Source organism: Carassius auratus, chromosome 24 (assembly GCF_003368295.1).
Source record: "Carassius auratus strain Wakin chromosome 24, ASM336829v1, whole genome shotgun sequence".
Taxonomy (NCBI): domain Eukaryota; kingdom Metazoa; phylum Chordata; class Actinopteri; order Cypriniformes; family Cyprinidae; genus Carassius; species Carassius auratus.
The window spans coordinates 3,032,480-3,141,028 of record NC_039266.1 but is presented as its reverse complement, the minus strand read 5'-3'; the positions used below and the strand labels follow the sequence as shown (position 1 = coordinate 3,141,028).

The 108,549-nt window shown below is 36.8% G+C and overlaps 4 protein-coding genes across 12 annotated transcripts; 1 reads left to right on the top strand and 3 right to left on the bottom strand.

Moving 5' to 3' along the window:
* The first annotated feature begins 7,617 nt into the window (after window positions 1–7,617).
* On the top strand, window positions 7,618–98,243 carry LOC113042101 (potassium voltage-gated channel subfamily C member 1-like). 8 transcript variants are annotated; one of them, XM_026200686.1, is made up of 7 exons: window positions 10,406–10,779; window positions 18,064–18,115; window positions 21,787–22,455; window positions 70,413–71,394; window positions 72,833–73,021; window positions 75,880–75,900; window positions 89,135–89,820. In XM_026200686.1, exons 3-7 carry the CDS (start codon window positions 21,838–21,840, stop codon window positions 89,287–89,289), a joined length of 1,965 nt encoding a protein of 654 aa, XP_026056471.1. In that variant the 5' UTR covers window positions 10,406–10,779; window positions 18,064–18,115; window positions 21,787–21,837; the 3' UTR covers window positions 89,290–89,820. The 8 variants fall into 8 exon arrangements, with proteins under 8 accessions (XP_026056470.1, XP_026056471.1, XP_026056469.1 ...); XM_026200685.1 differs by lacking the exons at window positions 10,406–10,779; window positions 18,064–18,115 and adding an exon at window positions 7,618–7,758; XM_026200684.1 differs by lacking the exon at window positions 18,064–18,115.
* Window positions 37,379–39,504, bottom strand: LOC113042103 (uncharacterized). The gene is made up of 3 exons (XM_026200688.1): window positions 38,417–39,504; window positions 38,155–38,292; window positions 37,379–37,967 (listed from the first exon to the last, which is right to left on the bottom strand). The coding sequence occupies exons 1-3, from the start codon at window positions 39,453–39,455 to the stop codon at window positions 37,747–37,749; spliced, it is 1,398 nt and encodes a 465-aa protein (XP_026056473.1). The 5' UTR covers window positions 39,456–39,504; the 3' UTR covers window positions 37,379–37,746.
* On the bottom strand, window positions 44,410–54,475 carry LOC113042104 (histone-lysine N-methyltransferase set-1-like). The gene is made up of 6 exons (XM_026200689.1): window positions 54,337–54,475; window positions 53,331–53,462; window positions 47,017–47,179; window positions 46,003–46,195; window positions 45,831–45,899; window positions 44,410–45,647 (listed from the first exon to the last, which is right to left on the bottom strand). Exons 1-6 carry the CDS (start codon window positions 54,395–54,397, stop codon window positions 45,468–45,470), a joined length of 798 nt encoding a protein of 265 aa, XP_026056474.1. The 5' UTR covers window positions 54,398–54,475; the 3' UTR covers window positions 44,410–45,467.
* Window positions 98,244–99,503: 1,260 nt separating the features above from the next.
* On the bottom strand, window positions 99,504–107,523 carry LOC113042100 (conserved oligomeric Golgi complex subunit 7-like). 2 transcript variants are annotated; one of them, XM_026200678.1, is made up of 18 exons: window positions 107,300–107,523; window positions 106,989–107,210; window positions 106,342–106,490; window positions 105,644–105,760; window positions 105,402–105,570; window positions 104,774–104,856; window positions 104,207–104,329; window positions 103,919–104,117; window positions 103,270–103,397; window positions 102,857–103,011; window positions 102,632–102,748; window positions 102,438–102,503; window positions 101,556–101,736; window positions 101,336–101,476; window positions 101,175–101,258; window positions 100,686–100,800; window positions 100,462–100,605; window positions 99,504–100,202 (listed from the first exon to the last, which is right to left on the bottom strand). In XM_026200678.1, the coding sequence occupies exons 2-18, from the start codon at window positions 107,152–107,154 to the stop codon at window positions 100,036–100,038; spliced, it is 2,304 nt and encodes a 767-aa protein (XP_026056463.1). In that variant the 5' UTR covers window positions 107,155–107,210; window positions 107,300–107,523; the 3' UTR covers window positions 99,504–100,035. The 2 variants fall into 2 exon arrangements, with proteins under 2 accessions (XP_026056463.1, XP_026056464.1); XM_026200679.1 differs by having other exon boundaries at window positions 107,351–107,523.
* Between the last annotated feature and the right edge of the window lie 1,026 nt (window positions 107,524–108,549).

Genomic DNA, 108,549 nt, shown 5'->3' with positions numbered 1-108,549 from the left:
GTTTTGCAGTCTTTACAGCTGATTCTGCCATCCCATTGCTTTGTGGGTAGGCCGGGGAAGATGTCTTGTGTTTAAACTCCCACTGTCTACTAAACCTTTTAAAATCTTCTGACACGTATTGTGGGCCGTTATCCGAGATAACCATGTCTGGGATACCGTGTCTTGCGAAGTGGGATTTCAGCTTACGGATAATAGTGGTGGATCTTGTGTCAGGTAAGTAGTCCAGTTCCCAAAAGTTAGAGAGGTAATCAACAGTGATCAGGTAGTTTCTATTGTCTAAAGTGAATATATCTGTTCCTACCTTAGACCATGGGTTACTTGGTAGTTCGTGAGACCACAGAGTCTCCTTCTGCTGTTTTACATCCATAGATCTGCAGATGTCACATTTTTCTATGAATGTCTTTATCTGATCATTCATCCCGAGCCAATAAACACATTCCCTTGCCCTTCTTAGGCATCCCTCAATGCCCAGATGTGAGGAGTGAATGCGCTTGACAATATCACTTCTGAGTGCATCGGGGATTACTACTCTCTCCCCTCTAAAGACAATTCCACTCTGTGAACTGAGTTCCTCTTGAAAAGAGTAGTAATGTGCAATGTCACTGGGCAAGTCATTTTTGTTCAATGGCCAACCTTCTTGGATGTATCTGATCAGAGTCTGTAGCTTTCTGTCCTTACTTGTTTCCTCTCTGACGGCCTGGAGTCTTTCTTCTGCTATGTGGACATGCTGGACCATGTTTATACTTTCAATCTCCACTTCTACTGAACTCTCTGATGCATGTTCAGGTAAGTATGAGCGGCTCAGTGTGTCAGCTAGCAACATGTCCTTCCCTGGGATGTACTTAACTTCAATGTCATAACGCTGTAGTCGCAGTAACATCCTTTGCAGGCGTTTTGGGGTGTTCAACAAGGGTTTTCTTACTATGTTTTCCAGTGGCTTATGGTCTGAGTGTACAGTTACTTTGCGCCCATACGTATACTGATGGAATTTTTCCATACCAAAAACGATGGCCAGACATTCTTTTTCTATCTGGGCATACCCTCTCTCTGTCTGAGTCAATGTCCGGCTTCCATAAGCAACTGGTGCCCCCTCTTGAAGTAGAGCAGCCCCTAACCCAGTCTCTGACGCATCGCACTGAAGTGTCAGTGGCTCATCTGGGTTGTAATATTTGAGAATTGGAGCTTTGGTGATAACATCTTTGAGCCGTGCAAATGCTTCCTCATGAGCATCTGACCATTCCCAAATACTGTCCTTATGTGTTAGCTGCCTCAGTATCTCACAGCCATCTGACAGGTGATCACAGAATTTTGAGAGATAGTTTACCATGCCCAGGAGCCTCTGGACACCCTTGACATCTACTGGACGTGGCATGTCTCTGACCGCTCGTGCCTTTTCAGGATCCACTCTGAGCCCGTCTGCAGTAAGCAAATGTCCAATGTATGGAACCTCACTCTTTCGCAGTTGAAACTTCTCTGCATTCAGTTTAATATTCTTTTCTCTGCATCTGTTCAACAGTCGTCTCAGTTTGTTGTCATGGTCTTGGTTTGCTTGTTCTAAAGTCTCACCCTCTCCTGTGATGAGAATGTCATCAGCTATGACATAAATACCTCGCAATCCTTCCAGAGCTTGGTTGAGTTTTCTTTGAAACACCTCTGGTGCTGGGCTGATTCCCATTGGCATCCTCAGCCATCTGTATCTGCCGTAAGGTGTTGCAAATGTTGTCATGTAGCTTGATTCATCATTCAGGGTCACATGCCAAAATCCATTTTTGACATCACATACTGTGAAGACTTTTGCCCTTGACAAATCTGGCAGTATTTCGTCTATTGTCGGCAGTGGAAAGTGGCATCTTTTCAGAGCTCTGTTAAGTGGTCTTGGATCTATGCATATTCTAAGTTTTCCAGATGGCTTTTTAACAATAACAAGACTGCTGATCCACTCTGTGCTACAGTCAACTGGTGTGATGATACCTCTTTGTTGAAGATCACTCAGCTCTGCTTTAAGTGGCGCCATCATTGCCACAGGGACCCTCCTCTTTGGTAGTTTCACAGGTGTTACTGTAGGATCTGCTTCTATCTTATACACACCCTCCAGACATCCATCTCCCTGGAACACATCAGCATATTCTTTTCTGATATCATGCATGTTCCACATTTCCTGTTTCCCAGTCTCTTTAGTGACAATGCTATCCACAGCCATGATGTTTTCATATTGCACTTTTACCAGATTCATGGCTTGTACTGCTCTGCTGCCCAGTAGTGGCACTGCAGACCCCTCATCTACAACCATAAATTCTAATCGGTACAATTTCTTGTTTCTGGGATTTCTCAGTTTAACTTTGCATTTCCCTATTGGTTGTAATGTGCTTTTATTGTACATCACCAGCACTTGCTCAGTTTTTTCTATTGGTGTGGCTGGATTTAACAGGTTGACAGGTATAATGTTACAGCTAGCTCCACAATCTAACTGAAACTTTATCTGTTCTTGTCCCAGGAGCATGGCAGCAAAGAGTTTTGAGGGCGGTCTCTGTTTCTCCTTCGTCACAGTGTTTACTGTCTCTGCTGTTACGCACAAGATGTCTTCATAACTGTCCTCATCTGACTCAGTAATTGTATGCACTGTTTTTTCTTTCTGCATTTTTGTTCTGCACATTGTGGCAAAATGATTATCTTTTTCACACTTTTTGCACTTTTTTCCATATGCAGGACATTTCAGTTTGTTTCTTTCATGCGTTTTCCCGCAAAATTTGCAGTTCACGGTGCTCGTGTGTTTCTCTTTTCTCACAGCATGTTTTACAGCATGTACTTCCTCTGTCACTCGTCCTTCAATCATTCTGTTGTTTTCCCGCGACAGCTGGGTTGCCCTGCAGATTTGCACACATTTTTCCAAAGTCAAATCTTGCTCCCTTAACAGTCTCTCTCTCAAAACAGAGCTGGAAATGCCGCACACAATCCTATCGCGGATCAGAGAGTCTTTGATCTGACCGAAATTGCACGTGCTAGCGAGCATTCTTAAGTCTGTTACATATTTGTCGATATTCTCATCAGAGCCCTGATTTCTGACAAAAAAACGGTACCTTTCAACTGTCTCGTTCACTTTTGGATTGCAGTGGTCATCTAGTGCATTTATTAATCTGCTTACTGTGCGATCTGGTGACGAGGTGGGTATCAGGGTCTCACACAACTCTCTTCCAGTGTCCCCGATGAGATAACCAGAGATGTATAGTAACGAAGTAGAACTACTTCACTACTGTACTTAAGTACTAAAAGGCGGTATCTGTACTTTACTAGAGTATTATTTTTTTCTCCTACTTCCACTTTTACTTCGGTACATATTTTCGCTGAGTTTAATACTTTTACTCCGATATTTTTTTATGTGCTGCATCGTTACTCGTTACAATTATAATAATGTTACGAATCATTCCATTACAAACCACTGCCAGAACTGTAGATGGCAGGTTTGATGAAGCTGGCACATCATTGAGCGAAACAAGCGATTAAGAAGACTGCGTGTGCTGACTGAACTGCTGTGAAGAGAGAAATGAACACCGAGCCGAGCCAGATAATGACTCGTTCACGAGTCAAGAACCGGTTGCATGGGTTCTCGGATGACCAGTAACGTTAGTTCTTTCTGACAGTTCGATTCAATAAACCAGTTGAAGAAAACAGTTCACCGATTCTTTTGTGCTCGATGCAATGGCGTCATTGGCGTTGACTGCACATGGGCTCATAACATTAACACAGAATCAGTTCAGAATCTATCACCAAAAGAATTAGTTCGGTTCCAGACGCTCTGTGTGTCGGTTTGCTTCACGCTAAATCACACATGCGCAGTATCATCAGCTCCTCGGTTCACGAATCGGACGCGTCTGACAGAAACGGTTCTTGACTCGTGAACGAGTCATTATCTGGCTCGGCTCGGTGTTCATCTTCAGTTCTCTCTTCACATCAGTTCAGTGTACTGTTTGAGTCAATGAATTACTCCGGGATTATGGTTTGTTTAACTCAGAGGGAGTGTCAGACACATTAAACAAGTTAACAGCTTAATTCATCTATGGATTAATGCGTATTGGAGACGCGAACTGTTTAAAACGATTCAGTTCGATTTGGTGAACTGTTTCCAAAAGATCCGGTTAAATCGAATGATTCGTTCGCGAACCAGATATCACAAACTGCTTTGTTTTTAACTGTCTTACAACAGACACGGAAGAGAAGACAATGCCGAATAAAGTCGTAGTTTTTGTTTTTTTTTGTACCAAAATGTATTTTCGATGCTTCAAAAAATTCTAAGTGACCCTCCGATGTCTTATGGGTTTGAAACAACATGAGGGTAAGTTATTAATGACATCATTTTGCAAATTGGGCTAACTAGCCCTAGTAAACCTTTTTTTGTTTACAAGAAGTTACAGTCAAAGGAATTGTGATTGTCCTTTAGGTTAATCATTTGAAATAGTAAAAACAATATGTTCAAACTTTTGACTACTTTCTTTAATAGCTACATAACACAATACTTCTACTTTTACTTTCAGTACTTGAGTAGTAAATTTTAAAATAGACTACTTGCAATACTTAAGTACAAAAAATGTTGAATACTTTAGTACTTCTACTTAAGTGTGGTGCTTAAAGAGCACTTCTACTTCTACTCAAGTCACTTTTTTGATAGAGCACTTGTACTTTTACTCAAGTATGGTTCTCTAGTACTTTATACATCTCTGGAGATAACTGAAAACTTTCAGTTTCACGGCTTCGTCAGCGTCCGCGAGAGTAAGATCCATATACAGCGTGAACTCTTCTTTCCACAATCTCCATGATTTTGCTAGATTAGATGAGTCCAGGCAAAGTGCCTGTGGCGGTCTAAGTCCCAACGCGTTCTCCATCCGCGCTGCTCGTGAACTCCCCGCTCGTTCTTCCATACTCAGCCTGTGACTTTCGTTGTGTCTAATCTCTGTGCTTTTACTTTTCTCACAGCACCGCTGCCACCATGTTTCATTCTATTCTATTATATAAATAGAATGGACGGTTAACGCCAATATAGTTGCGTACACTTAACTTTATTAAACACAACAAACCGGTCAGCACTATCAGCTGCAAGACAACATAACATGACTGGTGTCACTCACTCTACAGTCCGTGCTGCTACAATAAACATCCCAACATTTTCTACCTTCATGTTCTTGCTTGAACGATGTCTGAAACTTTGTATTCCTAGCACTTCACATATAGTATTTATTCTTTGGACAAAAGTATCTGCTAAATTAATAAATGTAAATGTTATGTTGCCACTGATTGCAACTGTAACAGGTCAAACAATGACATATATTTTTGCAACCTTTTATCTTTTATTTTCTATTGTTTGTGAGTTTATTTCACCAAAATACTATATTGTTCAGTTATGTCATTGTAGCTTTATAGGTATTGGGAGAGTTATTTTTTTGTGTATGTGCGCCCTCTATTGGATGTGAGGTCATATACTGGATTTTAGCGTTCTTTTCTCAGTCTGCATTCTACGTGATTGAGAGAGGTATGTGTTCACGTTAGTGCAATGTAAAGATTGAGATATACCTGTTAAAACTTTAGTTTCAGAACACATGGTAACTTGTATGTGTAATTTATGATGAGTGCACTCACATTTAATTGAGATGTGTCGAGAATTTTGCTGTTTTGAGAGTTTGAGAAACTGCTAACATAGCTAACCTCGTGTTTTGTTTAGCTGTATATTAGCGATCGTCATTCTATCCTCTTGTGTCACAGCCCACGTTTCAGTTGTCCTTTTTCATATGTTAGGCTGATTCTAATTCGACGATTGAGTCCTGAATTATTGCTCTCTTTGAAATTTAACAGGTATGTACTCCCAATACCAGGTTATGAATATAATGCGTTCATTTAAAACGTTTTCTTTTATTGATTAATGTTCAATGGCACTACAAAGCCCAGATGTAAAGCATGTACGTGTTGCTTTGTGCATATTACTGTATATGTATTAATTATTGAAAAGATAGTTTATGTTGCATAATGTTAATGTAAGAGCTAAAAGCCCAGATTGGTGAACCGAGATAACCTGCAATATGACACATACACATTATATATATCTATGCCTAATGTGATATGTTTAATTATTCTTTTGTATTTTATTTTCTGATTTTTGTATGTGATTAAATGTTGAGTCTGCATTCTACGTGATTGAGAGAGGCTGATTCTAATTCGAGGATTGAATCCTGAATTATTGCTCTTTGAAATTTAACAGTGAGCTGAATAAAGTGCCTTGAGGAAAGTCAGTGTCCTGTCATCAGTGCACCAGAACACAACGCAGTAGTCGGCGAAGTGCAGATCACGCCGGCTGCACAACATCTATTTTGTAACTGTTGAATTAAAAAGTTAATTTCTTTTTTAGAGTAGTAATAATAATTAAAATAAATAAATAAACCTTTAGGAAAATCAAATTGCATTACAGTTTATTATTTTATTTAATATCTTTTAAATTAAATTGTATCACAGTATATTGTATATTTTTAATCTCATTTGCATTATAGTTTAATGTCTTTTAAATTACACATATTATATATTATAATGTTTATATTTTATTGTGTAAACCAGCATAAACTTTTCCCTTTGTTTGTTCTCTGTCTCTTTTCTTCCCCAGATAGCTTTTGGTTAGCAAGCCTATATCTTAGTTTATTTGTTAACTAAGGTGTATCCTGTACTTTACCAACAGATCATGTACATTTATGTATCCTACTACACAAAATGCATTAGTGTAATAGAAAATAAAAAACAATAAACCTAAAAAACATACACTTTCAGAGTCTAGTTTGGTGATTACATTAAATGCAGTAGTGCAATAGTGTAATTTAGCCTAGGTGTGACATTAATGAAGTAATATAGCCCATACACAGTATATAGTACTTGTGTCACACTTTATAGTGCCAACTAGAAAACCTCTTTTGATGATGCTGTTTATTTTATCATTACAAATATCTATTGAAGGGGACAACACCAATTTGGCAAACTTTTTTTTTTAATAAACAGTTCTATTATTTAATAGACTACAAATATTGATGTATAAATATCTATGACACTGCAATGTTGATTTTTTTTACTGAAATTGTGATGTGAAATAAATAAAGGATTTTATTTCCAGATCAAGACTCGTGATCTTAGTGTTTTGTACAAATGACAATAAGTAAGCTACGTAACAACGTGGAGTTTCGATAATGTGTGGCCGTCGGTGTCTCTTTCTTTATTTACACCTTTTTATATGAAGCGCCTCCACAGACCGCCACCCGCGATCCGTTTGCCCGCGCTACGTCACAATCAACTACCGAACTCACGTGACATCTGGAAAAAAATGAAATAAATGAGAAAGGTGCAGTTCCGCCAGTAGCCGTAACCGTGAGTGTATGTTCGTGCGTGAATAATGTGTGTAGCGTCTGTCTGAAACATGAACCCCTTGTGTTAGACATCAGGAGGGCGATTTAAAACGGGAGAAATATCACATCAACACCACCATCCTCATCAACCTTATGTTGTCCGCGGAAAACCTGCCAAATTCAATTAGGGTGGTGAAATTATTTGTGCGAGCTGCCTATGAAGGGGAGGAAAGTGTGACACACACTACAGAGTGTGTGTTGCATTAATGCTCTTATTTACTACTCTCTTAATTACGAGCGATGGAAAACTGGAGCATACATGTCGTGATCTGAGAGAAGCATCGTGTTATTCTTATGGATTAATATATTATCTGAACTCAACCCAAGTCAAGTGAGTAACCTGCTTAGTATAGCGTGTATAGTGCTCTAAATGTCTGTATATTGTGATTATGTCTGGTGCATGCTATTTTCTGTTATTTAAATAAACTCCCTATGTATCATGTTTCCAGTGTTTAATGGTTGAGTTCTGGCAAACTGAAAAAAAATAGGGCGTGCATTTCTTTCACAACATTCAACAAGTATTGTTTTGTGCTGCTTTAATGCTGGTGCGTTCATTGCATTGATTCTTACACCAGCGGTCATGTGGAATAGCACAAGCAGTATTCATGCACAATGTCAGGTGTGTGAAATGACATGCAGAACACACTACATACATGTCCACATGTTTTGCACGGTCTATTTGAGCGTCTGTCCACACACAGACAGATTTGTGCAGATTCGAAGGGGGAATATGATTGCTCAGGATAATTTTCACCTATTGGCCCTATAGTGTAAGGCAGTCATAACTAGTGTCATCTCTCTCCTGCAGGGATGAGTAATCAGGGAGAGACGGAGACAGAGAAACAGACAACAGAGCAGTGCTTGTGTGAACTCGTGAAATAAAAGCATGGAAGAAGGCTGAAATGGGAGACTTCAGGTTTTATTTATATACGGCTTAAATAATTAAAGAGCCGTTCATGGATGTTGAACTCTGATGGTGAGCAGTGACCTGGTGTGATTGCTGTGGACATCGAAAAGCTGTTTGATAATTGAAAGATCTGACACATGCCTTGTTGATTTAAATTCATAGTTATCCAAAATCCATTCTTATTCCTCAAAGTTAGTCAAAATCAGCACTTGCTCTTGAATAAAATCCCACATTGAGCTAATAGGAACACGTGTTAGATATATTAGAATGTCTGTTCGTTTGAGTAATACAATTTTACTTTAGGTCGATGTGCTTGTTTTATGATAGACTACAGTTTCAGATGTTAGAATTACATTTGACTGAATTAAAATGGGTTAATCTTGACTGATGTTACTTAAGTATTTCAATATTATTCTCTATTGTCTCCCACTTTTATCCGTTCTTTTGTAAATAAACAGCCCAAAAGACACAAAATACTTCGGCTTTTAAGTTTTAGTCTGTTTTGACTAAACCTTAAGTGAGACTGAATTATGAAAATAAGTGTTTTTTTTTTAAACACTAAGGATGCATTTTTTTTTATCAAACATACAGTAAAATTGTGAAATATTGTTACAATTTAAAATGCCTGTTTTCTTTTACAGTAGATTAAACTGATTACAGTATTTTTTTATGAAAACAGTTGTTTCATATTTATTTTTTGGAAAATTTAATAAATTTTCTTTCAAGTTTCTTTGAATAATAGAATGTTCAATAGAACATTTATTTGAAAAATAAATACTTTGTAATATTATAAATGACTTTACTGTGATTTTTGATCAATTCAGATGCATCCTTGCTAATTATTATTATTTTTTGTATTTATTTTACTGACCCCCATTTTTTAAAGAACAATTCAGTGCTTCTCTCTTTTTTTCTTCTGGTTTCATATCCGTTCATTAGCACAAAAACTTCCTGTTTCATGTCCCCTCTATCTTTTTGCTGAAGTTACATTTTTTATGTTTTTTTTTTTTTTTTTTTTTTTTTGAAGCAACATATCAGAACTTAAACTTATTAGCTCAATATTTCTAATTGATATTTCAAGGCTGACTGTCTTGTAGATAGTGGTACATTTATCTACATGGCAGTCATATACATGTGGTAATACTTTTATCAAATATACAGTATTATTGTGAAATATTATAACGGTTTAAATTCCTGATTTCTATTGTAATATATTGTAAATTGTAATTTATTTCTGTGATGCGCGGCTGAATTTTCAGCGTAATTCCTCCAGTCTTCAGTATCACATGATCCTTCACAAATCATTCCAATATGCTGATCTGCTTAAGAAACATTTATTTATTATGAAAACAGTTGTGCTCATATTTTTTGGAAAACTACATTACAAAAATACATTTTTCTAGATTCTTTGAATTATAAAATGTCCAATAGAAGATTTATTTGAAAAAGAAATACTTTGTAACATTATAAATGATAAATCAGTTCAAATGCATCCTTGCTAATTCTTTTGTTAGTTTGTTATTTATATCTTACTGACCTTTTTTTCTTTAGAACAATTCAGTGCTTCTCTTTTTTTCTTCTGGTTTCATAACTTTTTATTAGCACAAAACTCTTTTCCTGTTTCATTTCCCCTCTATCTTTTTGCTGAAGTTACATTTTTATGTTTTTCCTTTTTTTCTTTTCCTTTTTTTCTGAAGCAACATATCAGAACTATATACTTATTAGCTCAATATTTCTAATTTAATTCAAGGCTGATTGACTTGTAGACAGTGTGAAGTTTATCTACATGGCAGTCAAATACATGTGGTAATGCTGAAATGAAGTGGTAAGTTGCATATTTTTTTCTTCTGGTTATTATTATGTTGTCGTTATTTTGCTTCTGAATTCTATGACCTTATGTTATTACTAAAAGAAACCTTTAAAAATTACCTGTTGGACTCAGAATAAAACCCAACAGTTATCAGGGTGCTTTTTAGCTAAGTCTTTTCTTTTTTTTTAAGAAACATTTAATCCACATCGAAACTTTGTTGGATGTTCCTTAACTCCTATCGTTTCTATTGTAGCATGCTTCCAGTAGACTAGTTAAAGACCTTGTCCCGTGCTCAGTTAAACAGCTGTAGATTCAATATTTCAGTCAGGACAGTTCATGTGAAGTAGAGAAGGGTCTGTTGACTATCACATGATAATGTCACTGTCTTATTAACACTAATAGTTTCTCTGTCTCTCTCTTTGCTGTAATTGCTGTTAAACTTGAGAAAGAGCTGAGCTGTCAGACACAGAGGTGAGGAGGGGTTAAGCTCGCTGTAAGATGATACACTTCCCTCATTTAGCAACTTTGACCTCTCACTAAATTCATATTTCCTTTAATGCCTTACATCTCTCAGTCTCACATAGGCTTAGATTCTTGTTTGGTACACACCGTCTGTTTTCCACTGATCGACAGAGGTATGAAACTTTAAATACTATGTTTGGGGTTGGGATAACACTGGAATTGATTTAACATCAGTTTAAATTTAAATTAGTAGCAATAATTTGTACACTTAATTATATATATATATATATATATATATATATATATATATATATATATATATATATATATATATATATATATATATATATATATATATATATATATATATATATATTACATACTATTATTTAATCTCCCAGCACACAAAATATTTAAATTAACTTTTTCTTTCTGTATTTTTTATTATTTTTCTCTCAAACACAAAATATTTAAATTAACTTTTTCTTTCTTTCTTTCTCTCTTTCTTTCTTTCTTTATTTATTTTTGTGTGTGTGTTTTTATTGTTCTGCTGCTTTGTTTATTTAGGATTATTATTCCTCTTTTAAACATTAAATATTTAAATTCATTTTTTATGATTACCATGCAGAGCATATTTAGATTTATTTTCTTTTTTTTTCTTATTTTAGGTTTACATTTTTGCTATTTTTTTCATGACAATTTATTCATGATAATTATTTCTCAATTAACCACAAAATATTTACATTCACTAATTATTTGCTACTTTGTGTTCATTTGGGATTATTATTTATTTTTGAACCACACAAAATATTTAAATGAACTTTCTATGATTACCAAAGAATATTAGATATTCTTTGCCTTTCACAAATGATTTTACATTAAATTGTTTGCTATTTTTTGCATTGTCTGTGTGTATGTGTTTTTTTTTTGTTTTTTTTTGGATTACTTTTCTTCTCTCAACCACATAAAATGTTTACATTTTTTTATGTTTACAGTTTTTTTCAGTCGCTAACAAGCATTTGTCCAAGCAGTTGTCACATTTTCAAAACTCTAAACACAATTAGCACAACATCTATCTATTGTGGCCATACCATTCACACATTTCATGTCGTTTTCACACAATATGGAGTCATTGAACACATTTCCACAATGCTTACATATTCTGAACAGACAAGCTATACCTCCCAACAAAATTATGGATCGTTTTTGTAGTATTTACAAATGTTAACACACAACATCCCACAATAGCAAAAACAATGTTCAAAACCTTAGATACAGTATAAAAACCTCTGCTTCTGCAATGATATCAGTTCAAAAACAATATATCTTAGCTGATTTATGTTGTGTAAATTGGGCCAACCACAGCTGATTCCAATCTGGCTCAGAGTCAATGGCAGGGGTTATTTTTTAGACAATAAACTTATAAAATAAAAGGAGGACTTTGAAGAGTGATGTTTTTGGAAACAGAAACAGAAAAAGAGAAACACTGTAATGTATGGACGATGAAGAGTAAGAGCAAGGGGCCCTGGGAGAAGAGCAGGAGCAGTGAGAGGAGCAGGAGCAGTGAGAGATGCAGTGAGAGATGCAGTGAGAGGAGCAGGAGCAGTGAGAGGTGCAAGAGCAGTGAGAGGAGCAGGAGCAGTGAGAGATGCAGTGAGAGGAGCAGAAGCAGTGAGAGAAGCAGGAGCAGTGAGAGGAGCAGGAGCAGCGAGAGGAGCAGTGAGAGGAGCAGTGAGAGGAGCATGAGCAGTGAGAGGAGCAGTGAGAGGAGCAGGAGCAGTGAGAGATGCAGTGAGAAGAGCAGGAGAAGTGAGAGGAGCAGGATCAGTGAGAGATGCAGTGAGAAGAGCAGGAACAGTGAGAGGAGCAGAAGCAGTGAGAGATGCAGTGAGAAGAGCAGGAACAGTGAGAGGAGCAGAAGCAGTGAGAGATGCAGTGAGAAGAGCAGGAACAGTGAGAGGAGCAGGATCAGTGAGAGGAGCAGAAGCAGTGAGAGATGCAGTGAGAAGAGCAGGAACAGTGAGAGGAGCAGAAGCAGTGAGAGATGCAGTGAGAAGAGCAGGAACAGTGAGAGGAGCAGAAGCAGTGAGAGATGCAGTGAGAAGAGCAGGAACAGTGAGAGGAGCAGGATCAGTGAGAGATGCAGTGAGAAGAGCAGGAACAGTGAGAGGAGCAGAAGCAGTGAGAGGAACAGTGAGAGGAGCAGAAGCAGTGAGAGGAGCAGTGAGAGGAGCAGGAGCAGTGAGAGGAGCGGGAGCAGTGAGAGATGCAGTGAGAGGAGCAGGAGCAGGAGCAGTGAGAGGAGCAGTGAGAGATTGTTTTTATTTTACCCCCCCCCCCCTTTTATCTGGGCTTTTTGCTGTTGTTGTTTTATGTTCAGAATGCTCTTATGTGTTTCATTGATATTTTGTTCACTGTAAGCAATACAGTCGAACCTGTTCTGTTCTATCATACCGTGTTTCTACTGTACTGCCTCCTGCAGTAAACAGTAAAGGGAAAAATAGCTTTTTACTGGAATGCTTTTGAATGTGAACATTACTGTACATTTGGACATACAGTTCCAAACCAAGAAATTTAGTGTAAAACAGTGAATTGCATGTTTTGCATGCAAATACCTGTAAAACTGAGACTGAAAAGTCTATGCAGTTTTTGTAATGTCAACAATAGCCAGTATTTTGAAACCTGGTGTACTTTGATTGACTGCATGTACCTTGTGAGGTGAAAACAAGTGTTATTCTTTGACAGAATAATTTAATTTTGAGTCAGATTTCCAGTGTTTTGGTAAAGTTGGTGTGTGCAGAGAAAGATGTGTTCTATTTTGAAATGAGGATTTAGTATATATTTAACAAAATGTGTTTTTGAGAAGAAAATTATCCATTTGGCCAATTGTGTTTTGTAGGTGTGAGTCTGTGTTAAGAGTTTAGAAAAAGTATCTGAAGTATGGTTAAGCGCTTGTTAGCGATTGAAAAAAACTGTAATATAATTAGATTTTTTTTCTTTTTTTATTATTTAAAATTTGATAATTCAAACTTTATATCTTACTAATAATTATTTTTGTCTTTGTTTCCTATTAATTAAATACATAATTCCATTGCTTCTTGTAGGCTATTTTTTTTTATTATTAAATTTTTTGTTATTTTCTTGCATTCTTTAGTTATTTTCCATTCGACCCTTCCCTGATCAGAGGCTTTTTATGTTCTTAATTCTGTATTTTATAAGCATTGTTTCTAGTCCAGTATCTGCGATATCTCACACACAGGTTAATGTGCAGCACACGTTTCCTAAAAGAGGAAGGCTCTGTGCGGGCAGCCAATGGCGCAGTAGCGCGCTCTTTTGTTTGGAGTATAATGGGCTGCTATTTGTGCTCACAGGTAGCTCAGAATGATAGTTTGCCCTTAAGGAAGGAAACACTTTTCTACACAGCTGCTGAAGCAGACAATATGGAGTCCGCTTTCCACTGCAGTCTGTAGCGCTGAATGAAAATGTGAGACACACACACACACACACACACAATCACAGTCTGAGATGTGTTCACAGCTGCAGAAATAGACACAGCATCAGTGCATCACGTGACGCTTCTGTCTATCCGAGAGGATTTTTATGATGTGATCGCGTCTTTTCAGGTTTTATTGCTAAATTATTTTGGTATCAATAAATAACCAGTGCATGCAAGAGATAGGACCTCTAGCTTAAGAGAAAAAGATGATTTTATTGCTCTCCCTCGCTCTCTGTCTGCCCATTCATGCTATATTTCTTTCTGCATCAGTGGATCTGATGTTTTGACCTTTGAAGGAGGGAGAGAGCGAGAGGAAGATGTGGGACGGCGTGTGTTTTTGATGAATGTCTCGATAGAATGGTTGAAATTGTTGGCGCACATATCAGATGTGTTTAGAGAGGGACTGTGTGTCTGTGTGTGTGTGTGTGTGTGTGTGTGTGTCACTGCAGCACTCTGCATCGCTGGACTTCCGCTCATGGCCTGATGGGGCTCCACTGCACCAGACAGAGACATGAGAGCACTGCTAGGCTTTTAGAGATGGGGAAGAGTGTGGTGGTGGGATACATATGCAAACTTGCATTCTCTTTATCTCTTTTTCTATGCCTTCTTTTTAATGACCTCTGCTTTTTTTATCCTTCATGTATTATGACAAAGGAAAACCAACCTATACTGGTTTGTTGGTCTCCCAGCCTGGTCTGGCTCATCTTTTGGATGGTTTTAACAAGGTTTTGGACACATTTAGTTGGTAAGGTTTGGGAAACCAACTGAAACCAGCTAAGACCAGCTGCTTTAAAGTTATAGTCCACTCAAAAATAATTTTCCAAACTTGTGTGACTGTCTAATTTTTCTGTGGAATTTTAAAGATATGTTGGTAATCAAACAGTCAGTGACCAACACTCTTAAAAATATCTTCTTTTATGAAATTCATACAGGTCTATAACAACATGTATTTTCATTTTAGGGTGTACTATCCATTTAAGCTTTTTATTTCTCGGCATTTTACCATTTTTCCTGAATTCTGCCTTTCCTGTGATATGTTTAGAGGCTTCTTTTCTTTTTCTTTTTCTTTTTCTTTTTTTCATTTTTATGTTTTAAATTAACTAATTCTAACTTTTGACGCTATATTTTGATTGGATGACTTGTGCGCTAATTAACTGTATGTTTGTACAGTATTGTTCAAAATAATAGCAGTACAATGTGACTAACCAGAATAATCAAGGTTTTTAGTATATTTTTTATTGCTACGTGGCAAACAAGTTACCAGTAGGTTCAGTAGATTGTCAGAAAACAAACAAGACCCAGCATTCATGATATGCACGCTCTTAAGGCTGTGCAATTGGGCAATTAGTTGAAAGGGGGGTGTTCAAAAAAATAGCAGTGTCTACCTTTGACTGTACAAACTCAAAACTATTTTGTACAAACATTTTTTTTTTCTGGGATTTAGCAATCCTGTGAATCACTAAACTAATATTTAGTTGTATGACCACAGTTTTTTAAAACTGCTTGACATCTGTGTGGCATGGAGTCAACCAACTTGTGGCACCTCTCAGCTGTTATTCCACTCCATGATTCTTTAACAACATTCCACAATTCATTCACATTTCTTGGTTTTGCTTCAGAAACAGCATTTTTGATATCACCCCACAAGTTCTCAATTGGATTAAGGTCTGGAGATTGGGCTGGCCACTCCATAACATTAATTTTGTTGGTTTGGAACCAAGACTTTGCCCGTTAACTAGTGTGTTTTGGGTCATTGTCTTGTTGAAACAACCATTTCAAGGGCATGTCCTCTTCAGCATAGGGCAACATGACCTCTTCAAGTATTTTAACATATGCAAACTGATCCATGATCCCTGGTATGCGATAAATAGGCCCAACACCATAGTAGGAGAAACATGCCCATATCATGATGCTTGCACCTCCATGCTTCACTGTCTTCACTGTGTACTGTGGCTTGAATTCAGAGTTTGGGGGTCGTCTCACAAACTGCCTGTGGCCCTTGGACCCAAAAAGAACAATTTTACTCTCATCAGTCCACAAAATGTTCCTCCATTTCTCTTTAGGCCAGTTGATGTGTTCTTTGGCAAATTGTAACCTCTTCTGCACATGCCTTTTTTTTAACAGAGGGACTTTGCGGGGGATTCTTGAAAATAGATTAGCTTCACACAGACGTCTTCTAACTGTCACAGTACTTACAGGTAACTCCAGACTGTCTTTGATCATCCTGGAGGTGACCATTGGCTGAGCCTTTGCCATTCTGGTTATTCTTCTATCCATTTTGATGGTTGTCTTCCATTTTCTTCCACGTCTCTCTGGTTTTGCTCTCCATTTTAAGGCATTGGAGATCATTTTAGCTGAACAGCCTATCATTTTTTGCACCTCTTTATAGGTTTTCCCCTCTCTAATCAACTTTTTAATCAAAGTACGCTGTTCTTCTGAACAATGTCTTGAACGACCCATTTTCCTCAGCTTTCAAATGCATGTTCAACAAGTGTTGGCTTCATCCTTAAATAGGGGCCACCTGATTCACACCTGTTTCTTCACAAAATTGATGACCTCAGTGATTGAATGCCACACTGCTATTTTTTTGAACACACCCCTTTCAACTAATTCAACTAATTGCCCAATTGCACAGCCTTAAGAGCGTGCATATCATGAATGCTGGGTCTCATTTGTTTTCTGAGAATCTACTGAACCTACTGGTAACTTGTTTGCCACGTAGCAATAAAAAAATATACGAAAAACCTTGATTATTCTGGTTAGTCACATTGTACTGCTATTATTTTGAACAATACTGTATATATATATATATATATATATATATATATATATATATATATATATATAAGCAACTTGCCAAAGCATGACTGAACATGACTGAACAAAAAAAATGACTGAAAAAAAAAACATTAAAAAAAATAAAATCTAATTCAAAAACAGTATGTCATATAGTTCAACTAAATCCATTACGGCTGTAGCGAATAAAATGAAAATGAAATAAAAAGTTTTGACCACAGAATTGGATTTAAATCTGCTCAGTGTTGCACTGTGATTTTAGTGCATTTGTAGTGCATTATAACCAATCACACATGAGTCTGTTACACTTATGAATGCAATGGCCAATCACTGCACTGCACGCACTTGCTGACTGAATTAAGCTCCACACGAATTCTCTCATCATAAACAACAAATTGCAGATGCACATATGATGTAAGAGATTAATTAATAAAACCGTGTATATCAGCTTTACTGATTATAAGGGGAGTTTTTTGAGCGTTCTTAAACTCATGCTAGACTCAGGTCTATCATAATGTTCTTTGACAATGTTTTTGACAAAGTTTTTTGCTCGCATTCTCTGTATAATTTATCCGCTGCTTGAAAAACTAAAAGGTACAGGTATTAAATTAAAAAAAAAAATGTATTCATTACCTCATCCTTGAACATCTTCCTCAATAGCATCATCAAGCTTCACCTTTGTTATTGTTTTGAAAATGCGACCTCTAGTGGCAAAAACTTTCATATTGTAAGTGATGTTATTTCACGTGCTATTTTTTTATAGTACAGTTTACTGCACAGTTTTCAACTTTAATCTGCATCTGACACTTCCCCTCTATCATTGGTCAGAAACTGATAGCTCCACCCAAACTCACTCCATTGGCTGCCGCTGAGTCATTTTTGTGTATGGGGCTGGTTGTCATGCTCAAATAAACAGAGCAAAAGCAGTGCAAATTCACAATGGTTTTTTTTTTCAACTTGTAAATGTTTCCCTAATAGTTGTCTTTGCATATTAGGCTTCAGGTAAAGATGTTTTTACATGAAAATCACCTGCGAGGCTTCAGGTTTGAAGCTTAGACCAATTATTTCTCATGATAAAATCACTGTAACGCATGACGTCTGGCTTGATTTCATCTTCACATCTCCTGCTTTATCCATTTATTTTGCTTGTGTTCCTCTTTTCCAGCCCCCTTCCCATCTCTCGCTCTCTTTCCATTTTTTTGGCCAAGTACAGAAACGTAAGTCACTCTCCAGTCTTTTAAATTCTCTCTCTCTCTCTCTCTCTCTCTCTCTCGTCCCCTCCCCCTCTCTCTTCTGCTGGTCTCTTCTGATCTCTTCTGTTCTCCCTCCCCCTCTTGCTGCAGTGTTACTGCTAATGTATATTATCGTCACTGCAGTCCTCCACTGCTCACCCCTCTCGTTCTCTCCTTCTTTTACCCTCTCTTTCTCTCTCCCTCTCCTTCAGCTTCCATTTCCTGTTCAGTGCTAACAGCATTTTTACTTCTCAGTGTGTTGTCTTGTTATGCGCAGGTTTTATGTGACATGCGGTCAAACACACACACACACAGGGTAATTATACCTTGTCTCCCTCACCCTGTGTGTCAGGATTTCTCACGCTGCTCAGATGCTCTCTAAACCCTTGCCTATCTGCTCTTTTTCTGGTCGTTTTTCTCCCTATTCTTTGTGACCCCCTCCCTTTGCAAAAAATAGAAATAAATAAATAAATGCTGTAAAACATCACTGCTGCTGAGCTCAGTTCTAGTGCCTGCTTTACAAACACACACACACACACACAGCACAGTAAAATATTAACCATCTCAGTTCTTCTGCACTTCTTTTTTTTATTTTCACTTTTCCATTTTTTATTTAGTCATGCACATTTATATTCCTCAACATTTAATCTATATTTCCTTAATTATTTAGAAAAAGTTCCTAATATTATTAATATTATTCACTAAAACTAAAACGCAAATCACAATGGGAAAACAAGGGTATAGAAACTTTCACTTTAAATCACACAAAGAATTGCAAAGAATTGTCAAGTTACACAATGAATTAAATTTTACATTTTTACATTACAAGAAGGAATAGTTTAAAATAGTGTTTACTTCAAAATCTTTGTTATTTTTACAACTTAAAATCGTTTCTATAATGACAGATTCAGATGAAAATCTGATTTTTTTATTCATATTTTGGAAATACTTTACTGCACCTGATCAATATGTTTTCTCTACCCTTAAATCATTCAACATCATCTTTTCTTTTTGTTTGTTAAGTTTCAGTAACCCTTTCTCCTCTAAGTGCTGCAGTGCTGCTACTGATATCAGCTCAGTTCAAACAAAAACACTTTTTTTACTACCTTCTCAAATGTCCGAATTTTATATCAGCTTTTTACCCTTTTCCTCCATCTGCACATTCACTTATATCACTTTTTTAATTGTTTCCATTCATAATCCCTCTTCTGAGATCATTTAAGTACCACATTATTTCACTTACATGTTCTCTAAGTCACATAATATATGCACCTGAACAGTCTTAAACTCACTATTGTTATAGTGCATTAACCTGAAATCTCTGTGACTGTGCAACAACACCAGATATATTCTGTTTTATGCTTATTACAAGTACAATATTTTGATTTCAGACTATTTTGGATACCATGCAGTTATAAGTGTGTAAACTTTATAACTAGTTAGATAAGAAGTGATTTGTCAAAGATTTCTTTTTCATGTATGTGTGATTTGCCATTTGTTTGTAATTGTGAAATTTACCAGCAATTTCTGAGTAAATATTGTTTCTACACATTTTTTTTTCAGCATAGTGTGCATGACTTCTAATTCTAATAAACTTACCAAAATATCATATTCTAAACTAATATAACCAGCACAACTAGACTAAAAATAGTTTTCCTTTGCAGTCTTTGCATACAGTTTCTTTAAGAAGTGAATAAAGTCTTACCTTCAATATTTCCTCCTTCTTTCTTTACTTTATTTCTATCCTCCGCTGTCTAAATGTAGTTCTGAAAGAGTTGACTAACTTCAAGCTCCCTAAAAAAGAATTAGAATGGACATAAAGGAAAGTGACAGAAAATGGAGGACATTAGTTTCTACCTGGTAAAAACAGGCAAAATGGATAAAAAGAGTGAGGGAAGAGGAATAAAGTTCTTGTGAAATGAAATGAAGAGGGGATCAGCTGAAAGGAGGTGATGCACAGTAGTAGAAAAAGAGAAAAGTAACTGATCCAGAGTCGTTCTCAGTGAATTGTGCTTCCTTAATGCGGAATTGGAGAGCAAGGGATGGTTGGGGAGGGGGGCAGACTGGTCGAGAAGAGGAGGAGAAAGGGTAAGGTGGGGGGGGGGGCCAACAGAGATGGGATAGGATCAGAAAAACAGCAAAATGGAACAAAGTGGACTAATACTTTAAAAGCAACTAAATCAGAAGCATTTCAACCAGGTCTCTTCACTATAATCACACACAGAGAAGAAATGAGCGGATGCACAGTCAGATTTTTACTGCAGCAAAACTGCACTGTTCTCTTCAAACCTCTCTCGCCCTCTCTTTCTCTCTCGCTCTCTCTCTCTTTCCCTCCTCCCCCTCCTGCTCGGTGACGCTGGGCTATAGTGCTGTACTGCTGTGTGTGCATAACAACCTTTCTATCTCTCTCTGTCTCTCTTTCTCTCGCTCCTGTTCCTCTCATGCAATGAAACTGCAGTGAAGCTCTTGACTTATTAGCTGCTTCATTTAAAGAGATAGAGAGATGGAGGGAAAGAGAGACAGATGGAATTTTAATCAGTTGCAATAGTCTCTCGTCCTCAGTTGCTTCAGCCCAAAGGAGATTTGAAACCAATTTGCCTGATTGAGAGATTGACAGATAGTATCTGTATTCGATATGCATGGGCTATTGATGCTGTTACATTTAATTTTATATTAAATGTATGTTAATTTTCATGCATTAACGTTAAAATTACCAGTTAAAATGCTGTTTTGTGATCTTTGATGTGTTTATTCTTTGGTGGCAGTTATATAATGCTCACTTGTATTATGGACTAGTGGCTCTACTTATTGTTTTTCTCTTCTATTAATTGCTTCTGCTTGCATTATTGTCATTACATAAAAGCATCGTCTAGACAAATAAATGTAGATCTCATTGTTTATAACTTGTTTTAAGGGACTATTGACCGTGTGATCCTTTTGTTTATTGTATATCATCTGTGTTCAAAATGATTTCAAAGCCCTTCTTAACACACAAACGCTTCCATAACAGTGATTTGTGATATGCTTTGATCATTTTAGAGATGAGTTGACATGAAATACTCTTGGGAAGTCCTGCAGTGTGAGATGCCACCTATAAAACTATTTTAAACACCCTTGTTTTTGAGTATTGTGCAGTTTGTGTATCCTCATATTAAGTCAGGGACTGCATGAAATGAAATATTTGAAGGGAAAAGGTGATTAAATAGAGGATAGTTACCGTACATGACCTTCACTTTTAAAAATGAAGCTTCTTTACTGTTTATTTTACATCATCCAAGATTCTTTATAGTGAAAGAAGGGCTATTTAGACGGTTAAAATGTTATTCACATTAACTGTTGAAGGTTCTTTAGGGCGACCTTAAATGGTCATTGCTGCAAAAACCTCTACTATGAAGATTTATCTTTAAGATTGTATGACATATGTCCATTTAAATTCTTTATGCTGATGTCATAAAGGTCCGCGCACACGTCATGCGTCAATCACCAGAACACATGCCAAAAACACACAAGGTCACATGGCAAGCTTTTTAATGTCACTGCAGTATTTTTGGCATATCAATAGCGGGACCCCCGTATGATGTGCAAGATCCCTCCATTTTTACCTTTACTAAACATCTCCCCTCTTTTTCTCCCCCCTCCCTCCTGTCCCCCCGCAGACCGCTCCTCTCTCCTCCCCTCTACGTTTTTTCTCCTCCTCTCCCTCCCCAATGCTCAGTTCGGTGTGTGTCTCCTCATACAAAGGGCGCAAGGGTGGGAACAAGTCGTCCAACAAAGCATGTTACAGCGCCGACATGACTTGCCCGTCGGAAAGCGAGAAAATCGTCATCAACTGCGGCGGCGTGAGGCACGAGACGTACCGGAGCACCCTGAAGACGCTGCCCGGGACGCGTCTGTCGTGGCTCACTGAGCCGGACGCCTTCAGGAACTTCGACTATGACCCAAAGTCTGACGAGTTCTTCTTCGACCGGCACCCGTCTGTCTTCTCGTTTATCCTCAACTACTACCGGACGGGCAAGTTGCACTGCCCCAACGACGTGTGCGGTCCGCTGTTCGAGGAGGAGCTCGCCTTCTGGGGCATCGACGAGACCGACGTGGAGGCGTGCTGCTGGATGAACTACCGGCAGCACCGGGACGCGGAGGAGGCGCTGGACAGCTTCGAGACGCCCGAGCCGGAGGTGCCGGAGGACGACCCGGCGCTCGCGGGGGACGGAGACCTGAAGAGGCTCTGCCTGCAGGAGGACGCCAGGAAATTGGGCTGGTGGCGCGTGTGGCGACCGCGGATCTGGGCGCTCTTCGAGGATCCCTATTCGTCCAAATACGCGCGGGTGAGTGTTCAGCACCTCTTTACGCGTGGACAGCTCCTCGGTGTAGCGCTCTGGTAACTTACTTTAAATGTTGTTGAAACCTGATTTGAGACCCCTATCCTTCAAAGCAGTGTATTGCATGGACTAGTTTGGCTGATAACAGAAAGGTTTTATGTTCAAACCCCAGATTCCCTTGAGTTTGAGCGTCCGGATTTAGAAAATATAGGCACTTTTTCGAACGGACAAATCCAGAGTATTAGTATACTTATGATAACGCACTGAATTATCAGGCAAACAGGGAACCTTCTCTTCCAAGTTTGCTCAAGTTATGAACGTACGTTTACTGGTCTTGATTTACATTCCCAAAACGTTGGCCAAAAAAATAAAAATAAAAAAAAAATAAGAAGAAGAATAATATATATATATATATATATATATATATATATATATATATATATATACAAATATATTATTTATAAATATATATGTATATATATATATACAAATATATATATTAAATATATATATTATTTATAAAATAAATAATAATATATTATTTATAAAATATATATATATATATATATATATATATATATATATATATATTCAATGAATAGTATTTGGATGTTCATCTAATGTTTTTTGTTTTTTTTTACATTACTACTTACTCCAAACGTTCGAAAAATATTCAAAAGTAACATTCCTGTATTGTTTGCAATATGCTAAAATGGAATGTTAATGTTTGCATAAAAAAGGGGGAAAACATTAAATTATCACAATTTAAACATTCAGAAACATGTTTTCATAATGTGAACATTATCAAAACAGAACATAATTTTGTTATCTAAGTTAACATAAGGTGAAGAAGCCTCTCAGTAAAATATTGAGTTGGAATCTTAAAGGTTTTGGGTTTAAATCCCAGACTGTCCCTTGTTTTTTGCCCCACTAATTTAAAAAACATAGACACTTTTCCCAAATTGATAAATCTGTATATACCTGTGTTAACCCACTGAACTCACATAGTTTCCCAGCTACCATGTAATGTTCTTATGGTCTGGTAAGGTTCTTTCAAAGTTATTAACAAACTTTATTTCAGGAACGTTAACAGAACGTTCTTTAAAAGTTATATGGTTTTTAATGACATTCCCAAAACATTAGCACAAAAATGTTTGCATCATTCAAGAAATTTTTTTTTCTGAAACATTTTATTTAGATGTTCATCAATTATTTTATTTTTTTACATATTCAGAAGTAACATTGCCATAATGTTAGCATAATAATCAAACGTAACATTCTCTTAATGCAAAAAAAAATAACTTAAAAAAGTTTTATATTTCATAACAATTTTATACATAAATAATGTCTTGTTTGGAAAGGTTGAAACTGAAAGATTATAGGCGCAAACGCCGCAAGCATTTACATTTTGTCTTTGAATAAGACATCCTCAGGTAATTAGTGTACTGTAAGTAGCTTTAGATGAAGGTATCAACTAATGAGCAAATCTGAGCGCTCTTATTCCTTCACAAATTGTGCTGAAAACTGAGTTATTCAGTTAACTCAATTTGCTGCTAGTTTGTGGGATGCACGATAAAAGTTAGTTTGTTAAATAAGTAAGATTGTTTTTATGCACTGTTCCTCAGAATATGCATTGGTGAGTGTGAGTAACTTCATAGTTTAATCTACTGTGTACAGCCTAGTGATTAATATCCGGGTTGGTAATTGAAAGTTTGTAGGCTCAGATACCACGAGCGTTCGACCATCATTGTGCCCTTGAGCAAAGATGTGTCATTTAATAGCTGTACAGTAAGTGGCTTTGGATAAAAGCATCAGATGAATGACTAATGAGTAAGTAACTGTGTTTGGGTGTAGATGAAGATCTGTGTAATAATTGAAAAGTTGTGAGAATGTGAGCTGTCCTTGATCAAGATGTTTAACCTGAGGTTGCTGGTCACTTTAGATGAGTAATTAGTGCAGTAATGTGTGTTTTCCGTTCATCCTTCATCCTCAGACTGTTGCAGCAAGTGGATAAAGTTGCATGATTTCAGTAGTTGACCCAGTTCAAGCTGGTTAAATGAGCTTTGAAGGATGCAGTTATCAGCCTGTCAAAATGAAATAAGCACTGCCAGTGGATATTCCCCCGGAATCACACACTGCACCACCATCAAACAAACATCAGCCTCATATTTATGCGCGTAATTGCATGTTATCATGCGCCATTACGCACGAGCCCCCTCTTAGATCCATTTGCACGCTCTTTGTTTCAGCTGTTTTAAAGTGTTGCACCTTACAGTAGCAACCACAAAACCATTACTGCATTTATAGCCCATAAACCCGCTGCTCTTATGAATCTTTAATGCTCCCGATGCCCAACGCAGCAAACCCAGACGCTTGTTTCTTAATCGCATCCTTGGTAATTTTCATTTAAATGCAGACTTGTGGGTTTTTTTTAGTTAATAATGGATGCTTTCGTTCAGTCTTATGCGATTATAAGCGCTGATACGGGAGCTGCTGCAGAGACAGGGTGCATTTGATTGATATTACACAAATATGATAGACTATAACTCATATTTTTGCCCTGAGACATGGTCAAATATTAGAAAACAAATGCCTTGGTGTGTTCATACACTGTGTGGATTTATCAGATCCTGCTGAGGAAGTGACTTGAGTTTGTGTTACAGGATTTTTTTTTTTTTTTTTTGTATATATATAGAATATCTATGTCCATTTATTTACGTTAAGTTGGTTTATCAGCATATTTGCTGATTATTGCCTGCTGTAGATTGTCTTTCATGTATTTTAGATGAAATTGAGATGCATTGCTGTCTAATTTAACATCTTATGTCATAGAGGAGCTATATGAAACCAGATATAATGACCTTACTGTGGGAAATTTCTAGGAAAGAGCTTTAAAGCAATGTCTGCGTTTACATAGATGAGACACATGCACAATGGCTGTCTGCTGTGTGTTTGTGCACCTGCAGATGGATCTAGACATGGCTTATACCTGGGGAATGCATCTCTATTGTCCAAATGTCATTAGCAGGTCAATATTTGCCACAGTTCATTCACTGTGTTGTCAGCCAGGGTTTACTATATAGTTGTTGCTGTGTGCATGCAAGCATTAACATGCATGTACACATATAGTAAATGCAATCATTTAGTGGTCAAACAGTGAGGGTTTTTTATGTCCAGTGCGGAGAGAGCAGGGTGACTAATATATACTGTATGACATGCACCTGAATTATAAGATGATCAATTTAAATTACTCATATTGGGCTATATTCATGAGAGTAAGGACAGTCAATTTCGGAGTAATTTTTCTTTTTTCAATAAATTAATACTTTTGTTCATCAAGGATGCATTAAATTGATAAAACATTTCTGATGTTACAAAATCTTCTTTTTCAAATATAGCTGCTGTTCTTTTTAATGTTCTATTAATCAAAGAACCCTGAAAATCATGTATTACAGTTTAAAAAATATAAAGCTGTTTTCAACATTGATAATTATAAGAAATATTTCTTAAGCAGTAAATCAGCATATCAGAATGATTTCTGAAGGAGACACTGAAGACTGGAGTAATGATGCTGTAAATGCAGCTTTGATCACAAGAAAAAATTACATTTTACAATGTAATCAAATAGAAAACATTTATTTTAAATTGCACTAATATTACACAATATTACTATTTTTTGTGTATTTTTGATCAAATAAATGCAGCCTTGGTAAGCAGAAAATACTTTTTTCAGCAACTAATAATTTTTTTCAAAAACGACTTTTATACAATATACAGTGTAAATTTTCTGAATTTCAGTGCAACAATTTATGTTACAGTTTTATGACTATTGTACGATATATATATATTTTTAATTCATATATTCAAATTTTTGACATTTAGAGATTTCTTTTATTGACACAAACAATTTTACTCTTAACTCATGTTTTCAAAAACAATGATAATTAATTCAGAATATTGTTTATGAACAGAGTTCCATTGAATTGAATTCACTCAATATTTACTCAAAAATCTGAAAACAATCTAACCGCTAAAATATTTGCCAACTTATTTTCCGTTTAGTGACAGTAAATAAGATACTGAGTTTAAATAAACACTATTTTACTCTTTTTCAACCTTATTCAAAAAAAAAAAACATTTCTTAGTTAACAAAAATCACTGATAAATAAATTCCTGCTCATGTTATGCTGTCTTAATTTAATTAAATGCACCAATTTACATAACGATTTTGCCTGTGATTTATTCTGCTTGTGTTTCACGAGTAATGCTTATTTATTTGACTGTATCTATGCGAAATTCTCTAAAAAAAAAGATATGTGACCATAAACATAATGCTCCACCAAGTCCAAACCCAGTATCTCAGAAAGCATTCAGCAGTGTTACTGTGCTGCATTTCTCTCCGGTCATGCATTAGCACACGACAGCGCTCCGTAACCTACAGTAACACTTCACTGATCCCAAATCTAGCAGGACTAGACAAGACAAAGAGGCACGCTTGTAAAAATAAAAAAAAATGTTTAAAAAAACGACGCGCAGAGGTGAATGGAAGGAAATTACTGGTGTGATTTAAAGTCGCTCCCTATAGATTCGTGGCTTGGGTGAAGTGTGAAACATTTATGAGCCGAGCGAAAATCTGCATGTTATTCACAACTACAGCAGTCCAACACACGTGAAGCTTGAACACACACTCGCGCGCAACACTGCTGAAATACTGCTCTCCAGCAGCCCGAGCTGTGCACTAGAGCTGGAGATGAGCGAGAGAGGGTCAGATGTGAGGAATAGGAGGCAAAACAAGTGAGCTGGAGGAAGCAGAGCTGGGAGAGATTGAAGGTGATGCACGTTTGAGAGGGGGAGAGGAATGCCTTATGGATTCATTTTAACATCTTCAATTATAACTAAAGGCACCGGATGCCCTTCTCCCCCACTTCTGTGGATTATTGTTTGATCGTTTATCGATCACTTAAGTCTTTGTCTCTCTGAAGGCATCTGATCAGCGCACACACACACACACACACATTCAGCTGACTGCACTGTAATACTGTTCAGTAACATGACTCTTCTGAAGGTTATTGAGAAAGAATCCTCTAATGTATGCATCATTAAATAACCACATAGAAATCAATACTAATTTCGTAAACATTTACATTGATGCTTAAGAGTAATTCAGTCATTTTCTTTTCTTTTTTTTTTCTTTTTTCTTTTTTTTTCTTTAAGGATTTCATTTTATTGATAGCTGTGGAAGCCCTTTTCTGTCACAGGATAAAAATAAAAATAAAAAGTTTAAAAGGGCTAATTGTGACTTTTCATCTTTTTAAAAAAACAATTAAAAAAGGTTTAAAAAGGCTAATTGTGACTTTTCATATATTATTATATATATATGTATATATATATATATATATATATATATATATATATATATATATATATATATATATATATATATATAATTTTTTTTTTTTTTTTTTTTTTTTTTTGCTTTGTGTTATTGAAAGCACAGTTTATTGGTTACATTAACTGAGCCCAAAAAGTTTTGGACACTTAAAGCAACAGTTCACCTTTATATAATTTCAAGCCTGTATGAGTTCCTTTCTTATGCAGAGCAAATCATATTTTGGAAATTGTCAGTTGAATCCAATGTTATTTGATTTTCTTGGTGTTTGTGAATGCCACTGCATTAGATAAAGCACCAGTGGATGAAGGAAACTGGCTTTAGTAAGGAAGAAAATCTTGTGCTGCAGATGCCATTTGCTCTGTTATTTTTATTTTCTAATTATCTAACCGATATTCAGACGTTTTAACTGGCTTAAATGTCCAAATGTAATTTATAGCGGGAGTACTGGTTGTTTCTAAGAGCGACATGAATACAGATCTCAGGCAGCGTGTGTGAAAAGGTACAAACAAAATCACGTGATACTTGTGGCTTGATTTCAAGTGACATATTGCTTGGGAAGAAGCAGAGATTTGGAAAAGTCTTACTGAGCACCTGCTTGGAATCTGTCTTCCATATACAGGAGACATTTCTGGCTCAATTACAAACACACTGTGTAATCATCTAACATGTTATAGATATATAGATTACATATAGATTTATTCTATAAAGTATTTATTAGTATTTTGAATGGGCTTTTATTTGTGTTTTCAGTTTTTCATGTGCTTTTTATGTTCTTTTGTCATTTTGTCAGTTTTGGCTTTCTTTTTTTTTTTACACACACTGGACATACAGTAAGGAAATTCAGAAAATAAAGTCTAAAATGCTTTCAAATTTTGCTATAAAAACACCTCTGATATTACTCTAATTAAATTTCAGTCATAATTGATCTGAAAAGAATTAAGCTTGAAATACAAAAACAAAATAAGTTTATATTGATAAATAAAAAAGTTTAAATTGTATTTCAAATTTTTGTTTTAAGTTTTAAAAAAGTTTTTTTTTGCTTTGTTTACATTAAAAATGTTGTATTACTTCCACTTCAGTTATTTTAATTTTAGTTTGCGTTTTAATTAATATGCTTTTGTCAGCAAATTTTAGTTTTTTATTCATATTTTATATTTATATAGGTTTTTTTATAAATAAAATATTTTTTTTTATATTTATTTATTTATTTTTTAGTGCCTCAACCTCAACTTATTTCAGCTTTATTTCAAGGCTTTATATTGTAAAAGAAAAATAAAGCAAAAGACAATAATAAGAGTTAGAATTCTCATGTGATTTCATCAGAACTGCATTATGACATCATTAGATGATGTGTTCTTTCTGGTTATGACATCAGAATCAACTGTCAATCCGTTTCAAAGTGTTCTGATTCAGCGTTACAGGGAAATACTTATCTGATAAGATTTGTGCATGTTAAGATGTAAGTATGAACTTATTTAAAGAAATATCTTGATTTAACTTGCATTATACTGTCCTTTTGATTCTGGTTACACTCCTGCATAATGTCTGCAGGTGCATGTATGTTTGATTGTGTCTTCGGCTCACGTCTAGAGCAGGCTCACATCTATAACTAGTGTTTGGCTTTGAGTCTGCTTCCATCAACAGTTCGCCGGTCGCACGGTCTCTGAACACCTCCTCCCGCCGGGCGAACGAGCCAGTCAACGGGGTGCAGGAGTCCCATGCATAGCCGTCCTGTTAAACAAACTGCTTTGGGCAGCTTTTCATGACATTGGCACTTTAGTCCGGGACACTGTGTTTTGCCTAGAGAATTAAGGGACATCTGAGCTAACACAAACACTGCCTCCTGCATACTCAGTATACACATAAGGATACTTATTCACAGCAGGAATAATGAATTCTGATGATTTCTGCATAGCTTAAATTAGTTTTTATTGTAATTTTTGCACTTCAGCTTTAACATATTTCAATTTGTTGCCAAGACAACATTTCTAATTTTAAATATTTTTTTGAAATATTTCATCTAATATTATTTTATAGTTTGTGTTATTGTAGATTGATATTATTTACAGTTTAAAATGCCTTGAGATTTGGCTATAAAAACACATTTGACCACTGTTAATGAAATTTAATCATAACTGAGTTGAATAGAATTAAGCTTAAAGTACATAAACATTAACATTTTTGAATGAAATAGATATATATAGATAGTTGTATTATTTTTTAAAAATATTGTTTTAAATTGAATGTTTTTAGATATTTCTGTATAGCCTCTGTATAATTGATTTATTAATATCCATCTTAATTAGTAATTTTAGTATTTCAACTTATTTATTTTAGTTAGTTTCAAAGACGACCTGTTTCTGAGTTTGTTAGTTGGACAATCTCATAAATATACATCAGTGCTTCACTCCCTGTTAAATCTGTCATGGCCCTTCAAAAACCAAATGCCATAACAGTGAAACACTTACACAGAGAAAAGTGACTTCAAAGTTCATTTTGATTGATTTGATGTCAATTTTCACACTCCATTTTCTCCGAATCTCTGTATAGTGGAGCCAGACTCAACAGTCACAGGACAGATCATAGTCTAAAAGACCCATTTCTAGTCATAACTCCATTAGGACAAAATGCATAGATTTTCAGAGCAGTGCGTCTCCAAGAGACAAAGAGATGTCTTCCTGTGTTTCAGACCATCACAGCTTGAATGAATGATTGAGGCATGAGGTAATGACCCCACACACATCGGACAGAAGTGCCCATGTGTTTGATGAGGGTTTATGTTGACCGTGTTCTGCTGAAGGTGCCATGCATGAACAAACCTGGTCATCTGCAAGAATTTTAGTTAAACTAGCTGCAGAATTTGAATGTAGAGAAGTAGAATTAAGATTAATTGACTGTGAAGAAAATACATTTTCAAAAAATTTTGAATTGAAAGTGCCTTGTTTGAGAAGTTTGACAAGAATGTTCTAAAGCCTTGCAGATTTAAAGTTTGAAGATTTAATTAAAAAGTCCTTTGTTCTTGCTAATTAAACACAAGCAGTGATTCAGTGTCACATGATCCTCCAGAAATCCTTCTGATATGCTGCTTAAGAAACATCATGTGACACTGGAGACGGGAGGAATGATGCTGCAAATTCAGCTTTGCATCACAGGAATAAATTACATTTTACAAAATATTCAAAAATAAATTAGATATTTTAAATTGCAATAATATTTTGCAATATGACCGTTTTTACTGTATTTTTTGAGGAAATAAATGCAGCCTTGGTGAGTCTTCTTTTAAAAAATTAAAAAGCATAATTTTTTTCCAGATCTTTGACTGTTAGTGTATTGGAGAATTGCTCACATGTGATAGACTGTGATTGGTGCCAGAGCTTTGAAAGATTCGACAGGAAGTGATTCGGTTTTCTCTGACACTGGTGTGTGTGTGTGTGTTTGTGTGTGTGTGTGTGTGTGTGTATGTGTCGATCTCTTCAGTTTCATGTCGGTTTCACAGGGAGCCTGAGCTCGGACCTGCTGGGTAATTTTATCTCTGTGATAATTGGAACTTCCTGTGGCGATGAGATCATATCCTGCTGAGGCACATCAGAGCAGCAGCATCACAGTCTGACTCACATACAGACGTTCTGTCCTTAATGTTATGGGGAATATTGGGAATGTCTAACAGGATTTCCTGTTTTTCATATGGATTGGATGCGGGAGGTTTGTCCTTGGCATCTTTGTTTCCGATAAACCAATAAACATTGTCAAACTATTAAATGACCATGATTTAATGTTCACTAATGCTTTCTAATTATTGACAGCAGTAATTCCATCAATCTCAGAGGAGCTGTTTTATTCCCAGCCTTATTAGTTGGTCATAAATATTTTAACCTAATAATCCTGCATGTACCACAGTAATTACTGCTTTAATGCTACTTTTTAAATACTTTTTTATTCAGCAAGGATGCATTAAACGCATCAACAGATGACAATAAAGACATCAATTATCTTGCAATTGGGGGTGGGGGGTGGGGGTGGACTGCTTTCAACATTGATAGTAAAAAATGTTTGATGAGCAGCAAATCATCACACTTTCAGAATGATTTCTGAAATATGTGACACTAAAGACTGGAGGAATGATGCTGAAAATTCAGTTGCGCATCACAGGAATAAATTACATTATACATTATATTCACATAGAAAATAATATTTTAAATTGTAAAAATATTTAACTGTTTTTACTGTATTGTTAACAAATAAATACAGATTTTTTTAGACTAAGTGGTTTGTAAAAAAAAAAAAAAATTGGTGCTTATTATGTTGCCTTTTAACAGGCTAAAAAAGCTTTTGTGAGATATTCTGTGGTTGCTAAAATACACACTGTCTGTTTGATCATCACTCGTTTAACAACCCAAATCTTTAGTTTTGACATCATTTGTCTTCTCTTTGCCCTCTTGTCATTTTTGGTTTGTAATTTATGTATTTTTATATATTTTTGCTGACTCAAGAGAATTGTCCCAATGTGTCCGTGTCTGGGAGACAAGACAAGGGCAACAACAAACACAAACACACACACACACACACACACACACACACATACCTACTTAACCACAATGTGAGGACGTATGACTGGAAACCCTACCTTTAGGGACACCCCTTTCTGAAGGGTCTAGAGGCTAAAGAAAGATATGACTGCACTTCTGGAGAAGCTGTCATCACAAATATCACTTGATTTTATCAATAAAAGCCTTCCTTAAAGACCTGACATTTTACCTTCAGTTTAGGGACATTATTTTATATGTCGCTTTTGGGGACAATAAACACAACTCTGATCAAGTCATACTTTAAGGACCATGGTGATACACAAACTCTGGTTAAGGTATACTTTCAGGACATTGTTGAGATGCTATATATTATTTATCCTAAGAAGTCAGAAGTAGAATATTACAATTCAAAGTTCCAATACTGGACAGTGAAATCAAGCTAGTGCAAAGATACAGGTGTGAGAGAGTAAACTGGGTTTTTTCTTTTCAGCAAGATCACTGTAAATGGGTAGCCTACATGTTTTGTCTGGTTTGTAGCTTGAGATCAAGTGCCTTTGGCTGCTCAGTTGGGGAATGACAATTAACATTCAGAAATATTATTGACTTGACTGATTGACTATCAGAAGCAAAAGATGAACAGAATTGAGCTGAATAATAACACTATTGTCTTTAATTTCAACTGCAAAACAGCTCTACATTAGTCATTTCATAATTGTTGACATTTGCAAGTTATTTTATGTGTGTGAAGCTCCTTTGAAACCATCTGTATTGTATCATGCGCTATAGAAATAAAACAGACTTCACTTCATGGCAGAGAACCTTTCACTGACCGAATCTGCATCCCTCTAGTTAATTTAGCATCGACTGTAAACTAATCATTATCACAAAAACATCTTAAGGAGTTTTCCTCGCCAGAGTCATCTTTGGCTACACACTGGGGTTTTAAGACATTAGGCATGTTCTTCTGTAAACTGTAGTAATTGTCAAAAAAACTCTATACAAATAAAAATAGTGATACACACTCCGATTAAATGACTCTTTGGGGACTCGAGTGACACACACACATTCCGATTAAATGACCCTTTGGGGACTCTAGTGACACACACACACTCCGATTAAATGACCCTTTGGGGACTCTAGTGACACACACACTCCGATTAAATGACCCTTTGGGGACTCTAGTGACACACACACACTCCGATTAAATGACCCTTTGGGGACTCGAGTGACACACACACACTCCGATTAAATGACCCTTTGGGGACTCGAGTGACACACACACTCCAATTGAACGACTCATTGGGGACTCAGGTGACACACACTCCGATTAAATTACCCTTTGGGGACTCTAGTGACACACACACTCCAATTAAATGACTCTTTGGGGACTCGAGTGACACACACACTCCGACTAAATGACTCTTTGGGGACTCGAGTGACACACACACTCCGATTAAATGACCCTTTGGGGACTCGAGTGACACACACACTCCAATTGAACGACTCATTGGGGACTCAGGTGACACACACTCCGATTAAATGACCCTTTGGGGACTTTAGTGACACACACACTCCAATTAAATGACTCTTTGGGGACTCGAGTGACACACACACTCCGACTAAATGACTCTTTGGGGACTCGAGTGACACACACACTCCGATTAAATGACTCTTTGGGGACTCGAGTGACACACACACTCCGATTAAATGACTCTTTGGGGACTCTGATTAAATGACTCTTTAATATTAACAGTCTTGGACACATTGTGTTGAAAGTGCACATTGCAGTTAATGACAGAACTTCAAAAAAGTTTTTTTTTTAAAGAACAACAATGAAAAATCAATTAACTTGGAGGTTGGAATGATTCTCAGTGCCCAACTATTCTCTGTACTTCCTCCATCCACCCTTCTTCAAAATCGCTCTACTTCCTCCTTTACTTCCTCCCTCTTTAACTCTACTCCTCCCTCTTTTTACCCTCTTTACTCCTCCCTCTCTATCCTCTTGAACTCTACTCCTCCCTCTTTTTACCCTCTTTACTCCTCCCTCTCTATCCTCTTGAACTCTACTCCTCCCTCTTTTTACCCTCTTTACTCCTCCCTCTCTATCCTCTTGAACTCTACTCCTCCCTCTTTTTACCCTCTTTACTCCTCCCTCTCTATCCTCTTTAACTCTACTCCTCCCTCTTTCTACCCTCTTTACTCCTCCCTCTCTATCCTCTTTAACTCTACTCCTCCCTCTTTTTACCCTCTTTACTCCTCCCTCTCTATCCTCTTTAACTCTACTCCTCACTCTTTTTACCCGCTTTACTCCTCCCTCTTTTCATCCTCTTTAACTCTACTCCTCCCTCTTTTTACCCTCTTTACTCCTCCCTCTTTTCATCCTCTTTAACTCTACTCCTCCCTCTTTTTACCCTCTTTACTCCTCCCTCTTTTCATCCTCTTTACATTTACTGCCTCTATTCCTCCCTTATATTAGCTGTGCTGGACATGGGCTGTGGCTGGATGTAACTGATTGGTGAGAGTTGCCGTGTGCAGATGAGAGAAGCTGAAAACTGAGATGTGATGTCAGACACTTTCTGCTTCCTGTAGTGATGCTCAGGCTAAGTTTGCATACTTTACCACAGCTGAAGTGGAATAAACGCATTATTTTCCAAATACAGATATTTCAGAGACATTTTCATTCAATACATGCACTACTGTTTGTACAAGAATAAAGTTCAAAATAAGCCTAAATACCAGTGAAGTGGGGTCTACATTGTTTTATTTTGATAAACATTTATCGCAACTACGTGAAAAGAGCTTTTACTGTTATAAAGAACAGATGTGATCCTTAGTGGAACTGAAGGTGTGAAAAGAGACATGAAACACACGTGATCGTTGTCAAGCGGTGTACCCTGCCAATCGTGGATTAGCTGTGTCATCATCAGAGCTCGTGAGTCGCTCTAGAGAATCTGCTCTGGCTGAGTCCTCCTGCTCTCCTCTCCTCCCTCTTTACATCCCCTTTACATGCTCCCCTCCCTCTTTACATGCTCTCCTCCCTCTTTACGTCCCCTTTACATGCTCTCCTCCCTCTTTACGTCCCCTTTACATGCTCTCCTCCCTCTTTACATCCCCTTTACATGCTCCCCTCCCTCTTTACATTCTCTCCTCCCTCTTTACGTCCCCTTTACATGCTCTCCTCCCTCTTTACGTCCCCTTTACATGCTCTCCTCCCTCTTTACGTCCCCTTTACACTCTCCCCTCCCTCTTTACGTCCCCTTTACACTCTCCCCTCCCTCTTTACGTCCCCTTTACATGCTCCCCTACTTTACATCCTTTACGTTCCCTTTACATTCTCTCCTTCCTCTTTACGTCCCCGTTACATTCTCTCCTCCCACTTTACGTCCCCTTTACATTCTCTCCTCCCTCTTTACGTACCCTTTACATGCTCTCCTCCCTCTTTACGTCCCCTTTACATTCTCCCCTCCCTCTTTACGTCCCCTTCACATGCTCTCCTACTTTACGTCCCCTTTACATTCTCTCCTCCCTCTTTACGTCCCCTTTACATGCTCTCCTCCCTCTTTACGTCCCCTTGACATGCTCTCCTCCCTCTTTACGTCCCCTTGACATGCTCTCCTCCCTCTTTACGTCCCCTTGACATGCTCTCCTCCCTCTTTACGTCCCCTTTACATTCTCTCCTCCCTCTTTACGTCCCCTTTACATGCTCTCCTCCCTCTTTACGTCCCCGTTACATTCTCTCCTCCCACTTTACGTCCCCTTTACATTCTCTCCTCCCTCTTTACGTCCCCTTTACATTCTCTCCTCCCACTTTACGTACCCTTTACATGCTCTCCTCCCTCTTTACATGCTCTCCTCCCTCTTTACGTCCCCTTTACATTCTCTCCTCCCTCTTTACGTCCCCTTCACATGCTCTCCTCCCTCTTTACGTCCCCTTTACATTCTCTCCTCCCTCTTTACGTCCCCTTTACATGCTCTCCTCCCTCTTTACGTCCCCTTTACATGCTCTCCTCCCTCTTTACGTCCCCTTTACATGCTCTCCTCCCTCTTTACGTCCCCTTTACATGCTCTCCTCCCACTTTACGTCCCCTTTACATTCTCTCCTCCCTCTTTACGTCCCCGTTACATTCTCTCCTCCCACTTTACGTCCCCTTTACATTCTCTCCTCCCTCTTTACGTCCCCTTTACATTCTCTCCTCCCACTTTACGTCCCCTTTACATTCTCTCCTCCCTCTTTACGTTCCCTTTACATTCTCTCCTTCCTCTTTACGTCCCCTTTACATTCTCTCCTCCCTCTTTACGTCCCCTTTACATTCTCTCCTCCCTCTTTACGTCCCCTTTACATGCTCTCCTCCCTCTTTACGTCCCCTTTACATGCTCTCCTCCCTCTTTACGTCCCCTTTACATGCTCTCCTCCCTCTTTACGTCCCCTTTACATGCTCTCCTCCCTTTTTACGTCCCCTTTACATTCTCTCCTCCCACTTTACGTCCCCTTTACATTCTCTCCTCCCTCTTTACGTCCCCTTTACATTCTCTCCTCCCACTTTACGTCCCCTTTACATTCTCTCCTACCTCTTTACGTCCCCTTTACATTCTCTCCTCCCTCTTTAAGTTGGTATTTAGGCTTATGTTGAACTTTATTCTTGTACAAACAGACACTGTATCAAGCAGTGCATGTATTGAATGAAAATGTCTCTGAAATATCTGTGTATTTGGAAAATAATGCATTTTTTCTACTTCAGCTGTGGTAAAGTATGCAAACAGCGCGAGCGTCTCAATTTTAATGTCTACACCTTTATCTTAATTTCTTTTAATTTAGCTCCATTTCTTACGAAAAGAGCATAATGTGCAAAGTGTTGAAGTGTTTGTGCCTCCCTACAAACCACCCTTTCTTTTAGGAGTTGTGATCCTGTTCCGCACATAATTTTTCACACCAGTCCATGTTCGCTGCTTCAAAGCTTCTGGCTCTGCATCACTACGGGAAGCAGAAAGTGTCTGACATCACATCTCATTTTTCAGCTTCTCTTGTCTGCACACATTAACTCTCACCAATCGGTTACATCCAGCCACAGCCCATGTCCAGCACAGCTATTCACTCTTCCCTTTTTTATCATCTTTACATTCTCCCCTCCCTCTATGACAGAAATATCAAAAAGTTTAACATGACATTTCATCCAACTATATTGTAACTGAACAAAGAAAATTGACTCTTACTATCCTCTACTTCTTCATTAACCTTCTTATACTCTAACTTTTCACTTTATATTCTGTTTCATTCCATCCGCAAAATATTTCTACACCTTTATCCTCATTTCTTTTAATTTAGCTCCATTTCCTACAAAAAGAGCATAATGTGCAAAGTGCTGAAGTGTTTGTCCCTCCCTACAAACCACCCTTTCTTTTAAGAGTCGTGATCCTGTTCCGCACATAATTTTTCACACCAGTCCATGTTCGCTGCTTCAAAGCTTCTGGCTCTGCATGAATGCATCTTTCACAGTCTTGCTTACCAGGAACTTTGCATGTCTTGATGAAACTCATCATGTGTCTCTCTACTGCTTTTACCTCACTGTCCTCCCATTTCTTTTTTGGAGCATTTGAAGAACCTATGAAATAATTAAAAAGTAAATTCTCATTACACATTCTCATTACAACTAAATCGGTGAGTAAAGAGCAAATCAAGACTGTGTCCTAATGCATAATTTTTTTTAAATTTGTCTGGATATTGCTGCATGGAGCTAATTCATGTTTATTTGATTATTGTTGTTTGTGCAATGTAGAGATTTTTCTTACCTTGATCCTCCTGTGAAACAGCTTGATCAGATTGAACAGGTTGATCAGTCTGTACTGGTGCTGGTGCTGTCATCTGAGATAGGTCACTGGAATCCTCCTCATCACTTGACATGGAATCACCTTGGGCCTCAAGTTGCTCTTAATAATTAATTAACAAAAAATGAACACTTTATTTCTTATACCTAGTATCTGTGACATGAATATATACATTGTTTTGTAAATATGTACAGCACAGATACACACAGTGCATGTATACTCATACCATTTGGGTCGATTTCAATGTCATCAAGTTTCTTTCCTTTGTAGTCAGACAGTGTTCCTTTCTCCATGGCCATTAGGACTTTACTCATTTTTGCCAGCTGCAGTGTTCCCTCTGGTAACCGATAATACTGTCTGTGGATTCTGATATCGTGACCAAGGAAATCAGCCAGTTGGTCTGCTTCATTCTCATTAAGGTTAAGAATTTTAGACATGGTTGCTATGTGTTTCCTGAGCCTAGTTGATGACAGTGCATCAGGGTTCTTTATGCCACATTCGCAAGCAGCTTTGTTGATGCACTCTCCTCCTCTGTAGGCAGACATTGCTCCACATCTAGCAAACATAAAGGGATTCTCTGCTGGAACACCACAAAGCTCACGCGTTTCAACAAGCAGCTCCATGGCAGAAACCATGGAAGGCTTGAGGAGCACAGGAACCTTTCTCCCTCGTTTACCACGGATCTCAACTCTTGAGAAGTGCAGACACAGCTTCCTCTCAAACTCAGACAGACAGATGGCAATGTCTTCGTGTAGCTCAGAAGAATCCCTGCTTTTAAAAGCTGACAAAAGCATCCGGGATACCTCACCTTCTCTCCTTCGGTTGAACAGGATGACCTGGGACAGCGTGACCTTGGCTAGAGCAGCGTAGCTGTCAGCAGAAGGGCAAGATCTGAGCTTACTTAGGAGCTCATTGTGTTTCTTTTCAAGATGTGTGTGCAGGACTTTGACATCCTGAGTGAAAGGAATGATCTGTGGTGTGTTCCACTTGGCTTCTTTCAATGTAGTTATAGCACCAGCAGAAATGTACTCATTCCACCTTGCCTGGTGTATTTTCCTGAAGTCTCGGGCACACTCAGCACGTTCATGATCTCCATACATCATGGCATTGCTCTCAACAATGCTAGATATCTTGTTTAAAGAATGCCCAAGTTTGAGAGCTAAAGAAGGAATGCGGTAGGAGTTTTTCTCTTCATCATAGCCAGATACAACTTTAACAGCTGCTATGACATGTTTGAAGTTAGTTGGTATGATGAAGTCTACCATTGTTCTCAGTGGGGTAATCTTCCTTGCTTCAAGAAGAAGTCTGCCTACTTCTCTCATCTTCTGTCTGATGTAGTCATGTTTGGTCACATCAGACCCCATCCTGTTGAACATGTGCTCCCCCAGCTGCATGATGCATCTGTCAGTATGAACTACACGCGAAACTTCATCATAGTTCATAAAGGAGAGTACTTTCTTGAATCCTTTGCTCACTTCTAAGCCCACTGGTGTGTTTAGAGCACACAGGGATCGAACTCTTTTCCTGCCCTGGGCATCCTCATTTTTTGGTTTCAGGGGACAGTTTTTGATATGTTTCCAAAGGCTACGCTTGTTATAAAGCCCTTGGCAGTAAATGCAGTGAATAAATTCATTGGCTCTTTGACTATTTTTTGGACGGTAGCAGGCAATCATCTCCCCATGTCCTTGTCTCACCACATCGGTGTTGTGGGCAAAGTTGCCCCTTTTTCTAAGGAGGTTTAACTGGACTCGTCTTTCTTTGGAATGTTTTGGAAATGCTACTGCCTTTACAACCCCCACTTCGTTGCGATGGACAAATTCAAGGTGTCTGGCCATTTTTGAATATGGCTTAGAGCAATAAAGGCAATACTGCTTTTTGTTGTACGTCTTGCGTTCCTGCTTTGGTGATGGCATTGACTGAATAAAAGTCTTATCACCAGACGAGGTGTTTGTCTCTTTAGATTGGCATTTCATCTTTTTAGGTGATGGTGCGGTCATACATTGATCAGATAAACTACCTGCCTCTTTGGGAGATGTTGGATGTATCAAAGCACTTTTGACCATGTCATGTCCAGAAGAACTACCATCCGAATCATCTGAGCTGATTTTTGGTATATAGTCAACATCGCTGTAGTCTGTGACATCGCTGTAGTCTGTATCACAGACGGCACTTCCTGAATACTGAATGAGAGAATTTAACACTTACTCAAATAGTACAAAATGTTTTTTTTTTTTTTCAATTATATATTTTAATGATCACACGAGTACACCACTGCCAGAATCTAATAGAACAGGTAGTATTTGGGCATAGTGGGTATGGCAGTGGATCATGTAACATTACGTTTCATCATTTGCCGATACTGGCAAGCAAAGCCATAATTATGCAAAAAATATTGAGCGTATAAATGATCACATGGCAAGTGACATACCTGTCTTTTTCTTGATGGCCTTAAAGAGGATATCTGGAAGAGGAGAAATACAAACAAATATAAATAATATTTTATTTCATATAATTTATTGTAAGATTTACCAGTCCAAAAATGAATCTACCCACCTTCCTTAATGAGAGGGTCTCAGACGCCTGTGATGAGTGAACCACAGGTGTTGATGCAGCACAGGGTGAAGATAAGGGTGGAGCAGGAGAAGATGAGGATGATGAGGGCTGCACATGAGAAGGTGATGAGGGCTGCACATGAGAAGGTGATGAGGGCTGCACATGAGAAGGTGATGAAGGCTGCGCAGGCGAGGATGAGGATGATGAGGGCTGCACATGAGAAGGTGATGAGGGCTGCACATGAGAAGGTGATGAGGGCTGCACATGAGAAGGTGATGAGGGCTGCACATGAGAAGGTGATGAAGGCTGCGCAGGCGAGGATGAGGATGATGAGGGCTGCACATGAGAAGGTGATGAGGGCTGCACATGAGAAGGTGATGAGGGCTGCACATGAGAAGGTGATGAAGGCTGCGCAGGCGAGGATGAGGATGATGAGGGCTGCACATGAGAAGGTGATGAGGGCTGCGCAGGCGAGGATGAGGATGATGAGGGCTGCACATGAGAAGGTGATGAAGGCTGCGCAGGCGAGGATGAGGATGATGAGGGCTGCACATGAGAAGGTGATGAGGGCTGCACATGAGAAGGTGATGAGGGCTGCACATGAGAAGGTGATGAAGGCTGCGCAGGCGAGGATGAGGATGATGAGGGCTGCACATGAGAAGGTGATGAGGGCTGCGCAGGCGAGGATGAGGATGATGAGGGCTGCACATGAGAAGGTGATGAAGGCTGCGCAGGCGAGGATGAGGATGATGAGGGCTGCACATGAGAAGGTGATGAGGGCTGCGCAGGCGAGGATGAGGATGATGAGGGCTGCACATGAGAAGGTGATGAGGGCTGCACATGAGAAGGTGATGAGGGCTGCACATGAGAAGGTGATGAGGGCTGCACATGAGAAGGCGATGAGGGCTGCGCAGGCGAGGATGATGAGGGCTGCACATGAGAAGGCGATGAGGGCTGCGCAGGCGAGGATGATGAGGGCTGCACATGAGAAGGCGATGAGGGCTGCGCAGGCGAGGATGAGGATGATGAGGGCTGCACATGAGAAGGTGATGAGGGCTGCGCAGGCGAGGATGAGGATGATGAGGGCTGCACATGAGAAGGTGATGAGGGCTGCACATGAGAAGGCGATGAGGGCTGCGCAGGCGAGGATGATGAGGGCTGCACATGAGAAGGCGATGAGGGCTGCGCAGGCGAGGATGATGAGGGCTGCACATGAGAAGGCGATGAGGGCTGCGCAGGCGAGGATGAGGATGATGAGGGCTGCACATGAGAAGGTGATGAGGGCTGCACATGAGAAGGTGATGAGGGCTGCACATGAGAAGGCGATGAGGGCTGCACATGAGAAGGTGATGAGGGCTGCACATGAGAAGGTGATGAGGGCTGCACATGAGAAGGTGATGAGGGCTGCACATGAGAAGGCGATGAGGGCTGCGCAGGCGAGGATGATGAGGGCTGCACATGAGAAGGCGATGAGGGCTGCGCAGGCGAGGATGATGAGGGCTGCACATGAGAAGGTGATGAGGGCTGCGCAGGCGAAGATGAGGATGATGAGGGCTGCACATGAGAAGGTGATGAGGGCTGCACATGAGAAGGCGATGAGGGCTGCGCAGGCGAGGATGATGAGGGCTGCACATGAGAAGGTGATGAGGGCTGCGCAGGCGAGGATGAGGATGATGAGGGCTGCACATGAGAAGGCGATGAGGGCTGCACATGAGAAGGCGATGAGGGCTGCACATGAGAAGGTGATGAGGGCTGCACATGAGAAGGCGATGAGGGCTGCGCAGGCGAGGATGATGAGGGCTGCACATGAGAAGGTGATGAGGGCTGCGCAGGCGAGGATGAGGATGATGAGGGCTGCACATGAGAAGGTGATGAGGGCTGCACATGAGAAGGCGATGAGGGCTGCGCAGGCGAGGATGATGAGGGCTGCACATGAGAAGGCGATGAGGGCTGCGCAGGCGAGGATGATGAGGGCTGCACATGAGAAGGTGATGAGGGCTGCGCAGGCGAGGATGAGGATGATGAGGGCTGCACATGAGAAGGCGATGAGGGCTGCACATGAGAAGGTGATGAGGGCTGCACATGAGAAGGCGATGAGGGCTGCGCAGGCGAGGATGATGAGGGCTGCACATGAGAAGGTGATGAGGGCTGCGCAGGCGAGGATGAGGATGATGAGGGCTGCACATGAGAAGGCGATGAGGGCTGCACATGAGAAGGCGATGAGGGCTGCGCAGGCGAGGATGATGAGGGCTGCACATGAGAAGGCGATGAGGGCTGCGCAGGCGAGGATGATGAGGGCTGCACATGAGAAGGCGATGAGGGCTGCGCAGGCGAGGATGAGGATGATGAGGGCTGCACATGAGAAGGTGATGAGGGCTGCACATGAGAAGGTGATGAGGGCTGCGCAGGCGAGGATGAGGATGATGAGGGCTGCACATGAGAAGGTGATGAGGGCTGCACATGAGAAGGTGATGAGGGCTGCGCAGGCGAGGATGAGGATGATGAGGGCTGCACATGAGAAGGTGATGAGGGCTGCACATGAGAAGGTGATGAAGGCTGCGCAGGCGAGGATGATGAGGGCTGCACATGAGAAGGTGATGAGGGCTGCGCAGGCGAGGATGAGGATGATGAGGGCTGCACATGAGAAGGTGATGAGGGCTGCGCATGAGAAGGTGATGAGGGCTGCGCAGGCGAGGATGAGGATGATGAGGGCTGCACATGAGAAGGTGATGAAGGCTGCGCAGGCGAGGATGATGAGGGCTGCGCATGAGAAGGTGATGAGGGCTGCACAGGCGAGGTTGAAGGTGACGTGGGTGGCGCAGGTGGTGTTGACGGTGATGAGGACAGGGCAGGAGGGCATGAAGTTGATAAGGCCATTATAGAGGTGAACAAAGCACAGGGTGTCGATGAAGAGGGTGCATCAGATGTGGATGCGACTGAGGATGACTGTAACAGTCTTGATTGAAACTGCTTCTGCGGATATAATAAGAGGAATTTAGCTTAAACAAGAATAAAATGTACTTTAACAATATTGAAAACTGTGGCATCCATATAAGACAAGAACAAACACACTGTAAGGGTGATCAAAAAATAAACAAACATGTTTTGCACATTTCAAAGCAAAGATCATTAATAAAATAAAAAACTCTAACCAAACATTTATACAAACTTTACATACAAATTGTGACAAAAGTCACATTAATAGTTACATTGGTTCAGACATTAAAACACTGAACCAATAACTAGTTAAAGGATTAGTTCACTACATAATTAATTTCCTGATTTCCTATCTGCTTGCCTTAGCTCGATTCAAAACAGTAAGCTTGTAATAATATTTATAATTCCAGTGGTACTGGTGGATTTCCGCGTGAATTTCAAGCATTTTTTGCGTCATTACGTCACTTCTGTAGACATAGAGAAGGAGTTTCGGCTTGTTGGATATATTGCGTGTGAGGATGTTGGAGGTGGAGATTTACATCCATTTCTCACAGCAATTGATATAATTAAACGTATTAATTTGATGGCAGATCCAGAAAGGTTCAAACGACAATCACCAGTGACAACTGAGATTCACCAGTTGTAAAATGCAAAAGACTTGGACTTTGGAGTGGCTACAGAAAAAAAGAGACTTGCCGCCTGGCCCACACGAAAACAAGTATAAATATCTGAAGGGCCTTAAATGTAGTCACACAATGCTGATGTTGTTAACATTAACAATTTGAGAACAAAGTATAGTTTGCACGGTTTGATGTGATATGATAATTGATAAGCGATTGTTAGATTTAAAGGTGGGGTATGTAATTGTCTTTTTTGTCCATGTTTTCAAAATCACTTGAAATCCTATTCCTAACCCACTTACAGCCACTGAGTTAGAAGCACTGAAATGAGAATTAGGCAATTTAATCATCTGTGGAACGGGCAGGACTCGGAAAAACTCCAGCCAATCATTTCCAAAACTACCTAGAATCATTAGACAGTAACTGTGTCAATCAAACGGTCGTACCATACCCCTCCTCCATCATGTCCATGTTCTTCGAATGGGTGGAGTCAAAGGAAAGAAGGTAAGGCCATTTGAGTTGTGTAATTTTAAAATCTGCCGGCCGTTTTGCAATTCACATACCCCACCTTTCATCAGCGAGATTCACTGCAAAGCTTTTTTTACCCTTAGTTGGTCAGAACAAAAGTGGATGTTACTTGTTCAGGTGTCATTTTCCAGTGAACATTCTTCTGTTGGTCATGACTCATACTTCCAAAAAGTATAATCTGTGATTGCAAATGACAGTATCCACACCGACGCGATGTGATTGACAGCAGCGCGTTCTCCTCAAAACATTGGATTCATTCCGATGTGCCGTGTCAAAGCACAACCCATGTAAAGTTGATAGTTCCACGAATGACTGCAATTGCAGATTTCGAACAGAAATGGTGACAAAGACGAAAAACTAGGACTGCAGCGTTAAATAATTTCTTGTTTGTTTTTTTTAATTGTGAGTAGATAAATAAATTTCAAATGACACGGGTGCTGGATGAAGTGGATATGCACCTACAAATCAACTAAAACCAAACCATTCTATGGTTTGCCAGCAATAAAGATATTTTCTATTTGAACACCTGAGCACCAGCTAATAGTGGTTGACTGTGTTGCATGTTCATTATTTTGGGGGCGGAGCAATGAAGGGAGGGGTGTGTTTGTTTGGGTGTCGATTTCAAATATTAAGTGTTTCTCAGAAATCACTTATTGCATTTTTAACTAGCTGGCAGTAAACATCAGTAGATAGTTGCTGCATGTTTAAGATGGTTACCGTTTTATTCCTTGATGTTCTTGCTTTGCCTGACTGCTTATGAGGACCATTGCTGTTTACCTTGTCCAGTTCAGGAGAGGAAACAGAAGCTGCACAATGGGGCTAGATGTCAGAAAAGAAACCAATGAATATCAAAATATCAGAATATTTGTAAAGGACAAAAAAAACTTGTTAATGTTCATTCCTCTAGCTGTCCTATACTTTATATATCATTCCACACACAACTCTATGCTGAGAGGGTCAATAATATAGAATAATGATACAGATGTTTTAAAGTGGACTTACGGATTTATGCAGGCGCAAACTGCTGGCTGGCTTTTTATCAGTGGATTCTGCTGATGCTTTATTCAAAGTCTTGAGAAATATGAGACCACAATCACATGGTAACTAATCAGAATTAGAGTAAAAAAGTATCATGAATTACTGATCAATCTCTTTAGCATTTTATTGATAGTACCTTGACTCGCCATGGCCAATCTGAGTCTCCATAATTGTAAGTGATTTCCTCTCCTGGTAGAATGTCTCGTACAGCAAACAGACACAGGTGAGGTTTTCTGCTCACTTCAACGGTTCTCATTTTGCAAGTAGGATTTCTGGTCTCATCGTTTGCAAGTCTTCCCAAAGACGAGTCTTCTTTAGATGCATCCATGCTATAAAAACATAAAATGAACACTCAATACTTATAATCTTAGTATATATGCTAGACATGTACAGTTATTTTTACAAGTGGTTCTGAACTCCAGTCCTGGGAACCCACCGCTCTGCATATGCTGTATGTCTCGTGTTTTAATCCACCTGATTGAGATGGAGTTCATCATCAGAACATGGCTCTATGAACTCATCTGAGTGCATCAGGTGAAGGAGACCTACAGAATCTGCAGAGGAGGGTCTCAGAACCACTGATCTATATGATAGTGTACTGCAACATCCTCTCAGCTCTCAGATAAAAGCATCTAAAAGTTACCATGTTGTTCTCTTTAGGGAATACATGGGGAATTTTTTTTTGATGACTCAAAGAAACTACACTCCGTACTCTATGTCAGTTCATGGTGAATTTGAAGTATTAGGGTGTGTTCACATCTAGCATGTTTTTTTAGGCTGTTAATGTGGTTCATCTGAATAAATGTGAAAGCTGCAATTTGAAACCTGGTGCGACCAAACAAGCGGACCGAGACGCTGAAAAGAAGGGTCTCAGTTGGCTTCCAAATGAACTCTGGTGCAGTTCAAATGAAATATGAACATAACATGGACCAGAGACATGTAAATCAACCAAAAACAGGAATATGTGACCCTAAAAAGGACAGACTGGTCAAGCATAACTTAGGTTCAACGATAGAAATGCCAATCTGAACACTAAGCGTATCCGGACCAAAAGAAACGAGCGAACAGAACTACAGGCATGAACTAAGTATCTTACAGTTCCAGATATTTTAGCATACCTACTACATCAATCCAACAGTTCTGTACTCACCACCAATTTTTGCCATGCCACTGAAAATCAAACAGGAACGTGTTCTCAGCTTCAGTGTAGTGTTCAGTTCGGTCCAGACTCTCCTGTGAACTCAGAAGTTCACCTCTGTATTCAAGAACAAAATCACCTCTGAAAAAAGCTCCAGTGGTGAAAACTCCACGCCCTGAAGAGAAGAAATACATTAGCTTCAGTTTCTTTAATGTCAAATATTATTTTGATTCTTACTAAAAGTTCTCTACCATATGATGTACATTATATGATGTAGAAGGGAAATTACTGAAGGAAAATAGTCAGCCAGGCTAATCTCAAAGCATGCTTTGCTTTTCATACTTTTAAGTCTTAAAATTATACAGTTAAAATTACATACATTTTCTTACACAAACAATATGATCATGGCTATATATTGTTTAGAACAGAGTGCCGCAGTGATGACGTATTTTTAAAGGGCAACCCGGTAGTTCACCTCACCTAGTTCCCTCCACAAAAACCTTATAGGATTTTAGAACCCTATAGAAAATCCATATCCTTGTGTAATATATATAATGTTTCTACATTCTTGTAATGTATGTTTGACTGATTGTGTGCCTTTATAAGTAAATCAGGTTAATGACGTCAAAAGCAAACCATATGTGTATCTGACTTTGTGTATTTCATATGTCATGTCAGTTGTGACGTTAAATAAAGCCCAAGAGTATTCCAGAATATCAGTGGCTCATATTCTCCTCTCATCCAGTATCGGATGCAGGATTTTGACTGTACCACCTCTGCATGAGATGAGAACACATTTTAAGAGTTTCTTGGGTAGAGAAAACACTTGCTCTCTCTGGATGTGCTTAAATCCACAATAAGGACACTTTCCTGTCACACATCACACATGCTCACTTCAATAAGCCACAGAACACAGGTTAAAGGGATAGTTTACCCAAAAATGAAATTTCTTTCAGTAATTACTCACCCTCATGTTGTTCCAAACCCGTAAAACCTTCGTTCATCTTCGGAACACAAATTAAGATATTTTTGATGAAATCTGAGAGCTGGATCACTCCTCCATAGGCTTCCAAGGGACTGAAACTTGTTGGCCCAGAAAAGTTATTAAAGAGATCATTAATATAGTCCAAGTGACTACAGTGGCTCAGTCTTAAGTTTATCAAGCGACGAGAATACTTTTTGTGCGCAAAAAATAAATAAAAATAACGACTTTATTCCACTATTCATTTCCTTCTCTCTAGGCCTCGAGTGAGTTCACGTAGTAAAACTGTGCAGTGCGTCTGTGTTGCACGTCACACGCATCACACAAATGACCAGCGTCGACCAATAGTGAGCCTACGTGGTGATGTGTAACACAGACCCACTGCGCAGTTTTACTACGTGAAAAAACTCGTGGCCCAAAGAGAAGGAAATGAATAGTGGAATAAAGTCATTATTTTTGTTGTTTTTTGCACACAAAAAAGTATTCTCATCGCTTGATATACTTAAGACTGAGCCACTGTAGTCACTTGGACTATATTAACGATCTCTTTTATAACTTTTCTGGGCCAACAAGTTTCAGTCCCTTGGAAGCCTATGGAGGAGTGATCCAGCTCTCAGATTTCATCAAAATTATCTTAATTTGTGTTCTGAAGATGAACGAAGGTCTTACGGGTTTGGAACAACATAGACAAAATCTAGCTGTGTCGATTGGTTTATGCTTATGCCGTTTATGATTACCTTAGTCTGCGTTTACATGACCACCAGAACTGTTGGCTTATTATGCATAATTGGGTTATGTATGTGCAAATAAACATTGACTTTGGGTTGATGGAACCAGAAGTGCAAAAATGCAACTGCTTTGTTTTACTGTACGACGTACACACCTCCGCCGACTTGAGCTTCCAAAGTTACCGGAAGTCATTCATTTTCAATGGAAGCTGGCTTCTCTCAGCTGCAAGGAGCGTCAAATTCCTTGGCATGGCGTTTTGAGCGACTAGAGCGTCAATCTGAAAGTTGAAGTAGCTCAACTTTATGGTAATGAGCTATGTTCAGCGGCAAGCAGCAGCAAAATGGCAGCAACCAATCAGAATATAGACGTCCTTCGCGCTGGCTGATTCCGGAGAAACATACGATGTAAACTTTCGTTCCTACCAAAACATTAGTTCTATCAACACGCTATCAAACTGTGTCCAGCCTGAAGTTCCGCTGGACGTACCTCTCGAGCACCAGCCGGTGATACTCTCTGAATTGATAACGGCCCTGGAGGGTTTCATGAACCCAAAATCTCCGAGTCCGATGTCTTCTCAAGCAGCACCAAACACAACAACTTCACGATTATCCGACAGTGATACACATTTGAGAATGAGCTCAACTTATTTGAAATATTTACGAGCGATCGTTTTAAGCGGGAATGCAATTAATTTGCTCACGGTAACACCAATTTGACCAATTACATTAAAGTAAATATAATATTAATATAACAATAATAGCTAATTATTCTTTTCTTCCCAAACAAATGTGACCAAAACGGTTATAATAATTCTGTCATTATAAAAGGTTTCTTCAGTGTATTGCTTGTTTTTTCTGTTTATTACATTTTATGTTGTGACACTTCTCTTCTCCATGCTATGTCAGAGCGGCCAAAGCGTCAACAAGCTTCCCCGTACTTTTTGACAAGCGTCCTTGACAGGGCGGCCAGAGCTTCTTTGCAGCTCAAGTCGGCGGCTGTGTGTACGTACAGTTAGGGCTCATGCCAGCAGAACTCTATTCAGGAATCTGGACTGCACAATAAAAAATATATATATATTTATAAAGTACTGTTTAACTTGTGGCCTAACAACCATATGACTTGCCTTACATTAAATTCTCAGTTTTGTAGATTAACATTATTACTAGGGCTGGGCGATAAAATGATAATGATAATTATCACGATATAATTTCTCGATAAAACGATATCCAGAGTTCGATAAATATTCGATAATGTTTATGCACCAAAAGCGGAACCGAACTCATTTGACCCGCGTGCCACACGGACCGTTTATCCGCTCGGCTCAAAGTCCAAACGGCAGCGCAGCATGACTCGCGAGCTCACTAGAGCAGATGAGTTTACTCTGATCGGTCTCTGTCATCAGATCCAGTGAGAAGCGCTTGACTTCAGCCAAGAACACACGTTTCAGTGATTTAAACCAGTTTAAAGGCCGATTAAACCGCGCTTACAAACAGGAGAAACACTGTGGTCAGTCAGAAGGCTTCTTTGTCTACAAATTCCCACCATTTACTACGGATTTACTGTAACGTTAGCCTAATAATATTAACTGCACCATGAAATGTGGGATATACATATTGGATTGTTTGATATTATTACAGTTGTTTTCAGTCGCAAACAAGTATTTGTCCAAGCAGTTGTCATATTTTCAAAACTCTAAACACAATTAGCACAGCATCTGTCTATTGTGGCCATACCATTCACACATTTCATGTCGTTTTCACACAATATGGAGTCATTGAACACATTTCCACAATGCTTACATTTTCTGAACCGACAAGCTATACCTCCCGACAAAATTATGGATCGTTTTTGTAGCATTTACAAATGTTAACACACAACATCCCACAATAGCAAAAACAATGTTCCAAACCTTAGATACAGTATAAAAAAATCTGCTTCTGCAATGATATCAGTTCAAAAACAATATATCTTAGCTGATTTATGTTGTGTAAATTGGGCCAACCACAGCTGATTCCAATCTGGCTTAGACTCAATTGCAAGGGTTACAGAAACAGAAAAAGACAAACACTAATGTATGGACGAGGAAGAGTAAGAGCAAGGGCCCAGTGAGAGGAGCAGGAGCAGTGAACAGTGAGAGGAGCAGGAGCAGTGAGAGATGCAGTGAGAGGAGCAGTGAGAGGAGCAGGAGCAGTGAGAGATGCAGTGAGAGGAGCAGTGAGAGGAGCAGGAGCAGTGAGAGGAGCAGGAGCAGTGAGAGGAGCAGGAGCAGTGAGAGATGCAGTGAGAGGAGCAGGAGCAGTGAACAGTGAGAGGAGCAGGAGCAGTGAGAGATGCAGTGAGAGGAGCAGTGAGAGGAGCAGTGAGAGGAGCAGGAGCAGTGAGAGGAGCAGGAGCAGTGAGAGATGCAGTGAGAGGAGCAGTGAGAGGAGCAGGAGCAGTGAACAGTGAGAGGAGCAGGAGCAGGAGCAGTGAGAGATGCAGTGAGAGGAGCAGTGAGAGTAGCAGTGAGAGGAGCAGGAGCAGTGAGAGGAGCAGTGAGAGGAGCAGGAGCAGTGAGAGGAGCCGGAGCATTGAACAGTGAGAGATGCAGTGAGAGGAGCAGTGAGAGGAGCAGTGAGAGGAGCAGGAGCAGTGAGAGATGCAGTGAGAGGAGCAGGAGCAGTGAACAGTGAGAGGAGCAGTGAGAGATGCAGTGAGAGGAGCAGGAGCAGTGAGAGATGCAGTGAGAGGAGCAGGAGCAGTGAACAGTGAGAGGAGCAGTGAGAGATGCAGTGAGAGGAGCAGGAGCAGTGAGAGATGCAGTGAGAGATGCAGGAGCAGTGAACAGTGAGAGGAGCAGGAGCAGTGAGAGATGCAGTGAGAGGAGCAGGAGCAGTGAGAGATGCAGTGAGAGGAGCAGGAGCAGTGAACAGTGAGAGGAGCAGTGAGAGATGCAGTGAGAGGAGCAGGAGCAGTGAACAGTGAGAGGAGCAGTGAGAGATGCAGTGAGAGATGCAGTGAGAGATGCAGTGAGAGGAGCAGTGAGAGATGCAGTGAGAGGAGCAGGAGCAGTGAACAGTGAGAGAAGCAGGAGCAGTGAGAGGAGCCGGAGCAGTAAGAGGAGCAGTGAGAGGAGCAGTGAGAGGAGCGGGAGCAGTGAGAGATGCAGTGAGAGGAGCAGGAGCAGGAGCAGTGAGGGGAGCAGGAGCAGTGAGAGGAGCAGGAGCAGTGAGAGATTGTTTTTATTTTACCCCCCCCCCCCTCCTTTTTTTATTCTGGGCTTTTTTCTGTTGTTGTTTTTTTTGTTCAGAGTGCTCTTATGTGTTTCATGGATATTTTGTTCACTGTAAGCAATACTGTCAAACCTTTTCTGTTCCATCATACCGTGTTTCTACTGTACCTCCTGCAGTAAACAGTAAAGGAAAAATAGCTTTTTACTGGAATGCTTTTGAATGTGAACATTACTGTACATTTGGACATGCAGTTCCTAACCAAGAAATTTAGTGTAAAACAGTGAATTGCATGTTTTGCATGCAAATACCTGTAAAACTGAGACTGAAAAGTCTATGCAGTTTTTGAAATGTCAACAATAGCCAGAATTTTGAAACCTGGTGTACTTTGATTGACTGCATGTACCTTTTGAGGTGAAAACAAGTGTTATTCTTTGACAGAATCATTTAATTTTGAGTCAGATTTCCAGTGTTTTGGTAAAGTTGGTGTGTGCAGAGAAAGATGTGTTCTATTTTGAAATGAAGATTTAGTATAAATTTAACAAAATGTGTTTTTGAGAAAAAAATTATCCATTTGGCTAATTGTGTTTTGTAGGTGTTAGTCTGTGTTAAGAGTTTAGAAAAAGTATCTGAAGTATGGTTAAGCGCTTGTTAGCGATTGAAAAAAACTGTAATGTAGACAACGTATTAAAGGATTAATAAAATAGTTACAGTATTTGGTTTTGTGGTTATCATGATCTAAATGCATGATACTGGATGACCAATGGTTAATTTTAATAAAACTCAAACAGTCAGAATATTACATTTTACCAAATAAAATTGAGGTCGTTTTAAAAGATGTTACTGTTTTTGTTAATGAACATAAATTTTACATAGTAAATCTGCTCCTAACTGAATCTAATACTGCTGCAAATAATTGTCAAATATGCATTTTGAGACAAAATATATCTAATATTAATATTGCTGCCTGCACTGTAAACTGTGCTGAAGATCCGTGCCATCAAAGTCAGGCAACACAAACCTGTTTCAAGACTTGAAACAATATCCCCCATTAGCACATCCAGGAACTAAGAAATACATTTTCCAATAAATATATTTATTTTGTTAAGGAAAAATAACAAATGTTTGAATGTTCTACCTCAGATTTGTGAAATGTTCACCTGTTTGGCAAGTGTTTGTCATGATATGTTCTGACAATAAAGAGTAGTTTAAAACCACAATTAATGCTCTGGTTTCTACAACTTTCACTTAGGAGCAAATATCTGCCTTTAAACTTGAAAAAAATAAAGATTTGACATTTATTGTGTCGATATCGACTAATATAAAACAATTATCGTGATAACTTTTTTGCCATATCCCCCAGCACTAGTTATTAGTTACTAAACTGCTTAGTCATTTATACTTGCCTTTATATTTGCTGATGAACTGCTCTCGAAGCCCAGGCTTGTCAGTTTTACAGGTAATGTGATGCTCAGCGTCCTGCAGAGGTTTCCTACGTCTTTTATTTCCCAGCATGGCGACTTTCTTTCTTGAAATGACTGGAAAAAATAAATACAAATAAATATAAGATGAATGAAATAAACAAGCATATTTTAAAAAATCCTGTTGATCTTACTGGAATTGTTCACCAAAAACACACATAATTAACATACTAACCCTCATATCCAAACCGGTGTTGTGTTTTTCTGTGGAACAAATCTTTATATTATATATTTTTTTTTTTAAATGGAAATGTCATTAATGCCAAAAACCATTGGTTCTTGTGTGTCTTGTAACCACAATTGATGTCAATCTATATTTGATTTAAGAGCTAAAGTATATGTGAGATTTTCAGTCAATAACCAGCTAGATTTATATGGACTATTTTTAATGTGCTTTTTGTCTGCTTTGGAGCTTGAAACAAAATACAAATATTATAAAGTATCAATTCATGGTCATTGTGCAAAAAAATCTCAGTGAAGATAAATTATTAAAATAAAACATTCCACTAGGCAAATAATGTAATAATGTATTACATAAAATATAATATATAAAATAATGATATTAAAAAATGAGAATGAATTATTTCAAATTACTGTTGATATTTTACAACACTTTTGAGAAAAACAATGATTTAGTAAACTACCACTGACTCGGTTGTCTTGATTACTTTGTAGAACCTAAAGTACTATCATATGAAAAATAACAAAATTATATTTAATAGTCAATTTTATATATACAATTTGTTTTCATTATTGCAACAAATCATCAAATGAGACAGGCTTAGAAGCAAACTCAAATACAATCGAGAAGTAAATAAAACCCTATTACAAAAAATAATTAAACCACTAAAATAAACATACATCGTACTATATTTCATATTACACAATGTATTTAGTTATCATGCATTTTCAGGACAAGTCTTGATCTCACCTTTCCTCCTGGTGGGTTGTTTGTCGTCTGTTTCGCGCGTTCCATCGTCACGTGTCTGCATTTCCCGGGAAAACACCACCGTCGCTGACTTGCGTAAATGACGTAGTTACGTATTTGGATTTCACGTTGAAATTGTGACTGCATTTATTTTGCCTAATAGAAAATTATCTGGTGGCAATGATATTTGTTTTAACCACAGTACTGTTTCTTCAAACTTAAAAAAAAATGTGATGAAGTTAGTCTTTCTAGTGGACAGAGCACAAGATCACTTTTTAACCGAGCACCCGCCTCAAACTACGAACCAGTGCGCATGTCCGTACATGCACTGGTTTAAAAGAGCAAAAAGTACCCGATGTGCACTTATTTTTATAAAACAACACCACATCATAAAGTTTTTAAGAGAATTACAAATAAGAATATTCAAAACGTGCAGGTCTGCTGTAAACTAGAGCTCACAAGACTTTTGTTAGTTCATTCATTCATCTCATCTGCAGCGAGTCAGTCAGAGACAGTGCTGTGGGGGAAGGGCGCGCGCGCGATCAGAGCGTGCTGTGGGGGAAGGGCGGCTGATCACAGTATGAGCAGCAGAAGCAGATCTCAGCTAGGGCTAGGGCTAGGGCTAGGGCTATAGTTGAAAATCAAAGTAAGAACTAATAAATCTGTAAACAAACATTTAAACGTGCCAGCTTAATTCATGATTCTTTTAAACACTTTTGTATGACTTTAACTGCTCTCTCTCTCTCTCTCTCTCTCTATATATATATATATATAGAGAGAGAGAGAGAGAGAGAGAGAGAGATACATAGATATATAATTTCTTGAATCATTCTTAAGATTTTCAAACCAGTAAGTGCACTGGTTTGTAAAAAAAATGTACCCAACATGTACTTAATTTTCTGAAATAACACCACATCATAAAGCTTTTAAGAGGATTACAAATATGAATATTCAAAACGTGCAGGCCTGCTGTAAACAAGAGCTCACAACTGTCTAAATGAGCAACCTAGATCTCTTGAACAGACATCTTATTTTCTATTACAGTTTTTTTCAGTCGCTAACAAGTATTTGTCCAAGCAGTTGTCATATTTTCAAAACTCTAAACACAATTAGCACAGCATCTGTCTATTGTGGCCATACCATTCACACATTTCATGTCGTTTTCACACAATATGGAGTCATTGAACACATTTCCACAATGCTTACATTTTCTGAACCGACAAGCTATACCTCCCAACAAAATTATGGATCGTTTTTGTAGCATTTACAAATGTTAACACACAACATCCCACAATAGCAAAAACAATGTTCCAAACCTTAGATACAGTATAAAAACCTCTGCTTCTGCAATGATATCAGTTCAAAAACTATTTATCTTAGCTGATTTATGTTGTGTAAATTGGGCCAACCACAACTGATTCCAATCTGCCTTAGACTCAATCGCAGGGGTTATTTTTTTCTATTACACTGACACTTATACAATACAGTAAAGAAAAAGACAAACACTGTAATGTATGGACGAGGAAGAGTAAGAGCAAGGGGGCCAGGCATAAGATCAGGAGCAGTGAGATGGATATTCTGTTCACTGTAAGCAATACTGTCAAACCTTTTCTGTTCTATCATACCGCGTTTCTACTGTACCTCCTGCAGTAAACAGTAAAGGAAAAATAGCTTTTTACTGGAATGCTTTTGAATGTGAACATTACTGTACATTTGGACATACAGTTCCTAACCAAGAAATTTAGTGTAAAACAGTGAATTGCATGTTTTGCATGCAAATACCTGTAAAACTGAGACTGAAAAGTCTATGCAGTTTTTGTAATGTCAACAATAGCCAGTATTTTGAAACCTGGTGTACTTTGATTGACTGCATGTACCTTTTGAGGTGAAAACAAGTGTTATTCTTTGACAGAATTATTTAATTTTGAGTCAGATTTCCAGTGTTTTGGTAAAGTTGATGTGTTGACAGAAAGATGTGTTCTATTTTGAAATGAAGATTTAGTATATATTTAACAAAATGTGTTTTCGAGAAGAAAATTATCCATTTGGCCAATTGTGTTTTGTAGGTGTGAGTCTGTGTTAAGAGTTTAGAAAAAGTATCTAAAGTATGGGTAAGCGCTTGTAAGCGATTGAAAAAAACTAATAGCATTTATTAATCAAAACAGTCAATTGAAGTCTGCAAACCCACAGCAGGGCTGATATGCAAGCATCTCATCTGCAGCGAGTCAGTCAGAGACAGTGCTGTGGGGGAAGGGCGCGCGCGCGATCAGAGCGTGCTGTGGGGGAAGGGCGGCTGATCACAGTATGAGCAGCAGAAGCAGATCTCAGCTAGGGCTAGGGCTATAAAATCAAAGTAAGAACAAATAAATATGTTAACAAACATTTAAACGTGCCAGCTTAATTCATGATTCTTTTAAACACTTTTTGTTCTTTTGTATGACTATAACTGCTCTCTCTCTCTCTCTCTCTATATATATATCATTTCTTGACTAATTCTTAAGATTTGCAAACCAGTGAGTGCATTTTTCAAAACAATTGGTTCAAACCCAGACAAAAACAAAGCCTGTAACTTGCTCAATATCCTTAATACAAGATCAATGAACATCAGTGCCATCAGAATGACAAGTCCTTGTGTCATTGTTTACAAACATGATAGTCAAAATGCTTTGTCATTTTGTCAATATAACAGTGAACTATCATTCAAAAAGTGAAACTTGTACATTATATTCATTCATTACACACAGACTGATATATTTCAAATATGTTTCTTTTAATTTTGATGATTATAACTGACAACTACGTAAAATCCCAAATTCAGTATCTCAGAAAATTTGAATATTACTTAAGACCAATACAAAGAAAGGATTTTTAGAAATCTTGGCCAACTGAAAGGTATGAGCATGAAAAGTATGAGCATGTACAACACTCAATACTTGAATCAATAGTTGAGGCTCCTTTTGCCTGAATTACTGCAGCGATGCGGCGTGGCATGGAGTGGATCAGTCTGTGGCACTGCTCAGGTTTTATGAGAGACCAGGTTACTCTGATAGTGGCCTTCAGCTCTTCTGCATTCTTGGGTCTGGCATATCACATCTTCCTCTTCACAATACCCCATAGAAGACAAGTTTGCTGGCCAATTAAGAACAGGGATACAATGGCCCTTAAATCAGGTACTGCTTTGGCAGTGTGTGCTGGTGCCACATCCTGTTGGAAAATGAAATCTGCATCTCCATAAAGTTGATCAGCAGCAGGAAGCATGAAGTGCTCTAAAACTTCCTGGTATACGGCTGCGTTGACCTTGGACCTCAGAAAACACAGTGGACCAACACCAGCAGATGACATGGCCCCACAAACCATCACTGACTGTGGAAACTTTACACTGGACCTCAAGCAACGTGGATTGTGTGCCTCTCATCTCTTCCTCCAGACTCTGGGACCTTGGTTTCCAAAGGAAATGCAAAAGTTACTTTCATTAGAGAACATAACTTTGGACCACTCAGCAGCAGTCCAGTCCTGTTTGAAGCGAGATGCTTCTGATGCTGTCTGTTGTTCAAGAGTGGCTTGACACAAGGAATGTGAAGCTGAAACCCATGTCTTGCAGACGTCTGTGTGTAGTGGTTCTTGAAGCACTTACTCCAGCTGCAGTCCACTCTTTGTGAATCTCCCCCACAGTTTTGAATGGGTTTTGTTTCACTATCCTCTCCAAGATGTGGTTATCCCTATAGAGCTGGTAAGTCCCGCCCCCTCCTTAAAACCCCGCTGGACCTCAAAGTTGAAAAACTGTCAATGCAAATGGGATTAATTTCATTAATGGGAGAAAATAATTATTTTCTGGTCCCGTTTGAATTGTGACATGAATGTGAACATATGTTGTCTGTGAATTTTTTATATAATCTTTCGTGTGAAGAATGTTACAATTTAGCAGGTAGAAGTTTGATAGGGGTAGACTTTTTGTGACAGCACTTTGTGGACTACAACTCTTTGCAGCTTTTGACATGTTTGAAACGTCAACAACACTAGCACATGGCTCTAGCTCACGGATCCCGCTAAACATGGCTGTGTCTTTGGTGCACTTCACCACCTTTTTTCAGGGAGAGGACAAAATCTTTGAGGTTGGCGAAAACCACAGGTAAGTCAACTTTATGGGGTGACGTCACATAGGCGACATGTAGTCTCTCGTTATGTCTTTTCCACAACTGCTAGCCGATAAATCATACCATATACTGTCACTGTTCACATTCATGGCACAATTCAAACGGGACCAGAAAATAATTATTTTCTCCCATTCACCTGCATTGACGGTTTTTCAACTTTAAGGTCCAGCTGGGTTTTACGGAAGGGGCGGGACTTACCAGCTCTATTGCTTGTACACTTTTTTTCTACCACATCTTTTCCTTCCCTTCGCCTCTCTATTAATGTGCCGGGACACAGAGCTCTGTGAACAGCCAGCCTATTTAGCAATGACCTTTTGTGTCTTGTCCTCCTTGTGCAAGGTGTGGTCATCTTTTGGACAACTGTCAAGTCAGCAGTCTTCCCCAAGATTGTGTAGCCTACAGAACTATTGAGAGACCATTTAAAGGCCTTTGCAGGTGTTTTGAGTTAATTAACTGATTACAGTGTGGCACCAGGTGTCTTCAATATTGAACCTTTTCACAAAATTCTAATTTGGGATTTTCCTTAGTTGTCAGTTATAATCATCAAAATTAAAAGAAATAAACATTTGAAATATATCAGTCTGTGTGTAATGAATGAATATAATATAGAAGTTTCACTTTTTGAATGGAATTAGTGAAATAAATCAACTTTTTGATGATATTCTAATCATATGACCAGCACCTGTATACTTTGTATAAGTGTTTTTTACATTATGCCTCTGGGATAGGCAACTTCGGTCCTGGAGGGCCATTGTCCTGCAGAGTTGAGCTCCATCCCTAATTAAACACACATGAACAAGGCAATCAATGTTTTCAGGATTACTAGATATATACAGGCAGGTGAGTTTTTATCTGGGCTGGAGCTAAACTCTGCAGGACAGTGGCCCTCCAGGAACGGAGTTGCCAATGTAAAATGCAAGTAGACTGCTGTAACATGTAATGTAAATATGCTGTATTGCACGACTACAGTATAGTGAACACTGTGTGATTGCACACCTGTTCAAGGACTATGCATTAATTGTGACAGGAGAGAAACGGTAGAGCATATATTAATAGAATGTGAAGCATACAGAACAGAACGAATCATACTGTTAGAACAAGTTAAAGAATTAGGTTACACACATTTATCAGTAAAGGGTTTATTTTCCTTTTCTGCATCAAAATCATCAGCATGGCCAGCATGAGATACCTTAAAGAAACAGACTTATTTAATCGAATTTAAGAATAACCAAGAATATATATATATATATATATATATATATATATATATATATATATATATATATATATATATATATATATATATATATATATATATATATATAATTATTATTATTATATATTTTTTTTCAATACATATTAGTAGAAATCCGCATTGAAGCTCCACACCCCAAACAGTTGGTGGCGGTAATGCACCAAATTGGTATGCCAACCGCCAATAAAAGAAGAAGAAGCACACCTGTTCAAATGTTTGAATGACTGAGGACACACACGGTTGTTCTCCCAACATTCAGCTCACCTTTTGACCCGCTTCGGCCATAAGGTCATGATATTGAGAACATGATAGTGGCCCTTATTTCTTCAGAATCTTGTCCTCTTCTACCTCTTCCTCTGTTTTACCTCTGTATTCTTCCACCACACATACTTACTTCTTCTTCCATGCTGTTCACCCTGTTTGTACCTTGTTGTTCTTAAATTACCAGAGTGTGCAACACTGTGTTGTGTTGTGCTCTGTCTGTATGCTTCTCAGATGAAGCTTAATGAGATGCACTCTGAGCTATTTTAAGGAACTGGTGGATTATTGGATGATCGAATGCTTTACATTCCCCTTCATTAGTGAAAATCAGAATTCACCTCTGCAATTCAACAATTCAGGACAAAAATGTCTAATAGAAGTGTATAGAAAATTTGCTTGACAGTTTATGACAACTACTATTCTGCATTTAATGACTTAATGAATTAATACCTAGATGTTTTGGGGAGTAAGACTTGGGAGTATTCAGCAGAGAACCATACATTTTGATCAACATGGCATAAGTAATTGATAATGTAAGAAACAGATAAAACGTGTACATAATCAGTTGCATTTGTAATTTGTTCAAATGATGAGCAATTGCTTTTATGAGGTGCACAAGTAAGTAGATAACTTGGAGGTTGAATAAGAATTTTAGTCGTGATCTGAGAAATGCCCCAAAGCGACTAAGAAAAACTTCAAATATAATTAATAGAATATAAAATAAAAAGATGTTTGCTGTACCTTCTTTCCTCTATATAAAAATATAATATAATATAAAGTAATATAATGCAATGTAATGTCATATAATATAATTATATAATACATGAAGGAATATAATGTAATGTAATATAATTAATATAATATATAATGTAATATAAAATCATATAATATTATATAACATAAAGAGAATGTTTGCTTGTTTGCTGTAAGTGAATGTGTTGCTCTGGTTACAGACCGCGTGCTCTGGGTGGGGGAGGGGCCTGGCTGCGCTGTCAGGGAAATGGCAGGACGCAAAGTTGGAGAAAACACTTAAAACATATAACATCACTTATAAAAGCAAGCGAATCTGCCTGTTTTCACATATTTTAATTGCTTGTATATTTTTATTGAATAAACTCAGATGAATATCACCACACCCATAATAACAGATTTAAACAGTTGCCCCTCCGCTTTTGGAAGGAAATATGTTACTTTTCAAATTCACATGATGTAATGTGTCTGTCCCTTCCCGCGTCAAACTCGTTCCCACAGCATTAATAAAATCCGATGTAAGTGCTGTAGTCATGGTGACGCGATCTTTACACACACGCACACAGAGCAGACTCTGATGCGAGAGAAAAACGCGAGGATTAAAAGTTGTAAAACATGCTAATATGAATCGCGAGAGCTCCTGCTGCTCAATGCATATTGGTCTAATCTTATTTAATACTAATTATTGGGAATTTATCTGTAATTTAATGTGGATTATCTGTCAATTCATTCACAATCAACATGTTTTTTGCCTCCGCCATCTTTATTGATGACGTATTGGCCTCTGATTGGTCAGATCACCAAGTCCCGCTCCCATAGCGGCTTCCTGCGCTCTGATTGGCCAGAATCCCCAAAGTGTGTATCTTTTCCGGAAGTGCAGTACTCCTAGAGGGCGCTGTGTTATACACACTTTAGTGGGGGGGCATACACACTTCAGGTACACAAATCACTTAAAAGTGATTTTTTGGGACAAGTGAGATTTTAAGCCTGGAAACCATTTTAGAGCATGCTGAATGCCACTGTATAGTCAAACAAATGAGGACATACAAAATGTCCTCAATTTTTTGGGTGGTCCTCAGTTTACTGGTGTGTATTCTGGTGAATGTACCCAAAAGTGATATAAGTAAGTGCACACACACACACACACACACACACACACACACACACACACACACACACACTTGTTCTTTTACTGAACTTACAAATATAATTTATGCATGACCTTGGACAGGTGGACAAGCTGTAGATAGTTAATTTATATATATATATATGCGTGCACGCATTTAGATGTGCCTGTTATATTAAGCTTCATATGTACGTTCATATGTTCCCAATGGTCCTGCAGATCACTAGCAACTCTCTTTAGTGAAGGACAGTGTGTGTGTGTGTGTGTGTGTGTGTGCGCGCGCGCAAAACCATCTGCTCATTCAGGATAGATGCGATAGATGCGAGTCCAGCATGGCAAATGCTGAATTCATCACTTTGACTTTCTGCTCAGTGCAAGAACACATACATGTAGAGTTTATGGCATGATTCCCAAGTTATCACTGTGACTTTGCCATTTCTCTTCAATTCAAAAGCTTTAAATATATTTAGCATCACAACTGTTTTCAGCAAAGATATTAAAAAATGTTTTGTGAGAAGCAAATCAGCATATCAGATTTCTGAAGATGATGTGACACTGAAGACTGGAGTAATGATGCTGAAAATTCAGCTGCGCATCACAGGAATAAATTATATTTTACAATATAATTACATAGAAAACGGTTATTTAAAATTCGAACAGTTACTGTATTTTTAAACCGATTCTGTATTTCTGCTCAGTGCACTAGCAAACACATGTAATGCACATTTTAAAGGCAAGTTAGTTCCTGTGTAATCTTGTGCACACCGTGACTTTGCCGTTTCTCTTACAAAGCAATATTTAGTCACAAATGCTCTCAGTTAGATTAAGGACAAAGATAGAGAAAGATGGAAGCCGAGAGGGGAGAAAGAGAGAGTGATAGAGAGACTGCAAGTAAAAGAGGTGAATGAGGAGCTCTGAAAAAGGGGGTGGGCGCTGTGTCGCAAGGACAAACGTACATGGCAACACCGCAGTGTTCTAGAGAGAATACAAAACAGGCGCAATGTTTAGACGACCCCGCACGCAACGGAGCATGAGCTCTCTTGCTGGCACTGCAAGCATGCACGCGATTGTGCTTCATGTTTTACACAGAACGTGTTGACTAACAAAACGCTGTCAAAAATAGCTGATGTACTAAACAAAAAATTGCATTTGTTTGCATGCAATCATGCATATGTATGTGAAGGAACTTCTGATGCACTAATGCATGTGTGAACTGGTGTTGCACGCTGCTGTTTGTCATTATAGATGCTCTGCCGGCATGCATGCTGTCTTACAACACACACACACACACACTGTCCCTCTATGACCTTCAGTATCCCGCAGTGTCCTGTGTTACATCAAATGACCGATCACTCTCTCTCCCCATCTCTCTCAGGTGTCTTTCCTAATGTTTTGGGTCGTTCCCATGTGGCAGGCAGCTTGATATATTTCCTTCTTTGCTGATGCATGAATGTGTGTGTGTGTGCTCTTCAAAAGCCTTTATTATTCAGTGTCTATATGCATCTATAGAAACATATCAATCTTATTTATGCATTTACATTTCTGATTGTGCAAAATGCAAATTATCAGAGTGGTTAGGTGAGCAAATAAGCCACATTAGATTGTGTTATGGTGATTTGAGATCATTTTGAGTTGGTAGGGTTTTTAGGCATGGCATTAGATGGTAAATACCTATAAAACAAATCCTTAAGTGGCTTTTACTAAATGGCACAAAATCAATATGATAAAAGACATTGATGTTCAATAATTAGTGAGTTTTATTATTTAATAATAGTTTGGTTAAAAATTCTACTATATTATATTTTAAAAAAACAATGAAATGAAATGTTAAATTATATGAAATAAGCATATTAAGCATTTAAAAATTTTAATTGTAAAAATAATGAATATTAATATTAAATTTAACTTAGCATTAATTTAAATTAAATTAATATTAAATTAAACTTAGCATTAATTTAAAATTGCATTTTATGTCTTTTAACGTGACTCATCCAATCATAATTTAATGTCTGAACCATATATTTGATAATTTGATTGTTTATAGAAATAATTAAATATTAAGCATATAAAAATGTATTAATTTTAAAAAGTGGAGTATTTGTTTTTTATAATGGAAGTTAATGGGGTCTTATGTTATTTGGTTCACAGTGTTTTTCAAAATAACTTCTTTCTGCAGAAGAGTTTCGAATTAGTGAGGAACTTATAACAGGATTTTCATCTTTGGGTGAACTGTTCCTTCAATTTGGCAGTGTGATGAAATAATGAGTCAAGAGGTGTTAAAAATCATGGCTGACACATTAACTCAAGTTCATTCATCACACTGGAAATGGAACAGAATGCATTGCATTGTGGGATACAGTACTTTGCATAGTGTGCTCTGATGCATACTATATTTTAGCAACACTAGGACAAAAACTTTTTCTGTTGCTCCCTTTAAGTTGTGATTCTCAAACTAATAATCTACATTAAATACTAGAAAACTGTCATGTCATTTACATTTCAGAAAAATGCTAATGTGCACTATTGTTCAAAAGTGTTGGGTCAGTTAGATAAAAAAAAAATTATATTAAAAATATTCTTATTCACCAAGCATGCATTAAATGTTTCAGAAGTGGCAGTGAAGACATTTCTAATGTTGCAAAAAGTAAATACTGTTCTTTTGAACTTTTTATCCATTAAAGAATCCTGAAACCAAATGTATCGTAGTTTCCACAAAAATATTAATCAGCACAACGGTTTTAAATTTTTATAATAATAATACAAATGTTTCTTGAGCAGCAAATCAGTATATTAGAATGATTTCTGAAGGATCGTGTGACAATGAAGACTGGAGGAATGATCACATCACAGGAATAAATTACATTTACAGATATATTCAACTGTAATAATATTTCCCAATTTTACAGTTTTTACTGTATTTTTGGTCAAATAAATGCACCCTTGTCAGATGTAAGAAACTTCCTTCAAAAACTAAAATATCTCCAAATGACTCCAAGCTTCTGTATGCCTTAAAAAGATTTCGTTTGCATGTTATATGAACTACTTTTATGGACCTTTTTTGTCTTTTTTGGAGCTTGACACTTGTCATTTTGTGAGTAGTCTTGCTAAATATCTCCTGCAATATAAGTGTTGACATTAGTGATAGTTGACAGTGACAGAATTATTCATTTAGTCTGAACTGTCCCTTTAACATCAATTTTATGCTTTCTGGTGGAAATTAACATTACTGGCCAAAGAGAGAAAGATTAGGGGCAAAAGCAGGCTGGGGAACAGGAGAGAACAGTGACGAGTGACTTTCACACATGCTGCGAGCAACTGAACGTCTCGCTCACTGTACGCTGCTGTTGTGTGTGTGTAAGCGTGTGCACACGAGTGTTAACATGACTCTAATGATGTGTTTACTGCAGCACAGCTTCATCGCTGTCTCCATGACAACCGCTGAGCTCGCTTCCTCTTCCTGCAGCAAAGACCGAGCGACAGCGAGCAGCGCTCCAGTGCAGACGCCTGCAGCACATGCCCAGCGTAATGTGCGAATACCATGTTTTTGACAGTGTAGCATGCTAATACCATGTTTCTTCATTATGGTGTCATGGAAATACCGCATCCTTAGATATGGTACTATGACAATACCATGTTGACCATGACTGTAGTATGGTTTTATAATGTGGGTTTTTTTTTTTCAATATGGCGCCATAGAAATACGATATATTTTGGACATGGTATTATGGTAAAACTATATTTTAGGACATCATAGTACTTTTTTATATGATGTCATGGTAAAAGCATATTTTTTGTACTATGGTAATCCAATGTTTTTATACATTGTAGTGTGTCAGAAGTGTGTTTTTTGAACATGGTAACACGGTAATACCATATTTTTAGACAATGTTTAATGGTAATACAATGTTTTTCAATATGGTATTATGATAATACCACATTTTCATACTTTTTACTGTGGTAATCCTATGTTCTCTGAAATTGTAGTATGGTAATTGTTTTAGGACATTATAAGATGGTAATATTATCTTTTTTCAATGTGATGCTATGGTTGTACCATATCTTTAGGGAGGCTAATGTACAATGTTAGTACCATGTTTTCTGACATTATAATACTTTGTTTGAAGATATCATAGTATGGTAATTTTTTTCAGCACATTACTATGGTATAACCACATTTTTTGGACACTATACTATGGTAATACTATGTTTTTGGACATTTGGGCATAACAGTACAGTGTTTTTTGATGCCATGGTAATACTAAGTATTTAAACATGGTACTAATGGTAAATCTATGTTTTTGGATTTGAAAATGTTAAAAATATTATGTTATGGTTATACCACATTTTTGGATATGGTATATGCTAATACTATGTTTTACTCATTACACAAAATTCTGTAAAAAAAAATGCAGAGTAAACATTAACTCTGTAATCATGACCAGGTTGTAAGTTATATGATAATATTGTGCGATGCTTACATTTATCTTATTGTTACATACACAGAGACTCATTCATGAAACATACGCTAAGTAATGCATTGACTGTTGCAATCAGTTCAGGAAAACTGTTTATGAATGGATTCATGAATTTGCACAGCTTGACTTGTGTATAATAAATTAGACTTTTATATAAAATAGTAGGCAGTTTACAGTATCTAGGTATCCATGCATTTCAAAAGATTGTAAAGAACTAGAGAGTGTGACTTAAACATGTAAGTGGTTTGTTGACTAGTTCTCTCGTTGAAACAGCCGATATGGAGAGTAAGAGATGGAGAAAGAAAGACATGCATGAGGAGAGAGGAGGACCTGGGCAGAGAAGCTGGTTACTGCAGCAGTCTGTAACTAGGTCAGCTTGAGACTAAAGACAAACAGAGAGAGAGAGAGAGAGAGAGACTTATGAGATGAAGCAGGTATACTTTACATTTAAAAAAAGAGTTGTGCGTTCATGTTCACCTGAGATCAGCACCTGTCCTCTTCACAGATGTCGTTCACTGTGCTCTTATTCCCACTTTTTTTCTTTGCCATGGTAAGATGATTTCATGTGCTGAAAATGTGAAAAAAAAAATATATGTCTGCTCAATCGCTTACTGAAAAAAATGGTGTTGGATTTACTTCAAAACAATTTAAATATCACAAATAATAAAAAAAAATAATAAAATAATGTCATTAGTGCGGTCAATTTCAAGTGCGAAATTTCTTAGTATTTTCCTGTAAACTTATTTCTGAGTGCATGATTCCCAATATTTCCCTTTTTAAGATGTTTCAGGGTGATTATATGTGCTACACATTTGTGTGTGTGTGTGTGTGTGTGTGTGTATCAAATAGTATCTTAATGAAAATTGAAAATGCAAAGGTTTACAAATGTCATTATAGAAATAGAAAAATATGTTCAGCAAGAGGGAAAATCTCAGTCATGATAGAGAAACAAAAGTGTGTGTGTGTGTGTGTGTGTTAGAGAGGGAGGAACAGGTTCAGTACAAATCCTAGGCAGCCTGTGAAACAAAGCAGTCTTGGATGGAGGGATAAATGGAGCGAGCAGATAGAGGGGTGGAGTGGAGGAGAAGCTTTCAACCCCGTGTCCTCACTGCCTGGAACAGCTCATGCACATGAGTGGCTCTGAGTGTGTGTGTGTGTGTGTGTGTGTGTGTGTGTGAGAGAGAGAGAGAGATCTCTATATAAATACATGTTTGATATTCCTCTATAATACTCAGCAAGCAAAGGCTTGTGAATCTGAAAGAGAAATTGGTTGCACAATCAGATGGTTGCACAAATATAAAATGTTTGGCAGTTTTCGACAGCGTGATTTCCTAACAGGTGTCACACACTAGCCATAGTCCTCTGAGCTTTCAGTGGCCTTTATTCTGTGGGTTACAGTCGGATGTAAACTAGTGTGTTAAGAGAGTTCAGGTGAGAGACTGAGGTGTGTATGTGTGTATGTCAGGAGCTAGTTTAGCTTCTGGCACACTTCTGAGTGGAGTGTGTATCCAGGGACCAGAAGAGGGTTTCTCATGCTGGAATGATGAAATTGATTATCATTATTATTACGTCATTTTTTATCTCCATTTGTCAAACTGTTTATAGAAAGTAAGCACACGTTTTACATAAATATGAATGTGAATTATAAATAATACCTATATTTTCTATTAACGTTATAATTATATTATATTATACTATTGTAAATCATATTTTATTACTATAAATATTACTATTTTTGAAAATAATTAACATTAAAAAACTATTTTAAAATACATTTAGTATTATTTCTGTGCTGTTATATAGTATTCAGTAATCATTTGAATTAGCTTTTATTTTAATGTATTTATTTTCAGTTTCCTTTTCAATATTAGTAATTGTATGTGCTTTTGTATTTTTATTCATTTTTTGTAGTCAATGTTATTTTAGTATTTATTAGTAATATTTATATACTGCTAAGGTATTATCATTTATTAGTATTTTAATTCGATTTGATAGTTTTCATTTTATTTTATGTATTTACGTATTTTTTAATAGCTATTTTAGTACTTCAACATATTTATTTCAGTTTGTTGCAAAAGTTTAATGAGAAATTGACACTTCACTTACATGAAGACAACTTTTAAATAACATTTTTTAACAATATTTTCAAAGCTCAATATTATCATATTCATAATTATTGGAAATCCATCCCTGTTTATTCACTCATGTGTGTTATTGTGATAAACAAGACTAATATTTTAATATTTATCTAAGCCTCTTTCCACAGTCTTTCTCTGTAAAGTTACTTTTTGGATAATTTTCAATTGAACTGAATTGATCACAGACTCTACATCTGTAAAGCTATGATACTGTATGTATCTGTTTACAAACACATATTGTTTATTGTAGATATATAAAGTTATGTGTAGTCATCATGGCTATGAAAACTGATCTGGTATACATGGCGATCAATGTCTAGAGGAAATAACATGATGTCAAGGACAGAGTCCTTAATAAACTTCATTGAACGGCAAACACTTAGTTATGCTTTAGTCAATATACAGTACAGTAGAGAGGCAGCATATAAAATACAGTATTTGTGCATTAATTGTTTTTGTTATATAACTATACAATTTTCAATTTCACAAAAAGGGTTATTTTATTATAATACATTTTATTTATTCATTTTATTTTAAAATCTAAATTCTATTGGTGCAAGTCCAAGTCTAATTTTCAATACACTACATGTTACAAGTTAGATTTATAAACTTTTTTTAAAAAGCCAACAGCTGCATATGTTTTCTATTTCTGATGTTGCAGTTCAATTCTTTTATGAATCTAAGTCTCAAGGTTTTTTGGGACTCTTTTTGTCCATTTGAGTCAAAGTATCAGTGTTTTCATTAACTGAAATATACATATAAGACAAAAACTTGAATTAATAAAACAGGTTTAAGTTGTGGTACTAATTTAATAAATCTAAATAGAAATATAAACAACAATTTTTTTTAAAAATTACAAAAAGCACGTATTACCAAAATGTAAACTAAAATGAAAACAATATATATAAAAGCTCATTAAAAATGTTAAAAAATTCCAGTGGTGGCTACCTAATGCATAAATGTAAATGTTATATAATAATATATAATGCATAGCATGTGTTCCAGCACTTAACTTCAGGTTACTCCGCAGGGATCGTGTCTGTAATAAGTGTACCGTAAGTTCCTTTGGATAAAAGCATCTCCATACCGGAACAATGCATGATTGTTAATTGTATAGCACTTTCATAATACATATTTGTTTCAAAGCAAGTTTTCAATTGAGCAAGTTACCAATTATTTTCTAGTTATAAAATGTTTGAAATGAGATGAATGTTAAATGCACAAACCCCTCTGTGAAAACCCTCAGAATTAGGGCTGCACAATATGTAATTTTTAATAAATTAAAATAAATTTTTAATCACAATTACAATTATGGATGCCACAATCAATCGTTTAAAGCGGTAATTAATTGTTCAAAGTCCTCTTATGTTATTCTGTGTGCTTAAGATGCATTTTTTTCTTTCTACATGTTATCTTAAAGGGGTTTCCCATTATTTTTATTTTAGTATAAAATTATAATACCCTTAATATTTTTTACTTTTTTATTATTTAAAGAGGAAACCAATCTGATGCATATTTGACATTTCACGCTTAATATTAACGAAAAGCAGTTTTTCAGTTAAGAGTGTTTTCAGTTTGTTTATTTTCATATCAAAATACAGCATGCATTTTTATCAAACAATGATATAAACATCATTCAATGTAAATTTTGATAATCGCAATTAATAATCGCAATTACAATTTCAAGGGAATAATCGACAATTTAGATTTTTGTCATAATCGTGCATCCCTAATATAGATGGGAATAAAACTGAAATTTGGTGTAAGTGCTGCTGAAAAAACTAATTTACAGAAAACAGCCTTTCAAAATGAGTACTGTATTTTCAATCTACAGGTGCAAATAGATATAGTGCAATAAAGTAAAGACTTTGTTTTCATTCTACTAGTAGGTTACGCCTATCTTTCTTTCTTGTTTTTCAGTATGTGGCGTGCGGATCCCTTCTGTTCATCCTCATCTCCATTTCCACCTTCTGCATGGAGACGCACGAAGCGTTCAACACCATCTACACCAGAACAGAGAACGTTACGGAGGGGAACGTGACGAGAGAGGAGATCGTGTACGAGGTGGTGACGGACCGATGGCTGACGTACGTGGAGGGAATGTGTGTCGTCTGGTTCACCATCGAGGTGTTCACGCGCATCATCTTCTGTCCCGACAAGGCCGAGTTCTTCAAGAGCGCGCTGAACATCATCGACTTCGTGGCTGTCCTGCCTTTCTACCTAGAGGTCAGTCTGAGTGGACTCTCCTCCAAAGCGGCGAAAGACGTGTTGGGCTTCCTGCGAGTGGTGCGCTTCGTCCGAATCCTGCGTATCTTCAAGCTGACGCGTCACTTCGTGGGCTTGCGGGTTCTCGGGCACACGCTTCGCGCAAGTACCAATGAGTTCCTCCTGCTCATCATCTTCCTCGCTCTCGGCGTCCTCATCTTCGCCACCATGATCTACTACGCCGAGAGGATAGGAGCCAGCCCGGACGACCCTACGGCGAGCATGCACACCAGCTTCAAGAACATCCCCATTGGTTTCTGGTGGGCCGTGGTGACCATGACCACTTTAGGCTATGGAGATATGTATCCGGAGACGTGGTCGGGGATGCTGGTGGGGGCGCTGTGTGCCCTCGCAGGGGTGCTGACTATCGCCATGCCCGTCCCCGTCATTGTGAACAACTTCGGCATGTATTACTCTCTGGCCATGGCCAAGCAGAAGCTGCCCAAAAAGAAGAACAAACACATCCCGAGAGCCCCGCAACCCGGCTCGCCCAATTACTGCAAGCCGGACGCCCTGGCCATGGCGACGGCCTCGCCCCAGAGGATTCTGGGTAATGTTCTGGGCGGCATGCTGGGCCCGAGCGGGGTGACGGGGGACTGTCCTCTAGCTCAGGAGGAGATCATAGAGATTAACAGAGGTGAGAGACTGAAGGGATACACACAGAGTTTCATTTCATACTCCACCAAAAAGTCTTTCATTGTCTGGTTTTAAACTCATGGTGGATTCAGTTTTGGATCTTCAACAATATGTTCACAAACATTTTTACGGAGTGGTTGGTATGACTTATATATCATAATATAGTTAATTTAGCTTGAAATAAAAATATGGTTTATAAATAGTTTATATTAAATATATTATACTGTACTATATTTAAATTTAATTTAATTTATTATATTTAAATTTAATTATTTTAGGGTAATTATTTTAATACAACTGTAAAAAATTATTATTTCTGGTTATTTCCAAGCTTGAATGTGTGTTTACGTATGTGAACACAACAGAATTCAACAAAAATGTATATTTCATGTATATCTGCAATTTGATATATATCAGTAATTTTTTGTATTATATATTTTTTTACATATTTTATAGTAAATTACTTTTTATACTATCTTTATATATCATATTATATCTTTATATAAATCATTTATTATAAATATTATATATATATAGCTATTTTTGAAGAATTCAGTGAATGATTTATAAATGTAATGTCATATAACATAAGAAATAAGTATTTTATCCTATATATTATATATATTAGATGTTTATATTTATGTATTTATTTACTTTTTAATATCTATTAATAGCTTTTTGGGGATAAATCTGTGAATTTAATACATTAAAAATGAAACTTAACTAATAAAAATTATATTTGATTTAAAAATACAATTTAGCCACAACTGTTTAAGACATCTGAAGATAACGAAGAGATGTTTTGGAGCTGTGTGGGGAAAACATTTTGTCTCCGTCGTTAAAACGATGTTAAAAATGCTACAATACAAAATACTGTCCAACAGACTGTACAACAGCATGTGTATTTGTGAGTGTTTTTTCCTGATGGACTGCTCTTCCTGCTAATGTCACGTCTATAATCAATTATTCAATGTTTTTAAAAAACCTGGAAGTCTCTTATAGATCTATAGGGTCACTGTAAGTTCTACATGCGTTCTTAAAGATACAGAACAGGAAAAGGGCAATGCATAAACCTCTTAAGTCTATCTATGTCTTCAGCTTTCCTTGATATATTATAGTTTTTATTAATATTTTGAACCATATTATTATTCATTGATTCATATTATTTACAGTTTTTCAACGCAAACATTTCACATTAAGTTAAAACAGAGGTTAAATCATTTATTCACTGCTACAGTGCTGGATTTTAAATACTTTTTTTTTAATGTTGATCAATGCACAAATCATTGTTTTAAGTCGGATCGTTTCAATGAATCCTTTGAATCAGTTTTAGAACTTGTGTGAATGATTTAATGATTCAGTTCTCAAATTCAACTCACTGACTCAAAGTCAACAAAAAGTCTTAAAGTTTAATAATGACATGACGTGTCTCTCCTCAGACTCGAAGCAGAATGGTGACGCAGCCAGCGCCGCTCTAGCAAACGAGGACTGTCCAGCAATCGATCAGGTTCTTAGTCCAGATGAGCGCAGCCCGGTGGGCCGGACACAAGAACGCTACCAGCAGGACAGAGCCTGCTTCCTCCTCAACACACGAGAGTTTCGACCCACTGATGGGAATGTGCGGAAAGGTATGTTTTAGCGCTTCTGCATGCGGGTTACACACACACACACACACACACACACAGTCATGCAGTGCAGACATCAGTCTCAGCCCAGTCCCTGTGTCTGTGAAAGACGTATTAGATCTTACAGATCTAGTCACACACACAAGCGTCCATTAACAATGGTTCAAAACAGCCAGTTTTCCATGCCCATCTCACGCCATCTCTCCAAAAATACAGATTACATCACCACTGAACATCTCAGGGTGTTTTCACACTTGGTTGGTTTCAGGGGGTTGAGAGCATTTACAAGACAAGTCAAATTTATTTATAATAGTGCTTTTTACAAGACATTTTGTTTCAAAAGCAAATTTACAGAATATCATGATGTTAATATTTATATATGGCATCTTAATATTAATAATGTACAATAATATACTTGACATTTTGCCACAATGAACTTTGAACTCAAAGGCAAAACAAGATTATAAAAGACTGACAGATATTTTTTCTTGTTTTAAACATAATCCCACTTAATTTTGATAATAATTATAATGATTTTTTTCTCTCAGAAAACAAGAAGAGTAATAAACATTTTTCTTGGTTTAGGAATGTTTAGACATCTATAACGCAAGACTAAAATACAAAATGAAATAATTTATGAACTGCTGTTTGCATATATTTAAATATATTTTTTTAATAAATATATAAGCTTTTTTTAGGAATGTGAATAGGCTTACACATTTGCACATATTCATATTCACATACACATATATGATATACTATAAACTCTTATTCCTTTTGAGATTATTTTAGCTCCATGCTTAAAGGTATGGGAGGACATGAGCATCTTATTTATTTATTTTTAATGCATATGTTAATAAAATAATCAATTAATTAATTAATAAATTAAATAATTAATATTTAAAGAATAAGAAATTAAATAAATAAACTAAACTAAATAAAGATTATTTAAAAATACATTATTTTAACTACACACATAAATGTCTTTCTTCATTTTTATGCAAAAATGAAGGCTGGAGAGTTTGAACTGACCAACTCTGGTGCATCAATTTGAGAAAATCATTACAGAAATGTATTAATATTTTATATTACATAGCGGCACCAAATGAAATTGCAAAAGTATTGACCAGCAAACAGATGGATCTGCCCCAAACTCAGACCACTGGTTGAGCCAATGGTAGTGAATGAGCATTAAATTGGGTCAAAAAGAGATCTGAACCCACTTTATAGGCCAGAAACAATGTGAATACAAAGTGAACTGGAATCTACATTTGGATAGTTTAGGATTCAAGTGTGAAAACATCCTTAAAAACACTGATATCTAAAAAAATTCTTTCTTTTAACTTTTTTCTTTTCCTCTTCTCTTTCTCTATTTATGTTTGGTGGTTCTTCGCATGTCTATTTTACTCAATTCTGTTTCTCTCCTGACATTACACTATCCTCTTTTTATCCTCCGTTCTCTCAATTTCTTTTTTGCATTGCATTTTCCTTGATCCTACTCATCTTGGTTTCAGTGACAAACCTTCTGTTCCACACGACATCATCCCACAAAACTTTGTGACCCTGCACTGTCGCCTCCAACAGCCACAAAAAACTCCTCTCTACCCATAAAAACACACACCAAATCACACAAAAAATCCTTGCACACGCAAATCTCCAAACCCAGTTTTTCCCCGGTTGCCCTTTCCTCATCACAACCCAAGCACATTCGGCACTGTTAGCATCAGGAGATCAGCCGGCCGTCCTCCCCTTACAGATGAATGAAATCAGAGGTAAAAAACACTAAACATACATGCACAGAAAGTCCAATTGTTCAAATCATTCAAGACAGAAAAAAACACAAACACAAGCACATTTACACCTGCATGGGTGTGTTGTTGTTGACGGGTGTAATTTTTCGTGTTGATGTTGTGTAGTTGTCCTAATAAACTGTCATTCATTTCATCAGTTAAAGGAAATGAATCGAATGTGTATAATGCTGCTGAATTTGACTGAGTTTGAGGTTGGGTTTCACACGCTCTCATATATTTCTGTACCTCTTAAACTGCTGACCATCCTGCTCTGGACAGTCCATGACAAAAATGTCTGTGCACTGGGGAGAATTTATCACCCAGTTTAACACCAGACATAAAGAAAACTCAGCACAAATACAGTGAGACGGAACAAATCTCACTCTGAAAGTGCATTTGTCTGACACCCCGTGTAGAGAACAGATGACTAAGCGATAACATGTATTTATTGGAACATTCCAGGTTATTTTCAACTTCTAAATCATCCTTTTGAGGGAATTCAGATCAAGAAGAATCCTGGGAACAATCATGCAACTGATAATAATGTATAAAAGATGTTATTTAAAAGATTAAAGATTGAGCTATATTAGTTAATTGAAGTTATTCAAAAAGGGCATAGGTCACCTAAATGTAAAAATAAAGAAAATGAGCACTAATGAACTATTGAGTTTTGACTGGTAGTAATAAATGATGATAGTTATGATTGGTTAGGGTTACCCGCTAGGCTTCTATTGTAGTTGTATGACTGTAAAAGAGACAAAATTGTTAGGTTGAAAATAACCTGGAATGCTTTAAAGTGTTGTTTAAAGTACCGTCTCATGAAGAGAGCAGAAACCCGATCTTTACTCGGATGTATTCAGGTCTGTTCCACTAAACTCACACTCTCTATTGAGAATTACATGTATAAGGGACAAAGTTGGACACTTTAGAGTTTGTGTAACAAAGATTGGTTTCAATGTCATATGAGATCCACTGCAATAACAATTGGAACTGCAGCTGCTGCAGTGTGTGTGTGTGTGTGTGTGTGTTTTCAGTGGGATCTCACACGCTCTGTATTGTCTTTCTCTTCAGGTTGTGTCATATCCCGCGTTTGTATGTTGGCTTCTTCATATATTCTCTCACTGTTCTACTGTCTCCCCCCGTCCTCCTCCTCCTCGCTGTGTGTGTGTGTGTGTGCGTGCGTTGTGTTTGTTGTGACGTGATGTCGTTTATTGTGTTGTCGATGTGTTTTCCTCATTCCACCGGTGACCTTTAACCCTGGCGCAATGAAGGACGTGCACACTTGCAACACCTAAAACTGCACACACATAGAAAATAGACTGGAAGGTTGTTTAGGCGTTCACTGTGCCGAGTTGAGTCACCCCAGGGTTAAAGGTCAGGGGTCGATGGAGGTCAAGGTGAATTCAGATGAGCGTGAGTTTATGGTTCTGTGCCATGCTGCAAACACCGCATTCACTCCAAAAAAATACTTAGGACCAAATTTCAGATTTATGTATTTGAATTGCATAAAATCCAGTCTGATTACACAGTTTGAACGTAAACAATCTAATAATCTTAATGTGATGCATTTATGCACTCAAAAGATCATTTTGCACCTGTTTGATTCAAGGTTATTAACTGTCAACTAAATAATAAAAAAAGTTGCTACTTGAAATAAAGCTTAACTTTAATGAAATATAAAAAATATATAACAAATTAACTTATTATATTTCAGCTAGTTGTCAAGGCAGCATGGCTCATTTTATTTAGTTTAGTCTGTGTGTATGTGGGTGTAAATTTGTATTTAATAATTTTAATTTAACTGCTAGTTCTAAAATATCTCATATTAAATAAAATTAAATTAATAAACTAAAATTTACTAAAAAAAGTACTTGTTTATTTTAATTATTAATAAAAATAAAAATAAAACATTAATTATTAACTTAAAATAGAAAAATAATCTAATTAAAAAATATTAACATATACTATAATACTAAAATAGCACTGTTTTGGTTTTATTTAAACAATAATGAATAACATATGAACATGGTTATGAGATTAAAACACTTTGAATGTATTGATAATAAATATTTAAACCTGGTCATTGTATATTTAAAGTATTTTTAGTTTATTAGAACTTTTTACAGAAATCCTACCAGTTTCATGAATGTATGACTGACAAATATGCATCACATTAAGTTTACTAGTTTGTTTGTTATATTGCCGTTCAAATATACAAATCTTAAATGTAGGTCTAAATATTGTGTGTTTTTCTGCTGCAAATTGTGACACTTTGAAGCTTTAAGAAAGCGACGGAGCTCGGGAAAACCCACAGGCATGACCCACAGTCCTATGAATCTGCTCATACGACCTCAACCTGCTTCAGTTCCTAGAGAAACTACTTCATGTGTGCCACGGTCTGTGTGTGTGTGTGTTTGTGTTTGTGTGTGTGTAACTGACTGACTGGTTGACAGACAGACACTGGGATATTTGGACAGACTCACAGACAGACTGAGGTTGAGAAGGTAAGAACGAACCGTGGTCAAAGCTGAGCCCATGTTTCCCTGCCGTTTATCCTGGGCTTCAGCAAGGCACCGTCTCCTGGACGGCAGTCGCTCTCAGTCACTTTAACATCCAGAGCACATATAGACACAGAAATAACATTATAACAAACATCCAGAGTCTGTGGAGGATATGTGTACAGTATGTGTGAGTTCGGCTGTATGGCTAAAGCATCTTCTTAGCTGTCTCCACCTAAACTACCATCCAGGCTCTGTTACAAATCCTGGTGAGCAAACATCTACATATAAAACACATACATTAGTTTCAGAGTTTCATATTTTTACCTGACATTAGAAATTAAAATAAAAGAGATAATATTCAGATTGTAAAGTAATTTATTGAGGAAATAAATATCCTTAAATTTTGACATTTTTTATTATTATTATTTATTAAAAAATATTTTTTTATTTAGCTTTAATTAATTTTTATTTTAGTTTTTGTAATTTTTATACATTACTTAATTTGCCAATTGGAACATTTAAATATTTTTGTTTATTTCTATATTTATTTATTTTATTTTATATTTTAATTTTGATTGTGAAAAGTCATGTAAAATTTTAATCCAACTTGACAGTCAGCGATCACCATACCTTTTTATTGTATGTAAAAAAAAAGAAAAACATTTATATATATTATGAATCAAATATTCTTAAATCCTTTGATGTAAAAGTAGATTTTAATATGAAGAAATATATTTTTTTTATTACAAAACTTTTTAAAAATCTTGTTGCTCTTTGGTTAATTAAATATTTTAATATTGATTTTAATAAATCAAACAAAATTGACATTCAACTTGACAGTCAGTGATCACCGTGCAGTGTAAATTTAAGCTTATAATTGTAATAATTTTGCGGTTTGACTTTAATTACTTTTTTATTTCTATTTCTATTTATCTTTATTTTTGTTTCAGGTTTAGTAGTTTTAGTGCTTTGGCTGAAACTTATTTTGATTTTAAGTTTTAATTTTAAATTATTATATATATATATATATATATACACCTTGATTTAAATTAAAGAAAACTAATTTTAGTTAACAATAACAACACTGGTTTGATAATTTATAAAAGTAACATCAAAGGGTATAAAAGTAAGACTAGAAAATGACTGACAAGCAAATATTATTCTGAGGTGGGATCACATGTACATAATCAAGTAATGCATTTAGATTTTCTTACAAAAATTCAATCAGAAAATGGTTTTATCTATTTATAATGCACTTTTTCGCCAATTATTTTAGTGTTACTTGTGCAACTGCTAACGTCGGCCTTCAATGGAAAACAACTGCAAGCATCTGTCTCCTATTTGTGTGCCCTGTGAGTAACCATTAACAGAGTTAGTGGCCATGGAGAGCATTTCAGATCAGTCACTTACAGCACGAGCTTCCATTTCAGCTGTAGAAGCTTGCAGCCTAAGTAGACAGCGAGGCAGCACACTAGGGTTTGGAACAGAGATGCAGTGCCTCGTCAAATGGACATTAGACTGTTAATTGAGCACGATACAGCGAGCGTACGCTGTGTTTGAGGCTCACTGTGCCAACGGGAGTCGATTTAAGATCTAAATATACTCCTGTACTTGCCATCTGTGAAAACCTTTAGACACACACACACAAATACATATTGCTCTGGGTGTTAAAGTGAGCTCTTCCAGTGCAATACAGTCCCTAAATGCCTTCACTGTTCTTAGAGGAGTGTGTGTGTGTGTGTGTGTGTGTGTGTGTGTGTGTGTGTGTGTGTGTGTATGTGTGTGTGTGTGTGTCTGTGTGTGTGCGTGTGTGTGCATCTACCGACCCTGCTCTGTTTGCATGAGTCAAAGTCAGCATCAGACTTCTGAAGTCTCTGTGCAGGATCTCTATAAGACATTGTGAGTTTTCTTTCTCTCTTTCTCTCTTCTCTTTCTCTCTTCCTTCTGTTGTTTTTCTCTGTGTCCTCTTGTTGGTCTTGTACAGTATTGTTCAAAATAATAGCAGTACAATGTGACTAACCAGAATAATCAAGGTTTTTCGTATATTTTTTTATTGCTACGTGGCAAACAAGTTACCAGTAGGTTCAGTAGATTCTCAGAAAACAAATGAGACCCAGCATTCATGATATGCACGCTCTTAAGGCTGTGCAATTGGGCAATTAGTTGAATTAGTTGAAAGGGGTGTGTTCAAAAAAATAGCAGTGTGGCATTCAATCACTGAGGTCATCAATTTTGTGAAGAAACAAGTGTGAATCAGGTGGCCCCTATTTAAGGATGAAGCCAACACTTGTTGAACATGCATTTGAAAGCTGAGGAAAATGGGTCGTTCAAGACATTGTTCAGAAGAACAGCGTACTTTGATTAAAAAGTTGATTAGAGAGGGGAAAACCTATAAAGAGGTGCAAAAAATGATAGGCTGTTCAGCTAAAATGATCTCCAATGCCTTAAAATGGAGAGCAAAACCAGAGAGACGTGGAAGAAAACTGAAGACAACCATCAAAATGGATAGAAGAATAACCAGAATGGCAAAGGCTCAGCCAATGATCACCTCCAGGATGATCAAAGACAGTCTGGAGTTACCTGTAAGTACTGTGACAGTTAGAAGACGTCTGTGTGAAGCTAATCTATTTTCAAGAATCCCCCGCAAAGTCCCTCTGTTAAAAAAAAGGCATGTGCAGAAGAGGTTACAATTTGCCAAAGAACACATCAACTGGCCTAAAGAGAAATGGAGGAACATTTTGTGGACTGATGAGAGTAAAATTGTTCTTTTTGGGTCCAAGGGCCACAGGCAGTTTGTGAGACGACCCCCAAACTCTGAATTCAAGCCACAGTACACAGTGAAGACAGTGAAGCATGGAGGTGCAAGCATCATGATATGGGCATGTTTCTCCTACTATGGTGTTGGGCCTATTTATCGCATACCAGGGATCATGGATCAGTTTGCATATGTTAAAATACTTGAAGAGGTCATGTTGCCCTATGCTGAAGAGGACATGCCCTTGAAATGGTTGTTTCAACAAGACAATGACCCAAAACACACTAGTAAACGGGCAAAGGCTTGGTTCCAAACCAACAAAATTAATGTTATGGAGTGGCCAGCCCAATCTCCAGACCTTAATCCAATTGAGAACTTGTGGGGTGATATCAAAAATGCTGTTTCTGAAGCAAAACCAAGAAATGTGAATGAATTGTGGAATGTTGTTAAAGAATCATGGAGTGGAATAACAGCTGAGGGGTGCCACAAGTTGGTTGACTCCATGCCACACAGATGTCAAGCAGTTTTAAAAAACTGTGGTCATACAACTAAATATTAGTTTAGTGATTCACAGGATTGCTAAATCCCAGAAAAAAAAAAATGTTTGTACAAAATAGTTTTGAGTTTGTACAGTCAAAGGTAGACACTGCTATTTTTTTGAACACACCCCTTTCAACTAATTGCCCAATTGCACAGCCTTAAGAGCGTGCATATCATGAATGCTGGGTCTTGTTTGTTTTCTGACAATCTACTGAACCTACTGGTAACTTGTTTGCCACGTAGCAATAAAAAATATACTAAAAACCTTGATTATTCTGGTTAGTCACATTGTACTGCTATTATTTTGAACAATACTGTATGTGTATGGTCTTATCTGTGTGCTCTAACTGGCCAATTGTTGTATGAGTTCAACTTGTCGAAGTTCGTCAGTGCCCCCTTTTCTGGCCCATGCTCACAAGCAAACATCTATAGTTTTACTGTAGAGCAACTACATTAGTTCCAGTTATTTTTATTTAGTAAGTAGTTTAGTTTATAAAGGGGGCATATCAAATAAAAGAATCAAATATTATTATTTAATATAATATATTTTAATATAAGACCATTTTGAAGTTTTATATATATATAAATGACCATGCATTTTCTTTGTATGTAAAATGATTACAAGTTCTTTAAAATAATTTATATACATAAAATGAATAGCATATTCCTTAAACTTTTAATAAAAAATGTAATTAACATATTTATCTTTAAAAAGCTTTTTGTTATTTATTTTTTTATTTTAATATTGATTTTAATAAATATAGCAAATTGCTATTGAACTTGACAGTCAGCGATGACAACGCATTTTCGTTATATATATAAAAATAAAATTATGTATATGTTTTTTTATTCATACATAACAAATAAAAAAATGCATGACCCCTTTATTGATTTATTTATATTTTATTATTATTGAAGCACTTAGGAGATGGTTTTCAGTTTTTAGGAAGGTGTAAAGCACAGATGTCTCTCAATTTATTGATATTTCCATTTAATACACACAAACGGTAACCTAATTTAAAGGCATTACAAGGTTAAAGTGAGAATCTGGATGAGATATGCCTTGAGAGCAGAACATTTTTCAGAACACTACAGGTGTGCTCTAGTTCCGTCAAGGCAGCAGCATGAAGCTCTATATTTAGTCTGTATATAGTCAACCGGTTATGCTTTACAAATAGAGGTGTAAATATTTACCCTGATGGCTTTATGCAGTTATGATCTTTTCTAAATGCTGCAGTGCATCATGATATCTGCATTTAAGTCACAACTTGGTTCAGTTAAATTGGTATGATTCATAATTATTTCATTACAACAGAGCATGTTCATGACAGAATTAGATTTGCTGTATTTTAATCAATAAAAATGGGTTAATGATTGTGTTTTGCATAGAAATTGATAGTTATTATAATAAATACAAAAATCTAAAAATCAATGTTAAATCAATGCATTTATCAAGTCTAGTAAAAGATCATTCATAAACTACAATGACAGAGGCCTTCTCACTATATCACTCAACTCATTTCATATTCTCACACACACAAACACTCCTTCCATGTCTATGTGTGTAGATATTAATATTGCATGTTTGTGTTTCTACAGCAAATGTGCATTTCTTGTCTGCAAATATCACAACTTGTCATTTAGAAACCCATTTTGACATAAACAACATTACAGGCCAACTATTCATTGTCTAAATACAAACGTCTGTATTATTTTGCATGCTGCCGTCTTCTTAAAGGTTAACAAGTGGCACTGTTTAAGTTTAAGCAGTAGTTGGATAACACAGTCCAGTATCAGCGCAGTGGATCTGTTCTCCGGTTCCAGCAGATTCCAGCGGCCCGTCATGGTTCAGTGTTCTGGACACAAGCCGATCGATATAGAGCTTAATTGTGGGTAATGTGAGCTCTCTCTATCTCTAACAGCCCAGCGGTCGATAACCCGTATACTGTCAGAGCAGGTCGAGCTAGAATAGCTTTTCATTGCAGATTATTCATGGGACCTTCATAGCAACATATATGACATAAACTAAAGCTGGGTACTGTTTGATTCGACTTGATTTTGATTCACAAGCATGCGATTCGATTCAGTCTGTTTCAATATCAATTCATTTGGATATATATCAGGTACAGTACGTGCTATAAACTATACATGGAACACGGTTAGACGATACATTACTATAACGTTAAAGGTTAAAATTAACAACTGATGTGTTTACAAACATTTAAACTGCAGTTTGTATACTAATGATGTTATATTATAATAATAACTTTTTAATAATATTAATATATTTACACTCCAGTTGGCTGTTAATTACCTAGATATTTTGAAAGTTAAAACTTGTTGTGTTTGTTTTTTGATGTATTTATTCAAATATATAATAAGTATTGAAGAATAGGTTAAGTAAAAATATAATGAATATGTACAGTGCATATTCTTCCTCTATAGACTAGTTGTTAACTGTTTAGCCAAGGCCACTGAATGGCTTTTCTGAGGTAAACAAAACGTAGGCTATATCTTATTAGGTTTTTTGTTTAAAGTGCCCCACTATGGATTTTTGAAAATTACCTTTCATGAAGTGTAACGCAGCTCTAAGTAATGGAAACATCCTGCAGTTTTAAATCTGAAATCTTCATGTTGACGTCAACATGAAACCGTAGCATATTGCCCGCCTACTTATTGGTCTTTTCGCGTTGGTCTGAATGAAAATGCAAAGTGATGCCGATAAAAAATAATGTTTTTCCCGGTAACGCAGTACAAAACAGTACACAAAGCAAGTTTATCAGGTCTTGCAGACAAAATGACATTAAAATGAGAACAACTGGACCAATCACCGCAGATTAGCATCACGCAAAAGAGGATTTGGAAAAATGTATCATTGGGAGTTGTTGAGCAAGTAAGGTCAAAATAAATGCATATTATAAGACAATGGAAGGGTTTTTTTTACCTTGCATGCATGTAAAACTTTTGTTAGGGACTTAAACATTACAAGCTTTTAAATAGCCTGGCATAAAAACTTATTTTTTGACGGATTTATTCAAACATAAATTAAGTTTTAAAGAACAGGCTAAGTACAAATATAATAAACAAGTAACAGTGCATATTTTTAACAAAATATTCCTGTCTAGAGTTATTTTTCTGGCTTTTCAGAGGTAAATACGTGATGTTGTTTATGAGCTGTTTTATTGATATCTTTGCGCTATATTTTATACCATACATAAAATGCACAACGCTTACCGTGAAAGCGTTAATTAAAGATTAAAGAATCTATGTCAGTTCAATCAAAATCGATATTTTCAATTCAGATGATGATAACTGACAAATTGTTGCCTCAACGGCTCAGGTAAAACGTTTTGCTAACATTTCATTGTTATTAAAAAAATATGTTTTTCTTAATGTTCTTTTAACTGACAAAACGTCCGTTTATTTATTTATTTATTTTTAAATTCTTGGTTAAAAGAACATTCCATTTTATAATTTCGCAAACACTATTCAAATGTTACTTTTACATTAACAACGTATAATTTTTTGTGCTAACAATTTGGGAACATTATAAAAGAGCTTTTCACAAACGTTCTGTTGTCATCACTAGAAGAACGTTTGGTTATAACTTTGAGAGAACCTTCCCAAAATGTTCAGAGAACATTCCCTGTTTGCTGAGAAATGTCTTTGTTCAATCATTACTTAATGACCGATGCTGGTGGTCACATGCACTGAGGCATATATTAAAGGTAGTTATCCATCACATTAGGGCATCTAAATGGGGTTTTGATATTTGCACACCCTCTTTTGGTTCTTTCATGTCTTTCACTCTCTTTTTAACTCTCCACTGTGTGACTAACACTCATCTCATCCTTCATTCGCCTCCAGGCCGTCAGTGCAGCGCCACCGTTTCTAATGCGTGACTGTGGGTAGGTACATCCACTCTTTTAAATCGTTCCTCACATGTTCAAACAGGAAACACTTCTTTATGAGGTTTTCCTGGTTGATAGTGGGTATGCAAATCTTGTTGCTCACATCCTACTGTACATTTTGAACATGATAAATCTATAAAATATAATGTGTATGTTATCAGTAAAATAAGATCAGCTAAAAGCACATACTTAAGTATGTGAGCTGGTTGCATTAGGTGCATTTAACATGATAAAGGTGTTGGAATTAATGCATTTATTCTATTGTGTTGCATTTTTCATCATTTAATGTAATATATAGGAAATATGCAGTAATAAATATGCAGTAATAAATATGCAGTATACGTAGAAATGTGCTATATAAATATAATGGGAATACATTAGTAGATTTACACACCTAAAGACAACATGAGATGTAATTGACAACTTATTTGATTTGATAATATAACATAAAGAGTGAAAAGATGTTTTGGTATAGAAATAATAATGTAGAACAGGACTTTATTTTGTCCGTCTGGATCCATTTGTATCATAAAAAGTGGCTGTTTATACCTAAACAGTAAGCTAGGACATTTCTAAAAATATAATTAGTAAAAAAAAATTTTTTTTAAATATTAACAAATGTATATATTTATAAATCATATATAATAAACAAAGATTTAATAATAATAATAATAATAATAATAATAACATTAAAGTATCTAAAGTATTAAAGTAGTAATTTGATTATATTAAATATGCCAACTGTAATATATGTGTGTGTGTGTGTATAATCTTATTACATAATATTATAAACATGACAATATTTATAATTATAATAATATAGCATGCAAACATTTATATTTATTTAAAAACAAAAAGTTAAATCTATACTAAAAAAGTATTAAGACCAGGTATATTTATTAATAAATAAGCACGTTCCATTTTAATTTCATGTTGTCTTTAAAATATTTGTAAGGTAATTCATGTGGACATATTTGAATACATGCATGTTAATTTGCTTTTTTACCACACGGTCACGTAAACGTCCCGTTGTTTGTGTTGTGAGGCGCTACACTCTTGCACCCTCCCCCCCTTCTTCCATCGAGTATCCATCAATCCCATTAAATATATTCACTCTTCCTGTCCTCACTAATGCTCTCTGTCTCCTGAGGAATCGTTTTAAAAGTCAAAATCGCTCTTACTAGTCAAACATGGTAAAAAGGGCTTGTGGCTGCTCTTGACCAGGCAGAGGGGTAAAAAAATCAGCTTGTTTTTGTTTCTCTGTTGTCCAAACCCACAAATACAGTACAGGTTGTGTGCAACTGAAGTACACTTGTTGTATGTGATCAGACAGTGAGCGTGCTGTACTTTAATATGAGCGCTGGGTGTTCTGCATGTATAGGTTGATGGTTTTAATAAACGGGAAGCTGCTGTTTTGTTTTTAATGCAAGTGGATTCTTGTAAACAAACTCCACTTTTAGGCCAAAAGGGTATTTTATAGAAGTACATGGCAAGCTGTTTTTACTTTTATTCATTCTCAGGATATGAATTCTTGATATCAACAATTTAATTTTCACTAGATAAAAGGCTTATTATTGATATTAGTAAAAAAATATAATTCTTGATATGTGTAATTGTATTTCCACAAGTTAAATGCCACCATAGACATATTGCTGATATCAATAATTACTTTGTTACTAGTAAAAAGAGGATTTTTTCATATAAAGGGTTTCCTGATATGTGAAATTGAAATTTCAACTAAGAAATACATTTTTGAAATTAACAATTGTTTATGAATGGAAGCCTATGGTCACATTTAACTAGTGAAAATACAATTGCAGTTATCAAGAATTATAATTTTGACTAGTTGAAATTTAATTCCTGATATAAAAAATAGCATTTTAACTAGTGAAAATGTAATTGTTGCTATCAAGAATTAACATATTGACTAGTGGAAATAAAATAGTTGATATCAAAAATTACAATTGTTACTTGTAAAAATCTAAATCCTAATACCAATAATTAGCATTTTATACTGGTGAGAATGTAATTGTTGATATCAAGAATTCATATCCTGTGAATGAATGAAAGTCAAAACACCTTGCCTATTGCCATTCCCAGGATATAAATTCTTGATATCAAGAATGAATATTGTAGCTAGTAAAAATGTAATTGTTGATATCAAGTAATCATATCCAGAGAATGAATAAAAGTCAAAACGCCCACCCCTCTCTCTCTCTCTCTCTCTCTCTCTCTCTCTCTCTCTCTCTCTCTCTCTCTCTGTCTCTGTGTCTCTCTCTCTCGCTCTCTCTCTCTCTCTCTCTCTCTCTCTGAAGCTGGCAGTAGCAAAAGACAGTACACCCCTTGTGAATAGTACAGTATTTTGTAGTGTAACAAACTGTACATGTTCGAACACAACTACTCACAGAATACAGAATTCAAAGCAACACAAAATTATATGCAAATTACCTGTAAATCCATTCTTGTATAAAATGTTGAATTGAATAACTTGTGAAACCATTCTTATTAAACTGTGGCATTGAATCAGTCATGAAAAACCTTCTTGTTAAATTGTTGCTTTAAATTGATTGCAAAACATTACTTATTCAGATTGTCAGATTGACATTAATTAAATTATCCATAAAACCATTTATACTAAATGTTGCACTGAATCATCTGTTTATCTAATTCATAAAAAAAAATGTAATTTGTTGCATTGAATTGTTCAAAGTGCAACATTTTGCAAAAGAATAACTTTACCAAACTAATTACACAGAAACTAATTTTGTATCTTTGACTTTATAGTATTTGATGTGTATGGTTGTGACTGCGTGTTTCATTTATGTGGAAATAGAGAAGAAATAGAGAAGCCATAAGTGTGTGTGTGGTCCATATTATATCAGACCTTACTCAGCAAATTTCTGTCTGAATGCATCTGTGTGTGTGTGTGTGTGTGTGTTCAAACTGTTGTCCTACTTTCTAAAGAACGATTCCTTGTCTTTCCTTGTTACCAGAGATTTTTTTTTTCTGTGGTCAATGTGCGGCAGACTTTTCCCACATTCACCTCTTCCTCTCCCACACACACATATAGGGAGAAAGAGGGAGAGAGACAGATAAACGGCTCTGATATGTGGGTTGAAGGTCGCTGTAGTCACTTCACTTGAATGATTGGTCACAAAAGCCTGTCTATAATGTCATTACAAATGTCATTTATAAGTTTATAGGGATCTAAATTAGATATATTAAAATTTTTCCATATTTTATTGTAGCTGACAACTTTAAGGTCATGTTTTGTATAAATGAAACTTACCATTAATTGCTTAATATTTTGCATAAGAATATAGATGGTAAGGTTTAGATATTTTCCTATCAGCTGCAAACTCATATATATGTAGGCTTTTTAGTGCAATGAGTGTAAAAAGTTACTGGCATTATATGTAAAGTTTGTGTTGCCGTCTCATAATTACGGTAATTCTGACACTACTTGAATGCAGCAGAAGTGCTATAGACCCGTTTTTGTCATTATTGTGTTTTACAAATGCAGGCTTTATGAGCTCCCAGTCAAGTGAAGTATAATCAGATGTTCAGGAGGTTGTCAGAAAAACCAGCCAGCGGTCCACAAGAGCATATCTGTTCACGAACTCAACTGCAGTGAATTAATCAGCATCTTAGGGTCAAATCTGATACTACAGAAACGATTTGATGATAACCACTTCAGAAATTACTGCAACAATCAGTCTGCTCCAAAACCTAGACATAAGTTCTTTTGTCTTCTTTTGTATATGATTTTTAGACATTGAGCTTTGTAATGGCAATTTATAATTAAATAAATATATGTTTTATTATCTATTTGTTTGGTTGGTTGGTTTGTTGATTGGTTGTTTAATACCAAAGTGTATCTTTGTAAAAAAAAAAAAATCAGCTTTTAGCTTTGGAACAGCACTGTAATAAGATATGTACTTAAATCACAGACCCTACATAAATTAAAACTTGAATTTTATAATGTTTTTCATGCTCATAAATCTGTTGAAATGCTTCACAAAGGCTGCTGTGGTTTTCTCTACAATCTCCTACAGTCTGTCTGAGAAAGACTTCTGTCTTATGTGTTGTCTAGTCTTACTCTACTCTGTCCTGTTTAACTACCACTGGTTAACTCAAACATCGCAGATCCCCACTTCACCACTTCCAAAACATAAAACAATCCAGCCGGTGTTTTCTTCAACCAGTGGCAATCTGTGAATGTTTATGTGTGGAGTGTTTGTTTCTGGAAAACTGTGTTTTTATGTTGTGGATTTTTTTGTAGAAAACCAATGTATGACGAATTTCATAACTCTCATTTTCCTGTTTTGTCCTGTGTGTGTCTTCTGTCCGTCTGTCTTTTACGTGTCTCTTCACCTTTAATTTCACATTTGTCTCACTTTATACTTACTTTTACGTTTTTTTTACATTTACGTTTTACTTTTACATTACGTTTCCATTTGTTGCGTTCCTTTACCCAAATGTGTCTGCCACATCAATATATTAATTAATCGAATATGTAACGCCCAACCCATCATCCATGCTGTTTAATCTAAAAACACACGTCTTAAAATTAATTTATCCTGTCACTAACGATTAAACGTGGTGAAACGATCTGCCAGCCACGGGTTATGAGAAATCTCGCAGCCTGAACAACATATCAGGAATGGCGGGGTCTTCCCTGCGCTTGACCCCCATCACCAGCACGCCCTTTGACCCTTACGAGGCCCCGGGACCCCTCCGTCGCTGCCGCTCACCCATTCCCTCCATATTGTAGCAGAAAAAGCAGAAAGAGTGACAGAACGACTCAGGAAAGGAGGAGAGAAAGGCAGGACAGCTTCACACTCACATTCATAGCAATAACAATGACTGACCGCGCCAGTAGATCTACACTAAACAGAGCTGTTTGTGAGTGACCACGAGTCATGTTAGTTACGAACTGAACTTGGCAGGTTAACAACTGTACGTGTGTTTATGAACGGAAGGAAATGCTTTGTTTTTTCCCCATGCATTCTGGGTCAGACATGTTAGACGTGATTTTGATGCTCAAGGCAGATAAATTAATGCATTTTCATTTCAAATACCGTTCCATTTCCCTCATACTCTGAATTGAGATGAATATTACTGTGAATACATGCAATTCTGGACTGTAGAAAACTCTAGATTTTTTTAATGCAAGAATAATGTACATATGCAATCATTACTCTGCATATAGGGGTTAAAAATTTAATGTATCACACATATGTGTATGCTTTGTTGGTGCATGTCTTTGAGCTAAAATAATTTAGTTTATTCGGAAAACTATTGAATCACAATTGAAAGGGTGAATCTGGCAAATTGATTATTTGAGCTGTGATAATAGTCTCTCCATGACCTTTTATTTTATTTTGCACAACATCATCGTTTGTTTGTTTAATCATATGCATTCAGTGTTTTACCAATTATAACATGTAGCCAAATATCGCCCACATCTGAGGAAAGACTTGCAATCCAAAAACTGTACATGAGGAGCAAAAATAAGAACATTTAATGGATTTTTTTTTTTTTTTTTTTGCTGATGTACACTGTGTTTGTGATGTGCTCGTGTTAGGTTTTAAGATGATGCTCCAAAAAAAAAAAAAAAGCGTATCCACCCATAAATATGCAAAATGTGCAATATTCAATCCTAATTCATAATGCTGTAAACGTATGCACATGTGGTTTTATAAATGTATGTGCAAGATGATTAATCGTGATGAAAAAGGTTAAAAGAATGAAAGATGACGAAGAGGATGTGATGATTTTAAGAGCATTTCTTGTTTGTCTTATCAATGTTAGTGTCCCGCTGTTGTTTTTTTATTATATTTTGAATGTTTTTCAAAGACCAATTGTTTTTGTTTTCAAAAACATTACATGACAGTTTCATTTGTATATGATATATACGTATGTGTTACTGTGTTTCTTTTTGGATAAATAGACAAAAAAATATATGTATATGTATTCAGGTCGATGTGACCTATAGTGCTTCCAGAATCATTAACAAAAGAGGTGATACTCAGTAAATAAGCCATTTCTGAGAATGTTTCTTCCATGAAATAGCAAAAACAGAGAAAATAACATGTTGCGGTAATTGCAAAGTTGTAGTATATAGGGAACTGTATGTCATCTAGTTCTTAATCATTAAATGTGACTTAGTTTCCCAATGGAGAACAACCCACTGCTGAGACAGTAAATATATCAGTAAGGAGCCATATTGTTTTAAACATGGCTCCTCAATCATGCAAACCTGGATCCTACAATGTACCCGGCATTGTGCAAGATTCAATCCTCCAAAGTGATTTGGAGTTTCTATGATAACCATAACTATTTAGTTGGTTATAACCAAGTTAGAATGACCCAGTTAAGAAAAAGGTATTTTCTGACGAAGTCAAAGGACATGAAAAAAGTGTTAAAAGTTATTAAAATATATACTACCATGCAAAAGGTTTTATTTTTAATTTTTTTTTTTTTTTTTTTTTTAAAGCAAGGATGCATTAACTGATCAGAAGTGACAGTAACCAAGATTAAGTTTTCTATTTAAAATAATTGCTGTCCTTTTGAACTTTATATTCATTAAAGGATTCTAAAAAATATGTTTATCACCCTTTCCAAAAAATAATAATTATTATTATTATTATTATTATTATTATTATTATTATTTATATTTTCAATATTGCTAATAATAAGAAATATTTCTTAAGATTCAAAACAGCGTAGTACAATGATTTCTGAAGGATCATGTGACTCTGAAGAATGGAGTATTGATGCTGAAAATTACAATTTTATCACAAGAATAAATTACATTTCAAAATATATTCAAATAGAAAACGGTTATTTTAAATCGCAATAATATTTCCTATTTTTACTGTATTTTATTTATTTATTTATTTATTTATTTTTTGATCAAATAAATGCAACCTTGGTGAGCATAAGAAACCTAAAAATCATTAAAACATTAATCTTACCAACTCCCAACTTTCAAATGGTAGTATATATCAGTAGTAAAGTAAATCTTGAATTTTAAAGTCTGAATATTCAGAACCGGTAATTATGTAAAAAAGACCAAGAAAGAAGAAACAAAATAGTATAGTATATATAAATGCAAAATCCACACAAACTATAAAACATATTTAAATATACTATAATTGTCACATTACTGTTCATACATCTGTGGTGGGATTGAATCCTGCACAACATCGGCACCAGTCCTTGTTAAAATGATTTGTGAAATGTATTTTAACAAACATGTAGTGGGACGCCAGGCCTCCTCATACACTGTGAAACCAGAGACTTTCTTCCTCTAAAACTGGTTAGTCTCCATTAGTTATGAATCCCTAGTGATTAGTTAGTTGAGAAGATTCATTCTCTAGATAAAAAAGTAATAACAATGTCTTTCCTCCATTTGTGAGTTGATGTTAAATTGAATATTGTGCTGTTCTTGTATTATGCAGATGTTTAAAATGTTAAAAAAGGACTTTTAAGAACTGATTTTTTTCTTGTGTATACTATGTAGCTGTGCCCTATACAACACTGCCAGGTGAAACACATCGAACATGTTTATATTAAAAAAGCAAGAGCCCTCTATGAGGATAATTTAGGCTACAGTGTTGTTTTAGAGACTCGTACACCGCTAGCTAGATTTAACTAGCTTCACCTATTAATGCAACGCTTCTAGGCCCACATGATCTGTACAAATGTGTATCTACACGAGCGAATGCCCATTAAACTCACCTCTGCCTTTCTCTTTATGTATGTTGGTGTTCTTTAAATGTCCACATTTACTGTATGTAAATGAGTGTTTGTTTATGGTGCGTGTGTGCATTTTGAATTTGTGTTTGCAAATTGACTGAACACTGTCATTGAAATGCCCTCATTCACCCAGATTACATTGGAATGTGCAAAAACAACACAAAGGTGAATTTTGACAGATTTATTGCCTCTTAACTGAACTAAAATGTACAAAATTATAGATAATGTTAGTGGTTCAGACATAATCTCAGTGTTCAGCTGTTTCATTTTCTACGCCACCTGACAATAAATGAATATATATGTAAGTGCAATAAATGATTGCGCTTACATTATTATAGTTGAATGAATTATCTGTTAACTGAATTCTTACAGTACATGCTTAACTTTTACCAGCCATCCACAGGTAAACCTTCCCCAGCTTTCTACCGTTCTCAGTTTTAATCAATAAGTTTCCTTTATCAGTGATAATTTATATTTTAAATTGATCTAAAATGTATCTGGGGTGGACTATTCCATTCCTGCTAGATGTAGAAAGTGAATTGGCCACATGAAGTGTTAATATGCAAGTGTCTCCGGATTTCAGGTTAAACACCGTGTTATCATTAAATGTAATTAGCACTTGTGTGTTTTCTCCGGGACTGGACTTTTTCACCCCTGAGAAGATACATTGCTCAACCGGTGTTCAGTGCATGCAACTTCATCTTGAGATCTGTGTGTGTGTAGAAGAGTTTTAACTGTGTTCATCGCAAAATCTTTCTTTTTTTTTTTTGGTTGTTCAGTAGTTTTCTATTTGTGTGATTTTCTTAAAAGCATTTATACATCTTAAAGGAATAGTTTACCCAAAAATCTCAGTTTGCTGACAGTTTACTCACCCTCAGGTCATCCAGGATGTAGATGAGTTTGTTTGTTCATGGGAACAGATTTGGAGACATTTAGCTTTACATCACTCGCTCACCAATGGATCCTCTCGAGTGAATGGGTGCCGTCAGAATGAGAGTCTAAACAGCTGATAAAGTAAAGAAGTCACACAAAATCCATCCACATATTTGTTTAAGACCAATTTGGACTGTTTTTTTTTTGTTGTTAAAATTGCTTGATTTGTGCATATTTCTCACCTGATACACTGATTCACTGGAGAAAGCAAAATTATGGATAGAAGACTCATATTTTAGCTTGTATCTACAGTTTGAAGTTAACAATGCAGCATTTTGCTTCACAAGATTTAATTGATGGACTGGAGTGGTGTGTATTATTGTGTTTTTATCAGCTATTTGCATTCACATTATAACGGCACCCATTCACTGCAGAGGATTCATTGGTGAACAAGTGCTAAATGATGTACATAAACTCTTCTACATGTTGGATGGCATGAGGGTTTGTAAAAATAAATTCAGCAAATTTTTGGGAGAACAATTCCTTGAAAATTTTCTGTGGTTTTTCTTTTAAACGCTTTGCTTAATGTTAATTTCTAACAAAATCATTATATCTCTGTTTTTGTCCACAGTGTTAAGCTTCTAGCATTTGGCAATTCTATTAAGGAGACACGGTTAGTCGCTGAATCCTGAAAATTTTGCAGATGGGGCCGTACCATCCACATGGGACGTGAGGATTATCGAAGGGGCAAGAGGGTGTGACTGGAAACAAACAACGAATGAAAAAAAAAAAGAAAAACAAGGAAACTGGAATTTTCTGAGGCCAGATTTTCACACGGTAACCAAAGCAACCTCACCCGAAATTCCGGATCACTCCTCTTTCTACAGATGACTGACTTTACAGCAACAAAACCGAACATTGCACTGACACCTGTAAGAGAAAAAAGACTCTTGAAGGAATGAACGGAAAACATTCCAACGTTTTAAGATCAAAACACCAAGCATTTTGACTGCCGGACTCACCTGGGCCCTGAGTTTATGTATATTAATCTATATGAAAGAATGAAGGACCAAGTTAGAATAACTATGTAGCATTTCTGCTAAGACCCTGTAGCATTTCTTGGCTAGGAGAACTCTCCAACAGACTTGTTAGGGACTGATATTTCATTGACAGTTTGCACAAAATGACTAAAAATGTCTTAGTCATGCACAATTTTTCTTGTTTTCTTCCCCCACTCAGCATATTAGCTGCAAAATGTGTTGTTTGTGCATTTGCCGTGTGGTAGTTCCCACTCCCTAAACGAGTCTTATAAAAGTAGCTTTTCTTTGTGAATGAATCTAGAGCACTGAAAAGTGAAACGCAGCACACAGACGTACATTGCTATTCCCAAACAGTCTTCCAGTTTTTTTCCCCGAGCGTTTGAGGGAGGCAACACTGAAAACAGTCCCGACAGACCAAAGCCCAACTCTGACCAAATAATGTATGAAAGCTAAAATGGCACAAAAAAACTTCCCTGTCAGAGATGAACTTTTCGTCCCTTTAAATGTGAACGGATTGGCTGTTCTGCCAGGGGTGCTGTTTGTAATTACATAAAACCCCTAAAATTGAGGGAGGTCTTTCTCGTTCCTGATTATAGAGATTTATTTTGTGATTTATTTAATAGAGCTGATGCTGCCATTGATTATATACATGCACATGCCAGTGCTTGGACCAATAACAAGTGGAAGTTTGTTTTTCCTTTGTGAAAAGAGGGTATAAAGGTCAGGGAAATGCAGAGACACTCTTAAAATCTCCCTTTCTAAAAATCATCTATATGTCTAAAACTGCCTTTTCAGAGTTTCCCTCCGTCTCTGTCTTGTATTCTTTCATATTGGCTTGATAGCGCCATTCCTTCTTAAATAATCAGAGGGAGCGTGGGAGGTCATGCCAAACGAATCAAGAAGATTAAATGTACAAAAAAAAAAAAAATATATATATATATATATATATTTTGATAAGTAGTTGCAAAAACATCTCCATGATTAACGAGGAACACAACGCAAACAGCGTCCAAACGCGATCGTAAACGCCACCCTACGAACAGCCGTCGACTTATACAAAAAAAGGATGGGAGAAAAGATATTAACGCGTTTTTTTGGAGGACGGGCGCAAAAACAGAAGAGATTGTTTCCTCGTAGACTGAACTGTGAGAAAATAGATGTCAAAATATATGATAAAATAGAACAAATAATAAATAAATAAAATACTACTAAAAAAAATGAATTTTTGTAACTTTGTTTACCAGCATGAGAACTTTGCATGACTGTATTTTCTGCTAGCCCTTAGTTGAAGTGGGGAGGGCTAAAATAATAATTAAAAAAGATATTAATAAAAATAAATAAATAAAAAAAACATGATATGCAATGGATATTTAAGAAAAAAATATATTAAAAAGAGCTATATTTTATTTTGAAATAGGAAAAAAATGTTACACACTGAACTGTTTTATTAGTTTAAGAATAAAAATGTCAATGCCACCAAAAGCAACATATCTGCTACATACTGCCCCATATTACATTTTCCTTTGGTTTCATTTCTTAAGTCGAAACGCTGCCTGGACTGTATATTTTGGTTGCGAATCTCTCTCTCTGTATGCTATAAGAGTCGTCTATCTTATTGAAATGTTCGGCTAATGTTTGTCTGCGTACAACATTAGTTCACTCTGTAGCCATGATAACAACTGTGCTGATGCTAGAATCCTCTGTAAGCGGGATATGGCGTCTTTTCCCACATGCATCGGGGCTGATAGCGTTTCATTCTCACTTTGAATTCACCTGCTCTCATTGGCAATAATATGAATGATACTCTAGAGATCTGTAGCAAGGCAAAGTGGAGACTCGTATCAGTCTCAGCATCTTCCTTACGAACAGATGCAGCGTGGAAAACTGTGTTCTTGTAGAGGCATTGTGTCTCTAATCTCAGGTGAAAAATATGAATGCTCAGTTCCGCAACGGACCTCTGCCTGCTCGTTCAGCTATTTCTCTTTGTCATCTCATCTGATTGTTGTCAAGAGCATTTTGCTGTCATTTGTTGATGTATTTCCTCATAAAACAGGAAGTTAGGACACAGGCATCATCCCTTGCCTTCAGTCTTTTAGGAAAATCATAGCTGATAGCTTATTCAATGAGTGAAAGCAATGAAAACACTTGAATACAAATAAGCTCAGAAGAAAAAGAATATGCATTGATATTTAGCATTTAGCTTTAAGCAAATAAAACACCACAGTTGAGTCAAATGTGTTTATTTGTCATTCTGTAATATAGACTACGTAATTAAAATAGTTAATTCTAATCATCCCAATTTGGTGTCCATAAATTTGCAGATTTCAATTTGTTAAACAGCTGTTTTTGTATTTTAGGAGAGCAGGCTGAAGCTAAAACGTTAGCAATTTTTAATGCTACAGAATTAAAATAGCTGATAGTTCACACATGTTTATCATGGAATTTGTTTTCGGTTCCCATGCCATAATATTGGCTGCAGAATTAAAATTGTTACCCATGCTAATTTGTAATCCTAAGTGTTCAATTTTACACAACATGTTTATCATAGAAGTTATTTTTCTTCTCCCCAGTTTGAAGTTACCTTTAGCATTTAGAAAATGCAACACATCATAGTTAAGTTAAATGTGTAAACTGTTATCTGTTCAGCTGTCATAACATGTTTCATAAAAGTAGTTTTTTAGTTCTCAAGACACCAGACTATAGCTAAACCCTTAATTTTTAAGCTAATAAAAAACGTTTAGCTGTTTTTATTTTCAGATGGGCCTCACCGAAAGAGAATTGGCCTCACTCTAGTAGCATCTTTAGCATTGTAGCACCGCAGCTAATATGTGCATTTAACATGAGGGCATTTGCATTTTGCAAACTTGTTCACATCATTGAAGAATGTGCAAAAATGAGTGAGAGTCCTATGCAAGACATGTTAGCTATAATGCATTTACAGTCATTTACTCAGTCATCTTAAGCAAATGAGTAAGGGTTTATATTTTTGATTTTCTTTCACTGACAGGGTAGATAGAAGATTGAATATGGCCGCTTGTAGACAGTTGCCCTTGAAAATTGCTTGACTGTCTTGTCTTGTCTTGTTGCTGATATTGCAGATTAAAGAATCTGCTAATTAGCAAGTCGATGGAAAGGACAGAACGAAGTGAATATGAGAGATGGCGACGGTTCGAGCAGGCAGCGGTCTGGTGTATGGCGTGGGGCACGGTTTGTGATATTTCGGGTGTGCTGATATCATCAGTTTCTGATATATGGTGGAAGTGGACATGCGACCTTTAGGGAAAGACAATATGACACAGCTTATATTTTCGAAACCTTACCAAGCGAAAACGAGATGTCTCAAACCGGTGCTGGGTCACTGGGTTCGTTCCCAGCCCAGAATGAAACCTTATCGCCCAAATAGGTCTTTGTGTTTCCAGAGTTGTGCATATTTATAGTTTTATAAATGCTTTTGTTTATAATTATCAATTTATTGAACAATTTATATTTTATACAGAGTTCTTTTGTTTTCCGAGTTCATCACTTTATTCCATTTCGAAAATTGTTCATATTTTTTTATGACCACTTTGTTGTCGTTCGCTATGAATATATATATAAAAAAAGAGCCTGTGTTTGGTTTTATTTTAGAAGGCATTAAGACCACTCTGGTCCAGGGGTCACAGATAAATCATTTAAAGCATGCTTCTAGCAGGAACACCACCATGCATATCCACACAGGCAAACGCCAGTCTGATTTAGTTTTATTCTCAAACATGTTGGTTTTGTTTTCAGGACAAGTTGAGCTTGTCGCTCCGACTTTCACACACATTGAAGCACACTGCCCTTTTAAGATGATTTAGAAAAGTAGATCTGTCTGCATCTAATTCTTCTTGTTCGATTTACTGTGCCTGCTCTTGTATCCAGTGTCTGTTCAATCACACATTTCTTGTGTATTAAGTTTGATTTGATGTACTTGAATTACAGATATGCAATCACCATCTCTGACCACTGCCAATCATCCCGAATCATCAACATAATCAGTAATCAATATGATTAAAGTGATTAACAATAACAACCTTGATGTGTTTTTCTTCATATGAGACCTAATGCACATTGATTGACACTTGCATCCACACTGGAAGATATTTTCCTTTTTTGTTTTTGTAACAATATGAAACGTTGGGTCAAAAAGAAAAAGGTTTTCGGTCAGTGACACTTTCTTTATATTTATTTATCTATTTTTTATTCAGAAAGGACAGATTAAATGACAATGACAATAAATAGATATTTCTATATCAAATAAATGCTGATATTTTGCTAATTTTATTAATCAAAGAATACTGAAAAAATAGTAATAGTATGCAGCAAGTCAGCATATTATGATGATTTTTGAAGGATAATGTGACACTGAAGACTGGAGTAATCAGCTTTGCATCACAGAAATAAATTTAATTTTAAAATATGTTAAAATAGAAAATAGCTATTTTAAATTGTAATGATATTTCACAATATTACTGTTTTACTGTATTTTTTGATCAAATGAATGCCACTTTAGTGAGCAGTGGAAAAAAAACTAATGAATGTAACCCCAAATATTTGACAGATATACTATATATATTTGTGAACACATTCAGATATGCTTAATATAAAATATGTACCATTTATAAAAAATTATAACATTTTATTAAAGGGGTCATTGGATACCCATTTTCCAGAGATTGATATGATTCTTTAGGGTCTTAATGAAAAGTCTGTAACATAGTTTGGTTAAAATGTCTTAATGGTAGTGTAAAAAACACCTTTTATTGCCCTGTCATAAACAGCTCTTTTTAAGAGCAAGAAGTTTTGTAGAATTTTCCTTTAAATGTTAATGAGCTCTGATGACCACGCCCCTCTCTTCCAACTGCTCTCAGAGACTCTTGATGCCAGTCAAGTCTGTGCTGAAGTGCTACTGTCAATCAAACTGTCGTGGGAGGAGCCTGTCAGTGTGTGACATCACAAAGACAGACATCAGAGATCAGTAGATTAAAAAAAAAAAACTGGGTGGATTCTTATCATTTTAGGGTGGTTGTGTACATACTGACAACCCATATTTCAGTTCAAACAACTTGTAAAAGTGCATGTAGCATCCGATGACCCCTTTAAACAATCATTCCAAGGCCAGGGGCAATCTGATAATTTCTTGATATTTAATATTACTGTTATATATATATTTAATATTACTGTTTAATATTATGTTGACATTTGTTTATCCAAATTTTTGCACTGCAAAATGTATCACAGGTTAGATTAAAAAAAGATGTACCATAAAACACAAAACAATGCATTTAAATCTGTTCAGAGGTTTTATTTTGTTAACAAATGAAACAGAATTGAAAACATTCCTTAAATGCTGCATGAAACTTCCCATGTGAGAAAAGAAAACAGAAATACAAATTCAGAAAGCCAGATATGAAAAGCAGAAAGTTACCATGTAGCTCGACAAACCAGAAATACAAGAGTGCGCATGTTTATTACTGACCAAGAGAAATAATGGCAAACATGCAAAACACAAAAAAATAAATATGTAAACCATCTTTCATTGTGCCATTTGAGTTATATCCCTGGAGCCAACAATAAACAGAAGAAACTCCAGCAAGACAAAACTGGATCACTGTAGCAGTTTCTTTGTAATTGTTCCTTATTTTCCCAAACTGTTTACTTCAGTAAAAATTTGTTACAAATATAATTAACAAATAGCGCCATTTATAGATTTATTATGTTTGTTGAGAAATATTAGATCTGTAAAGTGTCACATTTTGGAGTTTGTTTTGACAACAATGAAAACCCTTCAGCACATATTGGCCCATCTACTCATGATGGTGTCAGTACTCCAGAGCCCTCATGGAGGCGATGGCCGAGGCCAGTCTGCGCGGGAAGGGTTTGGCCGTCTGCCGGTATTCGTCCGGTTTTGCACGAAGAAGGGTGACAATATTCTGGAGAGTTTTCGAGGTCTGCAACCCCAGCGCATCCATGACGTTGCTCAGGTAATCTGGAAGGACAGTAATAAAACACATACAGTGTGTTTTTAAAGAAATTATAACAACAACAAAATGATTAATAGTCAAACAACTTAAACAAAAGGCCTATTTCTCCATAGGCTTATTTGTAAAAATTCCATTAAAAAAAAAAAAAAAATCTTGATGAATAATAAAATCATAGCCACCAGAGCTTTGTAGTTTCTCTGAGAGCAAGCGTTACATTTGAATTGTTTTGGTCATAATGATGCCATGATGTAATGATGATGTCACCTATGTCAGTTGCCAGCTGTTTGGTTGCATGTGGGCTGAGCTCAGGAAGCTGCAGGATGACATCACAATAGGTCTGCATGGTCGCCCTGGCGATAGAACCCAGCCAATAATCCGCAGTGTTCTCCAGCTCAGGGACATCATCGCCTACAGAGAGAGCAGACATCATACACGTGTGTGTGTCTGTGTGTGTGTGTTCCAGCTTTATTTCATGTGCTTGTGTTCACCTTGTTCTGGAGGGTACGGCAGTTTTCCAGTGTGTAGAGCGAGTTCCAGCGCTGGATCCTCCTGAGTCACAAACGGCTCCAAATGCAGAGGCAAAGACATGACATACTGACCGATCTATAAACAAAACACAAATGAGTGCACAATTATTCAACTAGAATGTATACAGATCAGATTTACATATGAAAACAATATGTGTGTATTATAATTATATGATAAACATATATAAAATATATTTACATTTTATATTTATATAATAAAATGAAGACTGAAGATATATAAACTACTACAGTTTAACAAATTTGCACAAATAAGTGCGCAGAGTGAAGGTATCTCTTATAAAAAGTCTAATTATAGCCATCCACCTTCATCTCGACCAGTGAACGTGTTTGTCCTTGTATCTTTAAGAGCATTTTGTGATCATCTGTCATCATGTTTGACATCATGAGGACATGGACTGACACTCAGATGAAGTGTTAATATTGTCTTACATTAGAGATGTACTCCTGCGGTGACAAACTGAAGGCCGGCAGATCATCAGTTAGCGTTTCACTCATATTAGCAGAGCGGCGGCCCTTCAATAGTCAAAAACACAATGAATCAAATATGCTATATTTTTTACATTTCATAGTAACTTTAAAACACTGCAAACCTCTGGTTTGTTGAGAAGGAAAAGCTGCTGCTTGATTTGCAGGAACACTGAGTCAAACGCCAGCTGATTGGCCTGCTGGTTCAGACGCGTCAGAGCGCTGCGTGTCTCGGCCAATAAGCTTGAGTTTCCTGTTCCTTTCTCCTGCACATAACAAACTACAATTTTACACTTCTAGAATATGAAAGCAGCACAATTAAAGGACACATATATGAGAAAAAACCTTGAGGGAGTGCAGCGTCTCCAGGAAAGTATTATACTCAGCCGTGTTGGTCTGCTGGAGATAGTTGTATTCCTGCCATGGGTTCTTTTGGCTCCGCCTCTCAGCCACGCCCTCTTGTAAACCAGTCAGACTTCTGGGGTTAAACCCCTCCCACAGAAAGCGCCCCGCCCTCCCCAGGATCCTGCCAATCACAATGCAAAACCATGATTCATGAAAGGAAACTCATAAATTACTTGTATAATTATATAATTTATGTATTCAGATAATAATGATTATTATAACACACACACACAAGTGTTGTTTTTGTATTATTTATATTACTATTATAGTTTATGTTGATTTTTTTTATTATTATTATTATTTTATGTCTACATAGTTTTAATTTTAAGTTTTAGGTTAATTTTTACATACTGTTATTATAGTTGTTGTTAATGTTTTGAATGAGATAAAAAAAAATTATATGTTTGTCATTTTTATTTTGTTCTTTTTTGATGTCCATAGAGTTTTTTTTTTATGTGTTAGTTTTTACTATATTCATTTTGTAATATTACTATTTCAACTTAGCAAAACTAAAATATTAAGTATGCATAATTAACAAAAAATATATAATATAATAATTAAATATAATTATAAGGGATTTTTGGTTTTAGTTGAAGATAATAACCCTGATAAATACACACACACAAGCAAATATATACACAAACATGATACAATTTGCATTTAATATATTTTAATATTATATAATATAATTATATATACAAAGAAATACATATTATAATGTTATATATAAGTTTTTATATATATGAATCATATAATTATAATGTAATAGGAATATAATTAGGGTATAATTGAATAAACAAAGCCGATTTTAACACATCTTACTTGTTTGAAAGCTGCTGTTCAAATGCTCCACACTGTCTGAGTAGCTCCCCACAGGTTGCAATGATTCTAGAAGAAAGAACAAATAGGAAATTTATATGCATTTATATAACTGTACATACATCTATAAAACACATAACTTTAAACTCATACTAATCAATGAGTCAATAATGGCAAAAAAAAAAAAAAACACCCACCTGACAGAGTTCTGGAAAGCCGTCCAATCCTCAGTGAACACCTCAGAAGTGGGCGTGTCCTCTAACTTATACTTCTTCCTGATTGATTGAAGTGTGACAGAGAAGTCTGACACATACCTGAGAGAGAAAAAGAGACAATCCGCTAGAGAGCGCAGCTGACCTGTTGTGGGCCGTGTGTTTGTTTCTGTGTGTAAGCGTAGTAAATGAAGCGTGTATGATTCATACTTGCTGAAAAGTGCTCGCAGAGCTTTGATGAGCCCACACACACCGAGTCCATCCGTGAACTTCACACAGCGATCCACAGCAGCCGCCGCCAAACCAAAAACCTTCTGAACCGAGTGTGTGAGCTCTAACACACAGTCCAGAACCTCACCACGCTCCTAACACACAAATCATGAATAAGAAACACATGGAGAAAAAAAAACACATAATAAACAGTATTTCACACTACAAGCAGACACTGAAGACAATGCTGCAGAAACAGTGTTGTTTATGTACAGTCTTGGTAATATTTCTCAGTATGCTGCTTTTTATGTATTATCTCATTTAGTTCAGGCAAGAAAATGTCAATTTAAATAAAAAATGATTGGAAGCCAAAGATATTGCAAGATCAAAAACGAAAGCTTGTGTTTACTCACCAGAGGAACAGCACTGAGCTGGATCAGTAAGTTTGTCTCCTCTAGCTCTCCGTACTGCATCTGATAATTCTTATAAGGTGCATAAACACAAGAAACCAGCTCTGCCACCTTCAAGAGGTTACAATCGCCTGAAACATACACATGAAGACAAGAAGATTATAAAAAAGAAAAAGAAAAATCTCATTCATTCAACAAAAAGCAAATACAAAGACTGATGATTTTCATGTGCATGCTTTTAATATTATTTCACAGTGTGTATTTATTGTTGAACCTTATATATATAATACATAGTATATAGTATATTTGATATAGCATATCAAATGCAAATAAACTTTCAAATAACTTTTGTGAAACTGTCAAATTGAGATAAATTAATTTCCATCATCTTTCAGCTCAACAGATATATTTATGTAAAAATGAAACAACAAACTTACTCCGAAAACAAAATAAGGGATAATAAATGTTAAAAAAATGTAACATGATTAAAACTTTTTGCTGAAAAATCTGTAAAAACTAGCAGAGAGAGAGTTAAAGACTGGTAGAGATTTAAAAAGAGTATTAATTCGTTTTGGGGGCTGCACTGAGTAACTTAGTGTGTTTTAATGTCATCTGATGATTCTTGATCTAAAAATGCCTGGCATACACACACCGAGCTGCGGCTGCATTGCTGCCTCCAGGCTGCGACTGAAGTTTGCCGCCGTCTGATGAAGCTCCAACAGCACGTCCAGACGACAATCACCAGAGCAACGCTTCAGCGCCACAGCAATGCAGTCTGGGATAGACGGCACCATCGCCCCCAACGTCTGAATCATCAGCACGGTGAGCACCTCACAGGGGTTTTTAAAGACCTGCACACACATGTACACGCGTCTCAGTGTGTGTGTGAGACAGTAAAAGCATGAACACTATACTGCGGTGTGTATGAGGGTGTGTGTACCTGACTGCTCCACTGGAGCTGTGTGTGCCACGTAGACAGAAGTGTGTCGTAAAACTCAGAGAGCTGCTGCTTCAGAGGAGCGTCTGACTGACAGATGCTCTCCCACACGCTCAACAGTTGTACCTAAACACACACACATTTATTTATTTTGTGTATTTTTTATAATACCACACCAGCAGCTAGGCTATTTTCACGCTGGGCACAAAATGACTAAAAAAAGTTGGGAAAAAACTTGATTGCACTTTATTTTACAGTCCCGTTCTGGATGTACATAATATGTACTTATACTGTAATTATATATTATTACTGGGTACTAACCCGAACCTACACCTTAACCTAACCTTATATTGCAAGTACTTTAAGTACACTGTAAGTACAAGTACTGTAAAATAGTGCTTGTAAGATTAATACAAGATGAAACTGCGTTCAGGTGATACTTTTTTAAAAACAGCCATTAAACGTAAAATATAAAAATTTTGTAACCTGTGAAGTACAGGTATAAAAATATACATCAAATCAGTTTAAATACAGGTAATTTCATGATAACTTAAAAAAAAAATGTTGTACCTTGTGGCATTTATAGTAGTAAGCCAGTAACTGCGGCATTCTGTCCATTTCGGTAAAAACTCGTACAAAAATCTTTGCTTGATCTGAAACAGATTATACAAATAAATATTAGCATCTTGGCATGTTTTTATTTCTGAAAGAAGTCCCTTATGCTCAGAGATGTTGCATTTATTTGATCAAAAATAGAGTAAAACCTCTAATATTGTGAAATATCATTGTAATTTGAAACAACTGTTTTCTATGTGAATCTATTTTAAAATGTAATTTATTCCTGTGATGCACAGCTGTGTTTCCAGCATCATTCCTCCAGTCTTCAGTCTCACGTGATCATCAGAAATCGTTCTGATACGATGATTTGCTGCTCAAGAAACACTTCTGATTATCAGTGTTGAAAATCATTGTGCTGGAAACTGTGATGCTTTTTTTCAGGATTCTTTGATGAACAAAGTACAAACAGCAGTTATGAAAAATCAGGAATTTAATGTTTTTACTGTCACTTTTGATCAATTTAATGCATCTCTGCTGAATAAAAATAAAAAAATTAAATCTTACCAACTCCAATTCTTTGATAAATGTGATGCAATTTAAAAGCATCTCTTTTAGACATAAACCTGATGTATAACAGCACCTGTAGCGAGTGAGTTGAAGGTGGAGACGATCTGTGTGCTGGTCAGCGCTTCCAGACGGTTCTTCAGAGCCTCCAGCTGAACACACTTCTCACTGTAGTCTGGTGTGTCCACCAGCATCGCCAAACTACCCTGCATGGCGGTCAGTTTACCGCTGATCACAACCACGTCCTGCAAACAAACACACATCAACACTTCAGATCCACATCCGCACTCATGTGAAGACAGATGTGTCATACATCACCTGTGTCTTAAAAGTCTCCTCGATGTCGGCACTGAGAGTGCTCCATTTATCAGCTTCCTGTAGCGCTTCTGCTGCTAACTGCATGCGAGACTTCACCTGATCAATCTCCACCAGCACCTGCCACACATCAATATACAAAACAACAATGGTCTGCAGTATGCCAGGAAAAAGTTAACGTGCCTAAAGCAAAAACCAGCAGGGACTGGACTATTATATCTATTTAACTATTACCATCTTCTTGCTGTGAAATCTTTAATGATTTTTATAAAAGTAAACAATAATAACTGTCATATTGCTATTAATATTTCAAGATGAACACTTACTAGACTGAAGCAACTTAAGTTGACTTGATAATCCATACATATATTATTTTATAGAAATACCATGTTGAAATTTGAGGATCAAATATGAGTTATCTGTTCATCTCTCAGTCATCATTGTATTGGATTGCATTATTAGTTTTGAAACTACAAACCATTTATCATAAAACTAAGCATTGAAATATTATCTTATTAAGACATCACTGGGAGTGATAGAGAGACAACTGATATTTCAATGCTTTCTTTGGAAGTAGTCCACTATACTGCTGGTCCTATGAATAAAACTATGAGCTGCATATTCTCACTATAACATATTATACAGGCAATAAAACTAAATCCACAGATCAAGATGTGATTTGTGATTGTGCCTGATCTTACCTGCATGGACTGCACTGTGTCCTGTTCGAATTTCTTGATGTCCTCTTTAACCAAAATCATCTGATCCTTCAGGAAAGACGCCTCCTGTTTCAGAGCTTCAATATCCCTCAATACACGAGGCATATTCTGCAGGGCCTGACTGCTGCTCTCTGCAAACACACACATACAGAGACAATCAGAGACAGACCAGACAGATATAAACTATCAATTAGAAGATAAGAGGCTGATACTAGTATTATTCAGCGTTAAAGTAAAGACCTTTATAATGAAAGGTCTACAGAAATTTCCATTTCAAACAAATGCTGTTCTTTTGAACGTTCTACTCAACGGTTTCTAAAACTGATCATTGAGCATCAAATCAGTATATTAGAATGATTTCTGAAGATGAGAAGTCTGGAGTAATGATGCTGGAAAAACAGCTTTGAAATCACAGGAATAAATTACGATTCAAAATATATTCACATAGAAAACAAGTATTTTCAATTGTAATAATATTTCATAATTTTGGTCTTTTTACAGTATTTTTTGATCAAATAAATGCAGCCTTGCTGAGAAGAAGAGACAGGTGCTTACTACAGAATTTATGAGAATGCAATGACATTCGGACATTTGAAAAAAAGACTACTTTAAAAGTCTTCCAGACTCACCTTCTATAGAGTTATTGACCTCTTGAATGAACAGCTGCAGCTTCATGACCAGAGTAGAAGCATGAGCGTCTGTTTTACCAGGAACATCTTTCTGAACCACTTTAAAAGCTCCATTCACCCAGTCCTTTACATCAAAATCATCTGCCAGGAACTTGGAGAAGTCCATTTTCACGCCTTTAGTAACCCTACAGCGCCAGAACCATCTCAAAGAGTCAAACCCACCTACAGAGAATAAAAACGACACGTTGAAAGTGTTTAGCGGTGCATATTTTGCTCTGTTTACGTTACTCAAATAAATCTTTCCAGCAGACCTTCACCAATCTACTCCATAATTCTTGCCCACACCAGCCTTAGATACGAACATGAAATAAACAGCCCATGAGAAAGATATTATCATAACCACGAGATACAGCTCAAACAGTGCGATCGCTTCCTCCAGCGTTAATTTAATAGAACGAAATTGATAAACAATTTCAGTGTTTGCACGGTGCTTCCTGGATGCGCTCGTCCTAATATGTACCGATGATGAAAAAACACGGCGAAGAAGTATTCCGCCTTCAAAACTTTTATTAAATAAAACCCTTTTTAAAGAACCCAGCAAAGCGGAACAGTTGTATATAGACGTCTGTTACTAATGTAGACAACTATTAGTGTTGTTAATGTACATAAACACATGCATTACGCGAAAGTTATTAAAATAGCTTTCGTTTTGAGTGACGTGGCTGTGTTGCATCTGATGTAGTTCGGGTGGGTGACAAATAAAATACATTTAATTTGAAATGCTTCTAAAGATATTTTAAATGCACTTTTTATTTTATAAATGAACGTAATGATTTTGGTGCTTTATATTCATACTGCCATTTATACACAGATGGAGTTCACTGATTTTATACGAAGATTATGTACCAACTCACTGCAGCCACCTGTTGACAAAATAATAAATTACACCCTCGTTTAAATGGGGCATTACAAATAGTTTAACCAAATCTCATGTTAATCTTGAGTAATAATAGTGTAATACTGCATTCTTCATATCTCCAAAAATTCGGTAGTTTTATCACATTTCTGAAAGAAAGATACACCTTTACGATTCTCTCTGGAAAAAGCTGAGCTTCTGGAGGCGCGCCGTGGGCGGAGCTAAAGAGTGACTAGCACTTGAGCACCCAATGCCAACAAAACAGACATTTGAATCCATTTCACTTACCGTCTGCAGTTCTGAATCATGACCACAATCTTTTATTGCTGGGATCACTCCATCTTTAAGTATCAAATAAATGTGCAAATCCAGCATCAAACTGGGACTTGTTTATAAAACGCTCTTCAACTAACACACTTGTGAAACTCCATTGCTGCCATGGCTGCTGTCTCCTTCAGGTGCGTTTTCCGTGGAGAAATGCCCATATAAGGAGTTCCACCCTCGTCTACGTCATGAAGAGCCATGATCAAAAAAACTCCCTGGCAGTAAGACTTTTGGTACAGGAATACTCTTGTCATACGTCCAATTTTTTTTTTTTACTTTGTAAATGCTTAGCATGAGAATCCAACTCTTCAACAGTGTAAA

Bases quoted from the DNA above. Each gene is read 5' to 3' on its own strand.
- LOC113042101 (XM_026200680.1), top strand. From the start codon at position 17,990: ATGACGTCTGGCTTGATTTCATCTTCACATCTCCTGCTTTATCCATTT. The intron at 18,116-21,786 runs GTAAGTCACTCT...GTCCCCCCGCAG, and splicing joins TTTTGGCCAAGTACAGAAAC to ACCGCTCCTCTCTCCTCCCC. The intron at 71,395-72,832 runs GTGAGAGACTGA...GTCTCTCCTCAG, and splicing joins GATCATAGAGATTAACAGAG to ACTCGAAGCAGAATGGTGAC.
- LOC113042103 (XM_026200688.1), bottom strand. From the start codon at position 39,455: ATGGTAGACTTCATCATACCAACTAACTTCAAACATGTCATAGCAGCT. The intron at 38,293-38,416 runs GTATGAGTATAC...TTAATTATTAAG, and splicing joins CATTGAAATCGACCCAAATG to AGCAACTTGAGGCCCAAGGT. The intron at 37,968-38,154 runs GTAAGAAAAATC...ATTATTTCATAG, and splicing joins TGTTTCACAGGAGGATCAAG to GTTCTTCAAATGCTCCAAAA.
- LOC113042104 (XM_026200689.1), bottom strand. From the start codon at position 54,397: ATGCAGACACGTGACGATGGAACGCGCGAAACAGACGACAAACAACCC. The intron at 53,463-54,336 runs GTGAGATCAAGA...TATTTTTTCCAG, and splicing joins ACAACCCACCAGGAGGAAAG to TCATTTCAAGAAAGAAAGTC. The intron at 45,900-46,002 runs GTACTATCAATA...ATATTTCTCAAG, and splicing joins ATTGGCCATGGCGAGTCAAG to ACTTTGAATAAAGCATCAGC.
- LOC113042100 (XM_026200678.1), bottom strand. From the start codon at position 107,154: ATGGACTTCTCCAAGTTCCTGGCAGATGATTTTGATGTAAAGGACTGG. The intron at 104,330-104,773 runs GTACAACATTTT...GTGTGTGTTTAG, and splicing joins ACTACTATAAATGCCACAAG to GTACAACTGTTGAGCGTGTG. The intron at 101,477-101,555 runs GTTTTTTCTCAT...TGTTATGTGCAG, and splicing joins AGACGCTGCACTCCCTCAAG to GAGAAAGGAACAGGAAACTC.